We start from the raw sequence: 144,179 nt of genomic DNA, 5'->3' as shown, positions 1-144,179 counted from the left end.
ATTCAACAGTTTCATATATTACTCAGTGCTCATCAAAATAAGTGTACTCTTAATTCCCTTCACCTACTTCACCCATCCTCTCACCCACCATTCCTCTCATAACCATCTTATTTGTTCTCTGTAGTTAAAAGTCTGTGTTTTGTCTCTTTTTTCCCTTTGTTGTTTTTTGTTTCTTAAATTTCACAATATGAGTGAAATCATATGGCATTTGCCTTTCTCTGGCTTATTTCGCTTAGTAGTATACTCTCTAGAATCAGCTATGTTGTTGCATACAGCAAGGTTTCATTCCCTTTTTTATGACTGAATATTATTCCATTACACACAGGCACCACATTTTCTTTATCTATTCATCTGTTGATGAAACTTGGGCTGCTTCCATAGATTGTAAATTGAAAATAATGGTGTAATAAATATAGAGGTGCATATATCCCTTCAAATGAGAGATATGAATATCCCTTCATATTCTTTAGTAAATGGCCAATAGTGTGATTGCTGGATCTTAGGGCAGCTCTATTCTTAATTTTTTGAGGGACCTCAATACTGTCTTCCACAGTGGCTTGAACCACTTTGCATTTCCACCAAGAGTGCATGAGAGTACCATTTACTCCACATCATCACCAACATTTTGTGTTTCTGTGTTTTTGATTTTAGCCATTCTGGCAGGTGTGAGGTGATAGCTCATTGTGGTATTGGTTTTTGTTTCCCTGAGGATGATTGATTTTGAACATTTTTGCATGTGTCTGTTGGCCATCTGTATGTCTTCTTTGGAGAAATGCCTGTTCATGTCTTCTGCCCACTTTTTCCTTGGATTATTTGTTTTTTTGGTATTGAGTTTTGTAAGTCTCTAGGTATTTTCGATACTAACCCTTTATTGGGTATATCATTTCCAAGTGTCTTCTCCCATTAAGTAGGTTGCCTTTTATTTTTGTTGATAGTTTCCTTTGCCATGCAGAAGCTTTTTATTTTGATGTAGTCTCAATAGTTTATTTTTGCTTTTGTTTCCCTTGCCTCAGGAGACATATCTAGAAAAATATTGCCAAAGCCAATGTCAGAAAAATGTTGTCTGTGCTCTTTTCTAGGATTTTTAAGGTTTAAGACCTCAAATTTAGGTTCTTTATCTATTTTATGTTTATTTTTGTGTTTGGTGTAAGAAAGCAGTCTGGTTTCATTCTTTTGCAAGTAGCTGACCAGTTTTCCCAACACTATTTGTTGTAGAGACTTTCTTTTTCCCATTGTATGTTCCTGCTTCCTTTATCAAAGATTAATTAACCAACAATTGTGAGTTTATCTTTGTTTTCTTTTTCTGTTCCATTGATCTGTGTGTTTATTTTTGTGCCAGTACCATACTATTTTGATTACTGCAGCCTTGAAATATAACTTGAAATCTGGAATTGTGATGCCCTCGAAAACATCCCTTTTCAGGATTATTTTGATTCTTTGGGGTCTTCTGTGGTTCCATACACATTTTAGGATTGTTTGTTCTAGCTCTGTGAAAAATCCTGCTTGTGTTTTCATAGGGATTGCATTAAAGCTATATATTGCTTTGGGTAATATAGACATTTTATCAATATTTTTTCTTCCAACCAACGAGCATGGAATGTTTTTTTATTTCTTTGTGTTGTCTTCAGGTTTTTTTTTTTTTTTTTATCAATGTCTTATAGTTCTCAAGTCTTTCACCTCCGTGGTTAAGTTTATTCCTAGATATTTTATTATTTGGGGTATAATTGTAAATGGGATTGTTTTCTTAATTTCTATTTTTGTTTCTTAATTATGAGTGTATAGAAATGAAACAGGTTTCTGAGCATTGATTTTGTATCCTGATATTTTACTGGATTCATTTATCAGTTGTAGTAGCTTTTTGGTGGAGTCCTTCAGGTTTTCTATAAATGATATGTCATCTGCAAATAGTGAACATTTTACTTTTTCCTTACCAGCCCTGATGCTTTTTATTTCTTTTTGTTATGTTGCTGTGGCTAGGATTTCCAGTACCATGTTGAATAAAAGCCATGGGAATGGATATCCCTGTCTTGTTCTGACCTTAGGGGAAAAGCTTCCAGTTTTTCCCCACTGAGTATAATGTTTGGGTTTTTCAAATATGGCCTTTATTATTATGTTGAGGTATGTTCCCTCCAAATCTACTTCATTGAGAGTTTATTTTTTCTTATCGTGAATGGATGCTGTACTTTGCCAAATGTCTTTTCTGTTTTGAAATGATCATATGGCTTTCATCTTTTCTCTTATTGATGTGATTTATCATGTTGGTTGATTTGTGAACATTGGACCACACTTATATCCCAGCACTAAATCCCACTCAATTTCAGTGAATGAAATTTTTAATGTATTTTTGGATTCAGTTTGCCAATATTTTGTTGAGAATTTTTGCATCTGTATTTAGCAGAGATATTGGTCTGTAGTTCTCTTTCTTTGTGGTGTCTTTATCTGGTTTTGGTATCAGGGAAATTATGTTCCCTTAGAATGAATTAGGAAGTTTTCTTCTATTTTTTTTTTTTTTTTTTTGGATTGGTTAAAAAGAATAGGCATTAACTCTACTTTAAATGCTTGGTAGAATTCACCTGTGAAGTAATCTGGTCCTGGACTTTTTGTTGTTGTTGTTGGGTGTTTTTTGATTACTAATCCAATTTCATTACCAGTTACTAGTCTGTTCAAGTTTTCTATTTCTTCCTGCTTCAGTTTTGGTAGGTTATGTATCTAGGAATTTATTCATTTCTTATAGGTTTTCCAATTTGTTGGCATATAATTTTTCATAATAATCTCTTAGTTTTGATTACTGTGGCATAAGTTATTTATCCTCTTTCACTTGGGTTTTTCTTTGAGTTCTCTCTCTCTCTCTCTTGATGAGTCTGGCTAGAGGATTATCAATTTAGTTGATCTTTATAACAAACTAGCTCCTGGTTTCATTTATCTGTTCTATTTTTTTTTCAGTTTTTGTATCATTTATTTCTGTTCTGATATTTATTATTTATTTCCTTTTATTGTTTTGGGTTTTGTTTGTTTTTTCTCTAGCTCCTTTAGGTATACAAGTAGGTTATTTACTTGAAAAATTTCTTGCTTCTTTAGATAGCATTATTGGTTTAAAATTCCCTCTGAGAATTGCTTTTGCTACATTCCAGATTTTATACTGTTGTATTTTCAATTTTGTTTTTCTCCATGTCATTTTTAATTTCTTGGATTTCTTGGTTGACCCATTCATTGTTTTGTAGCAAGTTATTCAGCCGCCACACATTTGTGCTCCTTGAAGATATTTTTAAGATTTTATTTATTTATTTTACAGAGACAGACACAGTACGAGAGGGAACACAAGCAGGGGGAGCAGGAGAGGGAGAAGCAGGCTTCCCAAAGAGCAAGGAGCTGGTCATGGGGCTCGATCCCAGGACCCTGGGATCATAACCTAAGCTGAAGACAGATACTTAAAGACTGAGCCACCCAGGTGCCCCTGCAGGTATTTTCTTGTATTGATTTCTAGTTTCATAGCATTGTGGCCAGAAAAGATGCATGATATGATGTTAATCTTTTTTTAATATGTTGAGATTTGTTTTATTGTCTAATATGTGACCTCTTTTGGAGAATGTTCCATGTGCACTTGTAAAGATTGTTCATTCTACTATTTTAGGATTGAATGTGTGAATATATCTGTTAAATCTATCTGGTCTAGGGTGTCATTCAAAGTCACTGTTCTCTTGTTGATTTTCTGATTAGATAATATATCCATTGATGTAAGTGAGGTATTAAGTTCCCCTACTATTATTGTATTATTATCAATTAATTTCTCTTTATTTGTTAAATACCATTTTATGTATTTGGTTAGTACTATGTAAATAAATATGTATAATTGTTATATCTCTATGATGGGTTGTCCCTTTATTATATAATGTTTTTCTCTGTATCTTGTTACAATCTTTGTTTTAAAGTCTATTTGTCCAATATAAATATTGTTACCCAGTCTTTCTTTTGACATACATTTCACTTTTAATCTGCAGGTGTCTTTAAGTCTAAAATGAATCTCTTGTAGGCAGTATATAGATGGGTCTTGGTTTTCTATCTACACTTTTACCCTATGTCTTGGTATTTAGTCCATTTACATTCAAGATAATTATTGGAAAATATGTATTTATCATCATTTTGTTACTTTTTTTTTGGTAGTTCTTTGCTGATTCTTCTTCCCTGCTCTCTTTTATGGTTTGCTAGCTCTCTTTAGTGTTATATTTGGATTCCTCTCCCTTACTTTCTTCATGTCTATTACTTATTTTTGATTTATGGCCACCTTTAGGTTTGTATATAACATCTGCATATAGCAGTCTATATTAAGTTGATGGTTGCTTAAGTTTGTGACTTTTCTTTACTCCTCTCTCCCCCATGTTTTTGGTATATGGTATCATGCTATATATCCTTTTCTGAGTCTCAACTGATTTTTTTCAGATATTTTTAGTTTTACTGATTTTGTGCCTTCTACTTTCTAACTCTTATTTATGATGTTTTCTTTCCACTCACAGATTCCTTTTTAATATTTCTTATAGGGTTGGTAATGATCATGAATTGCTCTAACTTTTATTTGTCTGAGAAACTCATTATCTCTTCTTCTATTCTGAATGACAGCCTTGTTGTAGAGAGCATCCTTGGTTGCAGATTTTCACCTTTTAGTATTTTGAATATACCATGCCTCTCTCTTCTGGACTGCAAAGTTTCTGCTAAAAAAAAAAAAAAAAAAAAAATCACCTGATAGTCTTCTTGCATTTCTCTGTATGTACCGTGTTTTTTTTTTTTTTTTTCTCTTGCTGCTTTGATATTTTTTTTTCTTTATCACTACTTTTTAGCATTTTAGTTACTGTGTGTCTTGGTGTGGACCTCCTTGGGTTGATTTTTGGGGGGATCTCCATGCCTTCTGGATCTGGATATCTGCTTTCTTCCGCAGATTAGGTAAAATTTCACCTATTATTTCCTCAAGTAAGTTTTCTGCTGCCTTTTCTCTCTCTTCTCCTTCAGCTATCCTTATAATGTGAATGTTATTCTAGTTAATGGAGTCACTGATTCCCTGAGTGTTTTCTCAATTTTCCTAACTTTTTTCTCTCACTCACTCACATCAATTGTTTTCTATTACTCTCCTTCCAGGTCATTAATTTGTTCCTCTGCTTTCTCCAGTCTACCACTTATTCCATTAAGTATATTTTTAATTTCAGTTTTTATGTTCTTCACCTTTAATTGGTTCTTTTTAAAATCTTTTTGTTAAAGGTCTCACTGATGTCCTCCACTCTTTTCTCAAGTCCAGTGAATGTCTTTTTGGTCATTACTTTAAATTTTCTTTAAAATTTAAATTAAAATTTAAAATTAAAATTAAATTTACTTTAAATTTAATTTTTGGTCATTACTTTAAATTTTACCCAACTATCTGTTTGTTTGTGTTAATTAGCAGCTAAGTCTCTGCTCTTGAAAGTAGTGGCCTTAAAAAAAAAGAGAGGAGAAAGAAAGTAATAGCCTTATGAAAAAGAGGTCCTATAGTGCCGTGTTGTGTCCCACATTTACAGAACCTGGTACATCTGTGGTGTCTCCTATGTGTGTTGCATGTCCCGCTGTTGTGTTCTAACTGCTTTTTCTTTTAGTCCAGTCATCTGCAGAGATTTCCTTTGCCCGTTGTGGGCAGCATTTTGTCTGATCAGGGTGGGGTATGCGGTTTTAACAAGAGGTGCTCTGATCTGCTTGTGAAATGAGATCTGCCACTACTGCTGTCAGGACTAGGAGACCTGGTTGGGTTATGCAGTTTGAACAAAGTGTTCCTGGGCTTTTGCAGGGCTTGTAGTCCTGAACACTGCCACTGGACCATGGCCCCAAAAAACATATAGGTCAGGAGACATAGTATTGGCAAGATTTTCACCAGTCCTTTGGGGGAAGGGATCCACAGCATATGGTCTGAACCAACTGAGACTTGGAAAGGTGGATCCACTGAAGCTGAGGGGAGGGTGGTGGCAAGTTGTAGTGTAAGGAAGTTAGGTAGCAAGTTCCAGTACTGTGCTGTTTTCCCCAGCTGGCCTTGTGTTTGTGCTGAGTAGTGGGGAGGGAGAAGGTGCCTGCCAGCTCCTTTTTTCCTAGAGAAGTTCTTCAGTGAACACTGCCCTTCTGGGATGCACTCTGAAATGTATAAATAATTCTCCCTCCTATGTGCCCTAGGTATTTTTCAAACTGCTGTTTCTATGCTGTATTTCTGTGGTCTTTTGGTCGTGCTGTCTCTTTAAGGGTGGGAACTCATCTTCCTAACACCCTTTAGGTTCTCTCAGAGCCCAGCCTTCTGAATTTTAAAATCCAGTCTCTAAGTCTGGATGGTTGTATGAACTCAGGAAATTTGGTCCCGCTAGTTTTCGAAGCCAAATGTTTTGGGGATTTGTCTTCCTTGTGTAGGCTCCCTGGTGTGGTAATCTGTTTCTCACTCTTCTGTTTGAGGTTCTCTACAGCCATGACCATTTGTCTCAACCCTGTGCCTTTCTGACCCTGTTTGATGTGGCCTTTTCTCTAACTTTAGTTATGGAGTTTGTTCTGCCAGTCATTTGGGTGTTTCCTAGGTTATTTACACTGTTTTATCTAGTTTTATCTTTAGGACAAGGTGAACATAGGATCCTCTCTTACTTTGCTTTCTTGGCCAAAAGTTTTTAATTTTGATGAAGTCCAATTTATCTGTTTTTACTTTTATACCTTGTGCTTTTGGTTTTGTATCTAAGAATGTTTTGTTTTATCAAAGGTCACAAAGATTTATCCTGTTTTCTTCTAAGGGTTTGATAGTTTTAGCTATTATATTTAGGGAAGTTTTGTTTTGTTTTGTTTTGTTTGTATATTGTAAGGAAGGGGTCTCACTTGATTCTTTTGTATGTGGATATCAGTTGTTCCACATACCAGATTCCACATAAGATTCCACATAAGATTACTTTCCCCACTGAATTGTCTATACACATTTGCAAATTCAACTGCTCATAAATATGTGTGTTTATTTTTGGACTCCCAACTCTATTACAGTGGTCTGTATGTCCAGCTTTATGTCAATACCACACTGTTTTGATTACTGAAACTTTGTAAAATGTTTGAAACTGGGAACTGTGTATGTATCCCCCAACTTTGTTCTGCTTTCCCGAGAATCTTTGGCTATGCCTGCCATTGCATTTCCTTACGAATTTTAATTTCTGAATAAAAGCCAGCAGGAACTTTGATAAATTGTGTTGAATCTGTAGATTAATTGAGAGAGTATTGCCCTCTGAATATTAACTTCTTCATTCCATGAACATGAGTTATCTTTTTTGTTTATTTGGGCTTTAAAAAATTCATTTAATTTTTATGTTTTATGTTTTAATTTTTTATGTTTTATGTTCAGTTTACAAGACTTGAAATTATTTTGTTTCATTTATTTCTACATATTTTATTATTTTTGATGCTTTTGTGAATAGGATGGTTTTCTGATTTCATTTTTAGGTGTTTATGGCTAGTGTTTAGAAATACAAATGATTTTTGGATGTTGATCTTGTATCCTGCAACTTTGTTGAACTTGTTTACTAGTTCTAAAAGTATGTGTGTGTGAAGCATGTGTGTGTGTTTCTATATACAAGATCATGTCAAGTGTAAATATACATAGATTTCTTTTTTGTCTTTTTTTAGTCTGTCTTGTTATCCGTTTTATTTCTTGCCTAATTATTCTGACTAGAACTCCAGTACAATGTTGAATAGAAATAGTGATAGTAGATATCCTTGTCTTGTTCCTAATCATAGTATTCATTCTTTTATCATTAACTGTGATGTTATCTGTAGTTTTTTAAATAAATTCGTTTATCCAGGGGAAAAGGTTTCTTATTTTTCCATGCTTATATTGGGAGAAGGTATTCAGTTTTGTCAGTTGCTTTTCCTGAATCTCTTGAGATGATCATATGACTTTTGTCCTTTTTCTATTGGTATAGTTTATTACATTAATTGATTTTCAGTTAAGCCAACCTTGCATTTGTGGAGTAAATCCCACTTGGTTATAGTGTATAATTCTTTTTATATGTTGCTGGATTCAAGTTGCTTATATTTTGTTGAGGATTGTTTTATTTATGTTCACAAGGCATATATAACTACAGATTTCTTTTTCTTTTCCTTTTTTTTTTTTAAAGATTTTATTTATTTATTTGACAGTGAGAGAGAGAGAGAGATCACAAATAGGCAGAGAGGCAGGCAGAGAGAAAGGGGGAAGCAGGCTCCCTGCTGAGCAGAGAGCTGGAGGCAGGCTTCAAACACAGGACCCTGAGACCTGACCTGAGCTGAAGGCAGAGGCTTAACCCACTGAGCCATCAAGGCACCCTAACTACAGATTTCTTATGTTGTCTTTTGTTCTGGTGTCAGGCTCATACTGGCCTCATATATTGAGTTAGGAAGTGTTCCATCCTTTTCCATTCTTTGGAATGGAAAAATCTAAACTCTTCCATTCTTCATTGGAAGAGTTTGTAAAAAAAATTGTATTAATTTGTATTAATAAAATTTGTATTAATTATTCTTTAAATGCTTGGTAAAATTTATCAGTGACACCACCTTGTACTGGGCCTTTCTTTGTGGGAAGTTTTTATGTTACTAATATTATCTCTTTATTTGTTATAATTCTTTTTTTTTTTTTAATATAATTTTTTATTTTTTATAAACATATATTTTTATCCCCAGGGGGTACAGGTCTGTGAATCACCAGGTTTACACACTTCACAGCACTCACCAAAACACATACCCTCCCCAATGTCCATAATACCACCCCCTTCTCCCAAACCCCCTCCCCCCAGCAACCCTCAGTTTGTTTTGTGAGATTAAGAGTCACTTATGGTTTGTCTCTCTCCGAATCCCATCTTCTTTCATTTATTCTTCTCGTACCCACTTAAGCCCTCATGTTGCATCACCACTTCCTCATATCAGGGAGATCATATGATAGTTGTCTTTCTCTGCTTGACTTATTTCGCTAAGCATGATACGTTCTAGTTCCATCCATGTTGTCGCAAATGGCAAGATTTCATTTCTTTTGATGGCTGCATAGTATTCCATTGTGTATATATACCACATCTTCTTGATCCATTCATCTGTTGATGGACATCTAGGTTCTTTCCATAGTTTGGCTATTGTGGACATTGCTGCTATAAACATTCGAGTACACATGCCCCTTTGGATCACTACGTTTGTATCTTTAGGGTAAATACCCAATAGTGCAATTGCTGGGTCATAGGGCAGTTCTATTTTCAACATTTTGAGGAACCTCCATGCTGTTTTCCAGAGAGGTTGCACCAGCTTGCATTCCCACCAACAGTGTAGGAGAGTTCCCCTTTCTCCGCATCCTCGCCAGCATCTGTCATTTCCTGACTTGTTTATTTTAGCCATTCTGACTGGTGTGAGGTGATATCTCATTGTGGTTTTGATTTGTATTTCCCTGATGCCGAGTGATATGGAGCACTTTTTCATGTGTCTGTTGGCCATCTGGATGTCTTCTTTGCAGAAATGTCTGTTCATGTCCTCTGCCCATTTCTTGATTGGATTATTTGTTCTTTGGGTGTTGAGTTTGCTAAGGTCTTTATAGATTCTGGACACTAGTCCTTTATCTGATATGTCGTTTGCAAATATCTTCTCCCATTCTGTCAGTTGTCTTTTGATTTTGTTAACTGTTTCCTTTGCTGTGCAAAAGCTTTTAATCTTGATGAAATCCCAAAAGTTCATTTTTTCCCTTGCTTCCCTTGCCTTTTGCGTTGTTCCTAGGAAGATGTTGCTGCGGCTGAGGTCAAAGAGGTTGCTGCATGTGTTCTCCTCAAGGATTTTGATGGATTCCTTTCGCACATTGAGATTCTTCATCCATTTTGAGTCTATTTTTGTGTGTGGTGTAAGGAAATGGTCCAATTTCATTTTTCTGCATGTGGCTGTCCAATTTTCCCAGCACCATTTATTGAAGAGGCTGTCTTTTTTCCATTGGACATTCTTTCCTGCTTTGTCGAAGATGAGTTGACCATAGATTTGAGGGTCTATTTCTGGGCTCTCTATTCTGTTCCATTGATCTATGGGTCTGTTTTTGTGCCAGTACCATGCTGTCTTGATGATGACAGCTTTGTAATAGAGCTTGAAGTCCGGGATTGTGATGACACCAACGTTGGCTTTCTTTTTCAATATCCCTTTGGCTATTCGAGGTCTTTTCTGGTTCCATATAAATTTTAGCATTATTTGTTCCATTTCTTTGAAAAAGATGGATGGTACTTTGATAGGAATTGCATTAAATGTGTAGATTGCTTTAGGTAGCATAGACATTTTCACAATATTTATTCTTCCAATCCAGGAGCATGGAACATTTTTCCATTTCTTTGTGTCTTCCTCAATTTCTTTCATGAGTACTTTATAGTTTTCTGAGTATAGATTCTGTGTCTCTTTGGTTAGGTTTATTCCTAGGTATCTTATGGTTTTGGGTGCAATTGTAAATGGGATTGACTCCTTAATTTCCCTTTCTTCTGTCTTGCTATTTGTGTAGAGAAATGCAACTGATTTCTGTGCATTGATTTTATATCCTGACACTTTACTGAATTCCTGTATAAGTTCTAGCAGTTTTGGAGTGGAGTCTTTTGGGTTTTCCACATATAGTATCATATCATCTGCGAAGAGTGATAATTTGACTTCTTCTTTGCCGATTTGGATGCCTTTAATTTCCTTTTGTTGTCTGATTGCTGAGGCTAGGACCTCTAGCACTATGTTGAATAGCAGTGGTGATAATGGACATCCCTGCCGTGTTCCTGACCTTAGCGGAAAAGCTTTCAGTTTTTCTCCATTGAGAATGATATTTGCGGTGGGTTTTTCATAGATGGCTTTGATGATATTGAGGTATGTGCCCTCTATCCCTACACTTTGAAGAGTTTTGATCAGGAAGGGATGCTGTACTTTGTCAAATGCTTTTTCAGCATCTATTGAGAGTATCATATGGTTCTTGTTCTTACTTTTATTGATGTGTTGTATCACATTGACTGATTTGCGGATGTTGAACCAACCTTGCAGCCCTGGAATAAATCCCACTTGGTCGTGGTGAATAATCTTTTTAATGTACTGTTGAATCCTATTGGCTAGTATTTTGTTGAGTATTTTCGCATCTGTGTTCATCAAGGATATCGGTCTATAGCTCTATTTTTTGGTGGGATCCTTGCCTGGTTTTGGGATCAAGGTGATGCTGGCCTCATAAAATGAGTTTGGAAGTTTTCCTTCCATTTCTATTTTTTGGAACAGTTTCAGGAGAATAGGAATTAGTTCTTCTTTAAATGTTTGGTAGAATTCCCCCGGGAAGCCGTCTGGCCCTGGGCTTTTGTTTGTTTGGAGATTTTTAATGACTGTTTCAATCTCCTTACTGGTTATGGGTCTGTTCAGGCTTTCTATTTCTTCCTGGTTCAGTTGTGGTAGTTTATATGTTTCTAGGAATGCATCCATTTCTTCCAGATTGTCAAATTTATTGCCGTAGAGTTGCTCATAGTATGTTCTGATAATTGTTTGTATTTCTTTGGTGTTAGTTGTGATCTCTCCTCTTTCATTCATGATTTTATTTATTTGGGTCCTTTCTCTTTTCTTTTTGATAAGTCGGGCCAGGGGTTTATCAATTTTATTAATTCTTTCAAAGAACCAGCTCCTACTTTCGTTGACTTGTTCTATTGTTTTTTTGGTTTCTATTTCATTGATTTCTGCTCTGATCTTTATGATTTCTCTTCTCCTGCTAGGCTTAGGGTTTCTTTCTTGTTCTTTTTCCAGCTCCTTTAGGTGTAGGGTTAGATTGTGTACCTGAGACCTTTCTTGTTTCTTGAGAAAGGCTTGTACCGCTATATATTTTCCTCTCAGGACTGCCTTTGTTGTGTCCCACAGATTTTGAACCATTGTATTTTCATTATCATTTATTTCCATGATTTTTTTCAATTCTTCTTTAATTTCCCGGTTGACCCATTCATTCTTTAGAAGGATGCTGTTTAGTCTCCATGTATTTGGGTTCTTTTCAAACTTCCTTTTGTGGTTGAGTTCTAGCTTTAGAGCATTTTGGTCTGAAAATATGCAGGGAATGATCCCAATCTTTTGATACTGGTTGAGTCCTGATTTAGGACCGAGGATGTGATCTATTCTGGAGAATGTTCCATGTGCACTAGAGAAGAATGTGTATTCTGTTGCTTTGGGATGAAATGTTCTGAATATATCTGTGATGTCCATCTGGTCCAGTGTGTCGTTTAAGGCCTTTATTTCCTTGCTGATCTTTTGCTTGGATGATCTGTCCATTTCAGTGAGGGGAGTGTTAAAGTCACCTACTATTATTGTATTATTGTTGATGTGTTTCTTTGATTTTGTTATTAATTGGTTTATATAGTTGGCTGCTCCCACGTTGGGGGCATAGATATTTAAAATTGTTAAATCTTCTTGTTGGACAGACCCTTTGAGTATGATATAGTGTCCTTCCTCATCTCTTATTATAGTTTTTGGCTTAAAATCTAATTGATCTGATATAAGGATTGCCACTCCTGCTTTCTTCTGATGTCCATTAGCATGGTAAATTCTTTTCCACCCCCTCACTTTAAATCTGGAGGTGTCTTCAGGCTTAAAATGAGTTTCTTGGAGGCAACATATAGATGGGTTTTGTTTTTTTATCCATTCTGATACCCTGTGTCTTTTGACAGGGGCATTTAGCCCATTAACATTCAGGGTAACTATTGAGAGATATGAATTTAGGGCCATTGTATTGCCTGTAAGGTGGCTGTTACTGTATATGGTCTCTGTTCCTTTCTGATCTACCACTTGTAGGATCTCTCTTTGTTTAGAGGACCCCTTTCAAGATTTCCTGTAGAGCTGGTTTGGTGTTTGCAAATTCTTTCAGTTGTTGTTTGTCCTGGAAGCTTTTAATCTCTCCTTCTATTTTCAATGATAGCCTAGCTGGATATAGTATTCTGGGCTGCATGTTTTTCTCATTTAGTGCTCTGAAAATATCATGCCAGCTCTTTCTGGCCTGCCAGGTCTCTGTGGATAAGTCAGCTGCCAATCTAATATTTTTACCATTGTATGTTACAGACTTCTTTTCCCGGGCTGCTTTCAGGATTTTCTCTTTGTCACTGAGACTTGTAAATTTTACTATTAGGTGACGGGGTGTGGGCCTATTCCTATTGATTTTGAGGGGCGTTCTCTGAACCTCCTGAATTTTGATGCTCATTCCCTTTGCCATATTGGGGAAATTCTCCCCAATAATTCTCTCTAGTATACCTTCTGCTCCCCTCTCTCTTTCTTCTTCTTCTGGAATCCCAATTATTCTAATGTTGTTTCGTCTTATGGTGTCACTTATCTCTCGAATTCTCCCCTCGTGGTCCAGTAGCTGTTTGTCCCTCTTTTGCTCAGCTTCTTTATTCTCTGTCATGTGGTCTTCTATATCACTAATTCTTTCTTCTGCCTCATTTATCCTAGCAGTGAGAGCCTCCATTTTTTATTGCACCTCATTAATAGCTTTTTTTATTTCAACTTGGTTAGATTTTAGTTCTTTTATTTCTCCAGAAAGGGCTTTTATATCTCTCGAGAGGGTTTCTCTAATATCTTCCATGCCTTTTTCGAGCCCGGCTAGAACCTTGAGAATTGTCATTCTGAACTCTAGGTCTGACATATTACCAATGTCTGTATTGATTAGGTCCCTAGCCTTCGGTACTGCCTCTTGTTCTTTTTTTTGTGTTGAATTTTTCCGTCTTGTCATTTTGTCCAGATAAGAGTATATGAAGGGGCAAGTAAAATACTAAAAGGGTGGCAACAACCCCAGGAAAATATGCTTTAACCAAATTAGAAGAGATCCAAAATCGTGAGGGGGGAGAAAGGGGATAAAAAGTGGTTCAAAAAGGAAACAATAAAAAAAAAAAAGAAAAAAGAGAAAAAAAAAAGAATTTTTTTAAAAAAGAAAACACCTAAGAAAAATATAAAAAAGAAAAAAAATATATGTATTAGATAAACTAGTAAAAAATCGTTAAAAAAGAAAAAGCTAACAGTTAAAAAAAAATTTTACCCGAAGGCAAAAAAAAAAAAAAGAAAAAAGAAAAAAAGAAAAAGAAAAAAATTAAATTAAATTAACCGCAAGACTAAAAAAAAATCACAGGGAAAAAGCCATGAGTCCGTGCTTTGCTTTCTCCTCCTCTAGAATTCTGCTGCTCTCCTTGGTTTTGAAACCGCACTCTTTGGTAGGTGAACTTGGTCTCGGCTGGATTTCTTGTTGATCTTCTGGGGGAGGGGCCTGTTGTAGTGATTCTCAAGTGTCTTTGCCCCAGGCGGAATTGCAACGCTTTTACCCGGGGCCGGGGTGAGTAATCCGCTTGGGTTTGCTTTCAGGAGCTTTTGTTCCCTGAGCGCTTTCCGTAGAGTTCCGGAGGACGTGAATACAAATGGCGGCCTCCTGGTCTCTGGCCCAGAGGAGCCAAGAGCCCAGGGCCGCACTCCTCAGGGCGCCCTCAGAGAACAGCGCCCAGTCACTCCCGTCTGCCTGACCTCCGGCCGCGCTCCGAGCTCACCGAGCCTGCGACCGGTTCAAGGTCACCCCGAGCTGCGAGCTTACTGTCGGCTCTGTCTCTGTAGCTGGCTTTCCCGTTCCAATACCCGCAAGCTCTGTGACACTCAGACACCCCCGATCATTCTGTGACCCTGCGGGACCTGAGGCCACGCTGACCCCGTGTGGGCTTTGCCCCGGGTAGCCTCTGGAGCGATGTCCCTCAGCGGAACAGACTTTTAAAAGTCCTGATTTTGTGCGCCGTTGCTCCGCCGCTTGCCGGGAGCCGGCCCCTCCCCCCAGGGTCTATCTTCCCGTCGCTTTGGATTCACTTCTCCGCTGGTCCTACCTTTCAGAAAGTGGTTGTTTTTCTGTTTCCAGAATTGCTGTTCTTCTTCTCTTCGATCTGCTGATGGATTTGCAGGTGTTTGCAATCTTTAGATAAGCTATCTAGCTGATCTCTGGCTAGCTGAAGTAGTCTCGGCCTGCTACTTCTCCGCCATCTTGACTCCTCAGTCTCTATTTGTTATAATTCTATTAAGAATTTTTGTTTCTTCTTAAGTCAGTTTTGGTAGTTTTGTTTTTCTACAAATTTTCTCATTTCATCTAGGTCACCTGAATTGTTGCCTTTATAATTACTTATAGTGTTTCCTTATAATTCTTATTTCCATATAAGAAATAAGATAGATAATAGTATCTACTGTTGTATTCCCAATTTTAGCAATTGAATCTTCTTTCTTTTTTTCTTGGTTATTTTAGCTAAAGTTTTATCAGTTTTGTTAATTTTTTTTTTTTTAAAGATTTTATTTATTTATTTGACAGAGAGAAATCACAAGTAGATGGAGAGGCAGGCAGAGAGAGAGGAAGGGAGGCAGGCTCCCTGCTGAGCAGAGAGCCCCATGCGGGACTCGATCCCAGGACCCTGAGATCATGACCCGAGCCGAAGGCAGCGGCTTAACCCACTGAGCCACCCAGGTGCCCCAGTTTTGTTAATTTTTTAAAGAAACAACTTTTGTAATTGATTTTGTTCACTGTTTTTCTATTTTTTCCCACTAATTTTTACTTTTGTCTTCATTATTTCTTCCTTCCTTACGTTTTCTTTTGCTTTTCTTTTTCTAGTTTCTTAAGATGGAAGGTTAGATTATTGATTTGAGAATTGAAAAAATATAGGTATTTCCGTCTATAAATTTACCACTGAACACTGATTTTTAGGGCATCCCACTAGTTTTGGTATGTTTCATTTTTATGTTCATTTATCTCAAAGAATTTTCTAATTTTCTTTCTGATTTTTTTCTTTGACTCATTGATGTTTATTTTAGGAATGTGTTTTTTAACTTCCCAATATTTATAAATCTTCCAAACTTCCTTCTGTTATTTAAAAGTTTATTTATTTATTTAAAGGATTTTTGTTTATTTATTTTATATAGAAAGAGTGAGTGAATAAGGGTTTAGGGAGAGAGAGAGAATATCAAGCAGACTCCATGCAGAGCTTGTTCCTACAACCCTGAGATCATGACCTGAACTGAAAACCAAGAGTTGGACCCTTAACTGACTGAGCCACCCAGATGTCCCTAAAATTTATTTTTTAATTTTTAAATTTACATGTAATGAACAGTGTTATAAACAGTGTTATAGTAGTTTACAGGTATAAATATAATGACAACAATTTTCTACATTACTCAGTGCTCCTTTCAAAAAATTTTTTTAATTTTTAATTAACATAATGTATTTGTTTCAGGGGTATAGGTCTGTGAATCATCAGTTTTACACAATTCACAGCACTCACCATAGCATATAGTCTCCCCAGTGTCCATCACCCAGCCACTGCATCCCTCCCGCCCCCACCCCTCCACTAACCCTCACTTTGTTTCCTGAGATTAAGAGTCTCTTCTGGTTTGTCTTCTCTGGTTTCATCTTGTTTCATTTTTTCCCCTTCCTTTCCCTATGATCCTCTGTCTTGTTTCTCATGTTCCTCATATCAGTGAGATCATATGATAATTGTCTTTCTCTGATTGACTTATATTGCTTAGCATAATAATCTCCAGTTCCATCCAGGTTGTTACAAATGGCAAGTTTTTTTTTTTTTTTTTGGTCGTTGTCGTCATTATCATCATTATCTTCTTCTTTTTGGATAGCTGCATGTATTTTTTTATCCACTCATCTGTTGATGATCCATTCATCTCTTTCTATAGTTTGGCTATTGTGGATATTGTGCTACAAACATTAGGGTGCACATGACCCTTCAGATCACTACATTTGTATCTTTATAGTAAATTCCCAGTAGTGCAATTGCTGTGTCATTGGGTGGTTCTATTTTCAACGTTTTGAGGACCCTCCATATTGTTTTCCAGAGTGGCTGCACCAGCTTGCATTAGATGCCTTTTATTTCTTTTTGTGGTCTGATTGCTGAGGCTAGGATTTCTGGCACTATGTTGAATAGCAGTGGTAATAGTGGGCATCCCTGCCATGTTCCTGTCCTTAGGGAAAAAGCTCTCAGTTTTTCCCCATGAAGGATGATATTCGCTGTGGATTTTTCATAGATGGGTTTGATGATACTGAGGTATGTACCCTCTATTTCTATACAGTGAAGAGTTTTAATCAAGAAAGTTCACTGTACTTTGTCAAATACTTTTTCTGCATCTATTGAGAGTATCATATGGTTCTTGTCTCTTCTTTTGTTAATGTGACCTATCACATTGTTTGATTTGCAGATATTGAACAAACATTGCAACCCGGGAATAAATCCCACTAGGTTGTAGTGAATAATCCTTTTAATATACTGCTAGATCCTATTGGCTAGTATTTTGGTGTGAATTTTTGCATCCACGTTTATCAGGGGTATTAGTTTGTAATTCTTTTTAGTGGCGTCTTTGTCTGGTTTTGGGAGTCAAGGTACTGCTGGCCTCATTAGGCAGCATGCTGTGGGACCCATTTTGCACCATGAGTTTGTGAAATCTGGATTAAAAAATTACCTCCTCAGTGTTTTCTCATGCAAACTTTCTTCTAGCATGTGATATTGAGTAAACTAAAATAATTTTCAGCTTTTCTCAATTAACATTTTGGTAGCATACTTCAGAGTGATGTTATCTGAGTTAAAGTAGTTTTAAGTACATTAAATGGATCTTTTACACCACATCACTGTGAACACATTGGGGAGGTGTGCTTTTTTGGGAAAACTCAAGGTGCTAGATCCCTGATTCAAAGAGTTTGGAATGAGTTTGGAAGTTTTCCTTCCATTTCTATTTTTTTGAAACAGCTTCAAAAGAATAGGTATTAATTCTTCCTTAAATGCTTGGTAGATTCCCCTTGAAAGTCTTCTGGTCGTGGACTCTTGTTTGTTGGGATATTTTTGATTACTGCTTCAGTTTCCTTGTTGGTTGTGGGTCTGTTCGTGTTTTCTATTTCTTTCTGTTTCAGCTTTTGTGTTTCTACATTTCTAGGAGTGCATCCATTTCTCCCAGAACACCCAATTTGTTGGCATATATTTGCTCATGATATGTTCTTATAATTGTTTGTATTTCTTTGGTGTTGGTTGCGATCTCTCCTCTTTCAGTCATGATCTTATTTATTTGATCATTTCTCTCTCTCTCTCTCTCTTTTTTTTTTTTTTTTGGTTAAGTCTGGCCAGGGTGTTATCAATCTTTTTTCAATGAAACAGCTCCTACTTTCTTTGATCTGTTCCACTGTTGTTTTGATTTCAATTTCAGTGATCTCTGCTCCAATCTTTATTAATTCTCTTCTTCTGCTGGGTTTAGGCTTTATTTTCTGTTCTATCTCTACCTCCTTTAGATGTAAGGTTAGATTGTATATCTGAGATGGCTTGTATTGTTATATAGTTTCCTCTTAAGACCACTTTTGCTGCATTTCAAATGTTTTGAATAGCGTTTTCATTTCATTTGTTTCCATGAATTTTTAAAACTCTTTAATTTCCTGGTTTACCCATTCATTTTTTTTTTTTCTTGTAGGATGCTCTTTAGCTTCCATGTATTTGAATTCTTCCCAAATTTCCTCTCATGATTGAGTTCCAGTTTCAAAGCATTATGGTCTGAAAATATGCAGGGAATGATCCCAGTCCTTTGGTTCTGGTTGATACCTGATTTCTGAGCCAGTATGTGATTTATTCTGGAGAATGTTCCATGTGTACTTGAGAAGAATGTGTATTTGTTGCTTTAGGATGGAATGCTCTGCATATATTTGTGAGGTCTAGCTGGTCTGGAGTTTCCTTCAAAGCCTTTGCTTCCTTGATGCTCTTCTGCTTATATGATCTGTCCATTTCACTGAGTGAGACGTTAATGTCCCCTTTAATATTATTGTCTTATTATCAATGTATTTCTTTAATTTTGTTACTAATTTGTATATATATTTGGCTGCTGGCATGTTAGGGGCATAAATATTTAAAAATTTTAAATATTCTTATAGAATTTCAGTGATATAGTGTCCTTCCTCATCTCTTTTTATAGCCTTTCACTTAATATCTAATTTGTTTGATGTGTTTGGTGTAAAGATAGCCACCCCAGCTTTCTTTTGATGTCCATTAGCATGGTAAGTGGTTTTCCACCCCCTCACTTTAAATCTGGAAGTGTCTTTGTGTCTAAAATGAGCCTCTTGGTATGCCTGGGTGGCTCATTCGTGTAAGTGTCTGCCTTCAGGTCAGGTCATGAGCCTAGGATTTTGAGATCAAGTCCTATATCAGACTCCCTGCTCTAAGTATGTGTGTACTTGTTGAAATATGTCTTATGTGACACTTGGAAAAAATGGTTCTTTTCATGGGTGGGATTTTTCTGGGCACTGCTCTCCCAAATATCTTACCCAGTCTACCAGTTTGATAATGTTGGGTTGTATATTTGCATATACACATGCAGTGGGTCATTTGAAGGAGATAGTCAGAATTTTAACATATATTTTACTTGACTTTGAGGTTATATGATTTCCATTTTCTTTTTTACAGTTTTTTCACCTTTTTAGTTTACTTGGAACATTAAATACACTTATGATTAGGGGAGAAAACAATACATTTTAAATAAGTTTCTTCTGAGAGGAATCACACATTCAAAAATACCAGCCACTTTACACTTTTGTGTGAATTAACCAATCATATTTTATTCAGGGAACAGGTTTTGATATGGGACAAGGAGGAACTCTTTTCAATTCTCAGATTTTGAATGGGTAGAGATGCAAGAGTGACTCATGGTGTTAACTTTTAGGAGCAACCAAGACCCCAAGAAAGAGAACATGGGGCTCAGAAGAAAAAAAACCAACAACCCAGAGGTGTCTTGTGCCTCAGTTGGTTGGACAACTAACTCTTGATTTCAGTTCAGGTCATGATCGCAGGGTCCTGGGATCCAGCCCCACATGAGGATCACTGCCCAGTGGAGAGTCAGCTTCTCTCCTTCTCCCTCTTTCCCTGTCCTTCTCCTGCTAGCATGCCTTCTCTCTCTCTAAAATAAATAAATTTTAAATCTCAAAGCCAAAAAGAAGAAAAAAATCCAAAGACTTACCAAGGGCCCATCTTATTTATAAAGATGTGAAGCTTTACCCTTTTATAAGATTCAAATTCAGAAAAAATTGGCAGATGTGTAGGAAACACATACTTATTCAGAAAGCTCTAGCAATGATTATTATTGTGATTTTGAAAGTCTACCACAAAGCCCTTCTCTCCTAGTGTTTTTAATACTTTATTATTTTTATTATGTCATTTAAAAAAAGATAGTTGAACATGGTTTTGAATTTTCTTGAAATTCTTCTTTTATTTTTCTGTGTTTAAAATTGTTGTCCACGCTGATGGATTTTGAAGTCACTCCTCTTACTCAATGGTTTTCAAAATGGAGCTTTGGATCAGTATCATCTGCATCACCTTGAAAATGTTTAGAATTCAAGTTTTGGGATCCACTGTAGACCTACTGAATTAGAATATTTAGAGTTGGGCCTAGATGTTTGTTTCACAAATCCTTCAGGAAATTCTGATGAAAGTCAAAGTCTAAAACTATTGGTCTAGAGGTCAAAAGTAATAAAATGTAGATAATAGATAAATAACAGATCAATAATAGGTAACTATGAACTATTCTGAACTTGTGATATACATACATACATATATATGTACACACATATACATATATATCTCCATGTATGGGTACATGCAAACATATACACATATACATATTCAGACATATATCTATATAGAAAAAATAGAAACAAGAAAAAATAAGGATGGGAGGTTAACATTGGTATTTCATAAACCATTGGACATGATGATTAAGCCCACATTTTAAAAAAAAATTTTTTTTGGATAAGGTTTGTTTCCTTCCTTCCTTCCTTCCCTTCTTCCTTCTTCCTTTCTATTAGTGATTTGTCAGTTGCATATAACACCCAGTGCTCATTACCTCGAGTGCCCTCCTTCATGCCCACCACCCAGTTACATGTAGTTCTCCTCCAGCAACCCTCAATTTGTTTCGTAGAGTTCACCATCTCTTATGGTTTGCCTCCTTCTCTATTTTCATCTTATTTTATTTTTCCTCCCCTTCCCCCCCCCATTCACCTGTTTTGTTTCCTAAATTCCACATATGAGTGAAATCATATGGTATTTGTCTTTCTCTGACTGACTTATTTCATTCAGCATAATACCCTTTAGCTCCATCCACATCATTGCAAATGGCAAGATTCCATTTTTTTGATAGCTGAATAATATTCCTGTGCGGGGGTGGTGGTGGTGTATAAAACATCTTTAACCATTCATCTTAAGCCCACATTCTTGGAAAAAACAGAGCAAAAATACATGAAAAATAATGAATAAATTTGTCAAGAAAAGTCCCAGAATTCTAGTAGTGCTCCATTAAAGAAACGACTCAAGGCAAAAGAAAATAATCATTCAAAATAATCTCCATTAGTAACAATAATTTAAAAATAACCATTATAAGCCTGTGGCTTCACAAACAGTTCTATATGGTGCTGATGATGTGTTGTTTGTCAGGTTTCACTTCCTGCTCTGAGAATGTTAAAAGTCATTAAGGGCACTTGTGGGGGGCGGCTATTTGAGTTGGGGGCTGGCAGGGACAGAAGTGGTTGAGGAAAACAAGAGCATGCGTATGACAGCGTGTCTACTCATCTGTTTCAGAATGCCACGTGGGTGTGCCATGTTATTCAGAAGCGATCACGGGGTGTTGACTTCAGCCTTCACTGTCCACATGAGGTTCTCACTTTGGAGCTTTCTGTGGTTCAGAGATGAATCCATGCTACCACTTACATTACTTTTTTCCAACATGCGAAGGTGACAGCATTTGCTGAAATCATTAGAGTCTGTCTTTTAAGGAGTAATTTGGTTTCAAGTGAGTGTTGGTAATTAGCAATTACTCACTCATTGGTGACAAGTGGTTAAAAGAATTCTTTACAAACATACATTTGCATAATAAAAGTCTCTCCAGAGTTAGAATGTGCTGCTAGTTAGTACAAAGTGTTGGGGGCTGAAAAGCAGACCTCCAGATGTGCTTTCCTGCAGTCTATCTTAGTTATTCAGAAAGTCTGAGGGATTCATATCCTCAATTCTTCTGGATCTTACCTACTTATTTGTACTTTCAGGTAAATAGCTGTACTGGTGAGGGCAGTAAATTCATGAAATCATTCAGTTGTCTGTGCCAGGTGTTGTGCAATTTGCTAGGGATACTGCAGTGAACAAGATAGTAGCTTGCATACAGTCTAGCTAGCTGTCTTTGTGGTTTCACAGTAATAAGCTGAACTCCATGCCTATCCTGAAATGCTGTCAGAGGGGGTATGGTGTCATGGTTTAATACAGTCTTTGGATTCATAGAGCAAACCTGGTGCAAAATCTATTCCTAATGCATCAAAGCCTCAAAAAAAATAATTTAACCTTCTTACATCCAGCTTCCTTATGTGTAAAATGGAGATAATAGCAGTGTGAAGATGTAAGCCTATTAGATATTAAAGGAAATGATATATGTAAGAACTCAGCACTGTGTGTAATGCATAGTAAATCCTCAATAAATAACAGGTAGTAGTATGATTGGACACAAGCATGGGGGACAGGATAGAGATGAATTTGCAAAAACCCACCACTGTTATTAAAAAGAACACTAAAAATGATACCATCAATAGACATTTTTTAATCTTATGTGCCAAAGACTACAATTTGGGTTCGTATGGATAGATGACTTCCCTATACTTTAAGAAAAAGTTTTCTTTTAGTGATGGAAATATACATTAAGAGAATTAAGCCTAAATGTAGGGGCTCTGTTTAAAAATTGACAAATATATATGAGAAAATCTTAGCTATCTGGTTCTGAACTACCTGCTTCTGTTTGAAAGGGTTGTGGAAGTTGTTGGTTCACCTTTTTTCTCTTAAGATGAAAAGTTGAGAAATGTTTATGGTATAAAAAAATGTTTAGTTTCCTCTCTGGTTCAATTCCCTTTCTCTTCTCCCTTAAGTAACTATATGTCAGTTTTGGTATTTTCGTCCAGGAATAATATGTACATAAGCAAACTCATTCCAAATATTGACTTATCTTTTTATTATTAAAAATATTTTTACTTATCATAAGATACATAACATAAAAATTACCATCTTAACTTTAAGTACACAAATTAATAGCATTAAGTATTTTCATATTGTTGTATACCCAATATCTAGAATTTTTTCATCTTCCAAAATCAAAACTCTGTACCCATTAAACAACACTTCCCTAACACCCTGTCCTGCACCCCAGCCCTTAGCAATCATCATTCTACTTTCTGTTTCTATGGGTCTGGCTACCTTACATACTTCATGTAAGTACAATCATATAGTACCTTTTGTGTCTGTGTTAGCTCACTCAACATAATGTCTTCAAGATACATCCATGTTGTAGCATGTGTCAGAATTTCCTTTCTTTTTGAAGCTGAATCGTATTTCATTGTATGCATATATAGCACATTTTGCTTATTCTTCCATTTGTTGATTGACACTTGGGTTTCTACCACCATATGACAATTGCAAATAATGCTGCTATGAATACAGTTGTAAGGATATTTCTTTGAGGCCTTCCTTTCAATTCTTTAGGGTATACATATAGAAGTGGAATTTCTTGATTGTATCATAATTTTATTTTTCTGAGGACTCATTACTTTAAATAGACTTAATTTTTGAGCAGTTTTAGGTTTACAAAACAATTAACTGGAAAGTACAGAGCTCCCAATTATCCCCTCCCTCCCCCAGTTTTCCCCTCAATTAACATTTTGCATTAGTTTTCCCTTTTATTAAAATTTGTTACAGCTGATGAGCTAATATTGATATATCACTACTAAGTAAAATCCATAGTTTCCAATTGCACTATGATCTCACTTCCTTAAAATCCCTGGTGCTATATTTAAACCTACCTCCCTCCCTCCTCATAAACCCTGGGAACCACTGATATTTTTAGTGTCTCCACAATTTTGCCTTTTGCAGAATGTCATGTAGTTGGAATCATAAAAAAACAACTTTCAGGTTTTTTTCATTCAGAGATATGCATTTAAATTTTCTCTCTGCCTTTTTGTGGATTGATAGCTCATTTCCTTTTATCGCTAAGTAATATTCCATTGTCTGGATGTACCACAATTTGTTTATCCATTTGTCTGTTAAAGGATATCTTGATGTTGGCAATTTTGACAATTATAAATTAAGCTGCTCTAAACATTCATGGAAAGGCTTTTGGGTGGATATAAATTTTCAACTCTGGGTAAATATCAACTCCTTTGGGTAAATATTAAAGAACATGGGGATATAAATTTTCAACCTCTTTGGGTAAATTCCAAGGAGCTGATCATATGGTAAGAGTATATTTAGTTTTGTAAGAAATTGCTAAAGTATCATCAAAAGTGGCTGTAAACATTTAAAGAAGAGTTAATATCTATTCTTCTCAAACTATTAAAAAAATTAGAAATGGAAGGAAAACTTCCAAATTTATTCCACGAGCCCAGCATTACCCTGATTCCAAAACCAAAGAGTCAACTAAAAAAGAGAAGTACAGGCCAACATTCCTGATGAACATGGATACAAAAATTCTCCACAAAATACTAGAAAACTAAATCCAACAGTAATCAAAGGAATCATTCACCATGATCAAGTGGAATTTATTCCTGGTCTGCAAGAGTGGTTCAGTATTCACAAATTAATTATGATACACTTCATTAATAAAAGAAAGGATAAAAGCCATATGATCTTTTCAATAGATGCAGAAAAAGCATTTGACAAAGTACAACAACAATTCATGATAAAAACCCTCAACAAAGTAGGGTTAGAGGGAACATACCTCAACATCATGAAGACCACACATGAAAAACCCAAATCTAATATCATCTTCAATGGAGAAAAACAGACTTTCCTCTTCAGTCAGGAACAAGACAGGGATGCCCACTCTCCTCACTGTATTAACCATTTTGCATTCTAATGAGCAATAATGAGAGTTCCTGTTGCTTCACATCTGTGCCAACATTTGGTATTGTCAATGTTTGGGATTTTAGCCGTTCTACTAGGGGTACAGTGGTATTTCATTGTTTTAGTTAGTAATCCCCTAATGACATAGTGTTGAACATAATTTCATATGCTTATTTGCCTTCTCTATATCTTTGGTGAGTGTCCATTCAGTATCTCACTCATTTTAAAAATTAGGTGTTTGTTTTCTTACCCTTGAGATTTAAGAGTTCTTTGTCTATTTTGGATACCGGTTGTTTCTCAGATAATTCTTCGCAAAGATTTTCTCCTCCTCTATGGCTTTTCTTTTCATTCTCCCTTAATGGTGTCATTTGCATAGCAGAAGGTTTTAATGTTAATGACGTCCATTGTCGGGGACCGCCTCCGGCCGGGAAAGTCCCCACCATTACAAGATGGCGCTTGGCTCACTGGCAGCAAAATACACTGCAAGTAAACAACGAACTTTCTGGTGAAGCCCTCCTAAAGGAGGACATAGTCATTGGCTGTTTCAAATTTAATCAGCATAGTAACAAGACTCTCATTGGCTCTCCCCATTGCTTGGCCCCTTATTAATAGGTCACCCTGCTGCATATAAACTAAGGAAGTTGACGAAATAAAGAGAAAGATTTAAAGAAAAAAGAAAACTTAATTTTTTTGATGAGGTAATGTGACAAGTTCAAAGGAACAAAGGCCTGTGATAAAATATCTCTTTGCCACTTCTGTTCCTGGTCACCAAGTCCTTGAAGTCAGCCAGGCTACCTGTGTGTACTTTTTAAGGCCATTCTCCACGTATAACAACACACACCTGTATACATATCATGTGCTAATATCCCCCACATTTATGTAAATGGTAGGATGCTGACACTGCTTTGTTTTTTCTGCTTAGGAATTAATCTTTGGAGGTATGGAAGTGAGGAAGGAGGCTAAGTGGTGCTGGGAGGCATCTGGTGTGTACAGTTGCAGTGGTGTGGAGTACAAAGTAAGAACTTTGGGGGGGGTGAATGTATCATCCATCTAATCATAATTTTCAGAAAGAAAAGAGACATTACACAGTAAATATGTACAGTAATTGTAATTTCAAAACATTAACCTTTTAATGGGAAAAAAAAAGTGATTCCTGTGATGGAAGACGTGTAGTAAGCCACAAAGATGAGCTTGAAAACCCTCAGTTGGGGTTTGGCACCAAATCTATGGACCGCTCATAGATCCGCACACCTCCTGATTGGACATTTTGCCTGGGCCTTCTGAAGTTTTGTAAAATGTTGATTTGACAACTCCTTTATAGAATGAGCACTGCTCTTTGCATGGCTAAGTCTAAACTACTAATAACAATGTGGACCTTATCCTTCCGGCCACTGATGGCAAAGCATCAGTGAAATCCCACCCAAACTCTATATTCACAATGTTGGCATATGTGCTTTGTTTCTGGCTCTAAAATACTGGCAGGTAAGGAGAATCACAAACTATGCTCGTAGCAGAGAATGAAGATGGGATGAGACTGGCCACATGACTGGAAGAAGAGTAAGTCAGCTCAGACATCATGGGCTCTAGGAGGATGAGATAAGCCACATAAGTGGACAGCTCCAGGAGCTGTCCCCAATCTGACACCAGTACTGCCCAGTGCCCTCATCAGTTTCCTAATTCTGGCAGGTGAAGATACCATGCTGTGGCTCAGTACCTTGGAATTTAGAAAGAAACCTCAGTGATTTTCTGATTAATCTTGCCTGTTGTAAATCTTTGTAGGAGAATATGCAGCTGAAGCTAGAGTTGTATCAGCTGGGATAAATACTTAGATGTGACAACTGAAAATTAGCACTAGCCATCAGGATTTGGCTGTAGCAGGCATCCTGACCTGAGCAGTGTGGTCAAACAAGGACAAATTACTTGGATCCACAGATGTCGCTGCAGAAGGCAGTTTGGCTAAGCAAAATTTTTTAACATTAGTGTCAGCTCAGCCATGAACACTTTGGAGCTAATTAAGGAGCAGAACCCAGCAAAATCCAGTATCCCTAAGGGTATCGGGAGAGCCTTTTGAATATGGACCCAAGGCCGTTGGAATGCTAAGGGCTCCCTGGCCTCTAGAACAAGGACTCCAAGAAGGGAGGCTGGCGGGGAAGGGGTTGCCAGGTCCTCCTCAGGGTGTGGATGAAATGAGACAGGCTAGGTTAAATTTGTTCTCCACAACAGCACTCTTCAGAAGTTAATGTGTGAAGAAACCATTTGGGAATCTTAAGAAATTACAGGTTTTGTTTCAGTGGGTCTGGGATCAAGTCTGCTACTCTGCATTTCTTTTCCTTTCTTTTCTTTCTCCCCCCTCTCTCCCTCTCTCTCTCTTTTCTCTTCACTTTTTTTTTTTTTTCTTTTGCTCTGCATTTCTAACAAGCTCCCAGATGATAGCCAAGCTTATGGTCAGAGATCACACTGAGTAGTAAGGCTTTTTATTAACTCTAAACCGAAACTGGCATTTATTTTTTCTTTAAATCTTTCTCTTCCCACTGCCCCACTTACCTGCTTGCCTTAGAGACTGCTCCAAATCAGTGCATTCAGCATGTTTTCACTGTTACTTAAAGACCGTTTTGTATTCCATGGCATAGCTTTTCCTAATTTATATAATGAGCTCCCTGTTGGTGGATTGTTAGGTGGTTTCTCATCTCTGTCCTTACAAGCTGGACAGCAGGGAATAACCTTGTTCACATGTACATTGTATGGATGTATGAGAAGACGCAAGTTCAAATGAAAGAATGCATGTGGTTACACTTATATACAGAAAAGTAGGATTCTTTTAATTAGTGGTGATATCAGAGATCACACTTTTTTGACAGGCCGGTTTTATTTTTGACTCAGATTGAGCTGGCAGTCATCTGAGACCCTGTCATTTTTGCACGTGTTATTATTTAGCCACATTATCTTTCCCATCCTGATCTTGTGCAATTGTTTTTCTGAAATCCAAGTGTGGGATTGATTTACAGAGGCTGTTAAATTTCATTTGCTAACTTTAGACCATCATTCTCACCTGTCAAGGTGATTTTGGTTGTTGACTTTGGCATCTACTATTCTCCTCAGCTTTCCTGGGTTTATGTTATCTTCACATTTAGTAAGCATGTTATCTTCATTCATTCATTTTTTCAGCCAGTGACTGCTTATTGAGTACCCTATAATATGCCAGGCACTGACTCTTCCAAGCTCTGGGGATACAGTGGTGACCAAAACAGAAAGAAATCTCTGTTTTCCTGGAGCTTTCATTCATGTAGAGAAAACAGGCACTAAACAAAGATAAATTAGTTATGCATATGGTGTGGTAATTATAAGAGCCAAGGGGAAAAATAAAGCAGAGTGAGATACAGGAAGAGAGGAGGAGGAGATTTTGTAATTTTAGATGGGGGGGGGGTCAGAGAAAACCTCAGAAAAGTTGACATTTCAGTAGAGATCTGAAGATGTTTCTATCTAATTCATTAGAAAATAAGGTGAAAATAATTCTTTGATCTGTCACGAGGAACCTCCCTATAAGTTGATGTTAATCCCATTAACTCGTTCCTTTGGGGTACAACTGACTAATCCATTGAAACTCTCTGTAACTTAAGTATCTAGCTTGCATTTCTCTGTAATGCTTTTAAGGACATTTTGAGACATATTAAACCTGGGTATTTAGCATCCATGGCATTTCCCTGATACAGGCTAGTCAAACTCTTATATAAGGAAAACGAGTTTAATGTGAAAGACTGTTTTTCTCTTGTCAACTTGGAGTACCTCTTAGTCATTAGCAAGCCCCATGAGTGAGTGGTGACAGCAGCAGAAGGAGGAGACCGAGTGGCTTATGGGACATTTTCTATCCTTATGGACCTCAACCATAAAGCACAGGTGAAAACATTCTCTGGGCAGTATTGTGGGAAATTAAACTTTTTCCTCAGGAAACTTTGCCAAATGTAATTCTGAATGACAAACCACTTCTTTGGCTCCACCATTTCAGTCCAAAACCTAAGTGTGCCTCTTTAATACCATCTCTCCAGGTTCTTTGGGCACTATTGTGGGGGGGCAGGGGGGTTTAGGCTTTCTGAAGGCTTGGGCTCCTCTCCAGGTGCACTGCTGTTATCTTCAAACTTACCTGCAGGCTGCACTGTTGCCACGATTATCTTTTAGCCCGTACACAGGGCTGTGCTTGAACAAGTTGGGTGGAGGTTTTAGGTAGATCCTGAATTCTTACAGGAAACAAAGAAAGCACGTGAGGTTAGCTATGTATTCTAATAATAAGGGTAAAGCCAAGTTCCTTCCTTTGGGCCCCAAAATGTGTGTAAGCTCACTTCTTGACTTCTCTGGCCTCCATTCCTTCATTTGTAGATCAGTGGACTAGACTAGATTATTTCTAATTAATTCTCTACCACCAAAATTCAAGTTCTCTATATTCATTTATTTTTAAAATTTATTTGATCTTTTAAAAGATTTTATTTATTTGAGAGAGAGTGAGAGAGAGAGCATAAGCTGGGGGAGAGGCAGAGGAAGAGAGAGAAGCAGGCTGAGCAGGGAGTCCTATCTCAGGACCCTTGGATCATGACCTTAGCCAAAGGCAAATGCTTACTTACCCAACTGAGCCACCCAGGCGCCCCTCTATATTCATTTAATTAGAAGTAACCAGGGCATCGATACTTTGGAATCCAAATTTCACAAAGATTTAGTCCATTGAAAAATAACATGTGCAGCACAAGAAGACAGTGATTTTGCTGACCAAGAGAAGCCTGGAATAGGACTAGAAATCAAGGATGTTCAGAGGCCTGACAGGAGGCACAGTCCCAATTGGTAAGCCAAGGCTGGTGGGGTCAGAATGGAACATTTTGATTTGGTGGGAGATTTAACACAGTGGCTACAACAATGAGAAACACAACAGCAGGAACTGAAAATCCCCACGGAGTCTGTGATCTGCAACAAACTGACCCACCTTCTTCTCCCCACACCCCCCACTTTCCTTCCTAATCCCCTGACACTATTCTAGGAGAGAATGTGCAAGAAATGTCTCCTTTCCGGAAAGCAAATTCATACAGTATTAGAGAGCCCCGGTGTCAGAATGGCCCTTTGTTCTGCTTCTTAATGACTAATTATGATGCTATGAAAAAGCTTATGCAACCCGGGCAGAGTGGGGCCCTCATGCCAAAGCTGCTGGAAGTGTGTAATCTTCAGAAAGCCATGACTGCGGCCTGCAGTTGCGTAATAAGTAATTACCGAAGCCAGCAGAGGCTTGCTTCTTATTACAGGCCCCAGGCTTTTACCCCCAGTAGCTTTACATGCTCGTTAATATTTAAACTGTCGAGTACTAAAAGAATATTTTGTAAGCTTCGGTCATGGTTGCAGAGTTCAGCGTGGGGCTAGAAACCGAGTACAGGCAGGGTAGGAGCAGGGTGCTGAGGAGGTCCCATCTGCTTTTCTAGAGAATTTTGGCCTCCTTCAAATGGCCCTGTGGTAGGTCTAAACGTTTCTCCTTTCCTATAGAAAAGTAAAAAAAAAAAAAAAGGAAAAACAGCTGTCCTGAAATCAGTTTTAGAAAACCAATTCTTTAAAAAACAAGTCCTCTGCAATAAACTATTATCTTTTAAAATAAGCCTCAAATATGATTTTAATTTTTAAAAGTGAGTGAGAAAAAATTCTCGTAGCTTCTGGTCAGCTACCAGAATCATAAAAGGACGAAGCAAAGATATTTTATCTGGTAAAACCTCACATGCTCTCGCGACAAAGACTGACGGTCTAATCTGCCCCAGACGCCAAAGCTCTCCCTTGGAATTCTGATGGGCTCTGTGGCCTTTAGAAAAGAGAGCCTCTTGACCTCCACATGTCTGTCTCCTCTCTGCAAAGTCAGGGCAAGTTCTCTGTCCGTCTGTGTACTTTTGTGGCGCCTATCACTGTGGGATCTAGGCACAGAGACAAAAACATCAGGCAAAATACAAATTTGTGTATTATGGGAGGAAATGCCGTCTGGCTTCCTGGAGTCACCCTTGGCTAACATTCAGTAAGGACTTTATCCCAAGGTGGTTTGCAAAGACCAAGAAAAAGTGTGGACAAATCCAGCAGTCTGGTACTTCTTCCTTATTTTCATTTATAAAAGAGGTAACAAGGTAGTGTTTGTGAAGTATGGGAAAATGCTGAAGTTTTAAAATGTGTTAATACCTGTCTCCATCAAAACAAGTACATAGGGCTCATCCACTCAGAATCAGAAAGTGTTTATTGTATCTCTCTTATCTGTTCCCCTCCCTCCTTCCTTCTTTTAGGCCTTCCCTTTGTCCTCTATATTTCTCTCCTTTTCCTTTTGTTTTCTTTCGCTTTTAGTGAACTTCATTTGTTTAAATTGTATACTGTGTAAGGTAATATCAGTTACCCAGAGGTAACATTACAATTAAAGCATTTCTCAAAATGTTTCCTAACATTTCCTCTGTATATAAGCATTCATATATCCAGACAAACTGTATACTTAAAGATCTTTAACATGAAGAGATCCAGACAGTGTATTGTTCTGTAGCTTTCCCTGCCTGGCACTCAACAGACACCAAAACAGGGCGCAGACAGCCACCCAGTTGCTTCATGACTTCTTAGAGTCCATTGTGTGGTTGTATCCTAATTAATTTAACCAGTTCCTTAAACTGGTATTAAAAGGCTTTTTCCAGTTTGGGGGGATTATAAGCAAATTTGTGGCAAGCATGCTAACACACACACACTTTTTGGCACAGTTGAAATAGCAGATCCTTAGGATAAAGTTCTAACAATGGAATGGCTGGGTCACAGGGTTTGTGCATTTTACATTTTAATAAATATTGCCAAATTGCTCTGCAAAAAGATTGCACCAAGTTACAATCCCATTAGCACTGTATGAGCAACCTAGTTCCTCAAAACTTCACTAACTCTATTCTCTATCAGAATTTTACATGTTTGCTAATAGGCAACAAATGGTAAGTCCTTGTTGTTTTAGTTTGTGTTTTAATTATGAAAGATTGAACATTTTTTACATTTTATGGATTATTTGCATTTCTTTTTTGTGGAAACTATTTGATCTTGACCACTGTGCATTTGGGTTTTTAGAAATTTTAAAAACTGGTTTACAAAAGCTTTTATTTATCATTAGCCTTTATTTATCAGTGAGGTCACAAGTACGTTTCCTATTTGTCTGTTTTTTAAATGAATAGAAGTTTGCAGTATTTGTGAAGTCAAATTTACCAGCCTTTTCTTAGATAACATTTAGGGTTTGCACCAGGCTTCAGTGAGCCCTGCCTACATCAGGAAGACTTCAAGCACGTCTGTGCTTTCTTCTAGTGCTCTACAGGTTTTGCTTTTAGTAAATCTTTGTGATTTCACACATTTATTTTGGTGTATGGAGTGAGGTAGGGATTCAGTTTGAAGAATTTCTATTGGCTCTGTGTAGTTTTGCAAACCAACCTATTAGTAATAGTGACATACTGCTTAGTGATGCTTTGGAAATGAAAGGACTCAGACAGGCTTTTTGTGGATTCAGGCAGGAACCTGCCTTGTTCTCTTTACTTTTTGGATCAAAGATTTGGCCCTTTCTTGGCCAGGAGAATACTTAGCTATACTTTGAAGGAGCCCTCAAACAGTAAAGAAGATGGCATAAGAAGATTAGGAGAAAAATGGAAAATTGAGAGGTTCTGGTAGGAAGTGAAAAACACAAATTTAAGATGAAGTTAGGGGTACCTGTGTGGCTTAGTCAGTTAAGTGTCTGACTTTGGCTCAGGTCATGATCCCAGAGTCCTGGGATCGAGACCCACATTAGGTTCTGTGCTCAGTGAGGAGTCTCTCTTTCTCCCTCAGCTCTTCCTCCTGCTCACACTCCCTCTCTGTCAAACAAATAAATAAAATATTTAAAAAAAAAAAAAGGCGAGGTTAATTGTTTATGTGCATAAACCATAGAGCTAATAGGGCCTATTTTTACTTTAACAGTATGAGAGATGAAGACAGAGAATCGGTGGGCTAAAACACAATTGAACAGATGAATCCTGTTTTTCTTTTATTCATCTAGCTCCGCTCAAAAAGGAAAGAAGAAATATACAACTTTTATGTTACTTGCATTGTAATGACATTTCTACATGAATTTTCTTGGTTTAACAGATAAAATTCTTAGGAGAAGTTCAAGAAATCTTATTGACTCTATTACTAGGTTTTCAGTGATCCCTTTTTCCTAAATATATTTCTTCTTTAAAGACCAAATTAATAATTGCACAATCAGTAACACCACAGGTTTGTGTTTCTTGGCATGAAGGATATGATATGCATGTTGGCAAAGACCAACATGACTTTGATTTGCAACATAAATAATATAATCCTGTAAATCAAATTCCAGGTAATTTAATTAAAAGATACTGAAGAACTCTCTCCTCCCCAAGTGCCTGTCTCATATAAACTGTGTAATTTGTATAATAATTTAAGTTGATTGATGAGGATTTGATTTCATCATTAGAGGCTAAGGGTATACTACCACTACTATTAATACTGATTATCATTTGTGCCATATACTGTACTGTAGTCAACAAACTTTTGTGTGTATATGTACTCTAATTTAATCCTAATGCCTCCTATGAGCCCCACAAGACCAGTTCCATTACGTCCACTCTACAAATGAAGAAACAGAGGCTCAGAAGCTCAGATTGACTAAGTAGAATATAAGATCATACTACTATTGAGTACAGAGTTGAGACCTAACCCCAAACTATCTGGCCCCAAACTCCATGCTCTTCCCACAATTTCACAGTATCTCTTTCTGCAAAGACAGGTGCAGACACAATGAGAGGCAGAAAATTTTCCAGTGAAAGTTTTAATTCTGTATCAGCTTAAGGAATCAAGATCCACCATACCCTCTCTTCCCACCAATCCTTTCATCAGTTCTGCCATCTTCTTGTTGCTGTGGAACACTTACCTCTAAGGTTCCTAAGAGCCCCCAGCCCTGCCCCCACCCTGGTATTCCAACTATCCCCAAGAGAGCTCCCGTGGAACCCTGGATGGAACAGGGAGCTTCTCCCAGGATGCCCACTGTTAGCTTCAGGCTGAAGTGAGGGCTTGCACAAGGATCAGGGGTCAGGGTAGGGGTGAAATAGGTCTGGCAGGAGTCCTTAGACCTCCATCCATCGACCAGGTGTGTGTGATTAGCTCCTGTTGACCCATCATATCTAAATTGTGACTGCCCTCCTATCTACCCTCATTAATTCTTTTCAAGCATCTGTAACCTCTCCTCTCTCCTCTTTTCCAGCAACACTTAAGACTGTTCAAGCTTTTCTTTCTTTTTTTCTTTGAAAGTAAGAATAATCTTCTCTGGACTCTTTTTCCAGATTTCCCCTAATCTGTCTTCTCCCAAGTCAGTGTTCTTTAGAGGAGCTATTCCAGTCATTGCTCCAGGCCCGCCCACTGTTGCTTTGCAGTGCTGCTGCTCCCACGGTCACTGCTCCTCTTGCTGGGAAGTCAAACCACATTATCCTTGATTTCCCTGCTCTATTTGGCCATAATGGACACCTTCTGTCTTCATAAAACATGATTTTTCCTGGTTCTCATGATTCCACATTCTGCTGGTTCCCTCCCTTTCAGTTTCCTTTACTCACCTCTTAAATGTAAACATGACATACTTGGCTCTCATGTCTTCTTCTTTTGCTCAGGGACACTTCACTGTGAGTCAGAAGCTGTGTTCTCCCCGACTCTCTCCTGCCACATATATATGCATTTTGATATAGACGTAATTTGGTATTTTTAAAAATTTATTTATTTATTTTAAAGAGAGAGAAAGAGAGTGAATGGGGTGAGGAGCAGAGGGAGAGAGAGAGGGACTCTCAAGAAGACTCCCTGCTGAGCATGGAGACCAGCCTGGGGCTCCATCCCAGAACTCTGAGATCATGACCTGAGCTGCAATCAAGAGCTCACCACTTAAGGCACCCCTTAATTTGGTATTTCTGTGTATTTCTTTCAACCGTTTCCCAAAGAAATCTGTTACACCCCCAAAGGAAGAACCCTAGCTCAGCTTCCTTGATGACACCATGTATTTCCATGATTGTACAACAATCTATGTGTTGATGTTTCCCAACCTGCATCTCCAGCCCAGATCTTTCAGACATGTATATTTAACCATTTACATGCTTGCTTCACTTAGATGTCCTGTAGGCAATTCGAATTCACAATCTTCAAAGTCTAACTCCACACTGCACTCAGGGCCATGGCTAGCTCATTATGCTCATTTGCCATTGAGCAAATTACAAAAATATACTTTCCCCAAAACATTTTATTTTCATTGAGTAACAATTATAATTGACATACAAAATTGTTGTGACAAAAATATTGAAATATGAAAATATTGTGATATACAAAATTATCATAGTGTGAGTGGAACCCGCCTTTATTTGTGAATTGCCTTAAGTACTGAACAACTGCACACTCATAGTCCTCTTCCTCTTTCCACGTGTAAGCAGGATTAACTCCTTCTTGATGCTGTTGCTGCATAGGTGGTCTCACACCAGCCCAGTGTCCTCTCCATTACCCAGTCAGTCTCCCCATTATCCTCAGCATGCCGACCGAGGTCTATTGTGATCTGGCTTATATTTTCCTCCCTTTCTAGATTCCTTTTATTTTATACTGCAGGTTCTGCAGCTTATGTATGCAGACAATTTACTTTTCCCTGGATATGTCATGCAGTCTCTTGGCTCTCTACCCTTGTATATGCTGTTCCCTCCACCTGAAAACCTTCCCTTCTATTCTCTGGTCCTTACTAATGGTTCAGATTTCAGTGGAAGTATCCACTACTTCCAGAAAGCCCTCTTTAAATTCCCCGAGGTGTGGGAATGATGCATCCCTCCTATAGTCACATGGCATTGAAGACCTGCCTCCAGCATACAACTACCCTAGGTGCTGTACTTGCCTACTCAGTAAGGCCTGGAGGCCAGAGGTTGTATTTTGCCCTTGCTTCTCAGTCAGTGCTAGGTGCCTGGCACATAAGAAGCTGCTCACAAAGGTTGGAATTGAACAAGTTCTATGGAAGAACTTCATGTTACCTTGGGATTTCCTATTCTCATAATTCAGTTGGAAATACCTTATTTTATTGAAGGCAAACAACAGACAAAAAAGGCATAGATGTAAAAGAAAGATAAGGAAAAGTAAGGCATCCATCTTTGACCTGGGCCTGGGGCTCTGAAAATGCCAAAATGAGGTATGTCTGCTCTTCTAAGACCCTGGGTTAAAAGGATTGTGTCATTGATTGAGGCATTGAAAAGTTTCTCTCACCTCTTTCTCTCTCTCTCTCCCAGGATCAATTTCGTGTATAAACTCCCATTGGTGGAAATGTAACATTATGCTACTAGGGTCCTGGCTTATCAACTGTTCATTCCTATTCTTAAGTAATAACAGTTATCTTTACATGGTACTTACTATATGTCAGGCTCTGTTCTAAGCACTGTGCATATAATAGCTATTAACCTTTACAAGAACCTTGTGAGAGAACCACTATTATTTTCATTATTATTTCCATTTTATGAGTGAGGAAACAGACACAGAGAGGTTAAGTAACTTGCCCAGGGTTACAACAATAATACATGTTGAGCTGGGATTCAAACCTAGGCAGTCTGGCTTTAGAGTCCATGCTTTTAATTACAATACTACATTGCTTCTTAAACTTGAAGTTAACTCCTGAATTTTAAAAGTCAGCCCTAGACACAAGAGCTGCTTTGGGTTGAGGATTCCATTATGGGGGTCCTGTGACCAAGAGACCCAGTCCTCAGGAGAGAGCAAATCATGAGGTTAAGGCCAGTGCTCTATACCTGGGTCCCATGACTTAGGAATCCCCATTCCAGGCTCAGTGGTATGCTAGAACAGTCTGCTGCTAGTTTGGAGCAAAACAGCCAATTGTTAACTACTCAAGAATGTTGCGTCTGGTGCTAGACTGCCGATGGCTTGAAATAAGCCATGGTAGGAGTATTTACACCACGGAAATTGGCAAACGTTGCAAATCAGAGATCACATTCCCAAACAGAGTCCTTCTGAAGAATCCCACTCCTGACTGTAGGAGCCTGATGTGGACCCATAAGAGGGTGGGTTGGTTTATTTGTCTGTTGTTGTTGTTTATAATTTCCCAGGGCCTGCTTGAGCTGGATTAGATAAGTTTAGTTGCTGGAATCTGCATGAAGGCTTTTTTTTGAAGGCATGGAGAGCCTCTCAGCCTAATGCACAATAGCCCAGAAATGCCAAGAAGTCAACACTCCCCTGTCTCAACAAACTCCAGAACCTCTTCACCAATGGCTTCCTTGTCCCTCTGGTTATTAGTAGGATCTTTTTGAGGCAGGTATTTTATACAGCTCCTGGTATTTCCTTAAAGCTCTAGTTACTGCTAACTTGATAACCCTTTATTTGCTGCCTTCAGTTCACTGTCTCAATTCCTTGTCCCCCCCTGATACTTCTTGCAGTGACTAAATAAATTTGTACTCCCGTTCTTCTCTGGGAGTGCATCTGGGGGCACCTCATCTAATAGGGGCTGAGTGACCATCCCTGGTGCTTGGCATGCAAAGGAAGGGGGGCCTGGCCAAGGAGCTGGGCTGCCTGCTCAGGCCTTCCTGGGTCTCCTGCTCTGTATTTCAGAGACTCCATTCCATGGCTTTTCTGGCCCTACTGTCTGATTTCATGGTGTTTTCCCTGTCTGCCCACTACACTCCTGCAGGTGCAGGTGCATTGCTGACTGTCTAACCCACTGGTTGTTTCTCCACAGAAGAACTTGCAGTGTCTAAAACGCTTTCCCTCAATGAAAGAAGAGAGTGACATGAACTTATTATTGTCATTCTGATGCTAGCTGAAAGGTTCCCCCTACCCCCCAAGCTCAGAGTATTTATTGTCTTGGTCTCCATCCCTCCAGGTGGGCAACAGGAACTTTCTGGATGAAGTCACCCGTTCGCTTAGATGTGACAGTAACCGATATCTCTAGCAGAACATTTCAGGGAAGCAGTTTGTTTGAACTGGTTTGTTCCCTGGGTCTGGCAGGGAATAGAGATTTTGAGCTGATATGTTTGATTACAGTGATCCCATTTATCCTTTAGATTGCTTTTGACTTAGAGTTAAAGCCTGCCTTTGGCTACTGGGAGTGCTCAGTACTAATAGCACATGTTCATTCTCCAAAAGGGCAAAGAGAGCTGAAGTTGGATTGAGGAACAAGAACCTCAGAGCCGTGGCTGACCCAAGAGCCAGGCTGGGTCCGGAGGGGAGGGGAGGGCAGGGTATGGCTCCTTCCCAAGTCTCTATAATCCTGTTCTGTCCTGTATCACTCCCATTTCCCTGAAGCCTGAGTTCTAAATATAGACTGTGTATTTTGTTAAGCCCTTTGGTTTGCTTTCTAACTTCAGTAAAAAGATGTAAGTGGAAGAAAAAATGATCTGTCAAAGAAATTTAAAAGCAAATTTATTCAAGTACACAATGTGGTATTATTACATCCTAGAACAAAGGAAGAGTGACCACCAATGTGAAGGCTGATTGTGGCCAATGGGCAGCAGAACTTAACAACAAATTCACTGTATGAATTGAATTACTGCTACTTACCAGAAGTGTTTCATTTATACCCAGTACCTCTCCTAGTGAAGTACAGAAGATAAAAGTTAAGAGGCACCTGGGTGCCTCAGCCAGTTAAGTGTCTGTGTTCGGCTCAGATCATAATCTTGGGGTCCTGGATTGGGCCCTGCATTGGGCTTCCTGCTCAGTGTAGAGTCTGCTTCTCCCTCTCCCTCTGACCCTTGTCTCCGCTTGTGCCCTTTCTGTCTCAAATAAATAAATAAAATCTTTAAAAAAAGATGACAAAAGTTAAGGTTGGCACCAGGAATTTTTCTGAAGACTCTGACATTTGTGTTTTCTACAGATGGATGGTATTTTGTGTATAGAACACGAGAACTCTGAGGCCAGAAAGCTGGTCTACTTGGGCCTTGCAATTAGTAAATGTGTGAGAAAGGGCAAGTTGTGTCTATAATGGAACAGTGATCGCATCCGTCTTCCCCTCCCCTTTCCCCATTTCTTTTTCTTTTAGTGGTTCTTATGCCCCATTTTTATTACATAACTCAATGGATTTAAATAGTAATACTTCAGACAGCAAAATAAGCCAGAGGGATGGTTGTGAGCTGGTGGGAAAAGTGCAGGGAGAGAGATCTTACCTGGCAGAGCATTTTGACTCCCTCCATAAATCACTCTGTGTGAACAACCAGCCGTTGGCCCTAGATAAGGACTAGGCCTTGATTTAGTTGAATCAACTATGACTAAAAGATCCACTAGTTTTGATTTCCTGTGACTCATTAAGAAAGCCCAATTGGACAAACTTTGTTTCAAAGGCCAAACCTGTGAACTCAAGCACTTTGACTCTGCCCATGGGCACAGAAGTAACTTGGGCCACCAGGCATCTCTTTACAGTCACAAGTCATTCTGAGGTTACAAATTGGAAAATATGGGCTCAGATTTAACTTTACTGTATCCAAATTGGTCCATATCTTTTACTAACTTCAAACCTCTAAGTTCAAAAAGTACTTACAAGGCAGACACTAGAGTTATGCACAGGAGTGGAGAAGGGTCAAGTCACAGCTCTTACCTTTCTTGAATTAAGCAAAGCCACCGCATGGACCAAAGGTTTTGCTTCAGCACAAATCCCAGATGAGCCACATCATTTTGCACTTAACAATGATGAAGTCTTTTATTGCATATATAAAATATCCCCAGAGGCTATTACTCAAAAGGGTTCAGCTAATAAATATGAGAACTAATAATTATCTTGTTTCAGATTGCTGACTTGTGTAACTGCTGTGAGGGGTCAAAAGTGTCCAGTTTGCTCAACATTTCCTCAACATTCTGACACTTGTGATTAGAGAATTGGGGTGTAGGTAGGTGTCAGAGAGCAAAGGGAATAAATTATGCCTGTGGGATCTCTTTCATTTAATATTGGTAGATGTATTTGATAGGTTTGGGCAGTCACATAGTCCTGGTAGTTCCCTTTTGGGTCTTTTGATGACCTCTCTTTTCAGGGGTATTAGGCTTTGATCCAGGTCTTAGAGTTGGCAGCACCCCCCAGGAGTTGCTTGGTGAATTAATCCAGGCTTCAGGGAGAAAGTAGGACTTCTTTTCCACTTGGGTTGATGGCTCATAGCCCCTTGGCCTTTCTCAGCTAACAGGCCAGGTAAAGAAAACAATTTGTCTAAATGTGGGAAGATCACATGTAGGGTAAGTCCTGGCATGATGTCTCTTTTCAATGGTGGTCCTTGAGATCATTCCCATGTTGAAGTGGAGTGGGCACCAATGCTGCCTTGCCCACAGTGGGAAGGGGACAGCTGAGGGCCATGTAGGACTTAAGAGGCACTGGAAAGTTTATCTTTCCTCAGAAAATATTCTCCTAACTAGTTCTAGTTAGCTGAAATTTATAAATAAGTCTTTATTTCTTTTAACTTAAGCTGTTATTGGGAAATGTCACTAGTTTGGATCATATAATAAGTCTTAGCATTTACTCTCTGTGTATTTATTTGATAAGTCAGGGTGATTGAAGTAGAATGTACATACAGCAACATAGATTTTTTAGGTATACAGCATTGAGCTTTGACCAACATCTATAATCATGAAGCCACTTTCATGATGATGATATAGATTACTTCTATCACCTCAGTAATCCCACGTGTTCCTTTAAATTCCCCAATCCCAGCACCTGGTAAATACTGATCTGATTTCTGTCTCTTTTTCAGACTGTCATATATATAATTGGAATTGTATGGATGTAAACTTTTGGGACTGGTTCCTTCCACTCAGCTTGATATTTAGAGGGTCTCCTTGTGGCTCAACTTAGTCTCATGCTTTTGTCATCTGGAGTAGCTATCCAAACCTTTGCTGGTTGTTTCCCAGAGAGGAGAGAGTTGCCTGTCACTGACTCTCTGTCACCGATGTGACACCCATGTGACATTTCCCCCCAGTTTCTGTGTCACCCATATCTTCCCACAGCACTGTGTGTCCAAGGAGGGCCAGGAAGAGGAGAAGAGTTCCCAAATGAAATGGGCAAGAGTACGAAGGCCATCTTGGCTGTCTTTAACTGTGTCTGCCTTGACTGCATAGAACCGTGAGAATGACAGATAACTTGACTAATGTGGGCAAAGCAGGACTTGGTTGGAAGGATTCTTCTAGAAAGGAGAAGAGCCAGGGTGCCTCCAGGGGTTTCTTCGCAGGAAAGAATGGACCATCTCACTGGGGACAGCAGGGACAAATTAACCCAGTTCATGTTTGGCCCTTGAATCTTATTGCTCCAAGTCCAGAGTCCTAGAGAAGAGAAGGCCTGGCTGGCCTGCCTTAAGCTGGAGAGCATAACACACAGAATAACACACTGTGGGGAGACGTGGCTCACCAAAAGAAAATCAGGGTGTTAGGACCAGGGACAGGTTATTCCCCTGTTGACTACCCCAGAAAAAAACCAGTTCCTCCAAATGAGTGTGGGTCTATCTGTAAGAATCGTGTAACTCTAGTCATTCATGCTTTCCCTGAGCCTGAGAATATACCTGGAAGATGCCTTATTAAGTAATAATAATTATTAGCATTTAGTTTCATATTTCTAGGGCTTTTCTCTAATTTCCAGATTTGCCTTCCTTTCGTGTCCCCATATTTATTTTATGTTGGTGTTTAACGTTATTATTTCCATGTTCTATTTGTACACACTTAAACACAGGTATGTTTTTGTATTAGTTGAATTTTTAGGTTGCATTGACTTTGCTGCCCGGAGAATCGCCTTTGGCATCTTTGGACTTTGTTCTTAACTAAACAAATGAAGGGCTGATCTGATCCTCTCATCCCAGGATTTGAGCACTGGCCTGGGGGCCATCAAAGCCAGGAAAACAGCCCTAGATGCTTAGCTTATAATGAAACCTCTTGAGAATAGCTCAACTCTCTCAGCCTTGCTTTCCCGACTGAAATAAGCATGCTGGTGTTTTATACCTAATTCTCAAATCTGGGATTTTGTGCAAAAATTATGTTGTTGAGAATGCAGTGGGGGAAAAATGTTATCGGAAATACATGTTATGATCCATTAGAATGACAAGTTGTATATGTGCTCTGTACCCTGATGGTCTCCAATATGTTTTGCAATGTCTATAGTATTTCAATTATGTTGAATATTGTTAATATGAAACTTGTCTCTGAAATATATATTTGATCCCGAGTTGAAGGGAAGAGTTTAAGGGGAAGAAAAGGCATCCATTTGCACTGACATCTCTGACATTCTATACAAGTTTTCATGGTTGGGAACCATGGTATATTCTAGCTCAATCCCCTTGTCCTACCGAGTCTTAGAGGGATGACCCATTTTCCCAAGGTCACACAGTTGTGAGAGACAGAGCCAGAATTTAGACTCGGGTCTTCTTTGAGATTGCATTCTGAGTTCTTTTTTGAATTGACCACTTTTGTGATTTTGAGCATTACCAGACATATAACTACAGTGAGCACAGCCAGCCAAAGGTTGGGAAACTTTTCTACCTTTTCCCTTAATGGTTAGAAATTGGTGGTCAGAAACAACAAATACATGTCAAGGATGTTGAATATGTATATTATTTTGGGCTTCAAACAGATGTGATAAAAAAGCTCAGTTATGGCAAATCTTCTAAGTTGAACTTTTCCTGAAAAGAGCTGCAAAGAGGGTCCAGGAATGGTAAGGGAAATGTGGTATTATGTTAATGTTTATGTTTGGCTGTAGTTCACCAAAAATGAAGGTCAATACAGTTCTCTCTTCCAGTCTGTGTGTAAGTTGGCAAATGACAGGAACAACATTTGCTTCTAATCACCCATCCATCTTAATAATGCCTAACAGATACAGTGCAGAAACTATTGCACAACAACCAGCATTTCATGACACTGGAATCTTTGCCAATTTGAAAGAGGACCTCAGATCTGGGGAGAGCTACATTTTTATGTTTTTGATCATGATCTTCTTAGAAGATACTTATTAGGGCCATTTGTTGACAACATTAAGAATTAACAAATTATGTTGTTAAAGCATAACAAAAGTTTAATGGTTTCATTAGAGAACCATAAAGTTTGCTATTTAAGAGAGAAATACTGTGGTATTTGAAAGCAGGAAATATTTGCTGAAGGATACTTAGGGTCTAATTTCTGGAACCAAGGCAAAGCTCAGCTTATCTTGATCTAAAGAGTTAAAAAAAAATAGTAAAATAGAGGAACAATATCCTTGTATGCTTGATCACCAACAAAGTCCCTTAATACCTCAGAAAGTTGTCAGTTATGTGTTGGATTGAGTTGGCATTTTTTAAAACTAAAAATGGAAGGAAGATAATTTTAAGAGGTTCTAGTTTCTTTCTCATGTGGGAAAGAGGCCATTTATTTTGTTACTTTTCCTGGTATGGAAAAGTAGGAGAGGTGTGCATAATGGAGGGCCCATCTGTTAGTGCTCGTCACCAGAGAGCAGGTACTGCATTCTCTAGAGATCCTTCTTTCTCAACACAGAATTGTGCTTGCTACCTTCAGTAGGGGCAAGCACTTGGCACTCTGCAGAAGTGAGAGAAAGCAGTTGCCAAATTCCACTGTGGTAGCCATCTATCTAATCTATCTATACATTAAAGCTATCGGGTCTAACACACTTCCCATCCAGGTCTCTCAGGTGAGGTGTGGACATATTCTTCCAGGAAAGGACAAATTATGATGGTGGTAGTGGTGGGTGGCAAGGTCTTAGTAATAAAAGAAACCGTCTACCAGTTTGAGAAATCTGTCTACCATTGTAATAAAAGTGGCTTGAGACAATTATCTGAATAGTTCAACTCGGTTCAGGCCAAAGTATGTTTTGGTCTGAATTATCCAGATAATTGTGTTACAGTGGAAAGAATTCTGAACTGGGAGTTGGATCTTGGTTTCCACCAGGGTCTGCCAGAAAGCATGCTTAAGCTACTCTGAGCCTGTTTTCACATCTATAAAATTAGGGGTCTACCTAAGGGAGTCTATGAATTTAACTTAGTATCTTGTATGTGATCACACATCTCCTGGGGCAGATAAAGGCCCAGTTTGTGAAACTGGGCCACAATGGAACCAGAGTGGGCATAGGTAATTCTCCTTAAGGATGCTTCCAGCTCAGCAAGTTGCTCATGGAGAGGGTGCCCATTAGCTGAGGGTGAGGCTTTCTCTGACTTCTTTTTTCCTTTTTCCTTTTTTCTCTTTTCATTTCTTTTTGAGAATTCCTATGGGATCAAGAAGCTGACTTAACAATTCTACAAGGAACTTTAGTTAGGCGGCTTAATTCGTAAGCTAAGGGGCTTGGAGTTAGCCATCACCCTGGATGACTGAATTTTTCACTGCCCAGGCACACACACAGGCAAAGAGATGGGTGGAATGTGGGCCTCCGGGCACAGGACCACGGCAACCCTGCCACCCAGCCCCATGCCTTCTGTATTCAGGAGAGTCCTCTTCTACAGTAGAAAGCGGGTTTTAGATTTATCAGGATGTTGCGTATCGCTTCGCAGAGAATTTTTCAGCTCCTCAAAACGGAGGACTTGATCCGTGGCTGTGGGGAAGGCAGACGGGGGTAGGTCCCGCACTTGTAGGAGGAGGCCCCGCTGGACTGGGCTTTGCAGTTGTGCACTTCTCTCTCTCCGCGTTTGTCCACGTCGGTCTGGAAGGGGTTCTTCTGAGTCGTGGAGGGGTGAGTAGAAAAGGCACCGCAAAAGTGCCAACGCAGGGGCAGAAGAGGGGATCTTTGAAAACTGACCCATGGAGCCCTCGGCCCACATCTCTGGCTCCTCGCAGGCCTGACAGGTATCAAAGGGCGTTTCCGAAACCAAACAGACTCCCACCCCCACCCCAGGGTCTGCGCGCTAGGCTGCTGGGTGTTTGCACAGGTGGGCCGGGCCCGGCGGCCCGCAAGGGTCGAGCGGGGGTGGGGGTGGGGGAAGGGCGGGCCATGGGAGAGGGTGAACTTAGCGCAAGCACTGATTGAACTTAGTCGCTGAGGGCCGGGGTCTCCTCCGCAAGATGCGGTTCTGGTGGAACTGGGGTATAGCTTGAACTAAAAGCGTCCTCGCAACTTTCCACTTTCATTTCGAAAACCACAGCTTGTGCGGTTCCCCTTCCTTGGGCCCTCCTCCGGCCCAGCTGGGAGAGGCTGAGAAGTGGGAAGGAAAGGCAGAGAGGCGGCGACTGAGCCACAGGTCCCTCCATCTCTCCACATCCTGCCCCCTTCCCCCACTGGCTTGGTCGTGGGAGTAGGAGGTTGGCGGTGGTCATGGGAGGTCGTACAGGCACACAAAGTTCAAGGGCCTCTGACCATTCTCTAGAAAACCTTAGGGTACCTGGGCACCAGAAGCCGGGGAGGGCCCCGGTCGCGGGACTCCGGAGCCTTCATTAGGAAGGAGGGATTTTTTCCCGAGAGAATAGCTGTGATTTCTTTCTTTCTTTCTTTTTTTTTTTTTTTTTAATTACCTTTCCCTTTGCCTCTTTTACATTGCCCTGTGTTCTTTACCATAAATAAACTGCGATTTAAAATCTCCATTTGCAAACTTGACGTCGTGTATTAGTGTAGAAATGAAAATTGTGGCTTTCCAAAACTGATTTAAAAATAAACAGCACCTTGCCTCTGGAGGCAAGGTACACAGTTGGAGAGAAATGGTCTGCTGGAGTTCAGAAGCACCTCAAGTGTCTGACTCCTTGCTCGCCTTTAATCTGAGTGTGTTTTCAAGAGAAAAAGCAAAGGATTGAGTATATGAGTCCTGATATTTTTAGGCCAGTGAACTTTCCCCACCCTTTACTCCCAGTCCATTTCAGTTTTATTTTTCGGTCTAATTACTGGCCTTGTGGGTGCAAATCTCCACTTCAGTGTCTACCTTTTGCCATAATTCAACCCTATTATTATCACTCTTCATGATTACTAAGTAGATACCACCAAAATTTGTCAAGACTTGTTACTAGACTTGCAGATGGGGTCCCCCCCATTTCTGTCCAAAGACAGCATCCTGAAATAAATCCCACTTTCTTTTCCCCACCTCACAATATGTAAACCCTAAATCATTCTCTTGTCTAAAATTAGATTAGATCTACAGAAGAACTTCAAGAACAAGAATAGGGCCTAAATTTCTAGATTCTGAATCTCTTGTTCTTTGCATTAGTCTTTAGAATATTGCAATCCATAAATTGTTAGAGCCCCACTGCCTCTGAATTTACGGAACAGCAGGTGTTCACACTGTTCATACTTGCTCTGATCAAAACCTTCCCTTTTTACTGTGAGATACTGTCTTTGCCCCATCTGAGGTGGTGTTTTCTCTTCAGATCACAACTGAAATAGGCCTGGCATCCCCACCTCTACAAATGCTATCCTCATACGAGTGGAAAAAAAAAAAAGAAAAAACCAACAACTACTGATTCGTTCATAAACAGATTAATTTGCATTCCTAAAAAGGTAGATCGTTTCATTTTGACAAAAATCATTGGCTTTTAAGTTGCTTTTAAAACTGCCCTAAAGAAATCTTTGGTGTATTAAGATAGTCTTATGCCAAGATTGTTTCCAGCTTTTTGAGCTCCAAATCAGATCCAACTTATTTAAAAATGCCTGCTTGACTATAAAAGCTTGCTAATAGCTCAATTTGTCTGCTAAAGCATTCTTGTAGGAAAGGGGCACACACCTTATCATTTGTTCTGGTAACTCTTAAGTGAGTTTTCATAGAGGTCATTGGTTTGAAGTTTAAGAAATCATGTTGACAGAAGTCCCATCCTGGAGATTTGTAGGGTAATTGTTTAGGTGAGGTAACCTGCACTCTGACTTTACCTTTATTGAATTATTCAAGAAATTGTTTGACTCCATTGGAAGTTTTTTGAGAGTCCAACCTAAACCCATTTTCTTGGCAAGGGCAGGGTGGAAGGAATGTAAAAAATTCTGCATCTGCAACCCACCATCACAAAGTGTTAAAGTCAGTTGTGAATTTTATTAAAAATAAGCACTATGCCTGGGTTTCATAAAATTTATACATGAATATGTACAGACACAAATAAAATAATATTAAAAATAAAAAATCACACTTGCTTTCAGGTGGCAGTGGTCCTGGCACCCCACATACATAATGCTAACATTCCCTTTAAAGAAATTGCTTGGCCCAAGGAGACCACAGGTAGAGATCACCGAACCACTAATAAAGCTGTAGCCCGTTGCCTGCAACATTTTCAATTCAGGTCTCAAAAATATATAAATAATTTAATTACAAAACCCAACTTTTTTTTTTTTTTAAATCTTTTGGCACAGTGAAGCATTGGTCAATAGCAGAGAAATGACTGCAGATTCTCTGACACCTCTCTCACACTCAGTCATGCCTATAAATGCCACATACTTACATGGAGCAGGGGCCATTAAACCCCATATAGTAGTCATATCATTTATCCTATGGAATGGTTCCCTGATTTTTTTTTTAAAGGGACAAATCAATAGAAGGTGCGACAAAAATAGGAATAAGGGGGAGTAAGAAGATAGGAAAAGTCTTTGTGAAGTGAGGGAAGGACAGGCTTGGTCAAGAACCTAAAACAATTATGGCGAACTGGTTTGGTCTTCTGTAAAGTCACAAAAGATGAAAAATTATCTGAATTAAATTTGAACACTTATGTCAAAAATGCTTTAGCTTTAAGGCACGTTTGATGGAGACTTTTCTATTAACGTCTCTCTCTCTCTCTCTTTTTTGTCTGTCTAGAAAAATACAAAGCCCCGGCCTGCGTTTTCTGCATCCCCAAAGGCGCCCACCTTTGGGGGGCTCCGCGGCTCTGTTCAGGCCAGAAGCGTCTCCACTGGGTAAGGCAGGTGCGTGCCGGGGCCACAGACCGAGGACGCCTGCAGGGCCGCGGGCAGCCGCAGGGGGCAGTACAGGTGTGCGCCGCCGCCGGCCACCGGGCCTCGAAACGGCTTGGCTGGGGCCGAGGAGGAGAGGGGCGCGAGCAGGAGGTGAGGTGCGGCGGGTGGCACCGCGGGCTGCGCGTCGGTTCCGCGCGCGGCCAGCAACGCCGGCTCGGACGTCCCATACGCGCACAGCGGCAGCAGAGCCCCTCCAGAGGCGCCGGGGAGTAGCGCGGGATATGTGGGCAGCGGCGGGCAGGACGAGGCGCCCCACGGCAGGCGCGCCCCGGGGACCGCTTCCCCGTCGCGGCGGCTGCGGAAGGGTTTGCTGAGGATGCTGTCTATGGCGAAGGAACTGGAGAACTTGCCCGCCGGGCTGGAGCGCCCCTCTTGGCGGGCAGGCGAGCGCGCGCGGGGAGAAGCCGGGGCGGCGGGTGCGGGCGGCGGGGGTGCGGCAGGGGGGTGGGCAGCGGCCTCCTCGGGCGGAAGCCCAGGTGCGGGGGCCGCCGCCCGGTGACTGAGGCGCTTGCGGCGGCGGCGGAAGACCCCGTCGGCGAAGGTGTACTCGCTGTTCGGGTTGAGCATCCAGTAGTTGTCCTTGCCCCAGGGCCGCGAGGGGTCGCGCAGCACCTTGACGAAGCAGTCGTTGAGCGAGAGGTTGTGGCGCACCGAGTTGCGCCAGCCCGTGTAGCTGCCGCGGAAGAAGGGGAACTTGCCCATGAGGTACTCGTTGATCTCGGCCAACGTCAGGCGCCCGCCCGCCGAGTCGCGGATAGCCATGGCGATGAGCGCGATGTATGAGTACGGGGGCTTGGGCCGCCGAGTGTAGGGCTTGCTGCGCGCGCCCTCGCCGCCCACCGCGCTCCCCGCACCCGGCCCCACCGCGCAGGCCTCCGCGTGCCCCGCCGCCGCCGCCACCGCTGGGCCCTCCTCCTCCTCGCCCGGTCCCCCGCCTGGGCTTGGCTCGCCACCGCCCGCCAGCTCCGCGGCGCCGTTGCCCGCCGCGGGGCTGTTGGCCGCACAGTCCCCGTCCGAGCCCAAGGAGTCGTCGCCAGCTGCCGACAGCGGAGATGGCGCGTTGCTCCCGCCTGCACCCTCCAGATCACTAACCGGCTTGTCCCCGTGGGCCGCGCGGGGGTCAAACACCTCCAACTTCATGCCCGCGCACCCTGTCCCTGCCCTGGGCCGTACCCTTTCCTTCGCGTGGCCTTGGGAAGCTGGTGCGGGGGGCTGGAATGGAGATCTCGAGGCCAGGGATCTTCGCCTTTCTTTCCTGGGAGCTCTCCCTCTTCTTGCGAGAGACCGTCACTTTTCCGTTGAAGAGGCTTCTTCCGCTGAAATTTTTTTGGAGGAGTTGTGCTTATTGGGTGAACTAAGAGGGGCGGAGAGGGAGGAGTTGGGTGGGTACTGTCATCAGTTCAAGGATGAGAGACTTCGGGGTGAATGCGTACAGGGGCGCGGTTCCACCCTCTGATGCCCAAGTGTGCCGGGTTTGGGACTTCTTGCTGGAAGGAAGAAGCGTGAGCATCTGCTATCCATTCAAGAGACCAGAAGGTGTTCTTCACTGGAGGTCCCAGGTCCGGGGCAGGAATCTTTGGGGGCACGGAGATGGTGCCAACCGGTGTTCGTGCCACCCTTGGGGTAGGGTCTGGAGCCCTCAGCCTTGAGCGCCCGCGGAGCCGAGTCCCGGAGGCCGTGGCGCCCGTAGCCGCCTTTCCGCCCCGGCTCTCCGAAGCTGCATCTCCGCGCTGGCCGTCCGCTGTTACATCTCGTTTCCACCTTCGCCCCGGCCCAATATAACCCTGCGGCCGCTCCGAGGGGGCGGGGCCTGGGCGCCGAGGGCCGAGGGGTGGGGGAACGAGGTGGCCTAGGTGGCCGAGGCTCCCCGGAGGGCGCACACCAGGCCGAGGCCATGCGGCAGCGCGGCCGCAAAGTCTAGGCGCAGGTTGTTTGTTTTGGGTCGGCCCGGCCCCGCCCTCCGCCTCCTGCCAATGGGAAGCCTGCGCGCGGCTGGGGGTGTGCGCCTGTCTGTGAGTTTGCCTGCGCGCCGGGCCCCTCCCGCCCGGCTCCTCCCTCAGGTGTGAGCGCCCGACCGCCTGGGAGGGGTCCCTGCGTCTTGCAGCTCCAGGAGACGGTTTGGGCAGTGGCGGGGGGCTATTCTCGGGCCGGGGGGCGGGGCACCTGGAAGGACTGGGTGCAGGGTGGCAGGGACTTTGCTCAGGCCTACGATTCTCCCAAAGAGCAAGCGTGAAAGTAGTGAAAACTGCTTCTTCCGAAAGCAAACCCCTGTAGTTACTGACAGCTAACAGCGACGACCGCGCAAGACACTTTGCAGGGACCGCCTATGGGAGCCATATGCTGTGCACCTTTCTATGATTTTCTTTGGCGGTCTTTTTTTCTCTTTTCTTTCTCCCTCCGTCCCATCTTTCTTCTTTTCTTCTCTGTTTTTCTTTTCCTTTCTTCTTTCTTTCCTTTTTTTCTTTCTTTTCTTTCATACTGGACTTGAAATTGTGATCTTTTCTTTCTTTTTTTTTTCTCCCCTCCCTCCCTTTCAGGACCTTGACTCTTGCTCGCTTATATGGCCTCTGACTTTCACTTTTCTTTCGTTTTCCTTTACCTTTTCTTTACCCGGCTGGTGGCTCTTGGGTAAGAGCAGCATTGTTCCCCTCTTTCCCTGGGTTTGCTGTGTATGGCTCAGGGAGCCAGGCTCTGCCTGCGTGTGTACCCCTGCAGAACCCTGCAGACACGGGCGAAGCGGGGGACGTGCTCTTCTCGGTTCCGACTAATCAACGGGAATGAAAGGGAGGGTGTGTTTCCCGGGACTGGGAGGGGGGTGGCGAGAGCACGATATGTTTACGACCATTTCTTCCCAATTTCCCCGTGAGGGTTTTTGCTGTGGTTTTGGACTGTCGAGAAAGGGGGACTTTTTTCTGCTGCAGGACGGTTGGGCCTACTACGTGTCAATGCCCCAGGGATGGGGCGCCCTGGACCCCCCCGGAAGGGTGCACTTCTAACCCGCTGCCCTTCCACGCTGAGGTTTCCTCCTTTTTCCTGCCTTTGTTGGACATAGCGACGGAGCTGCGAGTACGTGGAAGCTCACCTTTGATGTTTATTTTATTACTTTCCACCATTTGTGTAGAAAACGTACACAATCCTTTCTTATCTTTATTCAGGCAGTTTTGAAGGCATTTAAAGTGGGGCGGGCAAAATGACAGACCCATCGGCGGTTCTGTTAGCTTTGTGTTTGGAGAAATGATTATTTGGAGATTAGACTGACATTTATTGCGTGTTTGAGTTGGGAGTGGGGTGGGGAATGGATTCTTTTCCAGAGATGAGCCTCTCTTTAAGAAATCTGCTCACTCTAGCCCTGGGAGTTTATGGTCCCTTGGACCTGGAATGGGGGAGTGGGCTAAGGCAAGATAGCAGCCAGGTAAAGAGGCAGCGATTTGTCTAGTGACAAAAGACAGGCACAATGAATGTCATTCTCATTTGAACTCTGGAGGTGGGCAGGGCAAAAGGAAGAAGGCTTATTTTTTGAGTGAGATAAGCCTGGGCAAGTTGGTTGAGGTGGGCGTCCAGTTTGGCTGCAGAGTCTAAGGGAGGCCCTTGAGACACTCCAGTGCCAAGGTGCCCAGCCATCACCCAGTTTCATCTTAGATACAGCATAGGTGTGCTGTACCGCAGGATTGGAGTCATACAGCTAATACCAAACTCGTGACCCTGATGCAGCCCAGACACCTCTAGATTAGCAGCAACACTCACCTCAACACTCACTTCTACGGGCTGTCCTCCCTGGACCTCCATGACTTTCTCCACCCTGGTGCTCTGCATTCCCCTATCTTCCCTCCTCCTCCCTCCCCAGATCCCCCAGCCCAGGTGCAGGAGGCAAGGAGGCTCTCATGTTAGTCTGGGAAGTTTATGGACTAATGGACTGTTGATAGGGATATTGTTCAGAGAGCATAGAAGAAAATTGGGCAACATACTGTGCCCTGCTGCCACGTACATACACGGCCAGGTGAGGCCGAAGTTTGGATCTTCTTTGCCTGTAAAAAGAGGGCCATCCAAATGGACTCCTAAATTTTCTCTCATCTCTTGCACGGATAGTTTGCTGGCACTCATTTTTTTCTTGGATTAAATGTACAGGAAGTGCATTTTCGCCCCTAGGGAGTTTGCAAGGCAAGGTGGTATGTGAACATGCAACCCCCCGGACTATAGTGGCAGTGGCACTCTTTGTCTTAGCCTGCTAGTTCCAGAATGTGCACATCTGCTCTGGTGAAAACAGAGCAGGGAGGGGGTTGTGGATCTCCTGGGCAGGCAACCTGGAGATGGGGCTTTGATCAAAGGAGTGTTGGCTGCTCCTGGGGAAGGCAGACTGCCCCCATCAGTGCCCATTTATCTATTTTTTACCCAGTGCCTTCCCTCTTGCTCATCCTCAGAAGGAGCAGACCCTTTCTTTACCCCATCTCAGGTGGGAAAGGGACCTGCCAGTCTCTCCTTTGGGATGGGTCTTCCCCTAGCCTCAGTGCTGGGATGCTGGTGGGTGACTGTCTGCAGGTTTGGAGCCTAAAAAGGTTGGAAGGGAAAGATGGAGGTGGCAGAATTCTCAGCAAGAAAATCTTTTCTATTTTCAGAGTGACCATTGGTGATGGACCTTGGAAAGAAGGCCCTGGTAAGAATAGCAGGAGGTGGGCTAACTTAAGGAGGTAAAAAGATCCTCAAGAACTAGAGTGGGAGCCCCACTAGGGCAGGAGTTTTGTCTTTTCCCCTCACTGCAGTGTGCCAAGTCTTTGCCTCCAGAATGTCACATTGTGCCATTTGCTGAGGACAGGCTGCATTTGTCTTTAATTAAGATCAGAAATAAAACTGCTGTTTCCCTTTGTGGTTGATTTTGGTATGTTATCTTTAACTGCTATTTACAGCCAGGGAAATCACTCACTTTGTCCAGATTTAAGAAAGACAAGAATGGATGGAGAAATGATCCATTCTGTGCATCTCTATCCACAACACCCTCAAGCCCAGGCACTGTAAAAAAAATTCACGTTCAATGTTTTGTTAGTTCATAAGTTCTTCAGAAATGGTTAGAGATTTCTGCTCCCTAATTCTTAATCCACTGGGGGACTAAATACCAGTGGGTAGAGCCTGACTAAACACTTGCAGTTATGAAAGACCTATTAACTTGTGTTTTTTTTTTTTTTTTTTTTCCCTCTTGCCTTTTTCTTTCCATGGAGAGAAGTGAATAAGCTATGGCCAAAGATGAGTTCACATTTCTATGATCTTGTGGCCTACCTGAAATGGTTTTAGGCAAAGGAAGATAATGCATGTATCTGTAGACACCAAGAATTAAATTAACTGGAAGCTATCTTCACATTTAATGATTTGATAGTGCTTCAAACCCCAGTTCTAAATTCTAATGTGGGTGGGAAATAATTTAATTCCTAAAATGCTTAAAGTAATTTGGGAGACTGGAAGTTGACTCTGAGTGGAAATACCAATACTTGTCCCTGAATTGAAAGATCATACCTGGCGTGCCTGGGTGCCTCAGTCGTTGACTGTCTGCCTTGGGCTCAGGTCCTGATCCCAGGACTCTGGGATCAAGCCCTGCACTGGGGTCCCTGCTGGGCTGGAAGCCTGCGTCTCCCTGTCCCACTCCCACTGCTTGTGTTCCCTGTCTTGCTGTGTCTCTCTCTCTGTCAAATAAATAAGTAAAATCTTAAAAAAAAAAAAATGAAAGAGCATACAGACTTTGCACAGTGGGAACATGGGATCACCTTGATAACATTCCCTGTGGGTAACCTGGAAACAGTTTTGAGTTTCTTGCTAACCTCCTCTGGTAGCTGCTGTCCGCCTCCAGGTATAAAGAAAAGGTGAACTTAAAAGTACTTTCCTGTGGGAACCTGGACCTGTGGATGAGTCTACATTATAATGCCCTTAAGAACCTAAGAGCTCCAGGCACAGAGGACAGGCTAAAGTTCAGAGTCCCAAGGGAAAATGTGTGGCACTGGACCTATGTGAATTCTCTCTTGAGGAACAGAGAGGGTCCTGACTCTTAGTTTTAGAAGTCAGGTGGCAGTGAAAGTTCCGTGACTCTTCCTTTCTCCTAGTGAAAACATATAGGAAACAATATTTTGTGCCCTGTTATAACCCATACCTCCATTGTTTGGCTGATTGTTTGGTAGATTCTGAAAACTTGGGAAGAATCCTGCAGAGATTCAGGGTGGACGTGTAGGAATGGATAAAAACATGTAATTTTATGTATTTTTGTAATGGACATGGGCTTATGTGTCTGTTTGCCACCTGTGTTATGGCACTATGCATTTGGTACTCTGGCCCAGCACCTAGACATGGTTTAATCAAAGAAGTCCAGTATTTTGCTAGGCATTACTGAACAGGTACATACCTAAGGACTATCCTTGAAGTTTTTTTTTTTTTCTGAGAGTCCAAGGTTCACAACCAGCAAGAAACCCCTTGGGCTTCCATTAACCTGAGGTGTTATTGGGCTACTTGAGTGTAACCTCCAGTTAGTGGGTCCTGGGGAGTGGGGAATGGCAGGCAGATCTAGTAATGGTGGAGAAGAGAGAAAGTAGGTAAAGGCAAATTGAGGAAAGGTAAAGGGGAAAGAGAGAAGATGTGAAGTTATGAAGGAGATCAGCCACAGTATGATAGGGGTTAGAGATCACTGGAAAAGCTGTCTCTGCCATTCAGAGACAAAATTCTGCACAATGCATGAAATATTATCAGAGAATGAAAGAAAACCCTTGGGATCATTAGTAACAATAAGATGACAGCATTGATACTGTGGCCATGGAGTCTGTCCCTTCAGAGCTGACCAAGTCTGAGGAATCCTTATTTAGTTCTAGTCCAGTTTCCCTAATACCTGAAGTTCTTCAAATTTTAAGTTTTCAAAGCTGAAAAAGAAAACCTGAACTTTATTTTACAATGAATTATCTGTTCTCTCTTTTTAAATTTGAGGCTGCCATTTTTCATAACAAATTAAAAATCAGACCCTCACCCCAGGTTTGTTGAGAGAAGACTGTCTTTCCAAAGGGGATTCTGAATAGGATGCCTCTGACTCTTATACCTCTGGGTACTGCCCCATTGTCACACTATCATACAGGTCCTGGTGAGAAGGGGACAGGTGGCAAATGAGATCCAGTTAGTATTCTCAGATCTACAAATGAGGTTGTACAACCAAACAAAGCAAAATGGGTCTTCGAAGGGTCCTACTCAGCTCTTCCCATCAGGCTAGGGAGGTGTCTTGTATCATTCTTGCCTTGGCTAGCAGTCCCCAGATTCTGGACCCACAGTCTAGGTTTGTGCATGTGGGATAGAGGTGGAGTGAAGTTCTCCATTTAACTTGAGAGAGGGTGTTGTCACTCTTTGAATAGGTTTGGAATTTGGAGATGGGTGATCTGGGGTTTGTGTCCCTGTTCTACCAGACAAGTTACTGGTCCTCACTTTTTTTTCTTTTTTAAATCTAGAAAAATAACTCTTGTCCAAATTTTAACAGCTCAACTCCCTAGATTACATTCTTTGTCTTATTCTCCTCATCCTTGGGGAGATCATCTGCAAAGATAGACTGCCTTTGTAGGCCCAATTGGCCAAATTCCTTGGCCATTATCTACTAAGCAAAGTTTCCAGGTGGAAACTGGAAAAGCGAAAAGCAGTCCCTGGGTGGATGGGAAACTTCCTTGGACTATCAAGGCCAGGAGTGCAGCTAATGCCTTAGTCAATGTTCCAGAAAAAAAGAGAAAAGTCAAATCCCCTGTTTTTCTTCCAGAACATTGAGGACAATTGTGTTGTTCAGAGAGGTTAAAACCCATATTAGCAAATCACACGGGAAAGAATGTGATTGAGCTGTGAAGAGAATATCTGTCTGATTAACAGCCTCTCTATTATCTACCAACGTTTTATCATGGAGGATTTCAAGCATATACAAAAGTAAAGATGAAAGTATAATGAAGTCTCATGTAACTATTATCCCAATCAATATTTACTAATTTATAGCCACTTTTATTTTATTTGTATCTTCATTGTCTTCACTTCCCACCCTTCACTAGGTTTTTCTGGATCAAGTCCAGGATACCATATTACTTCTTCTTTAATTACTTTAATATCTCTAAGAGATATGGACTCCTTTTTTTAAAAAATAAAAATATAACCACAGTATCATTACCACACCTCAAATTATTGCCAATATTTTCATAATATTATCAAATATTTACTCAGTATTAAATTTCCTTAGTAGTCTCAGAAAAGATATTTGCAAATTATATATCCAATAAGGGGTTAATATGCAAAATATGTAAAGAACTTAGACAACTTAACATAAAAAAAACCCAAATAATCTTATTTTAAAAGTGGACAAAATATCTGAATAGACATTTTTCTGAAGAAGACATACAAATGGACAATGAACACATGAAAACATGCACAATATCACTAATCATCAGAGAAAAGCAAATCCAAACCACAATGAGATAGCACCTTATACCTGTCAAAATGGCTAGAATAAAAAAAAAAATACAAGAAATCATAAGTGATGGCAAGGACATGGAGTAAAAGGAACTCTTGTTCACTCTTGATGAGAATTCAAATTAGTGCAGCCACTGTGGAAACCAGTATGGATATTCCTCAAAAAACTAAAAATACAACTACCATGTGATTTAGTAATTCCACTGCTGGATGGCCACCCAAAGAAAATGAAAACATTAATTTGAAAACATGTATGTGCCCTATGTTTATTGAAAAATTATCTATAGCGAAGATATGGAGGCAACCCAATGTCCATCCATAGTCCATCCATAGATGAACGAATGAAGAAGAATGAATGGAATATTACTCAGCCATAAAAATAGTTGTGATTTTGCCATTTGCAACAACATGGATAGACCTGGATGCTATGATGCTAAGTGAACTATTGGTCAGAGAAAGAAAAATACCATATGCTTTCACTCATACGTGGAATTTAAGAGACAAAACAAATGAATAAACAAGGAGAAAAAGAACAAAAAAACAGACTCCAAATACAGAGAACAAACTGTTGGTTACCAGAGGGGAGGTGGGTGGGGGATGGATGACATAGGTGAAGGGGATTAAGAGTGCATTTATCATGAGGAGCACTGAGTAATGTATGGAATTGTTGAATCACTATATTGTGCACCCGAAACTAATATAACACTGTATGTTAGTTGTACTTCAATAAAAATATTTAAAAATTTCCTCAATAGTGTCATTTTTAATGAACAATTAGTTTGATTGATCTAGAATCTAAAGATGCTCCCATTATGTTTAGTTGATAAGTCTTCTAATTCTCTTGAATTTATAGAGCTTCCTTCCCTGTTTTTAATTTATCATTGGAGTTGAATTGTTAAATAGGTCAGATTGTTTGTCTTGTAGATTTTTCCTACAGTTTGGAGTTTTTGATTATGTTAGTTGTTAGTTGTATGTTGATTAGTTAACATGCTCTTCTGTCCCCTATATTTTTGATGAATTGACAATTCGAAAGGCTTGAGCATATTCAGCTTTTATTTTGATTTTTCAAGAATGCTGATGATGTGGATTTTTTTTATGGAGGCTTATAATGACTGGTTGTTGCTCTTTTTGCAAATTAAGATATCTGTGATTTTGAGTCTAAGCTTAATTCATCTAAAGTTCCCACTAGTGTATTGCCACATGGTCTTTGCAGCCATTAATGACAACTGTTTATTGCCACCAGAGGTTGCAAGATAGTGGCATTATTATTCATCCCTTCTTTCTTTATAAGTTGGAATACTTATGTAAAGAAAAGATTTGCCTCAACAACTATTTGTTACTTGGAAATACATTTTGTGCAGGAGACATCTCTAGAACTTAGATATTGGTCTCAATATCTAAGTATTTAGATACTTAATTATGTTTACTTACCTGTTTTCAAATAATTTGATGGTTCTCCTAGAATCCTGCAAAGGATACACACACACGCATACTCCCTATAAAGTATATAAAAGTATACAGTTTTTTAATCATGTATGGTGTGTTTAAGTCCATTTATAGTCTTCTAAATTTCTAATATGACAAGATATTCCTCACTTTACATATCCTGCCTCATATATGGGATTATTTATTTATTCAAATAGTTCTTTGTTGGTAGAAATAGTATTGAGACCAATATCTAAGTTCTAGAGATGTCTGTCGGTCATTGCTTCTAGGATTTTACAGTGGACAGTGCTAAAAAGAAAAATAATTCTTAAAGAGATCACATAGCATTTCCAGTTCACTATAGGATGATAAGGTTTTTACTGAAGTTTTTCATTTGCTATCTGTATCTCTTTTCACTTGTGTTGAATATCACATCAATATGGCTCCCTATTTGTTTTGTATATGGGTGTGCATCTCTGTTCTTGTATCAAAATATCAATTCCAATATTTGCTAACAATGTGATAACTGAAAACAGTTTGTTTTTTTTTTTTTGCCTTTACTGGGATATAATTCACTAGCTACACAAATTACCAAGTTTTACAATAGCTACAGGTAATTGTAAGTGTACTCTTCAAACTGGTATTTGGTTAGCATTATTTGATGCATCTTGCCTTTTATTTCCTTCATTGTTTTTAGTTTGTTTCATAAGTATATAATTTTTACCTGGTTTCAAAGTCAAAACTATAATGGGAGGTATAGTCAGGGAAATCTAATTTTCTTTTTCTTCTTCTTCTTCTTCTTCTTTTTTTTTTTTTTTTAAGATTTTATTTCTTTGACAGAGAGAGACAGAGTACAAGCACAGGGAGTGGCAGGCAGAGAGAGATGGTGAAGCAGGCTCCCAGGGAGCCTGGTGTGGGGCTTGATCCTAGGACCCAGAGATTGAGATCATGACCTGAGCTGAAATGAAGAGCCAGACACTTCACTGAGTGAGCCACTCAGTCTCCCCAATTTAATCACCTTTTAAAAGATGTAATCTATAACTACATTTACATTCTGAGGTACTCTGGGTTAGGAATTCAACATATAAATTTTGATGAGACAACTGAAACCCTATTACACTTCTATTTAAAATATCTAAGCTAGGGATGCCAGAGTGGCTCAGTTAGTTAAGTGTCTGCCTTCAGCTCAGGTCATGATCCTGGAGTCCCCCATCAGGCTCCCTGCTCAGTGGGAGTCTGCTTCACCTTCTGAACCTCTCCTCTTCTTGTGCTCACTCTTTCTGTCTCTCTCTCACTCTCTCTCTCAAATAAATAAATAAAATCTTAAAAAACTAAAATATCAAAGCCAACACATGTATATTCAGATTTTCCTCCATGTAGATAGTGTTAACGTATTATATAGTCAGTTCTCTCTTCTTTATGTTTTATTTTTATTTTATTTATTTTTCATTATTTTAAGGATTTTATTTATTACACACACACACACACACACACACACACAGATCACAAGTAGGCAGAGGCAGGCAGAGAAAGAGGGGTGGGGGAAGCAGGCTCCCTGCTGAGCAGAGACCCCGATGCAGGGCTTGATCCCAGGACCCTGAGATCATGACCCAAGCCGAAGGCAGAGGCTTAACCCACTGAGCCACCCAGGTGCCCCTCTTCTTTATTTTATTTTTATTTTTTAATTTTAATATTTTATTTATTTGACAGAGAAAGAGAGAGAGAGAGATCACAAGTAGGCAGAGAGGCAGGCAGAGAGAGAGGGAAGCAGGCTCCCTGCCCAGCAGAGAGCCCAATGTGAGGCTCGATCTTAGGACCCTGGGATCATGATCTGAGCTGAAGGCAGAGGCTTAACCCACTGAGCCACTCAGGTGCCTCTCTCTTTTTTTTTTCCTTCCTGTTTTTAATAACAAAATATTCTGGAGCTTCCTCCATAGCAATAAATAGAATTGTTCCTATTTGGAAGATAATATTTAATGGTTCACTGAGCTCAAGAATTTTCTGACATTGAAAGAAATACATTGACTATCACTCAGTTTTAAGACTTCAAAGATGGTATGAAAGATACTTGAGGCATAAAAATGTATGACTATATATAGTTGGAATGGTCTTGATGTCCTTGTAAGTACAACTTCAGACTCCATGTATGCCCTTGGAATGACCTTTCTTGTTACTGGTCTATTTTTCCATATAAGATTGTGGCAAGGACATATGTAAAGTCATCATGGCTCAGAAACATGGAGCACATATGTTAGGTACAACAGTACTCTGACATTATCAGAAGACAGAGATGCTACCAGGCCATGTGACATCAGAACACTATGAACTTGGCCAGTGAAAATGGAAGCTATGTAATTGGTGGTATGTGTTGAATAGTACAAATGGAGTCCTTATAAAATGATGTGATCAATTGTTTATTACAACATTCTGTGGTTTTAGATCGTCTGACCATAAATGTCAACCCAGAATAGTCTCAGTTTGTTGTCTTCATGTCATTATTAATAGGGCCTTCCCTCTTTAAAAGTGTTCCAATTTTGGACAATAAATTCTATGACCCCCAGTTTTGGAGGTCCAAAAAATAATAATAAAGCAAAGATCTCATTAAAAGTATAAACCTATTACTTTCTAGGCATGGCTCGAAGTCTGAGTTCTACATTATTTCCTATTAGTTCTTGGCAGATTGTGGTGCTAAACCAGAATCAGCCTGTTCCAAGGATTCCTTTATTCTTTTCATAAATGATTCCATGAGCCTTGAATTTTTTTCCAAATCTAGTTGGGAAAGAACTTGTTCTGATCTTTCTGAGCTCTGACTAGTATACTCAAGAACTTGTCAGCTACTTTCTAATTAACTCAGCTTCTCAAGGTGGAGGCTGTGTTGTTACTTAACGAAGACTTCCTACTGGTCTGTTCGTGTACTCTGACCACCTGGTAAGGGTTGACAGAGTATGTAAGGTTGCATCATGAAATGTGCACAGTTTAAACACTGGATATAATGCTCAGAAACCATCCTGGTAATGTACACAATTAATCAGCATATTTGCTGGCAAAAATAAAAATAGTCTCTCTTGCATAGTAGTGATAACCATTTACTCTGTCCCTTTTGAGCTTAGTGCAATGATTATAATTACTTTACCAAGTTCTTCCCAAGTTATAGAAATGAGATATCTATATATATTCCTACTATTTTTATGTACAGATAGAATTGTACCTCAAGTACATATTTTTAATTTTCAAGATCTTTTACATGTTAGTTTTTTTACATACTGTCTTCACCATTCACTTAAAGTCTATGGGACCAGCTTTGTTGTCAGGCCAGACTATAATCAAGCTATTCTCTGTTGAACTAATAGTGCCTCATGAGGAAACTATTATAAGCAATATAGTTTTTTTTTTTTAAGATTATTTGTTTATTTATTTGACACAGAGAGAGAGAGATCACAAGTAGGCAGAGAGGCAGGCAGAGAGAGAGGGAAGCAGGCTCCCTGCCAAGCTGAGAGCCCGATGCGAGGCTCCATCCCTGAGATCATGACCGAGCCAAAGGCAGAGGCTTTAATCCACTGAGCAACCCAGGCGCCCCATAACCAATATAGTTTTACCATTCTTAATTCCCTATCAGGAAGTTTGGATTATTTCTCTTTCCCTTCTCTTTTCATTTAAGGTCTACATCTGTGAACTAGAATATTATCCAAAACATATTTAATGATATCAGCCTAGTGCTGGTGATACTATATTAATAGAGAAGAGTGTACAAGATATGATGGGCAACTAGACTTAATGAAGAACACTCATGTCTTTGAGACTGTTGAAAAAATGCATTTCAAAGTTTCCATAAGATTCCATTTAATTCCCTAATCTTGGTTAAATTAAATGAAGTATTGATAGTGCATCAATAATTGGGAATATTTTGAGAATATTATTTTACATTTTTTATGCCCTGTATCTCAAAATAGTTGCTCAGTTTATGATTTCTAAATGAGTAATTCATGACATCATTCATGTGTTTAAAGTACTAGTGAAACTTTTTATTATGAAAAGTTCCAAATAATAAATAGTTCCAAATAAAATAAAATAAATTAAATTAAATAAAAATAAAAAATAAATAAAAGTTCCAAATAATAAAATAGCATTTTATTATTTTTATTTTTTTCAAATAGTTCCTTTTTTAAAAAGTAGATAAAATAGTGTAATGAATTTCATATATTCAATATCCAAATTTAACAAATATCAATTGATGGCCAATATTGTTTTATCTTCACATTTCCCTGTCACTTACATTTTTTTAAAGACAAATCTCAGACAATATATAATTTCATCTGTGAATATTTCACTATATACTTCTAAAGATAAGAAGTCTTTTAAAAAAATAACCACAATACCATTATCATATCTATAAAAATTTTTCAGTATGTTTTATTTTTTAATTTTTATTTATTTTATTATTTTATTTTATTTTTTAAAGATTTTATTTATTTATTTCACAGGCAGAGATCACAAGTAGGCAGAGAGAGAGGAGGAAGCAGACTCCCTGCCGAACAGAGAGCCCGATGTGGGGCTCGATCCCAGGACCCTGGGATCATGACCTGAGCTAAAGGCAGAGACTTAACCCACTGAGCCACCCAGGCACCCCTTTTTCAGGATGTTTTAAAGATATTTTATTTATTTATTTGATAGAGAGTGAGCGCAAGTGGAGGGAGGGGCAGAGGGAGAGGGAGAAGCAGACTCCCCGCTGAGGTGGGAGCCCAAAGTGGGGCTCAAACCCAGGACTCTGAGATCATGATCTGACCCAAAGGGAGATGCTTAACCACCTGAGCCACCCATTGCCCCATCATATCTACCAAATTAACAGTAAGTCTTTTATATCATTAAGTACTCAGCAGGTGTTCAAATTTTTGATTATTTAAAAATGTCATATTGCTTTAAAATGAATTTCATTGAGATGTGTTTTACATATAATAAAATTTACTTATTTTAAGAGCACAGTTAAATCAGTCTTCATATGTATAAACTCCTACAGCTATCATCATAATGAAGATCCAGAACATTTTTATCACCATGAAAAGTTGCCTTTTTGTCCCCTTGCAGTCAGTTCCTCCTGCCCTCCCCATTTGCAGCCTCAAACAACAGCTAATCTGCTTTCTGTACATTCATATGAATTTTATGAGTATATGTCTCTCAGGTTTTTTTTTTTTCTGACCACTTAAAACATTTCCAGCTGGTCTCCAGCAATTTAATTATGTTATAGTTTACTATAGTTTGTGCTTCTCTACCTTGTGCGTCCTTGAGCATCTTGAATCTTTGGATTTGTTGTTTGCATCACAGATGAGAAATTTCCAGTAATTTCTTCAAATACGTATGTATATATGTATAGTTGTCATCTACTCTCTATCTTCTTCTTGGACTCTAGTTACATGTATATTTGACTGCTTGATACTGGCACACAGGTCCCTGAGTTTCTCTGTGTGTGTATGTTTTTTTTTTTTTTTTTCTTTTCTATTACTTGGGTATTTTCTGTTGTAATGTTTTCATGTTCACTGATTTTTTTTAATTATGTTCCGTTAGCCGCTGTATAATACATCATTAGTTTTTGATGTAGTGTTCAATGATTCATTAGTTGCATATAATTCTCCGTGCTCATCGCCATATGTGCCCTTTTTAATACCCATTTCTTTTGCAACATCTGATCTGCTGTTAGGATTGTCCATTGGAATTTTCCCTACAGTTTTTGTGTTTTTCTTCTCTAGAATTTCCATTTGATCCTTTAAAAATATTTTATTATATTCATGTTTCCTTTAGAATTTTAAGCATATTTGTAATAGCTTGTTAAAGGCTTGAACTGGTATTTTTAACATCTCTATCATTTATAGATCTAGTTTTTGACTGATTTTTCTTCTTGTTATGGATCATAATTTGCTTTTTGCATGTCTAGTAATTTTTAATTGGATGCAGGACATTGTCAGGTTTATGTTGTTGAGCATTTGGATTTTGTTGTCTTAAAGAGTTTCAAAATTGGTTTTGGCAGAAAATTAGTTTTCATGGTACTGATTAATTCTTAGCCGACTTGTTTTAAAGCCTGTTTAGGGCAGTTTTTGAATAGTCTGTACTTTAGGGCTAAGTTAGCCCTCTTACTGAGGTGTGCTCCTTCTGGCAACTCTGCATATAGTTGCCATATTATTCTATTGGCTAGTTAGAATCTGTATACCTTCCAGTCCTATGAAACCTCTAGGAACTATTAATGATTGTAGTTTTTTTTCAGTTCTTTGTCCAGATGCAGATTTTTACACCATGAATGCACAGATTCATATTCAGTTAAAGACTTAAGGGGCCCTCATCCAAATTATTAAAACTCTTCTTCAATTCTTTCTATTACTCTGCCCCACAAATTCCAACTGACTTGGCCTCCCTGAACTCTGGTCTGTTTCTCCTCAACTCAGTGAGGTTGTGGAGCTCCTCTTGGCTTTTCCTGTCCCTTTGCTGTTGTTCTAAAATTGCTTTCAGGCAAAAATCCAGGATGATTGTAAAGCTCAACATTTTGTTTCCTTTTCTCAGAGATGACAGTCATATTGCTTGATTTCCTATGTCTTAAAAAGGTTTTTAGATAATTTGTGAAATTTTCTTTTGTTTTGAGGAGAAAATATATTCTGAACTAGTCTCTCCTTTGCGGCCAAGAATCAGAGTCATACTTTGTTAAAACAGTTTAAATATTTGAATCAGGATTCAAATAAAGTTCACACATTATTATTGGTCAGTATGTCTTTTTACCTTTATCTAAGTTCCTTGTAACCTTTAATTAAGTCACTCTTTTACCTTCTTCACACCTTTTTCCTTCCATTTTCTTTTATCAGTAAAAACTAAAATGTATGCATATAGGGTTTCCCACATTCTGAATGTACAGTGTTCTGTTAGTTTCAGATGTATAATACAGTGATTCAACAATTCTAACATTACTCAGTACTCATCATGATATCTGTACTCTTAATCCCCTTCACCTGTTTCACCTATACCACCCTGTCTCCTCCTTTCCCCTCCGGTAACCATCAGTTTGTTATCTACAGTTAAGAATGTGTTTCTTGGTTTGTCTCTTTTTTCCTCTGTTCATTTTTTTTTTAAAGATTTTATTTATTTATTTGACAGAGAGATCACAAGTAGGCAGGGCAGCAGGCAGAGAGGGAGAGGCTCTCTGAGCAGAGAGCCCCATGTGAGGCTCCATCCCAGGACCCCTGAAATCATGACCTGAGCTGAAGGCAGAAGCTTAACCCACTGAGCCACCCAGGCGCCCCTTTTTTTCTCTGTTCATTTGTTTTGTTTTTAAATTCTACATACGAGTGAAATCTTATGGTACTTGTCTCTCTGACAGACTTATTCCCTTAACATTATACTCTATAGAACCATCTATTTTGTTGCAAAAAAAAAAAAAAAAAGGTAGAGTGTTTTTTAAATTTGCTCAAGGAAACATTGACCCATTTTTACAAATTAAAAGGAGGCCAGCATGAATTTTATAAATTCATACATGTTACTTTCAAGGTTGTGCTCTAGCTAAAGCTGGGTTCAAATGACACTGCCAGGAGGAAAAACGCCTTAAGTCTTTCAATGAGAGGCAAGGATGAATTTTCATATCAGTCATAAGACAAGGATGCTTCTGTAGTGCTTAAGGGCATGAAAAAACTGTTTGTAGTCTAAATTTGTTTAAATATTTCCTTTCAGGCTAGTTTATGGGGCTGACTCATTAATTGTGAACATAGGATTTTTTTTCAGTTTTAAAAATTTTAATTCCAGTGTAATTAGCATGCTATTTATATTAATGTTACATTAATTTATAATTATATTAATTTTAGGTGTACAATATAGTGACTCAACAATTCTATAGGTTACTCGGTGCTCATCAAGGTAAGTGTATTCTAAATCCCCTTAACATATGTCACCCATCCCCTCCACCTGTTAACCATGTTTGTGAACATAGGATTTTTAAAGCAAAAGTGAGTGTCTGTCCTTGCTTTCATACTAGTAGACATGAAATTATTTATTTTTACAAAGAACTTTCTATTATACTCTTTCATTTCTTCTTCCTCATGATTTTTTCTATGATATTATCACCTAATTTTGTAAGACTTGGAAATTGGGTCACAGAAGATTCAGGGACTTGAAGAACCTCATTTAGCCAGGGTTCCCTGCCTCTAATCCCTGGTTGTTACACACTTGCACTCCATGCCCTAGAACATAGTGGGAAGGTTCTCTTTAGTCTCCCTACTCACCACACCTGTGCAGAAGAATCAATGTTGATGTTTTATAAGTAGCTTTTGGGATAGTTATTGCAAGGTAGGCCAGCTTGTGGTGTCTTGCTTTGAACTTCATTTGTCTGCAATGTCTGGGAAGCTGGAACATTTGTCTAGTGTGTTGGCTAATCTTCGTTGGTATGCGCAATAAGTCATGTGTGTAGGTGTACTCCCCAAAGTGGTCTGAGCCATGGAGGCAGTCTGTCTGCTTGCTTATACTAATCTGCAGCTAACCCTTGTTCTTCTGGAATGCTCCCAAGATGTTTTGTATATTTGGTAAAGTACAATATTGATTTCTCAAGCTCTATGCTGTTTATTTTTGGAGTATTGCGGTATTAGTATTTCTTCCTTCACCACACTCCAGGTACACCTTAGAGGGTAATCTCCTCCTCTCTAAGTTAAAATATTTGTTTAGTGTGGGATTTTTGGTCTCAACTTTCTGGAAAGTATGTTTTAAAATCTACTTCAGCCATCTCCACTCAGGTGTGGTGACAACCTCTTAGCATTGATGTGGCCTGTTGTTGGCTTATTGCCAAACAAGACCTGATACTTTTTACCTCTTTGTCTCACTCTCTTGAGGGAAGTAAAATTAAACTTTATTTTCACCATTCTTGTAGAGCTCTAGCAGTAACACATCCATTTGGGTAATAGTCTTATTTCAAAATTTCTGACTGGTTATCTACATAAATGATTGAGATGCTCTGGAATTTTGTATATTTCAATGCTCAGTCCATATATTCCAGACTGCTTCCTTGAATATAGAAATGGCACTGAAACATTTTTTTTTTGTAAGGTCTCATGTCCTGTTTGTTGAGTTTAAAATTGTGATCACTAAAATTTTTGCAGGGAATGATTTCCCTGAGACACAGCCAGAAACAGAGGCATGCATGCAGGTAGTTGATTTGGGAAATGATGCCAGGAAGCAGCAGTGAGGAGCAGGGAGAAAGAGTCAGGGAAGGATAGATGAATTTTGGAGAAGAGAGCAGCTCCCTGGGAGCTCCTCAGATGCTTTAAGAAATGTGTGTTGGCAGTGTCCATCTTTCCTCCAAAGGATGAAAAACAGTGGGTGTTAAGCCCCTGTGCTACCGGTTTAGTGCCAAGATCCTAGCAGGCATTGGAGGTTTGGAATGAGGTGCTATTGAGCCACATTTGCTTGGAACTGGTTGCAGCAGAGACTAGAATAAGCTGTAGGATAAATCTAGAAGGAGAGGTGGCCCAAGGGGAACTTCAGTGGTGTTCATGAGTGGGGTCAGATATCTTGCTGGGGAGAGAGGGAAACAAATGCCAGCATATGCATGTTTAAATGAAACTATCTTGAATTTGTACCAGATCTCAATTCATGTTGGTATGTGAGTAAGGATGAAAGAAAGCATCTGCATTTACAGAGCTGCTAACACCTCTTTCCCATGAATTCCATTTGGGTTACATTTTCAGTGTGTAAATGTAGTATGTAAATGTGTGTAAATGTCAGAGCTTGGATCTGACACTGGGAAGAAGCACAGGAGCTCATGGCGAATGCACATTTAAACAGTAACATTTTGAGGGACTGTATGGTTTACCCCAGGACTGATGTCAGTTCAAGCAAATTGTGGGGCAATATTTCCTTTATCCTTTATTATTTTTCTACAGGTCATTTAAGGATTACTAGAGTTGTATGGAGGGACCTATACAAATTAAAATGTATCCAATCAGTTGTATACAAGTGTTTAATAGCAATCAAGGCTGTGTCAAAGTGAAAGGCCCTGGGACATTCTTGTGGAATGGAAAACCAGGCTGTCATTCTCCAGAACTGTATTAACTGAGAGCTGCCTCTTGACATCTCTAAAGTCCTACTGAGGGGATGAAGGGATAAGCTGGCACCGACAGAACAGGACATCAGAGGACAAAATAGTAACAAGAGCAATCAGGGAAGCTACCTTTTACCAAGCCTGTTAAGTTTTCTGTTTTAATATCCAATCCTCATAACAATCCTGTGAGGTCAATATCATCAAACCTCTGTTTGCAAAGCAGAGGAAAGTACCCAGAGCTTGTTCCATGTGCCTCAGCTAGGGAGAGGCAAAGGGGCCTTTTGGATTTAGGTCTGGCAGAGGCCAAGTTTGGCTTCTGTCTCCTTTTAGCAGTGTAATCTTGTCAAACTCCTTAATCTCTCAGCAGCTCTTTCCTCATGGGGGAAATAAAAATTGTGGTGAGGATTAAATTAAATATGAAAACGTTCCTGAAACAATCAGCTCAGTCTAACTGCACAGTACAGAATGAGGATTTCAGAGTATAAGAGGGCATCTCATGGGAGCCATATATTGTCAGGTACTGAACCCTTAGCAGTTTCCTATACTTTTCCCTGAAAAGATTCAGTGAGTCACTGAACTGTGACCTAACTACATCAGAGGCCTCAGGCGAATGTAGGCCACTTCCATGATGGTTATAATTTGAACTCGGAGATGCTCAGGCTGAGCCAAATTTCTGGTTCCAACGTTTCACATTGGCCAAGGGATGGAATGGGTGGAGAGCTTTTTTGGACACTAACCCTTGCCAGCAGGGACTTCTCACAGTTGACTCTCCTAACACATGGCTCTTTCTCCTTCTCTTGCTGCTCTTGCTTCTAATATTTCCAGATTTAAGGGCTGACTATAGAGCTGAACCTCTTCACCAAGTAGGCTCTGAGTGTGTGAGACCTCCAGAGTGTCTGGCTTTGTTTTGAGACCATGCCATTCCATGAAGTGTCTTGCTTTGCCTCCTATGCATTTGGCCTTTGAGAAACTTGTATTCAGAATGTGTGATGAGAGAGAGAGATATCAGGACCTACCTATACCTCTCCCCACACATAGAACTGAGTTTCTGGAAAACAGTGACTTTTAGAGGAATCTCTTAAAAGACGCCAGGGGCCTTGCCTCAAGGATTGTCTAGGGTGGAAAGAAAGAAATTCTGGCATCAGGCCTTTGAGTTTCTACTGGGTCAAAATGTTCTCTCAGCTGGCATGGGGATTATTGCCCTTTAGGGCATTATGTTCTACTTGGAAAGAGTGAACCCAGATGAAATGATTTGAGAATGCTCAGAAAGAATCTTAATAATAACTGGAAGGTAATATTGTGCAGACCAAGTGTGAGAATCTATCTAGAAAGGATCCATCCCAGTCAGTTCAGAATCCCCTGGCAAAGACTTCCCGATTAGGTGGGTTTTAAAAGGGTTCGAAGAAACTTCCCTTCTACAGAAGAGAACTGTATACCAATTCTATGCCACACCCAATGCTTTGCACTGTGGGATTATAGAACTCACCCTCAAGGAGGAAACTGCAGTCCTGGGATTTTAGAGAAGGAAGGGGCAGGACAGTGCATTTCTCCATCCTATGCAAATCAAAAACCTGCTTGCCTTTCTGTTTGTTTAGCACTTGCTGTTTGTTGACTCAGAGTCAGGCAGCAAGCATGTTCATTCACTCCTTGCAGTGGCCTATGTATATATGGACTCTAGACTTGAGTGAGGGTAGGCAAGCTGCTAAAAGTCAAAAACAGAAAGGGGGCATCATGGCCTGGCTGTCTGGCTGTCTGGCCGCAGAACAGCTGTTTACACCCAGGTCATCTGCCTGACACATCCCCAGCTGAGATAGGATTTGGGGTCTGTTGTGTACCAGGCACCATGCTGAGCCCTTTGTGAATATTTTTGCACTCAGTCATTTAACTGCCCTATAGCTCCTACTCTTACTGGTGTAAATGTCACCTCAACAACAGATAAAAATAAAAAGCTGAAAGAGAGCCAGGTCCCTCCTGGGGCACAGTGGTTCTCTTAGTAAGCCCCATGGTCAGACAGGTCATCTGAATTATATTCCTATTTGAATGTTCAGAAGGGGCTGATAAGGATGTGGCATATGGAGTCTGTGGCATCAGGTGAAGAAGAATGTGTTATGTGTGTGTGCACACTTGTATGTGTATGTAGGTAGATATGTGTATGTATGCATGTGCAGGTGCATGTGTGTATGTAGGGCGCATAGGCACATGTGTATTATGCAGGAGTGTGTGTGCATGTATGTGCATATATACATATATATGAAGAATAGGAGGAAATAGGAGGAAAGATTCAGTGTTTAAACACCTGTGTGAAGATGTTATTGAAGCTCTGTTACCTGATTTCTGGTCATTTCTCTGCCTTTGACCAGCTACATAACTATGACAAGTCAGTTAACCTATTTGGACATTAGTTCTGCCGACTGTTAAATACAGGGTTTGGACTGGCTTATCCCAAAGGGTCTTTCAGCTTGAAAAGTCTATGTTTCAATGTGTTTGCTCTGAAGCCTTAATGATTCCTTGTTAAAAGTAGTGTTAAATGGTACAAGCTGACTGAGCTGTACCTTCTCTGGCTGATGAGTTGTCCTTGATATCTTATGCCCTTGAATCATGTGGGGAATGTGTGCTTCATTGTGCCAGCTACTCTTGTAGTTTTATTCTAATCCTTTATCTCAGCAACATTTGTTTTGGCTTCATTTCTGAGCTTCCTCCTTAAGAATGGTGTTTGGTTTTAGGCCTTATTATGTGGCCCTTAGGGGCTGGTTATATTGATCAACTTTCTGACAAATCAGCTCACCTGTAGAAATGAACTATGGGGACAGGCTGAAGGACTGTGGGAGTAGCACCTACTTCCTGAAGTTACTGCCTTGGGGAGGAGGGCTGTGGAGCCCAGAGCCTTTGAATTCTGGTTTCCTCAGTGAGTTGGTCAACACTGACTTAGATCTTGCTGAAATATAACATTATGTCTTCCTTCAACAGAGAACTTCTCAGTGGGCCATGAACTTTCTGTCAGGCACCCCAGGGCCTGGCTGTGGGAGCCCTGCCTGGTGGGGTTAGGCCATCCCCAGGGGTTCTAGGCGACAGTGGGGGCACCTACATCCTGCAGCCTCTTTCAGTCTCTCATCAGTAAGCAGAGGCAACAGGAGTTGTGGTACTTAGAAAGATTTTGGAGGCAATCAAGGAGCTAATGGGTGTATAAGTAAGTGCTTTGTAAAGGTGTGGAGGGCAAGGGCAGGTGGGCCTGGTGGACAGGCTTCCAGGGCAGACGCACCTGCACTCTAGTCATTGTCTAGTTCTGTGGCTTTGGAAACTGCTCAATCCTGTGAACCTCAGTTGCTTCCTGTATAAAGGGCTTGCAGAGTAGGGCTCAACTAATGGTAGGAAACTTTCTTTCAAGTCTGAAATGCTTTACAAAGGAAGAGTATTATAATAAACATAGCCTGAGGTCAAAGGAGGGGTGTGGTTCAGAGGTTAGGAGAGATGCCTGGGAAATAAGTAAATTATCAGTGAATGAATGAGGGGATTGCTTTGGTCCTGATAATAAATTAAGCAGATCACCTTTCTCATCTATTTTCCTGATGTCTTCAGGGATTTTCGCTGAATGAATCCTAGTATTATTTTATTCAAATGACAACTTTGCTGACCTTGATAATCCAAGGCAAAGTTAGAGACTTTTGGGACCATGAGATCTTCTGGAATAAGCGTTGAGGCAAATGATTGCAGATGACCAACATAGGCAGTTTAGCTGTCTGCACACAGATGGGGTAGAGGGAGACGCCAACCAACTGGAGTTAGGTTGTTAGGTTGTCAGCTGTCTTCCTGTTTAACTCTGACAGTGTCTCATGGGACAATTTTGGAAACACATAAGCTGAAGTTCTAGTTTAATAGCAGAGAAGTTGAGTCAGACCGAGCCTTTGCATGCCTCTTGTGAATCCCACAGAACCCTCTTTCTCTTTCACTTGAATCAGTGGAGGTGGGGGCAGAGGACCATCTGCTGAGCACTTAGGGTTCTATGAGGCACCTACCCTTAACATTTTCCTAGGTAATTTCCAAGCCGCTGTGTGACATAGTTATCATCACGCCAGGTTGGCAAATGAGGAAATGGAAGCCAAGAGAGTGAAACAACTTGCTAGGCCACACAGCATGTCCTCACCTGGTAGGGCTCCAAGATGGGGCCTCCGACCCCATGCCCTCTCTTTTGTACATGCTCCACTTTCTGGGCGATGGTCTATGGCCAAAGTGTTGTCTTTGTTTTAATAACATGTGATGAAATTGGGTAATGAAAAGAAGAGATTTAGATCTCTATAAACAATTCCAAGTGATAAAAACCCTATTTCTTGGAGGTGGTCAAATGGCAGAAGAAGTTCTGCAAGTGGAAGAAACTCAGAAAGGCATTAAAGGGGAGATTACCATTTTGTGATTTGATCTGCCTCTTTTCTCTCTTACTTCCCCTTCTCCATATTCATGTGCTGTTGTCCAAACCCCTTACTGTTCACGATTGCACTACCACTAAAATATAACAGTTTAGCTGATCTGCATGTGCTTTTTCCCATGTCTGGGGTACTACATCAGGTTTATTACAGTCATTAATCAAGTCCTTGCACTAATTATAAACAGAAGTAAAAGTTGTAAATTCCACAGAGAAAAAACGTTGCTAGCAAAAAATGACAACAAATCAATATTCTTTTTTTTTTAGATTTATTTATTTTAGAGAGAAAAAGAGAGTGCAAGTGGGGGGAGGGGCAGATAAAGAGGAATACAAGCAGACTCCCTGCTGAATGGGGAGCCAAACACAGAACTTGATCCCAGGACACCGGGTTCATGACCTGAGCCAAAATCATGATTCTAACACTTAACCAACTGAGCCACCCAGGTGCCCCCCAAATCGATATTGTCTATAGAAAAGAATTATTGCTAATTAATAAGGAAAAGATGAACATCCCAACTGAAAAATGGTTAAAGGCTATGAACACATTAAACTCATAAAAAAGCATACATAGAAAAAATAGAATTAGCACTCTTGCATAAAGCAGTAAATGAAAGTATAGTGCCCTGCTCAACAACATGGCTTTCAGGCCAGATATAACTGGAATGAATTCTGGGTTTGCTATTTACTAGCTTCATATCTTTTAGCAAATTACTAAGTCTTTGTTTCTATCTGTGAAATAAGGATAATAGTAGTACTTATCTGGAGGGGCTATCATGAGGTTTAAAAAGATAATTCTGTAAAGTGTTTAGTACAGTGCCTGATGCATAATACACTTTCAATGCATGTTAACTATTATCACTACTAGTAGTATATGTGCATTGATAACAAGTAAGATTAATATTGAATGTCTCACTGAAATCAAAGAAATGCAATTTAACAAAAGTGCAATATTGTTACCTGTCAGATTGGAAAAAACATGTGAGAGAATTGATGATACCCACTGTTGGTGAGGTGTGGAGGAACGGGTTCTCTCTTGCATTGCTGGGGCAATGGGATGTGGCACATTATTTCCACAGGGCAATTTGGCAGTATGCATTAACACTGAAAATGTGATAGGTTTAGAGAAGTGTCTGTTCATGTCTTCTGCCCATTTTTTGACATGATATGTTTTTTGAGTGTTGAGTTTCACTTACTTGTGGAGCATAAGGAATAACACAGAGGACACTGGGAGGAGAGAAGTGAGTTAGGGAAAATTGGAGGGGGAGATGAAGCATGAGAGACTGTGGACTCTGAGAAACAAAGGGAGGGTTTTGGGGGTGTGGGATGTTGGGTGAGCCTGGTGGTGGGTATTAAGAGGGCACGTATTGTATGGAGCACTGGGTGTGGTGCATAAACAATGAATCTTGGAACACTGAAAAAATAAATTCAAATTAAAAAAAATATTTCATAGCAAAAAAAAAAAAAAAAAAAAGAAAAAGGAAAGAAAATGCAATAGGTTTTGGCTCATATCCTAGAACTTTATCCCAGGGAGATAATTGGGCAAGTATACGGTGATGAATGTTTAAGAATGCTTATACTAGTATTCTTTTTAAAATAAGATTTTATTTATTGATTTGAGAGAGAAAGAGAGAGAGAGCACGAGTGGGGGTGAGAGGCAGAGGGAGAAAAGGATGAGTAGACTCCCCGCTGAGCAGGGAGCTAGCTCTGGGGCTCAGTCTCAGGACCCTGAGATCATGACATGAGCCAAAGGCAGATGCCTAACAGACTGAGCCATCCAGGCACCCTGGTAGCAGAACCCTGGGGTTCTACCCTGGTAACAACCCAGAAGCAGCCATAAGTAGATCAGATCAACACAATGTACACTTTAAACTTATACAATGCTATATGTCAATTATATCTCAATAATAAATTCAGAAGTAACTTAAATGTCCTTTAGGGAAATTTATCAATAAATTAAGCTTCATCTCTATGATGGAATACTATATGATTACCAATAGCAGTGTTCTAGATCTTTATTTACTTTTATGGATGAGGATTTCTGACATACCAGTATATAAGCAAGTATGTTTCAAAAAAATCTATCTGTACAATGTTTATGTCTATCCATCTGATAGTTCAGAAAAAGAAAGAGGTGTGGAAAGATGCACTTTAAAATGCTGGCATTCTTTTCCTCTTGGGAACTAATTTTATTATTTGATTTTTGTGTGAGTGTCCATTATCTTTTTAATCAGGAAAAAGAAAAGGAATGGACTTTTTGTTTTGTTTTGTCCTTTAGCAGCATACCCTAAACAGAGATCTACATGTTGATTTTGCTTGTGTAAATGGACTTGGAGTTGTGTTCCAAGAACACATCATCATAGCTTTCTTTCTTTTCTTTTTTCCTTGTTTGTCATTCAGAAGTGTTTCTTCATTCCTTAGTCTATGACTCATGCAAGAAGATATTAGAACCAATGTTTTGCAAGACCTTTCCATGAAATGGAAAGAACATCAATGTTCTCTCCAGTAACAGGCGTGAACTTAATTTTGCCTTTCTTCATTAATAATGATGAGGTTGCATGGCTTTCCCACCACTCCGCAGAGGTGGAGTGAACCCGAAAGAACTGGTCAGCACTAGACCTTCAGGTGCTATCGAATACTAGCCCTAGGGCCAGTGATGTGCAACAGAAAAAACACAAAATTTCCTTTGCTTGTGTTGGTTAGAATCATTGTGGTAGGAGTCCTGAGGCATCACCTGGACTGCGTCACCTGGACTGGATCACGTAGCTGGACACATATTGGAGCTGGAAGGATGCCACATGTGAGGATTTGGGCATCTGTAACACTTTCTGGGTCCCCCAGTAGCTCCCAAATGCTTCTATTGTCTATCTCTTCCCTTCCCCCCTTGAACTTCCCACCATAAATTAGAATTTCAAAATACCTTATTTCAGTCAGCCTTTGTCTTGCAGTGTATACAGTGTTCAGTGAACCTTGTTCCATTTGAACCACACAGCTGTCCTGCCACATAGGCAGAGTAGGAGTTATCATCTTCATTTTACAAATGAGGAAAGGGTTCAAACAGATTGTGGAATTTGGCTGTGGACACAGCACAGCCAGGGCTAGAATTCAGGTTCTCTGTCCCTACTGGTTTTGTTTTTTGTCCTCTCTATGATTTCACAGCTCTTCAGAAAGCTGTTACCATCATGTAAAAGCTCTATGTGACTGTCCTATATTTATCTTTCAGTTTCCTAACCAAGACACACAATTTTAAACTGTTATCCTAAACACACACACACACTCACACGCAGGAACCAAAGTTTCAAGAAGCAAACCTTAACCCTACTATACAGTGTACTTGATGACTCAGGTATTTTTTAGTCTTTTCTTCCCAATTTATTCTTTTTTTTTTTTTTTTTAAGAAGAAGGAGAAGGGGAAAAAAAGAGGAGTTAGAGAAGAAGAAGAAAGAAGAAAGAAGCAAGATGGAAGAAGAAGAAGAAAGAAAAAGAGAGAGAAAAGTTTGCCCAATGGACTCAGTAACTCCATTTCTTGACCCCCTGGATGTTCCTCTTGCTGTCTGTTATACCAGTGCATAGCCTGGGGTATTTGGTATTTGTTCCTTAGGACAATCTGGCTACTTAGCTCGTATGGAGGATGGAACTAGAGTGGAGGGGCTGAGATTCTCTGTTATTATCTCTGTAGAAAGGAAAAGTTAGTTAGGACCAAGTGGATTGCAGTCTGAGGTATGCAGATATGGATAAAACACTTCAAGACAATGGGCCAAATGTTTGCTTGGTTTTTATGCCTTCTTGTCCTTTGCACTAAGAATTTCACCAGTAGTGTGGAGACTGTGTGATTCTGGGAAGGCTGAAGTCCAGCTTGGCCTCCTTCACAGTTTTCCGGGTGTCCCGTCTCTGGGAAGATCTACTGGAGGAAATGCAGCTTTCCTGTCTCACTGCCCAGTCAAGGGGCATGATGTCAGTTGCAGTGAGCAGTTGAGGGTCTGCACTGAGGGCCATGTTCCCAGGGTAACTGGTCTCAGGTCTCCTTGGAGTCAGAAAAAGACCTTCAGCAGGCCATGGGCCAAGATCCAGGTGGATCTGCAACGTGTTGAGCACTGTGCTAGACATTTCCACATGTACTTTCTCCCTTCATGCTCAGAAAAGCACCTGGAGGTAAACATTACTAACCCCAGGCCTGCAATGAGAATGTTCAGAAAGTAAGTGGCTTGACCAGGGTTGCTGGCTAATTAAGTGGCAAAATTGAAAGGTGACTCTAAGTCTGTATGACAGATCTAGTGCCCTTTCTATTTACTACATCACTGGATTGCCTTTAGTTCTTTCAGAGAAAGTACAATTTGATACAAACTTTATAATTTTATATGAGTCTTATTGATTGCTCATGGCAAATCTGGGCTTCTTCAGCATCATTGTTAAAATGTTCCCTTATATCCATATTTTCTGTCACAAAGAATGAAAAAAGTCCTTTGATATACAAGGACATTCATAGACTATTATTATATATTAACTTATATTTATAAGTAGATTTATAATTTCTGTTCCTGATTTCTGGGTTTAATACAAAGAAAAACTCCATATTTTCAATAAAAAATTATGTGCTTTAAATAAAATTCTTTATTTATTTAAGAGAGAAAGCATGAATGGGAGGGGCAAAGGGAGAGAGAGACTCTGAAGCAGACTTCGAGCTCAGCTCAGAGCCCAACATGGGGCTTGATCTCACAACCCCAAGATCACAACTTAAGCCAAAGCCAAGAGTTGAATGCCTAACTTACTGTGCCACCCAGACGCCCCTAAATTTATATACTTTTTATAGAGTCATAAGAAAACCTCACATGGATATTGCCTGGGAACTTAAGAGTGGGATGACTTGTATTTTCCTTCTTGTCTTCTAAGATAGTAGAACAGTAAACACTCAATTAATGCTAAATGGCACTAACAAAATGATCAATTCTTAGTTCATATAAAGTCGTAGTTATAGGAGGAATACATGGATTATCAAGACAGTGTAGTGTAGTCAGAGAGACCAACTTCTGAATAGGTTGGGTTGTAGCCAGGGGACTTGCAGGGCAAGACGGAGCTCTGTTCACCCAGTGCCATCTAAGACACTGCCTTTCTTCTGGTCGGAAAGATACGTAATTTGGGAATAGTCAGCAGAATGGAAAAAGCTAACCAATAAGATCAGTGCTTTGAATGAAAGAATATTCTAGGTTACTATCAGATGCTTGCCATTTGGGGTAAAGTATCTGAGATGTGAAGGTTTCTATTGCTTCTGTGGAAACAGATGCCATGGCTGATTAAGGATTGTGGACTGTATAGGCCAGAAGATTAGTTGGGTTTTATTTAGAATTTAATGATAGAGAATGAAAGTCATAAAATAGGCTATGAAAAATCAGAGCACAAATGATTGGGATTGGACAGTTTTCTCACTCAGGGGCCGAATGTGCTATTTTCCATTCTGGTCATTTCCCTCTTTCATACAGTAAAATGCAGTATGGAGAGGAACATAAATGTCCCCTAATGCATAGGCAGATTTCCTGTTGGAGAGAGTCATCCTGAGCAGGTGACATGTGTTTAATTTAGAGAAAATAGGGGAAAAGACAATAGCTTCCCCACAATATTGTAGCCAGTATTCATTAGGAATAGCATTAGTTAGTAGTGTTAGAAAACTCAAATTAACAGAGGATCAAACGCAAAATGTTTGATACCCTGCAAAAAACGTTGGATGGTAGAAGTCCGGGGTTAGTATGTCTGTTTCGCTAAAAGGGTCTCAAGTCATCAGAGACCCTGGCTTCTTCCAGGTTTCTATGCTGCCACTTCCAAGGCTTCATAGTACACCATGTATGCTTGAATTCCTGCCATCATGTCCTCATTCCAGCCAGAGGAAGGAAGAAGAGGGCAATGGAGGGTGTATGCAAGATTTCTAAAGATGCATTTAACACTTCTGCTTAAGCCTTGTTGACCAGAATGTACTCACAACGGCCACACCTAGACACAGGAAATTGGGAAATACAGTCTTTCTTCAGGGCAACAGGGGGCTGACTAACAACTGGGAGTTCTACTATTGAGGAATAGGGGACAATCTGTATTAATAATCTGGCATCAGCTTCTGCCACACTGTTTTTGGGACTTGATTGCATGGCCAAAAGTGGGGCTGAGAGGGTAGATTTCAGTAACTTAGACTTTATCCTAAAAAACTGGATGAATGGCCAGAGGGCTGCATCAGAGATTTGGTTGCTCTATGCACTGACCCAGGTTGCATGAGAGTAACTGGTTTGGGAGAGAGGAAGAAACAGGACTCTAAGAAGACAACATTTGGTGAAGGAATCTACTGTGATGGTTAAACAAAGACTTTGGAGTCACCCTAAACTTGGACTTAAATTCTAGATCTTGGGCAAATTACGTGGTCTCTAGATGGGAGGATTAATATGCACTTAAGAGTTTTGGGCAGGGTTGGGTTGGGTAATGTGTATAAAATGTGTAGCATATGGCGAGATGTAGGTGTTCAAGAAATGATGTCCATTTTTACAATTGGTGACTTGGGAGCAAATATGGGGGCAATACAGCTGGAAACCTGCCTTTTGGTGTCTTCTGGTCAAGGTTCTGCCCTAGGAGTAATCACAGCAGCATCTGTGCTTGGTCTGTTTGGTCACTTGTTCACTCTAGGTGCTTGAAAATATGTATATCTATTTAAAAATCCTCCCTAGTCTACTTTTGTCCACTTCAGAAGTCCTATTTCAGATCCTCATAATTTCCCTTGAAATGATTGCAGTAAATTCAGAATGCTAGTTACTTCTCCGGGCCACCTGCTAAATCATTATCGCAGCCATCTTTCTGAAGCACAAACCATCTACTTGGCCATCTTTCTATGGGTCCCTATCCTCTCCAGGACGAAATCTAAGTTCCTCCGCTTGCTGTCCTTGCTGTCCTTGCTCAGTGACCTTAAGTACGTGTCAAACACTCCCCCTGGACTCCTCTCCCCAATCTATTCCCTGGTTTAGACAAATCAAACATTTCCCAAATATGTTAAGCTCTCCTTGATGCTGCTGAGCAGGCCCTTCCTGCAGCCCAGAAAACCCTTTATCTGTTTGGCAGATAATGTTCCACATTTAAGCATACCTGGAGGCCCTATCTATTCAGCAGAGCCTAGATGTGGGCTCCTGTACAGCCACAGCACCTTGGGCTAACCCTGTTTTACTTACTGGTGTTGTTTGCCTGTCTATCATATCACCTTCCTCAGATTCATCCATTCCTTCACTCATTCACCCATTCATACACCCAACTAATTTTAGATGCATTTGCTTCTTTGTGTTTGCTTTTCCTTCTTTGTATATGACTCAGATATTCCTCCACTCTCCTGGTTTGGATTCAGTGTCTCTCCTTTGTGCTCCAGCAGGAACTGCTTACATTATATGCTTATTACATTGTACTGTCAGATATTTATCTGTTTTCCTTACTAGACCTCTTTAGGATAAATAGGAACACTTCGTGTTTGTGTCAAAATAAATGTGTGTGTGTGTGTGTGTGTGTGTGTCCTCAGTACCCATGAAGTGGGCTGATTCAACAAAAGGTTATTGAATGAAGGAATGCATGAGTGAGTGAGTGACTGAATGAATGAACAGTGTTATGGAATTGGTCTACTCAGAAATAGCCAGCAAGACCCCTAGAGACTTATTTACTTTGCATTTTTATGACCTGAAATACAAAGTCATTTGGAAAGATTGTTAAAGACATAGGATCTTATTCAATTGCCAAGGGGCTCTAAGGGGAGAGGGTTCCCATAGCTGTAAAGGAACTATATTTAGCAAGACTGTTGATCTGCTGTTGAAGGTTCTTGTTCCCTTGTGTTAATGAAAGTATTCAGTGTAATATCTGTCTAATGTTAAGAACAACTATGTAATGATTAAAAAGAATAACCTTCATGCTTCTGGACAATGTGCTAAACCAGTTCTGTCAAAATTCAACTACTGAATGCTGGTTATTATATTTAAAGTTGAGCATAAGGGACAGTGAAGGGAGACAAGGAAACTTCTCCAAATTAATTGTTGAGGTAAGTTCCTGGAGGGCATACACTGGAGACTTATTTTGCTTTGTAGGGCTCACAGTTAAGATATCAGTGGGTTTTTTTCTGTGAAATCCCTGGTAATTACGAGGTTCAAGTAATCTCAGCAAGAATAGTCTCCTTATGTAGGTGACATTTGTCTGGGTGGACATTTTGACATCCTAACTAATAGGCTGCCTAGCGAAGCCAGCTCTGAATCAGGGCTGTGAGTTCTTCTTTGGGTGATGATTGAAATTGATTACTTAAATAGTTTCATAAGACATGAAACAGGCTCGTGGTATGCCTACCAGAAGTAGTCTACCAAGAAACTGAGGGCCCCAAATGTCGGTGAAAGGAGCTTGTGAATTGTACATGGAAGTATTTTAAGAAATTTTTGATGGTTGAATAGAGTCCTGAATGGGACTGGGGGTTAATATTCTAGGATTGACTCTTTGGCAGTACACTGTGGTGGTTCAGGGCTCAAATTAGGCAGATCAATGTTTGAATATCAGCTCTGCCACTTATAGACTGGGTGGCCTTGGGGATATTGATATGATACTTGTTAACCTCCATTTCCTAATCTGCAAAATGGAGGTAATAATTGTAGCAGTCTGTGGGATTATGGTGAGGATGAAATGAGGTCATACAAGTAAACTGCTCATTCATGTTTCTGACACATAGGAAAGGGTCACCTGTCATCAACGTGAACTGAGCTAAGTTAATGGAAGGCTGCTGAGGCCAAAGCCTGTGAGCATCAGTTGGTTTTAAAGGAAACCACACATGTGTACAAGTTTGTCTTAAATGCTGGTAATTGCCACTTGCACTTGAAGGACTTGGGCAAGAGGGTATTTGACTCAGTACAAAGCTTTATACTTTAGTCTTAAATTGTTGAGCGAACAATGCAAATATTTGTTTTCCTACTCTCCTTCACTGTAGCTTCCAGTGACTTGGGGCTGGGGGTAGGAAACCATAGCCTCCTCTCAAGCTCTGGCATTAATCAGTTGGCCTCAGGCAAACCTCTCAGTGTTGAGGCCTCATCTGTAAAATGAGGCTATTGGCTTATGACTTCCAAGGTCCCTTCAAGCTCCAAAATTCTATGACTACTTAACTTAATGCTGGTCAACCCAGTTTTGTGGTACAACGCAGTTTTCTTTGTGACATTTAAAATAATTCAGTTATTCTTAAAATAGTTCTGTAAGTTGAGAGAAAGCAAATTGCTTTTTGTTTGCTTTTTAGGTATGAGTAAATACTGAGAAATGAACTTGCAGGTAATATACACAATGGGCTACAAATAAAAGAGCAAATTGAGGTTCAATGGCTGAAGAGTGGTTTCAAGAGTTGGAAAAGGGACAGGCCTGTGCTGAGCCCTCTTCATTTGGAGTTCCAGTGACTTTCAGGCGAAAATTGCTGTAGAAATGTCAAAATGTTTCTATGAGTAATTTAATAATAATCAACATCACGACTACTTTATATCAATATACTTGATGAGGAATTCATATCAAATTAGCATGAAGGAATTCTGATTTTCTACCCATTTTATTATGAATGTGTACCTGTGGAGGAAGATGGAAGGGGAAGGAAGTCCAGTAGAATTTTCTGTGAATTTCACAGAATTTTCTAGAATTGCACTGTCCAATATAGTAGCTACAAGACATAGGTAGCTCTTAAGCTCTTAAAATGTAGCTAGTGTTAATGAGAATTTTTGTTTTAATGTAATTTTTTTTTTGCAATCCTCTACTTTATTTTTTTTAAATATTAATTTATTTATTTTCAACATAACAGTATTCATTATTTTTTCACCACACCCAGTGCTCCATGCAATCCGTGCCCGCTATAATACCCACCACCTGGTACCCCAACCTCCCACCCCCCCACTTGAAACCCCTCAGATTGTTTTTCAGAGTCCATAGTCTCTCATGATTCACTTCCCCTTCCAATTTACCCCAACTCCCTTCTCCTCTCTAACTCCCCATATCTTCCATGCTATTTGTTATGCTCCACAAATAAGTGAAACCATATGATAATTGACTCTCTCTGCTTGACTTATTTCACTCAGCATCATCTCTTTCAGTCCCGTCCATGTTGCTACAAAAGTTGGGTATTCTTCCTTTCTGATAGAGGCATAATACTCCATATTGTATATGGACCACATTTTCCTTATCCATTAGTCCGTTGAAGGGCATCTTGGTTCTTTCCATAGTTTGGCAACCGTGGCCATTGCTGCTATAAACATTGGGGTACAGATGGCCCTTCTTTTCATGACATCTGTATCTTTGGGGTAGATACCCAAGAGTGCAATGGCAGGGTCATAGGGAAGTTCTATTTTTAATTTCTTGAGGAATCTCCACACTGTTCTCCAAAGAGGCTGCACCAACTTGCATTCCCACCAACAGTGGAAGAGGGTTCCCCTTTCTCCACATCCCCTCCAACACATGTTGTTTCCTGTCTTGCTAATTTTGGCCATTCTAACTGGTGTAAGGTGATTTCTCAATGTGGTTTTAATTTGAATGTCCCTGATAGCTAGTGATGATGAACATTTTTCATGTGCCTGATAGCCATTTGTATGTCTTGATTGGAGAAGTGCCTGTTCATATCTTCTGCCCATTTTTGATATGATTGTCTGTTTTGTGTGTGTTGAGTTTGAGGAGTTCATTATAGATCCTGGATATCAACCTTTTGTCTGTACTGTCATTTGCAAATATCTTCTCCCATTCTGTGGGTTGCCTCTTTGTTTTCTTGACTGTTTCCTTTGCTGTGCAGAAGCTTTTGATTTTGATGAAGTCCCAAAAGTTTATTTTGGCTTTTGTTTCCTTTGCCTTTGGAGACGTATCTTGAAAGAAGTTGCTGTGGCTGATATCGAAGAGGTTACTGCCTATGTTGTCCTCCAGGATTCTGATGGATTCCTGTCTCAAAATGGATAAAAGACCTCAACGTGAGACAGGAATCCATCATGTAATATTGTTTAGTTCAAATTTAAATTTAAATAGCCCCAGGCAGCTAGTTGCTACCATATTGGACAGTGAAGATTTAGACAGAAGATGGGTCATAGAGTCTTTAAGGGATTTTGACTTTATACTATATGAGGTGGGGAGCAAGCTGAAGCTTTTGGATTAAGTTCAGGAATGGTGCCAGAGAGATAAGTGGAGGTGGTTGTAGTGACCCAGGTGAGTGATGAGAAGGACCAACACTGAGGCAGTGCCAGTGGAGACAAAGAGGAGGTGATGGACAAAGGAAGAATTCAGGAGTGAAATGGATTGGACTTTATGCCTGGGGAGGTTGACACTGGCTTGGTTGATTGGTCCAACACTTTTGTTCATGGGAAAATATATCAAGCCACTTTTGGATAGAAAAACCATCTTTAGTTGGCAGTTATGTTACCATCAAATGTAAAGATAATTTAAGTGGCATAAGGAGGCCGTCCAGGATGTGAAATCATACCTTACTTTGCACATATGGTGGAGGGAGAGCTCCTCCTGTCTCTCACAGAGGGAGACTTTCCTTCAGATGGCTCATCCTTTGAGTCTGTGCAACAGGGCTGTGTTAACCTGAGGTCCCTCACATACTTTTATCAGACCCCATCCTTTTCCACCATGAGGCCTGAGATTTCCTTCTCAGCCATTCTAGTTCCTTCATCAGAGACTAGAACTGACTGCCCACAGCCTTCCTTAGACAGGCCAACTTAATTTTTTTTATCCCATAGACATTGTTGAACCTGTATCTGTTTCTCAGGGGTGGAGGAAGATACGAAGATGAAGGAGAAACCATTCCTACCCTGGGCAAGATCATAATAAATCCTAATTGCAAAGACAAAATTACATAGGGATAACTCAGTTATAATACAGGAAACAATTTTGCCTTGGAGTGCAGAGCTGTACTGATCAACTTTACCTGGTGGCATTAAGGGAAACCTACTCAAGAGTGGTGACAGCTGAGCTCATTTAAGTGGATATTTTCTGAGAAAGAATGAAGAAGGGCATTTAGCAAAAGATCACTTGCACATATGTGGTGGTCCCTTGGAATATGTTGTGCACAGGGAATGGTACACAGCTGTGTATCTAGAGCCCAGGGTGCTTTTATAAAGGTGAGAAAGCGTAGGAATGACACAGGTGGAATAGATGGAGTCCAGTGAAGGAAAGCCTGTATGTCTTACTAAAGAATGTGTATTTGTATTTGGTAGATCCCAGCGGCTTTTGCTAGTTTTAAACACATGAGTGATATGGTTCTATTTGTGTGTTTGGGGTTGCATGGTTTCTCTCCAATGCTAATCAGAGAGCTTCTGCTTTGGCCTTGTGGTCTCTCTTCTCGATTCACCATTGTAACAGGTGTATGGTGTGTAAAGTTACTAGGAAAAATAACTACATGATGCCTATAAACTACTTGGAAACCTGTAAGTCCTATCTAAAAATGATCATTGTTCTTAGTCAAGGAATTACAACAGCAATTATCTAATTGCAAGCACAGCTGGATCCTTGCCCCTCCAATTAGCTGATTGCAGGTGCAATTAGTTTGCAAGAATAGTTTTGTACCCAGCTGTAAATTTTCCAAAATGCAAAAACAGAATATGTGGAAAAATGAGGCCAAGTTGAGTTTCTTTATAGTTTGTTCTAAATATGTGTTTTGCCCAGCCTGAGGGATTGTTATTTTCCTTCCCATATTTATATATGAGTTGCTTAAGATGTGCTCCTATTTATTTCACAATCTCTGAGGCATCTCACTGTTGGGAAATTCTCAAATTCCAAAGCCTGTGAGCAAAGAGACAGGAGTAAGTAGTACCCACAAATGGCTATCTTCAGGGGCCATTTTTGCTTGTTGAAGTGCCAGGTTGAAGAATGGATTATAGGACCAGAGTAGGGTCTGCAACTAGGAGAGGGGTCAACTATCTCAGTATGCAGGCTGAGGAGGGCTGGCCAGCTTGATTCTCATGGGAATGAAATTAACAAGTGCCATCTCTCCCAAGAGGAATTTTGTTTTGTGGGTAGTGATAGTAGATGCAGGGCTAGTTCTCAGAATGTGGTTCCAATATAAATGTTAGTTGACATTTTGTTTACCATTAATAAGTGAGACAAAAGTGCAACAATGAAGTCACGGTGTGAGCAACTTCTTTGTTGAATCCAATAGTAATTTTCAAACACTGGAGGAATGCTTCCTCAATTATTTTATGCTGTCCACAATATAATGTCTACCGACAAGACACATTTTAAAGTTTGATCTGCAGTATTCGTATTTTCTCTATCACTTTCTTAAGTATAGACAATCAATAAAACAATAAATCAAGCCATGATTTATAGTGTATGCCGATGTCATGGTATAAATACTCCTACTGTGGGTGATTTCAAGTTACCAACTTTTCTCAACCAATTCCTAGACTCTTGTAGATTTCACAATTAGCTCTAGTGAGGAAGCATGATGTGGCTCCAGCCTACAAGTGTTGGTGGAACTTGAACCAAACCTTTTGGGAGTCAGTGACAGACTATATCTTAGTTTCTATGATTTGAAAGAAGCATGGAAACTTTGAACAAATCAGAAATATCATGGGAAACAGAGAGGGAAAAAATAGCTATATGTGCAATGGTGTTTGAAGAGAAAACCATTCCTCTGTAAAGGACAGTCAGATATATGAAAATGGGAAGAAGAACATCCAGAATGACATAGACCTTAGGAACAGCATGTGGAGAGGTTGAGCCCTTATAGGGCCATTGGCTCAAGGTTTCCAGTATGTTGGATGGATAGCCATCCTCCCTAGGATGAGATAAATTTATGTTTTGACGATGCGAAAATTGAGGAACACAGGGTCATGTTACTTGAGTTGACAAAGTTAGAGATGAGAAGAGATTTTATTGTCTTACCCTGTGCGAGGCACTCCTTATTAATGGAATGAAACAAAACAAAACTCTACACAGTAATAAAAGCACAACAGAAGATTTGATTTGTTGGAAAACCCATTAGATAGTTGGTATGCTGGGCAGGCCCTTGTTCAACTCTGGGAGAATGAAGTGAGGTGACTCAGGACCAGGTCTGGGGCTCAGTTCCTTATTCTCAGCAGGGCTAGGAGAACCTCTTGGGGTCTTCCTGTTTTTCCCCACACGATGTTCAAATCCTTCTGCCAGTTTTCCAAGTCCTTCACAATGCAGGTCTGCTATATTTCTCTAAAATAGAGTTTGCACACTTCTTAGTGGATACCAACATGCACACAGCTCTTGTCTATATCTTGTAAGCAAGCTGGGCTCATTCCCACTTGATATATGTTAATAGTTAATATTGAGGAGCCCTTTTGAACTGCATCTGCTAGGGGCTGCCCATACATTGTCCCATTCAGTCTTCATAAAAACAATTTGTGTTTTCCCCAGTTTTACAAAGAAAGATTAGGCAGAGAGCCTGAAGATCACATGATTAGTGAATGGGGCAGCAAGTATTTTAACACAGACTGACTGCTCAGTGGTTATGTTCACAACTCTAGTGTTCGGAATCCTCTCAGTTCCTGTGTTCCTTTCCTTTTCACTTTTCCTCTCAGTCCCCATGCCCAAAACCTTTGCCTGTCTTCCATGTAGCTTCCCTTACTAGTCAAATTCCCATTCATGACCTCTGGTTACCTTAGAATCTGTCTATAGTAGACACTTTGCCATGCAAGTGTATCTTTTCCAACAACAACAACAAAAAAATATGAGCTCTTTAGTGAAAGCAATCATCTCTTCTACTAAGTCTTCACTTCCACAGGGGTCTTTTCACTTTGGGGACTAAAGACAGATACTCAATAAATATCTGTTGATAGATTGATCCCGGTGTATGTTCAGCATCATTTATTTACCTAGGGTCGCTAGTACCAAGCACTGAACCATGGATCAAAAGATTAAAGATTCTTTCTTCTTTCACAGAGTTCTGAACTCCAGGAAAGGATGCTTCTTGGCCAAGTTACAGTACAATGTGATTTAGTACTGCAAAAGCAGAGGGTTCTGAGGAGAAGCCCAGGTGAGGGGAGTTCTTTGGGAAGGATTCACTGAGAAGGTTACTCCTGAGCCAGCCCAGTCTTGAAAGATGAGTGGAGACTAGAGTTTGCTCAAATAAGAGGGTTGGCAGGGCCTGGGCCCAACAGTTATGTGTGTGGTGAAACCCAACATCCTGGTATATTTTTTTTTTTTTTAAGATTTTGTTTATTTACTTGACCGACAGAGAGATCACAAGTAGGAAGAGAGGCAGGCAGAGAGAGAGAGAGGAGGGGAAGCAGGCTCCCCACTGAGCAGAGAGTCCAATGTGGGGCTCGATCCCAGGACCCTGGGATCATTACCTGAGCTGAAGGCAGAGGCTTTAACCCACTGAGCCACCCAGGCACCCCAATCCTGGTGTATTTTACCAATTCCTCCTGTATTTGACTTTAAACTAGTATACTTTAAATTACATTTGATATATACCTCTCTTTTCTTTATATTTTATTTATTGAAGTGTGCGGTCTGTTTACTCATGTGCAAGGCTAGCAGTGACATCAGCAAGGCATAGATATGACTGGTGGCCACTGCAGGTAGTAGGGTAATCTTGGTTGCCTCTCTGAAGTGAGAGGGGAGGGATTGGGAGCACACTGTAGGAAAGGGAAGCTTACCCTTCTCTCCTGAGGTCACACAATCCCTATTATCTCTGGTGCACTTACCTTTGCAAATGTGACTAGGAGTCACTGCTCTTCTTCTCTGGGCATCTGCCCTTTCTGTTTCTGGTGATGAACTGGCAAGAGGAGCAAGACATCCCAGAACTCTGACACACATAAAGGATAACATTGGGGTGGGTCTTGGTTCTGGGACACAGTGGAAAAAGGACTTATTGGTCATGCTTCTTAAACTATTTGGTAAAAAAATGATTAATTGGAAAGTTCTGATTTTCTCACATGAGTCTTTGTCTTACCTAGGCCCTTAGCCTTGCTAACCATTTGTTTGAAGTCATCACTTACTGGACAGAAAGACCATGTAGCCCCTGAGACTTGAAGAAGATGGTGGTGGAGGCTGAACACATATACCTGTATTTTTATTTCTGTGAAACTGACTCAACCAGAAAATTCCTGTCCTCCCTTCTCTTTCCTCGAAAAACACATACATGCTCATCCACCCCCACCCCACTGCTCTCACACACATTCCGAGGATAAATTTGAGCAGAAGGATAGATGCTCATATTTTTTAAGCTTAACTCAACAATATTAATTCTGTTCAATAAACTTAATAAAATGGAAATAAAGTGGTTTCCTTTCTTCTTTAAGGAAGGAGAGATTTAGGAAGCTGAGCCGATCGCTGGAGTATATTAGTCATGCCATTTCATTTCTGCATTCAGGATTCAGATGGCATGTCCATGCAGCTCATCAAACTCTACAGACAAGGGACACAACATCTGGATTGGCCCATAAAAGTCCATGTCCCAGATCAGAGCCTCTAGTAGAACATTATTCTCTCACACACACTTTTGGAAACATTTCAAGGTGATGTCATCATTAAATAATAAGCCATAGGAAAAAAAATCAGGTTGATATTTAAGTAACTTTATAAGATATCCTATATAGTAATATATCTTTTCTCCTTTACACAAATAGGCAAAACATGATTAATAGTCCACTGATATGAATCTCCACTTGTGCTTGATTTGACCTTTCAAGATTTCTGGATTTAAGAATGAAGAAATTTAGATCAGAGAGCCAACTGGATGGAAGAATTTTGCTGCTTGAAGGGATGGGAAGGGCTGAGAGGTAAGTCTGAGCTTTAAGGTAAATGTAGGTGTCATGGTCAGTTATGGTTTGCCCCGGGCTCTGTGGGCAGGAGGGCTAGTGCTTGAGTCTTGAGCTCACCAACCCTTTGTTGTGTATCTGAGAATGAGGATGAGTGCATGAGTGTGTTTGTAAGCATATGAGAGTGTATGTATGTGTGAAGTTGGGCATGCATGAATGTATGCATATAAGTATATGTTTAAGTGAGTGTGTGTGTGTGTGTGTGTGTGTGTGTGTATGAGAGAGTGTGAACGTGTATATGAGTGTTCATGTGTTTATTATGTAGGTGATGATGCCTATTTCTCCCAAATTATTCTTGGACCTTTCTAATAGAATCCTACTTTGCTCTGTGAAGTTCAACTCTCTCCATTTTATTTATAAGGAGAAGAACTTTGAATAAATCATGTTAGATTAGGTATGAAGCAACATTAACTTTTGTCTCCATCCCTTGCAAGCAATAAAAATTTCCCAACTTTTCTATTGTGTACAGTGCTGAGAAGAGAACACATGCCCTTCTTGTGAGCCTCTTTCTCTGCAGGGCAGTGTTGGGGACAGACTTATTGTGTGGAAATGAGGCAAGGGTGGCCAAGGTCAGGCTTAGGAAAGGAAGCCAAATGGTTGAACTCTATGTTCTACCTGTTGGGTCTTATTGCTGTTTTTGTGCAAAGTTGACCTCTGCTGAGACACTTCTGCATTTGTGCCTACTGCTCAGATAGGTCATCGTGACTTTTTTTCTGATGTAATTTTAAAAGCAGTTAATGCCCAGAGTTGTCTTGGGGGAAATCCTGTTTGATATTTCACCTTGAATGACTTCAAAACAAATCTATTTTTATCTTTTAAAAGTTCCTTTTGGTGAAACTTGTTGTGGAACTCTTTATTGCTCTGTGTGTTTACAATGCTTGTTTTTATAGAGGGCTTTATTTTCAAAGAAATGCATGCTGCATATTTACTTAATGGGCTAGACAATGACTAAGGAGCAAATTACATAAAGATTATTACATGGACTTAGTGTGTGTTCTATAGTTTTATGACTCACAGGCAACTTGTTTGTATTGCCTTTATGGGCAGAGGTGTTTTAAAAAAACATTTTGTAAAGCAAGAATTGTGAAAGGATGCCAGTCCTTGTAAAGCTCTGCCAAGGGGTGATGCTTTCATAGCTAGAGCCAATGCCAGGTGCTGTTGAAGGTAGAGGGTAAGTTATGAAATGCTAAAGAGCTTTCCACAACCCCGCTGCCTTAACACAGCCCTTATCCATCAGGAGAGTTAATTCCAGGCTTAAATAGAAGTCACCACTTTAGAAATATTCCTACTTCCCCAAAGTGCCAGCAGCTCTAAGTCTGTTGAATAGAGACAGCATTTATAATGGTTATCCCTGCTTGGGTGGCGGGATGGGAAAGGAAATCACCTTGGAATCTTAAGGAGACTGTATAAAGCTGTCCATAGCTTCATTAAAGTTTTGTTTGTTTGTTTTAATAATAGCTGGCGCTATTTCCAAAAAGTAATGTACAATACACATAACATAAAATTGATCATCTTCATCATTTTTAAGTGTATAATTCAGTACTGCTAAGTATAGTCATACTGTCGTGCAAACATCACCACCATCTGTATCTAGAACTTTATCCTGCAAAACTGCAACTTTGCGGTGATTAAACAATACCTCTCCACCCACCCCTTCCTCAAGCCGCTGGTAACTGCTCTTCTACTCTCCATTTCTATGAATTGTATTACTCTAGGTACCTCATATAAGTGTTTGTCTTTTGAGACTGGCTTTGTTCACTGAGCATAATGTCCTCAAGGTTCATCCATTCGTAACATATGTCAGAATTTCCTTTCCTTTTTTTTTTTTTAAAGATTTTATTTATTTGACAGACAGAGATCACAAGTAGGCTGAGAGACAGGCAGAGAGAGAGGAGGAAGCAGGCTTCCTGCTGAGCAGAGAGCCCGATGTGGGGCTCGATCCCAGGACTTTGGGATCATGTCCTGAGCTGAAGACAGAGGCTTTAACCCACTGAGCCACCCAGGTGCCTCAGAATTTCCTTTCTTTTTAAGGCTGAATAATATTCCATTGTATTTTTAGACCACACTTTGTCAGTGGATGTTGGGATTGTCTGGAGGTGCATTTTTTATTCCTGTTTTTTCCTCAAGTTTAATGCAGCCCTTGGGATCAGGTGTGTCAGCTATGGGCTAGTGGTATGAAATGTCCTCCTGACTCATTGCTGAGCTCAGCTGTGCACTACCTATAGCTAGTTTATGCAAGTCCATTCAACTTCAGGCTCTCTCACAACTGCAAGACAATTGGCATTGTGGGTCTTTGCTGGTAATGCTCATTCCAGCACAAGGTTAGTGTTCTGGACTGACTGTTTATATCTCCCCCAAATTCATATGCTGAAGCCCTAGCTCCACTGTGACTAAATTTAGAGACAAGTCTTGTAGAGTGATGATAAAAGTAAAAAGAGTTCATGGGAGTGGGGCGCTAATCCAATAGGACAGGCACCCTTACAGGAGAAGGAAGAATGAGAGTGGTTGGGTGGCTCAGTTAAGTGTCTGCCTTTGGCTCAGGTCATGATCCTGGGGTCCTGCGATGAAGCCCCACACTGGGCTCCCTGCTGAGCAGGGAGTCTGCCTACCTTTTCTGCTGCCCCTTCCCCTGGCTTGTATTCTCTCTCTCTTGCAAATAAGTAAATAAAATCTTAAAAAAGAAGAGGAAGAATGATTAGAGCTGTCTTTACCATGTGAGGACAATACAAGAAGGTGGTCCTCTGCAAGCCAGGAAGAGTGCTCTCATGAGAAGCTGAATCAGCCAGCACCTTCACTGGAGCTTCTAGCCTCCAGAACTGGAAGAAGATAAGTTTCTGTTTTAAGGCCACTCAGTTTGTGGTATTTTGTTGAGGCAGCCTCAGCTGACTAAGATGATTAGTGATGTGTAAGAGAAAGAAACTCTTACCCCTCAGCTAACAGCTTCAAGGTTGTATGTGTTCTTCAGTCATGCTATAAGGTACCCATGAGGAAGAGACAAGGCTATGAATCCTGGGGACCAATACCTCTCCTGCCATCACTGCTGAGAGCTTTCCCTTGGCAAGGGTCATGTTTACAAAGGCTTTTGTACAAATAAAATGACCTCATTTGGAATGTCTTTGTGATTGTAGAAATGACATCCTTTTTTTTTTAACCCCCCATCCTAGGGAGAAATCTAAATATTAAAACTTGACATCATTCTAATGGCGGGGTTTGGGACTTGGTTAATTTATTTGTACCTCTAAGAAGAAATACTTATGTCTTTTTGGAATACCTTGCAGATTCGCATTGTGCAACTTTCCTAATTATTTCTTCTTATAGACTAACAGTGAAATTAGTATTTGTATTTTCTCAGTTAATTGGTGGATGGAGAAAGTCAGTCAGCTATATCTCTAGGTATGGGAAAAGCCTGTCTGGACTTTCTATAAAATTGGCAGTGGTAAAAATGGAAAACCTGTTGGGTTCTATCTAACCTCATCTCTCTGGTAGCAGACTAACCATAGCCAGAGAGGGGCTGAGAATGCATTAACTCCTTTAGAATAGTATTTCTCAGGAAGGCAGTTTACAGGTAGAGAAAAATGGGCCCTGATACAAGCTTTGGAAAGGCCAGGTTCCACAAAGTTAATAGGGTTTTTTTTGTTTTTTGCTTTTTGTTTTTTTTTCCTGAAGCAGAACTTCTTATGCTGCCATTCATTTACTTCTTCACTCATTAACCATTTATATTGGATGCTTACAGTGTATCAGGCTTTATATGAGGCTCTGGGAAGATAGTGTAAAGCAAGAGAGGTATGTTTCCTTCCCCCATGGAGATTAAATCCCAGTGGAACTCTTAAAATATTAATTTCAAATAGGGCAATAAAGTGAGCAGGGTCCCCAAAAACTTAACAATGAAACCCTCTTTTAGAGAACATTTTCTGGCACGTGTGTTTTGTGGGATGTGCTTTGGAAAACACTTGCACAGTGAGGAAGACCAAGGTAAGTGGAAACATTGTGGTGTTACGATAGCAACTAATCCCTGCCAAGGACACTCTAGCATCATTTCCCATTCTCACCACCATCTTGAGAGTCTGCAACACTTTTATTTTATAGACAAAAAGACTAGAACTCAGACTGCTTGGATAACAGCCCAAGGCCACATATTTTGTAGGAAGGAGAGCTAGGATTAGGATCCAAGATCCAACTCCATAGTTCTTCCAACTTCCTTTACTATCTCTCTCCTGAAAAGTCTAAGTCTTGGGTTAAAGAAATCTGAATTCTAGTGCTGACCTTTCTGCTAATTAACCTGGAAGTCTTGACTAAGTCCCTCACATTGCTGGAGTTGGTTTTTTAAACAGTTAGGAAGGTTAACTTCAGTGCTTACCATTTGATCAGATTAAGTAGCATATGCTCTCTTGTCTTGCAAAGCCCACCACTATGTATTGTGCTATTTGCAAACTTCAGATGTAATTTGCTGGAATAGAGAGAAAACTGATGGAATTGGATTCAACTGGATTCAACATATAGGCATTATACTTGTCTCCTGAGAGCATGAGAGTCATAGTTATGAAACGGGTCAGTGTTTTTTTGAAGAATTCTTACAGAGGAGCCTTTCCTAGGAACTGCCTCTGAAAATGACTTTAGTCCTCATAACTCCTTGTTATGGGACTACTTGTTAAACTACTCTTTTTTTTTAAATATTTTGTTTATTTATTTGACAGAGAGAGAGATCACAAGTAGGCATAGAGGCAGGCAGAGAGAGAGAGAGGAGGAAGCAGGTTCCCCGCCGAGCAGAGAGCCCATTGCGGGACTCGATCCCAGGACCCTGAGATCATGACCCGAGCCGAAGGCAGCGGCTTAACCCACTGAGCCATCCAGGTGTCCCTAAACTACTCTTTTTAAGATTGGTGATTGCCCTGAGGTTCATTTATCAGAATCTCTGTCCACTGGAGATCTCACCCATGCATTGAAGAATGATGGCAAAAATAATATTTATGCAATAAGCTGCTGAAAAAATGGAATGGAGCCCCTCTTTGTTGAAGGCAGAGATTAGTTACCTATTTGTAATGGTTTTAAATGGAACTTTGATCAGGAAGATTTGTGGCTTTGCAAACACAAAGGTTATTACATCTCTATTTAGGGAGAGAAGTATTTTCTCTGAAATTCAAATTGACAAGTGGCACATCAGTTGATCAAAGGAAGGATCATAGGTTCCATAAATTTTTATCTTTTGCTTGATTGGAATGTCTTATTCTGTTGCTGTGAGCATTCTTTAGCAACATAAAATAATAAAATGCAGCCAGACAGCCCTGAGAGCAAATGCTTCTTGCTAGGGTCAGTGGAAATGGGGTGAGAGGTAGAAATAGGCCTACAGAGCTAAACTAGAGGCAGGCAACAACTGAGACTTAGTTCAGGGATATAGCTAAGGAAGTCTGAGGAGGAGGACGGACTGAGAACCTCTCCCTGCAGGAGTTGCATGCCCGCCCTTTTGCTGGACCATACATGGACAGCAGCACTGGACCACTCCCTGACTTCTTTTGTCCTTCCATGAGCCACGAGAGAAAAGGCAGTCCAGCTCACTGGAAGAACAGCCACCTGAACTCTGGGAGAAGCTGAGCTTGGAGACCTCAGTGGTTTCCAGCACTTTCAGGACAACTCTTCTTTTTTCGTTTCTTTTTCTCTTCTTCTTTTTTCCTTTCTTTCCTTTCTTTTTTCTTTTTCTCCTTCATTCCTCCTTCCCTCCCTTCCCTTCCCTTTCCTATCCCTTCATCACCAATAAACTTTAATCAGAAGTATTACTTTCACAATCCTTAAATTTGTGTGGAACTACAAAAGAATTTGAGTAGCCAAAGCATTCTTAAAAGAAAGCAAAACTGGGGCATCACAATTCCAGACTTTAAATTATATTACAAAACTGTTGTAATCAAAACAGTATGGTACCAGCACAAAAAAGGACACAAAAGTCAATGTAACAGAATAGAAAACTGAGAAATAAGCTTACAACCATATTTTCAACCACCCTAGAAGAAAGCAGGAATGAATATCTCATGGAAAAAAGTCTGTTCAACATATGGTGTTGGGAAAACTGGACAGCTACATGGAAAAGAAGAAAACTGGACCCCTTTCTTACACCAAACACACAAAAAAATTCAAAATGGATTAAAGACCTAAATGTTAGACATGAAACCATAAAAATACAAGAGGAGAACATAGGTAGTAACCTCTTTGACATCAGCCATCACAACTTCTTTCTAGATATGTCTCCTGAGGCAAGGAAAACAGAAGCAAAAATGCACCATTGGGACTTCATCAAAATAAAAAAGCTTCTGCTCAATGATGGAAACATCAACAAAACTAAAAGGCAACCTATGGACTAGGAGAAGATATTTGTAAAAGATATATCTGATAAAGGGCTAGTATCCAAAATATATAACAAACTTATACAACTCAATGCCCCCCCCCCCGCAAACAAATAATTCAATTAAAAATGGGCAGACGACAGCAATAGGCATTCCTCCAAAGAAGACATCCACATGGCCAACAGACACATGAAAAGATGTTCAACATCATTCATTATCAGGGAAACACAAATCAAAACTACAGTAAAATATCATCTCACACCTTTCAGAATGCTAAACTCAACAACACAAGAAAAAACAGGTATTAGTGAGGATGTGGAGAAAGCAGAATCCTCATGCAAACTGATGGGAATGCAAACTGGCACAGCCACTGTGGAAAACAGTATGGCAGTTCCCCAAAAAAGTTAAAAATAGAACTACCTTACGACCCAGCAATTGCACTGCTTGGTATTTACCCAAAGAATACAAAAACAGTAATTCAAAGGGATATATGTACCTTGCTGTTTATAACAACATTATCTGCAATAGCCAAATTATGGAAAGAGTCCAGTGTCCATCGGTTGATAAATGGATAAAGAAGATGTGGTGCATACCCACGCGTGCGTGCACGTGTGCGCACGCACAAACAAACAAAGTGGAATAGTATTTGGTCATAAAAAGAATGAAATCCTGCCATTTGCAATGACAAAGATGGAACCAGAGAGTATTATATTAAGTGAAATATTGTCAGTCAGAGAAAGACAAATACCATGTGATTTCACTCATATGTAGAATTTAAAAAACAAAACAGGTGGTGGGTATTAGAGAGGGCACGGATTGCATGGAGCACTGGGTGCGGTGCAAAAACAATGAATACTGTTAGGCTAAAAAGAAATAAAAAATTTAAAAAAATAAAAAATAAATTAAAAATAAAAAAACAAAACAAATAAGCAAAGGGAAAAGAGAGAGAGAGAGAGAGGCAAACCAAGAAACAGACACTTCACTATAGGAAACAAAGGGATGGTTACCAGAAGGGAGGTAGGTGGCGGGGGGGATGGCTGAAAATAGGTGATGGGGATTAAGATGTACACTGGTTACAATGAGCACTGGGTGTTGTATGGAAGTGTTGAATCACTAATTTGTATACCAGAAACTAATATTGCATTGTGTTTTAACTAACTGGAGTTTAAAATTTTAAAATTTAAAATTTTAAAATTTAAAATTTTAAAATTTAAGAAAAATAAATTTATGTGTATAAGCATAGAGGAATAGCTATTTGCTTAACTCACTGATAAAGAAAAATAAATGTTAGTTTCATCTGGATGGGGTGAGAAAACAGAGACAGCTACTCCTGTAATCATCTGGGTGAAGGTCAGAGGGAGCATTGTCATAGCTGGAAACCCCAACTGGGTTGGATGGGAGCCCCTCAGTTCTTAAACCTCAGGGGAGGGATGGTGGCTATAACCCAGACTGGTTTTCTGCGGCTCTATAGACTCACTGAGTGGGGTATGGGTATCATCCTTGCAGTTTCTATTGCTAGTTCTTGGGGAGGAGTCTTCTGCCTGGCCAGCCCCTTCCCTCCCACAATGTGTATACTGTATCTGAAATAGCTTGGGGGTTATGACATCAACAAATTTAAAATAGGAACTGAGATTTCAGACATATAAGGGTAACCAGGGTAGAAGACATATGCACTAGCTTGGACAACCTCCTTCCTTAAATTGGTGAAGTGCTCTTTTAGATTATTTTCTTGTCACTTTTATGCAGCAGAGTTGACAAATCATCAATATTTGCTGGAGTAGCAGGGCAGTAGTGGCAAATGTTCAAGTGTAAGTTCACAAGTACAAGTCACCTTAAAGCAAATTCATTTTTTCTTTTGACAGGGCCAATAGACTAGTAGGTCAAAGAAATGCTGCCATTATAGGGTATTCTCAAGGCATTCAGCACAGTCTCTCTTGATAATATCTTTGTATACACACCAACGGCATGTGACTAGAGGTCAGTATGATGGCAGTTCCTTGACAGGTTCAATGACTACACTCAGCAAAGACTGGTCTAGGTGATGACCAGCAGTAACTTGGAGAGATGCTTCTCATGGTGCTTCTCATGGTGAGTAATGCGACTCAGCTCTGTCTTAACCCAAGATAAACACATTTGGAAGGACAGCACAGATGAAGATCTCAAAGGACTTTATAGGACAGTTTAGAAAGAAAAGCTGAATAAGATAGAAAAGCATTTTAAAAGTTAAATGTAAATCGTCTTCAACTGGGTTGCAAGAATTAATTTCACTAGTATTCCATGGGTATAGTAGTACCCAATACACAGTAGTATGAAGTATAAAAAGAATCTAGAGCTTATGGTAGAAAGTAGACTTCATCTGTCTACTCAGTCCATCTTATGGAAAGATATTTCCTTCTGTAGTGCTGAACTGCTCCTCTCTTCTCTGGGCCAGTGTAACCACTTTTGGAATACTGACATTCAGTTTTGGGCAATGAATTTAAGAGAAGGACAAAATATGCCCAAAGCACAGAGATCAGCTATAAAAGGCCCTTGAGAAGAATGAAAAACTGGAGATATCTCAATTACTTTCTACTTTGAAGGCGTGGCCTAGAAAAGTAAGGTAAAACTGTGTGTAGCTTCCAAAGGCAGAAATAGGACTAGGGACAGAACAAAAATTTTTACATTCAGAGAGGTCCAAAGGCAGGACAGGCCGTTCTGAAAAGAGATGAGATGGATCTCACTTACAAAAGCTCAGGTGCAAACCTGGTGAGACTGGATAGCTCCTCCTAACCTGGGATTACCTGAGTTCATGATTAGAAGTCAGGAAACCAAGTTTCTAACCCCTTCTTTGCCACAAACTGCCTTAATGGACTTAAGCAAGTTGTTTCAAGTCTCTGGATCTCATTTTTCTTCTCTGCTAAAATAGGAAGTTGGACAAAATCAAGGTTTAATTGATTCATGTTTTCTGTTACTTTTATCACTATGGACCTCTGCCAAGGGCTAATAGTTTGTTTTCTCCTTCTTTTTTCACATACTCCAAGAAGAGGGTTTAGGGCATTACATCTTGGCTGCCACTGTAGGAAGTGTACCCCTTGTCTCATTATTTTCTCTGAACCTTGGTTCCTTTTTATTTGGATTTCCCTTGTCCTGTATTTTGAGATCAATTACAGCACACCAGAAGAAGAATAGGAGTAATTTTTTTTCTGTGGTGGAGCGGCAGTGGGTGCAGAAAACTTCTGGTAAGTTACATCAACAGGAAAAATAAGTGAAAATGATTCTAAAGAGGTTTTTAAGAAATTATTTTAGTTTGGGTATTTAGTTTTAATTTTCATGGGCTGTTTTCTTCCTGGGAAAGGAGTCAATGATCATCATTTATGGGAAGGGGCTGTAGTTTTTTTTTACTGTGTTTTGTTATTATCTCAATGTCCATATCTGAATTCAGCCTATTTCTTAAGCTGGCTGGTGGTGGCAACTAATCTGGCCTGTCAGTCCCATGGGGACTTTACCATCTTCCCAATGAATTTTCTCTAAATTGAGAAAAATAGAAATTTAGGAAAAGCAGTTGAGGGGCACATGGGTGGTTCAGTAGTTAAGCATCTATCTTCTTCTTCTTTTTTTTTTTTTTTTTAGGTCTTAAAAAATTTATATTTTAAAAGTTAACATTTGCATAAAAGGAAATTGAAAAACACAAGAAGCAAAGAACAAAGTCATCCATAATCACAAGCAGTTTACAGTTTGACTTCTAGGTCCCGTGTGTATCTACAAAGTAAGCATTTTAATGTAATTAAGATCGTAGTTTTGTATCATGTTTTTTTACACACCATGAATATTTACCATTTCAAAGTCCCCAAACTATGAATATTTCGATAACCAAGAATACACTACACCAACTCCATCTGAAAGAAAAAAGTGTAATCCTGCCTTTCTCGGCAACAAAGATTTCAGAGTGCCTGGGTGGCTCAGCAGGTTAAAGCCTCTGCCTTCGGCTCAGGTCATGATCCCAGGGTCCTGGCATCCAGCCCCACATCGGGCTCTTTGCTCAGCAGGGAGCCTGCTTCTTCCTCCCTCTTTGTCTGCCTCTCTGCCTACTTGTGATCTCTGTCTGTCAAATAAATAAATAAAATCTTAAAAAAAAAAAAAAGCATCTATCTTCTGCTCAGGTCATGATCCCATGGTTCTGGGATAGAACTCTGTATTGAGCTCCCTGCTCAATGGGGAGTCTAGTTCTTCCTCTCCCTCTGTCCCTGCTCATGTTCCCTCTCTTGCTGTCTCTCTCTCTCTCTGTGTCAAATTAAAAAAATAAATAAATAATGACGTTTAGGAAAAGCAGTTCAAACATCCACGTAATTTAAAATCCAGTGGAGGACAAAGAACATGCATGTCCACACGCTCACTGTGTGTGTGTGTGTATGTGTGTGTGTGTATGATGGGAGTGGCACTTTGCAGTAGTTTTATGACTGTCCAGTCATAAACCTGGGTTTTATGGTTGGCTGCATCCATCTGAATAGGCTGGGTGAGGTCTAACTCCTAAGTGACTGGGTTCAGCTGGTGAGAGCAAGGTTTGAATGAGGCTGAAGAAACACACGTCAGGGCTGTACACCTCTGTCTTGTACTCACTGTGAAACTGCTTCTTCCTAAGTGCCAGCCACCTGTGAATTAGGAATGAAATAAGCAAACATGAAAGTTATTTTATATCCTATTCCTTAAGCAAGTAAAATGACTCAAAACCAACTTGTACCAGTGGCAGAGCAGCACTGTCATCTTTGATCAAATGTAAAACAAAGGCAAAACACTGCAAAAAAGCAATGAAACTGATAACAACTGAAGGTTTTCTTGATATGAAAGAAGTCAAACATTTTTTTTTTTCCTTTTGGTTGCTGACCTCAGGACTAAATGAGGCCTTATACATTTACATTTTTCCCTGTTAACTTGCTCTTCCTCCTGGTCCTGAATGTTCTGTGAAAACCATGTTTTGAAGACTGTTGTTTCAACAGAAGCACCCATCTGAGGCGACAAGAGCTTGCAGCAGCCCTCTGGGTGCTGCTGAAGGAGGCATGAAGAAAGCAGGCAGCTTCAGCTCAGCATGGAACACCGAAGCGCAGGGGTTCACATATGGTGTCTCAACTGTTGATGCTTTTGTATCCCATGACTCATGCTTAGAAATGGAAAAAAAAAATCATCATCTCCCAAGACATCTGTGATTGGCACCTCCTGTTAGGACCTGGGCATGTGGGTTTCATTGGAAAATGAAATGCATCTGACAAGGAGAGGCTGTAGCTGGTTTCCTTTACTGTTTCCAGTAGCTTGTAATAACGTCGTAGCTACATACTTTTGGGAGCACTCTGCTTGGTCCAATGAATCAGCCTCTGGCTCAGCCTTGACTTGGTCAGAATTCTTTTGGCCATTTATAAAGAATGTTGCTCAGTGGCCCTGAATCCCCAGAGAAAATGAGAAAACCCAATGGCCTCGTCAGTCTCTTTCATGAACTATTTAGATATAGAAATAGCATAATGAATTACAGAGTCCGTGTAGGAGAGGTGGTCTCTGGCCCAGGTGGACAGGGAGTTAGGCTGTCTTCTGTAGATGCAAGGCAGACTGTTGGATTCATACCACCCATCTATCATTCCTGTCCCTAGATGATAAAGGAAAAGACAGCTTTTTTTTTTTTTTTTTTTACCAGCTCCATGAGATCCTTGAAATGTTTTTTGCCTTGTTACAACTCATCACTGTAAACAATTTGTCCCATTTTATGTGTAAATGATGGTAGGTGCTGTGTAAATAAGTCAAGATATTTTATCTGCACACTATGATCTTACTACCTTCCCGAGGTACATCTTTACTGATAAAACTTGACTTACTGTGTTGTTGTGAAGATTACATAAGATAATATATGTTACTATGCTTTGTAAATTGCAAAGCATGAAGCCAGCATCAGCTTGTTATCCTTTGAGAGGAAAACTTGGCCTTGCAAGAAAGGTGCAAAAGAGCTTTGAGAAAGATCCCTTCCTTGCTGGGTTGTACCCTTGGTCTGCCTGTTTAGGGATGAGTACTATCTGCCAGGAATCTTCCTGCAGGCAAAAGTACATTGTCCTTTGGAATGCAATCAATCAGATTTTGTTAGTGAAAAGAGAAGGGGAATGTAGCTCAGAAAGGATACTTTGAGAAAAACAGTTTGAGAACTTGAAAGAGGGAAGGAGGATTGTAGCCCTGAAAAAGGAGAAGAGAATGGACTATAGACATCTTCTTTGGGTAGAAAGATTCCCCATCTGGAGAAGGGAATTCATCAGCCTCTCAAAGGCTTCACTTGCTCATTGAATAAATATTTCTTGTGCTCCCATTACATACCATTCCCTTTCTAGTCTTGTAAAAAAAAGCCAACTTAAAAAGAATTCCACTGTTTGCTCTGACTTTAACTCAGCAAGCCATTCACTGAAAAACAGTTTAGTTTCCAGTCTGGGTCTGGGTCTAGTCTCAGGGGCAAAGGAGTCCTTCTGGGTTTTAAGGGAGTTCTAGATCAGTCAGTTGATGTGTGAGCAGTGATAACTCTCATAGCAGCTTTCCTGGATCCTTCAAAATGTTCTCTTGCAACTTAAATTCAAGTGCTCACCACGACAATTATTTGATATGTATACTGATGAGCACATCAGGCTGTGATAACAAAGTACCACAGGTTTAAAAAACAGAAATTTACTTCCTCACAGTTCTGAAATCAATGTGTCAGCAGGGCTGGTTTGTTCTCAGGCCTCTCTCCTTGGCTTGCAAATGGCCTTCTCCCTCTGTGTGTCTGAGTCTTGACCTCCTCTTAAAAGGACACTGGTCAGGTTTGGATAAGGGCCTATCCTAATGAATTCCTTTTAAATTAATTTTGTCTTCAAAGACTTTATCTTTAAATAAACCCATATACCATTAGGGGTTGAGACCAACGTATGAATTTAAGGGGGGCCATAATTCGGCCTGCCTTAATAAAAAAATTCCATCTACAGATCTGTTATTTTGTCTATGTCAAACCTCTTACTTGACTGGTCTTTTGGCTTCTTACCCCTGTCTCCTCAGTTCCTCAGCTTTCGTTTGCCAGTTTGGCTGCTGGTTATGGCAGCGGGTAAGGGCCAAGCAGAGACATACACCCATGATTGGAGGAAGTGCCGTATTGTAAATCTGTATGGGATTAACCCTGACCTAGGAGTCTTGGTAAAGTGGAAGGATGTTGAATAGATTAGGTCCTGAAGAGAAGAGAGCAGAACCATCCTGCAGGCCAGCAGAAACCCTTTCCAGGGAGGATGTGTATATGAATCATTTGTAGCTCCTGTAATAGGCAGGAATTTCAGAGCTGAATTATGGCATCTCCCACTCTTGCCCTCAGGTAGTAGTTCTTTCTGTGTAGAGTTTTTCTTCTGCCCGCCTAAAACATTTTTTGAAAGGGCTGTCAGGGTACTAAGATGAACACGACATTCTGTAGCAGGAAGAAGTCTCGAAGAAGAGCTAGGAGGATCCCATACCTAGATGGAAAAGTTCCAACACTCCATAACATTTGATGGTCTCTGTTAAAGCCAAAAACTGGAATGTTCGCTGAGCTTATAAAAAATGTGTTGGAAGGAGCAAGTGAACAGCATACATCTTTGTACTTCAATCAGACATATTCTCAAACATTAAAGGTTTAAATAAATGACAAGTGAAAGTAAACTGACATTGATAAAAATGCAAATGGCAATAGATTTGTATCTTTAAAAGCAACCTTATAGTTGAGCTGCCTTTATTACAAATGAGAAAACTCAAGTCCAGGCAGTTCAAACCAAAACTGCACATGGATTTGGTGGGAGAAATGAAAATAGAAAGAGTCTCTTCACTTTGCACAATACTATTTCTAAAAGCCACATGGGCATCAATTTATCATCTGGGAGAGCTCTTCATTCTTTGTAGGATACTGTCTCTAAGAGTCTGGGTTTTCTAATTCTCCTTGGTTCTAAACTGTGTACTTTACACTTAAAAATTAGGCAGCTTCAAAAATCTCAATTACTTATTTAACAAGTAGGTTAATTTTTAGTAAAATAATGCTTTAGTATATTTCAAATACACTAATTTGAGGATGCTTCAATTTTTTCCATGGAGTGTTTTCTTATCCTTCTTTTATTCTTTATCCATGACTGCATCAAATATAGAGGACTGTTACTTTGCATGGGTGGTGAGCATTGTAAAGAATGTAAATTAAAAAGTCTAGGACCAACTTTGTAATTTAAGATTTTCATTCCTCTTTATTTTCCTTTTCTACTGACATACCTAACAACTTTGTGTCATACCACCTAACCTTACTGATATATTTTTTATTTAAAATACTTATATTCAGTTCTCCCTTAGCATAGCTTCTTTTCTAAAATAAAAAAAGAAAACAGAAAAAAAAAGAAAATAAAAAATTTACCTTAATCTTACTGCTCTACAACTTTGCAGTTCTTTGTAAGACAACCAAGCCAAACAAAAACCAAAACCAAAACCCCAAACACTAAACAATATTAAATAGTCTTTTGATAATCAGTGAAAAGAAAATCTGTACATCCCAAAATGAAATTATATAAAAAGATTCTTTAAGAAGCCAGAATTACCAGTTCATGCACAGGATTTTCCACAAGCATTGAACTCTACCTCTGAACACTAAATAAATAGCAAATGATAAAGAATAGAAACAGTTCCTTTTTCCGTGTTGAGTGAGTGACCAAGCAACACAAAGAAAGCATTTTTTTTGTTTAGAAAGAAAATAGAAGAAAGGGCTGTTTTATAGACAGGGAGAGATATTGTCATCAAACTAAAAGCTTCTTGATTCTCAGGTTAATGCTAGGTGCCAGGCTTTTCTTGGTCTTCGTTTGCCAAGTGACCCCACTGTCAAGGCCAGAAGACCTAAGTCCACATGGAAACTATTCAGCCAGTGGCAAGTTTCTGCATGCCATGTCCAGACAAACAGAGCTGGATGTTCAACGGCATTTGTTACAGGAGGTTGGAAACCCCAGCAATGTCATAACATAATGCACTATGTAATTAAGCAATTGCTGTGATCTCAAATGAAGGGCGTTTTGTTATTGTTTTGACCTTCCTCACCCATGTCAACTGCCAGTCTGATGATAGTCGTTCTAAATCTGGAATCTACATAAACAACTTCTTACCCTCAGCTCACCTTTCCCTGGAAAGAGTCAGGGGCTTAGCAAAAGTTTTCTTGGTCAGTTTGGGTCAGGAGATTAAGAACTGGCTTTCCCAACAAAATTACAAGGTGGTGCCCAGCCCAGGTCATTATGAGAGGCACAGGTGTGCTGTGAGGAAGCTTCTTCTGGACTGTGGGTATAGAGATGACAGAAGAATTCCAAAGACCCTGTATCTGAGAGTCAGAGTAGAGAAAGACACTTTTTTTCTACTATGACTCTCTTTCTGGTTCTGTCACTATCTGCCATTTTGTATTAAGTCTCAAAATCAGGAGCCTGGGTTATGTGAGTATTCACTGTCCTTTGGCTCCCACAGTCTGCCATTCTACCCCGTTTAGAAAGGCAGGGCCGCATAGAGCTCACAGCATGGATTCCAGGGTGGATGCTGGATTTGCATCCCAGCTTTAACACTAGGTTGGTGTTTGACCTGTTTAAGCCTGCTTCAACCCCTTTGAGCATCTTGGCATACCTAACTTACAGTATGTAAGGTCTGTATGTAAAGCATTGAGTCTAGAGCTTCAGAAAAGTTAACTGCCATTGAGAAATTACCTTTGCTATGTGCAGAGCCATGTCCTGAGGACATTTAGTTCTAATTCCAGTCGAACGACTGGTTTATCTTCTGAGTAAAACAGAATTCATCAAATCAGTTTGAAAGATGGCACTCTGGTTGCTACCGCATAAATAGATCCATATAGCCTGAAGAGGACTGGACACATGGTGAAATTTGTTTAAATTCAGGGAAAACACTAACACCTGAAGTTTCGGATTTTTTTTTTTTTTTTCCCTTTAAGCACCTCTGAGAACTCTGAGGATCTGCTCAGCGTGTAAGTATTTGTTATTCTTGTCATTACCTAATAATGTTTTTGGTGTTTGGAGAGGCAATGGAGTATGTATCTTTAGGGCAAGGACTCTGGGCTCCTGCTTTTGAACTCACCTGTGCTAATAACTGGCAGTGTGGAAGAAGCTGTTCTTCTCACCTGTTCCCTTGTAACACTGTCCCATGTAATGTGTTATAAAATAAGAGTAGCTAATATTACAGAGTACAGGGAAAGATCAAGATTCCCTGGGGCCTGAAGCTTATAGGGTTTAGGGAGTCCTCTTTAAGAAAAACAATGTGAAGTTATCATGCTGAAAAATGTTGGTTGTTTTTCAGATGAGGATCTATAGTTTGTAGGGAGCCACATAGTAATGCTGGGTTTGAGGTTGGAACCATTGTGAGCCTGACACACGAATCTGGGCTCTACACTACTAATATTAGTAAGCTATTTTCAGTAGGGCTAAATCCTACTTACCTTCGGACTGTTTCCATCTATAGTGAGGTTTCCTGTTACAGAAATTCGAATCTCTATCTCACACATTAATATTCAGTGTCGCTTAGTTGTTTTGTGTAAGTTCATTTCAAATACCTAGTCAAATTTTTCTTCTTCTGTATCCTTTACTGAACTAGTACACTTAGAAGGTTTTTAAAAGTATTTGTTACAAAATTTGTCCACTTACTCAGATTTGTGATAATTCAAAGTTTTGTTAGTTGCCTCAAATATTCTTAATTTTATCTTAGTTAAAACTTGGTTCACAATTGTTTTTTAATTGTGTTTGACCTCTAAATGATAAATTCTGTGGTTTCTCATGTATTTCCTTTCTATAAATTATTAGGTAAAACTGGTAACTTGTTTCTTCATGTACGACAGTACTAGAAAGTTCTGTGAGACTCTGAGCTTCGTCTGGCCTAAGCTTGACAGTTTTGCTGGGCCCTCTGGCTGGTATAAACACATAGGGTTAGGCCTTGTCTGGCTATCATTTCATTTCAGAACATAAAGATGTTCTGTTGGCAGGCAAAAGAAGAAGCCAAACCCTGGGTAAAAATTTGAAGCTAAAATATGTAGTTACTAGGAAATTATGGACTCGGAGAATTTTTTTTCCAACACAGTATTTTGAAAGTTTAAAACACAGAGAAAAGTTGAATCAAATTCACAGTGAAGAGTCATATATTCACCATACAGAGTCTATGTATCCAGACAAACAAGCTTATTAGATTTACAACATGCCTGTCATCTATCCATTCCTTGATCCATCTGTCAAACCATCTTACATTTTAGTGCATTTCAAGAGTATCATTTTTCTCATTACTTCTTAGTCTTAAGATAGGTTGTTATTCATTTACAGGTTATTCTCTTTTGAGATAAGATTTAGAAAAAGTGAAAAGCAAACCTAAATGTACTGTTCTCTGGGTTTTGACAGAAGTGCTTATCCCTATCAAAACATAGAGCATTACAACCATTGCCCAAAAAAGTTCCATCACGCCTACCAAGCTCCACCTCCAGCATCCTCAGATGAAGTGTTCTTGTTGTAGAACTTTGTATACATAGAATAATGCATCATTTGCTCTGTGTAAGCCATTTTTCACTTAGCAAAATAGTTTTAAGATTCATGTGTGTCATGGTACATATCAGAAGTTCATTTTCTTTTTAAATCCCTAAATAGTGGTCTATTGGATGAATACAGCAATTACTTTATCCATTCTCCGGCAGATGGACACCTGGGCTGATCTCACTTTTTGGCTATTATTATAAATAGAGCCATTATAAACATTCTCATACAGGTCTTTTGGTAGAAATATGCCTTCATTTTTGTTGGGTAAATCACCTACAAGTGGAATTTCTGTGTAGATGCATGTTTAGTTTAAGAAATGGCAAGATCCTCTTTTCAAAGTGACCATGCCATTTTATACTTCTCCCTGATTGCTTCAAATCCTCACCAATATTTAGCATTGTCAATCTTTTCTCAGTTCTATATCTTCTAGTTAGTCCATAGTAGTATTTCATAATAGTTTTAATTGCATTTCCCTGATGACTAGTGATGTTTAACATTTTATCATTGTATATTTATTCTTTTGTGAAATGTTGAAATCTTTCTTTTATTTTTCTTTTTATTGAGTTTTAGGGATTCTTCATATAACCAAAATATATGTTTTGCAAATTTTTTCTTCCATCTGTGCCTTGTCTATTCATTTTCTTTTCTTTTTTTAAAATTTTATTTATTTATTTGAGTGGGGGGGGCAAGGTGGGAGGGGTAGAGGATGAGGGAGAGAGAGTCTTAAGCAGACTTTGCTGAGATCTCCTGAGATCAAGATTTAAACCGAAACCAAGAGTCAGATGCTTAATCGACTGTACCACCCAGTGCCCCAAACTATTCATTTTCTTAATATCTTTTGAACAAAAGTTTTAAATTTTGTAAAGCCAAATTAATTTTATTATTATTGTTTTCTGTATCTCATCTGAAAAAAGCTTTGCTTACCCAAAGTTTCAGATAGTCTTATGCTCTCTATCATGCTCTCTTTTAAAAGACTTACAGTTTTAGCTTTTATATTTTCATTGGTGATCCATCTCAGATTAATTTGTGTGTATGGGGTAGATAGGTGTCAAAGTGCATTTTTTCCCCACAGACATCAAATTATTATAGTACCATTTATTTCAAAGATTATTTTTTCTCCATTCAATTGATATAGTCCCTTTAGAGAAAAATCAAATGATAAGTATGAGTATATTTTGAGGTTCTCTATTCTGTGTCATTCATCTACTTTCAGTCCTTATGCTAATACTGCACTCTCTTGATTACTGTAGCTTGATAGTATATCTTAAAGTCAGATAGTGTAAGTCCTTCATCTTGTTTTCCCTTCTCAAGATTGCTTTGGGTAGTCTAAGTTTTCTGAATTTCTATAGAAATTTTAGAATCATTGTTAATTTCCACAAAAAACCTACCGAGGTTATTGCCTTGACTCTGTAGCTCAATTTGGGGAGAACTGGTATCTTAATTATGTTAAGTCTTTTAATCCATAAATGAAGCATGAATGTTTCCATTTATGTAGTTTTTCTTTTTCTCAGAGATATTTTTATAGTTTTTATTTGTTAAATTATCCCTAAGTATTATGTCTTTTTGTGCTATGTGAATGAAATTCAAAAGATTTCTTTTCCAATAGTTTATGTTAGTGTTAAAAATATAATCAATTTTTATATTAATCTTTTAATCCTGAAACTTCAATAAATACTCATATAAATTTTAGTCATTGTATTATACATTTCATAGGATTTTCTAAATGAACCATCATGTCATCTGCAAATAGAGAGTTTTGCTTATTCCTTTTTAGTCTTCGTGGCTTTTATTTCTTTTTCTTACCTTATTATGATGGCTAAGACTTTAAGTGCAATTTTGAATAGAATGGTGAGAGTAGACTCTTTGCTTTATTCTCTGTTTTAGGAGCAAAACAAAACATTTTATATTTCACATTAGGTTTTGTTTATAGGTCCTCTTGTTGGTTTGAATAAATACCCTTCTATACAATTTTGTTAAGTTATTAAAAAATCATTAATGAAACAAGATGAAACCAGAGAGGGAGACAAACCATAAGAGGCTCTTAATCTCAGGAAACAAACTGAGGGTTGCTGGAGGGGAGAAGGGTAGGAGGGATAGGGTGGCTGGGTGATGGACATTGGGGAGGGTATGTGCTATGGTGAGTGCTGTGAATTATGTAAGACTGATGAATCACAGACCTGTACCCCTGAAACAAATAATACATTATATGTTAATAATTTAAAAATAAAATATAAAAAACCATTAACGAATGTTAAAAATTGCCAAATCCTTTTTGTACATATATTTAAATGATACACTTTTAGTGGTTTTAGTTTTAATTACTTTGAGTTCCTGAGTTTTGAGACATTCCTAAGTGTTTTATCTTCATTGGATTCTGTGGATTCAAGTTTGAATTGAAAAGGAGCTGGAATTTCAGGAAATATCTAAGTGTTCAGGTCTGAACTTAAACTGCTGTAGGTTGCAGAAAGTTCTTGTTCTTGGCTGATTTGATGATGCTGGGTCTGGGTTTTTTTTTTTTTTTTTCCCCGAGTCCAAAGAATAATACCACATTTCTTCAAGCCCACTTTCCTTCCTAAAGGTCCATAAGCAATGCTCTGCTTTATGAATAGAATTACAATGGAGGTTTTCATTATATAATACACTGAAGTCCAGAATAAAGCATGCCAGACTTGTTTGAAAACAGCTTTAATAACTCAAATTGCAGACCAGCTCTTCAAAATTTAACCAGTTAGGGGCGCCTGGGTGGCTCAGTGGGTTAAGCCTCTTCCTTCGGCTCAGGTCATGGTCCCAGGGTCCTGGGATTGAGCCCTGTATCGGGAGCTCTGCTCAGCCGGGAGCCTGCTTCCCTTCCTCTCTCTCTCTGCCTGCCTCTCTGCCTACTTGTGATCTCTGTCTGTCAAATAAATAAATAAAATCTTAAAAAAAAAATTTAACCAGTTACAGTATACTTACGTATTCTACATTTTGTCTGCCTCCAACATTTTTAGTTAATGTCATTACCACTAATATGTAGAGCACTGTATTTCACTACAGCATTACTCACTTAATGAATTTCATAGTCTAAACCAGAAATAAAGTTTTACTTCATGATTCATTTTACATAAATAAACAAATCATTTTGTTGATCAAGGGTGTTTCATCTTGTGATGATGGCAAAGAATTTGGGGATTAACTAAATGATGGATGTAGGATTTAATAGGTCATGACAGATCTGAGGCTTAATCTTTTAAATAAATCTTTCATAAATGTACTTATTATATATGTGTTTTACATAAATACTGAATATCATGTCTTTTTTTCCCTTCCTTTTTCAAAATTTAAATTCAATTAGCCAACATACAATATGTCATTAGTTTCAGATGTAGTATTCAACAATCCATCACTCACATATGACACCTAATGCTCACCACATCATGTGCCCCCCCCCCCTTAATGCCCGTCACCCAATTATCCCTCCACCCACCTCCCCTCCAGCAACTATCAGTTTGTTTCCTATAGTTAAGAGTGTCTTGTGGTTTTTTTCCCTCTCTGATGACTTTCCATTCAGGTGTCCCTCCCTTCCCCTATCATCCTCTGCCCTGTTTCTTATATTCCACATATAAGTAAAACCATATGATAATTATCTTTCTCTGATTGACTTATTTTGCTCAGCATAATCCCCTCTAGTTCCATCCACATTGATGTAAATGGTAAGTGTTCATCCTTTCTCATGGCTAATTGACTAGTCAATATCTTTAGATTCTTACAAAATCTATGTATTCCAAAACATAACAATTACTATATGCATAAATTGTCCATTTTTTCTTTGATTTATTTTTGATAATAACCCATATTATAAATGTTTCAGAAAAATCTTTTCAATCACAGACAATGTACCAAGCATTCACTGATTCCTGACCATTCTTAGCAAATTTTCTAGAGGTTGTAAAATTTGGATTCTCCTTTCATTCCGTGGAAAAAGTCTAATGAGGCCTTTTATATTTAGTAGGCCAAATACTTTCCTTTATATTTGTCCTTCTTTTGATAAAGATATGGAAGCCAAGAGGAACTCTTATCTTCAACCTAAATTGATTTTTGATGTATGATGGAATTTGTTGTGAGATGATTACATCTTGAACACTAGCGACTAAAGTCTTTTGACTGAAGAACGAAAAGGGATCATTATTATGGTAAACAACTGTAGGGCCGGAGTCCAGAATACAATATAATTATTAGGTTGAAGTAGCATGCTAAGGATTTCCTAATGAATATGTGTGTACACATATATGTATGTGTATGATTGTATGTTTTGATTGAGTAATATATTAGTTACCTATCACTGAGTAACAAATTATCCCAAACTTAGCAACTTAAGACAACAAACACTTATTATATCACAGTTTCAGTGGGCCAGGAATCCAGGAGTGCTTAGCTAGGGGGTTCTAGCTCAGGCTCTATCATCAAGATATAGTCAAGCCAGGGATATAGACATCTAAATGCTCAACTGAAGGAGAATTCACTTCATGTGGTTGTTAGCAGGTGTCTCTTCCTGTTGGCTGGGATTTCAGCTCTTTGTCCTGTGGACATCTGCAAAGTTTGCCTGCATATCCTCAGGATGGGGGCGCTGCTTTTCTCCAAGCAGTGGTTCAAGATAGAAGACAGACCCTGGGGGCTTTTTACCGTTACTTCTGCCATATTCTATTGGTTTATAGATTATGTCCTGTATAGCATAGGAGAGGACTAGAAAAAGATGGGGGGCCTTTGAGGCCTATCTTGGAGGCTGCTATCACAGGTTAGTTTCTACAATAGAAATGGGAACTTTGGTAATTTAACTTAACACAGAAACAGATGTTTCTCTATTTCATTAGCTTTAAATAGCAATTTTGTATCCAGCAACATGGCCGTAATAATGTTGTTATCACAAGTGGGTAAGTGTAGGTAGAAGAATAAGTTTCTGTTATTTTGGGGAGGAAATCACATGCCTCTGTATAATTCCTCACTCTTAGAAGATAAATGTTTATGAATTACAGAAACAATTGTATAATTGCTTTCATGGCATCTATGGGCAGAACATGGTAGCAGTTTTTACTGATTCTCATTTAAAAACAAGAAAAATTAGAAGAGAGTCAGAGACTTGCTTAAATCTCATGTAAGTGGGAGGGAGGAAACTCATATGAAACTATGTGTCACTTTAGGTGTAAAACCTCACAACAACCTTATCAGGACAGAACACTGTGATTACTTCCATTTTGTAGATGAGTAAGTTGAGTCTGAGTAACCTGCCCAAGGTTACAAAATTAGTAAGTAAGCAGAGCTGAGAATTAGCTCTGGCCTTCAGGCTCCAAAGCCCATTAACTTCCCAGTGCTCCTCCTGTCTTCCCAGTTAAAGCCATGTGACCCCATCCTTCCACCCACAGATAAAAGCCTTGAGTGGGTAAGCAGCAACTTCTCAAGTAATAGCTTAGTTTTTGTGATTTGATATTTGGTCTTTATTATATGATGAGGTGTACATGTTTGAAGCATGGCATGGAAGTTCATGTTTGATGCCAAATAAAGGTTACCAGCTCCCTGGTCTCTCATTAAAACCAGGGGCTTCTGAGTTTTTATGACTATGTTTTGGTGTTCATATAATTGCACTTGAACTTTTTGGCCACTGATTTTTGTATTTTGGGGTGTTGTTCCTGTTGTTGTTGTTTTTTGGAGTGAAAGAAGTGGCTAGTTGAGTTGAAATTGAACAATGTGATGCCAGTGTCTCTTCCATATGGCCATTCCAAATGCCTCCTGAAGACTCCTGGGATGCCTGTCCTTCCCCGAACCACCTTCAGCCCTTATCTAGCATAATGCACTGGATTAAAAACAAGATGGGATTGGGAGGGAGACAAACCATAAGTGACTCTTAATCTCACAAAACAAACTGAGGGTTGCTGGGGGGAGGGGGTTTGGGAGAAGGGGGTGGGATTATGGACATTGGGGAGGGTATGTGCTTTGCTGAGTGCTGTGAAGTGTGTAAACCTGGTGATTCACAGACCTGTACCCCTGGGGATAAAAATATATGTTTATAAAAAATAAAAAGTTAAAAAAGAAAAAAAAAAACTATGATATTCAAACAGTTGTTTGAGCTATGAAGTGGGGAAAAAATTGGATGACTTTCATTATATTAGCATCCATCACACAGAAACATACATTATAGGGTCAATGTCAGGGATGATTTGGGATCCCTTCGTACTTTCAGAGGATTTGGGGATCCCCTCATACTTTCTGTTTTTTTTATTTTCTTATTTTTTTTTTCTCCTCCTGCTCTGGGATTATTCAGTTAGTTAATGGAGTTGTAATCTTGTGAACTTTTTGTTTGTTTGTTTGTTTGATATTGTGTGAGATGTTACAGAAGTCATTTATTCTGATAAAACATCTGTTGTATAATTCCTAGTGAACTTTTCTTAATATCTATACGTGACATAATATTAGTTTTTTTTGTATTCTTTTAGATCTTTAAAACAATTTACCCTACTATCCTATTCATTACACGTATTGTCATTCTCCTAGAGAATGGAAATGGTGAGGGACTGGGGAAATGGAGAGAAAGAACATACTGGAGGTGTCAGAATCATCCAATTGGGCTGAACTGATGTTACCTCTGTGTTTTTAGAGTTATGAACAGATAAGCATGTTAATAAGGCAAAAGAAGATTGAACAACAAGAATAAGACTTAGTATTTAAATAAAATAAAACTTAAAACAAATTTAATGTGACATGTACTGTCATACCTAATAGTTATTATGCTTAGGATAGTTATCCACGAGAGACAATCAATTCTCACATGAGACTACAATTAATATGTACATATTAGAGTGCAAAATTAAGTTCTTTTCTTCCCTTTACTGTCTTATGTCAACAGAAGAAAGAATAATTTTTCCCTGACGCCCTCTATCCTGTATTATATAACCACAGTTTCTATCTCACAGACACACTAACTACAGAGTCATTAAAGCCCCAAAACCAGGTTCTGACTTTGTTCCCTGTTGGTGGTGGCTAGCTCTGCTTCCCACTCCCCCTTTCTTATGTTCTCCTGTCCTTGATTTAGGTGTTGGCTTCTCTTAGTCCATATGGTTGTATGGGCTTTGGAGGAGAGGAGACTGTTTATGGTAAGAACCAAAAATGAAAAATTAAGGGGGTGCAGGTTTAAAAAATGCCATAATTTTTTTTTAACTGGAGCTGACCAGTTCTGTCTTTTTTTTTTGTATTAAAGACTCACATAATTTATACCTGCTTATTCCACTTGGTTTAAAACAATAATCATGGTTAGCTGCCTATTCTGATAGGCAGCCCATGGGAGATTCTTTGGAAAGTGGCCTAAATTATTCCTGCTTTTGCTCACCCTCTCTCTGAAACCGTCCCAGATTTCTTCAGGTCCAGCCTATTCTTTGGCCTCCACTGTTTGAAGATTAATAGAGACCTTACCATTTTGTAGTTATACACCTGCAAGTCCCTTGCAAATAGAATCAAGCCTTATTCACTTCCCTAAAACACCAGCAGTTGGTACGTGCTTGGAAGAAGGAGGCCCAGCTCACCAGGAGAGCAGAAAGGAGACTGTCTGACTTCATTTTGGGTCTTTAGCATTGACCTCTAAATTCAGGGGTAAAAGAATTTAGCTAGGCTAAGAGGCATGGGAAGAGTGTGCATTTTCCTCAGTCTAGTTGATCTTTACTAGTGTTGACTCCCCACTCCTTTGGGAAAAAAGTGACATATATGAAGTGCTCAGGTAAAAATTCATGAGTTTACACTTACTTAAAATTCAGTGGGCAGGAAATGTGTGTGTGTGTGTGTGTGTGTGTGTGTGTGTGTCCAAGGCAGTAATTTACAGCAAATGTCTATCAAACTCATAACAACTTCAGCCTCAGGGTATTGTTGAGGCAAATAGCTTCATAAGATTTTTAAAAGGATTAGCAATGCATATGAATAGGACCGGGTACTATAATTATTCCTGAAACAGTTTCTCAGTGGGCAATTAGAGGATTAACCATACAATTTTATTAAATGTTCAGACTTTTTACATACTGTACTTACCAGGCCTAGGAATAGATCCATTTGTCTTAATATAACAGTCATCCTTAAAAGAATCACTCAGCTAAGAGATTTACCACCAATAATTAAACTGAAAGCACTACCGCTCAGAATAACAACACCAAAATGTAATGATCTTATGTCTCCAACATCACAGAGAATTCCAGCCTTCCTTAGAATTTCACAATCATATGTTATTAGTCCTGTGTGGATGGGTGCTCTAGATCAAAGACCATGCATATATACACAAGTTTTATATATGATCTAGGTAATTCTTATGTAAGAAAAAATGGCATGACTAAAGGTTAATTGTAGAACTACAAGGAATAATATGAATATCATTAAGTCAGTGAGCAATGAATAGATGTTCTCCTCTTATGAATAAGCTTCCTGCTTCTTAATAAGTGAATCATTCACATTAGGGTAATAGCTTTCTTCTATTTGGATTCAGATTTTCCCAATGAAATTCCACCTTCCAGCTCAACACTGCTATTTCCTTTGCATGAAACATTTGCTTTGAAAATAATGAGATTTTTTACAAAGACTATTATACATATATATATTTCTAAGGACTTTATTTAAAACAATTGCTACTTTTTAAAAGTTACTTATGTTTTAGGTTAAAGTTGTAAAAGCTATAGTTATTTATATTGGTTGTTTTCATATATGGCCTCTTTCTCATTTTTTTGTTTGTTTGTTTGTTTGTTTTTTGTGGATCAGATTTATTTGTAAATTACCAATTGCATATGGCATGTTGGGTAGGAAGATAGGCCAGAAGACCTCAAGGGACAGGTTTGAATTTCGTCTACTCCTGCAGAAGTATCCTCGGAGGTGAAGAAGACGTTCTCACAAATCTCTGCCCTAACTGGCCTCCACTAGTGTTTCAACTCCTCTTGGTAGAGTAACAGAACCCATCCATTGCATTAAAAGTGCAAACTCTTCAGGGAGAAGCCGCCCATTCAGAGTCTGTAAGTTGACATCTTTGTGGTTTTGCAGCTCTGTGCAGAGACACACTTCAGCTCTTTCTACTAAGTTCACTTGAAGATGAAGGGAAGATTTGAATCTGGGTCTTTTCTTTTGGTTGCCTATCAGAAGACAGTTAAGAGCAAGACTTGGAGCTAGATGGAGCAGGGTTCTAATCCTGCTTCATTTATTGCCTGTGTAGTCGTAGGCAAGGTATATCCCATTACCTTCAGTTTTCTCATACTGAATGTGGCTGAAACCAACTTGTGAGACTGTATGAAAGTTTAAGTTTAATGTTTCTAAAAGTATATTCAACAAATATTTATTAGTTACCTAGTTAAATGTAGCTCAGTAGATCCCATTATCTGATTTACAGTTTATATTATAACTTTGAATAAGCTGGCTCCAGTTAAATCTGCAGACATGAATAAGTTAAACACAGTCATCTCAGCTTTGCTAAAATTGTGAAGACATATAATCACAATGTGATATAATGAAAGCAAAAGGATCTGGAATAATGCTTAAAATATTGTCCTCATGCTACTTGAGTCAGATTCTTGTAGGGAAAAAAGGATGAATATTTTATTTTTTATTTAAAAATTTTAATGTACATATAGTTGACAGTTACATTTGTTTCAGGTATACAACATATTGATTCAACTTCTCTATATGTTATGTTATGTTTACTACAAGTATAGGCCTATATCTCCTACTCCCTTTCACCATTTTGCCCCACCCTCCAACCCCCTCCCGTCTGGCAACCATCAGTTTGTTCTTTGTATTTATTGGTCTGATTCTACTTTTTGTTTCTTTTGAACATTTAGTATGATGGGAGAGTATTACAAGGTAGAAAAATCTTCACTAAGTTTTATCATGATTTTAGAACACACTTAGAACACAGTACCTCACAGTCTATAATCTCCTGAGAGCTGCTATTTGTTGGATCAGGTTTGGGTTATTTTGTAGCAAATTAGAGAACTAAAAATTCTAGTACTTACAGAGATTATAGAAAAAGTCAATGATCCAGATTCTCCCTATTGCCTGAGTCACTTCCCCACTGTTGGAATCTCAGAAAATCACTCCACTCATGGGAGAGCATGGTTGGCTAATAGTGGACTATAGAGTGAGTAAGAGCATAAAGTCTCTTATCAGCAACATTAATTTGCCCCTTCTGTGTATATTAGAGGAAGAGGGGCCAAAACGAAGAATAAACTCTCTCTTCTTTCAGGGTTTACTGTTTAGCTGGCAAAATAAGACCTAAACATAGAGGTAAATTTCAGGAAAGTACATGGAAAGTACATGGTCAGGGTCCAAGAAGAAGGAGCAGAAGGTACAGATACAACTGTTCAGAGGAAAGTCTTCCCAATAAGGTGTCAATGGGTTAGGCTTCAGGTCCAAGCAGATAGAGAGGACAGCGCTCTGGATAGGGAAACAGTACAATTGCAGGGGTGAGGAACTGAGAAAATGGGTTTGGCTGAAATCAAAGATTTACGGAGAGAGAAGTGTAAATATGTCTAAGGGCCATGTCATGCAAGGTAAAAGAAAAATGTGTGTCATTGCTTTGAGAGTGACGTATAGTGGGGATGCTGACAAGGGGGCCTAACAGGAGACTACAGGACCAATATTCCAGTATGCTGCAGGCTGGGCTAGGGAGGAGGCCACTGGATGGAGAGGGAGGGACAGAGACAGAGGACATGGATGAAGGAAGGACTAATGGGACATGGAAAAGGAGGAATCAAAAGTAGCCTTAAGGTTCTTGGCCTGGAGACTTGAAAAAACAAAGAAAAATGGGAAAACAGATGGGGAGAGATGTTTGGGTGAAAAGATGGTGATTCTGAGTAAATAAACAATGAGGCATGACAGGCAGCATCCAGTTAGAGAAGCTCAGTGAAGTACAACTGATTTCCCTCATAAATATCCATTGTCCTGTCTCTTCTCCCCATCTGCTCAGGATTTGGTTTCCCTCTGGATTCACCACTTGGCTTGACCCAGCTGCACAAGTGATCTAAGATATGCACTAGAGAAGTCACCAGTGTGAGTAGACCCACCAGTGGAGCTCACAATCTATACCAAGTGCAGAGTCCTCATTGCGTCTGACAAGACCCTACCCGGGCCAGTCTTTTAGGGCTCCTCTCTACTCCTCCCTGCATCCAATATGGAACTGCAGCAACATCAAACTGCTCTTGGTTTTCCGTGTACATTGACTGGACTGCTTCAGCTGCCTCCCTTACACTGGAGCCCTACTCCCTTCCTACTATTTGTTTGAGGCTTCATTCACCCCAGGCCTCCTCTCAATAAGCTGGGTTTCCCTCATCCCTCCAGGCTGGCTCATGCTTCCCTTTTCTGTTTGCTCCTGGCAGCTTGTGGATCTTTATCCGTCACCAGTCACACTGTCCTTAATGTTTACATATCCTGACACCCTGTTCAGACTGGGAACTCATAAGGAATGAGGCTCATTCCTCCTTATACCCCCAATCCCAAGGGCATATCCCTGCCAGAATAGGGGCCCATTACATGATCAGTGAATAGGGAGCTGCAGGACCAAAGCAGGAGTGAGAGAACATGTAGATGGGGCAGCAGTTGGACGATGTGTGCACCCTGTTTCTCAAGGAGAAAAGGAGATGGTGAGGAATAAATTTGGGGGCAGAATATCAGAGTATGGAGTAAGATATGAAGCCACTGAAGGTAAAAGCCAAGTGAGATGGAAGAGGGAGTTCAAAGAAGGAGGTACAGTCTGCAATGGGTTTTGCTGGAGAAGCCAAGCAGTGCAGGGAAGCAAAGCCAGGTAGGATTCAGTGTTCTGTGCCCTCAAAGAGCTTACAGTATATTAAGGTGGATTATATAGGAACATAATCAGCCCCTCAGAAGAAGGCAGAATAAAACTGAACACTATTGGGTAGCTTTACCCAAACTGTTATGTTATTTGATGTTAATAGATGTTCTATTTAAAAAAGATTTCTTGGGGTACCTGGGTTGCTCAGCTGGTTAAGCAACTGCCTATGGCTCAGATCATAACCCTGGAGTCCTAGAATTGAGTCGATCATTGGGCACCCTGTTCAGCGGAGAGTCTGCTTCTCCTACTGACCTCCCCCCCTCTCATGCTCTCTCTCTCTTTCAGATAAATAAAGAAAATCTTTTAAGAAAATAGTTCTTTCATCAAAAATAGTTTGACAATGCTGGGTTTGTTCCTGCAGACTTTTCAGAACTTTTGTGTGCTAATGTGCACAACTCTTTCAAGAAGATAGACCTTGCAGGGATTTTGAAGCCTTTCTGTAAATGGGTCCTTTAAAGGCAGTGAGTTGAGAAACACTTGGAGATGACTCAAGGATATCTGTCCTTCTTCAAATATTGTTTGGGAAATGCTACAGAGGAAGGAATTCTAAAGGGGTGACACACTTTGGTTTGAAGGTTAAAAGCCTTCCTTCCTTTCACATGCTTGCCTGTTTAGTGAATGGCACTGATGTCTTGCACTAGGTTTTGACCTCTCAGTGCCTGATCCAGTTCTGGACATGGCAGGAGAATATGTGTAAACTCAGAACCACTGGGGAAACCCAGAGGCTGATATGTCACTGAAGCCTGGGGTGGCTTCCTCTAGAGCCCAGCTCTGTGTGCCCAGCAGGCACATGTCAGCTTGGACCAGGACTCTTGTTTTGATAAATGTAAGTGGGTTGTCAGCCACATCCTTTGCTTGCATGCATTCCCATTTCTCTGCTAACTGGTAGGCTCAGGGCCATGTTGTGTTAGATTGTCCTGTCCTTTTGCCACAGCTAAGCAGACCAAGTGTGGACACCTCATTTAAACTGAGTCACTGTGTTTAGCCTTGGGACTTTGAAGAAGCAGCCTGTGGTCTTCATCAGACAGTGTTGGCAAGGTTGCCAAAAGAAGAGCAAAGCTAAGCCCAGATGGCACAGCATCAAGAACCTGGGGGAGCTGCTGTTGTAGGTACATGGAAACGAGGAGTCCAGTCCCAAGGTAAGAGAATGATCTGCCAGAGAGAGAGTGAAAGAGGGGACAGAGAAAGGCAGACGGGGGGTGGGTGGTGAGAAAGAGCTGGAGAGAGAGAGAGAAAGAAGGAGGGAGGAGGAGGAAGAGAGATTGAGAGAGAGAAAGAGAGTGAGATTGAGAGAGAGAGAGGTATGGTGGGAGAAAGAGGGAAAGAGTGAAGGAAGGAAGGAGGGACAGAGGAAGAGGGAGAGAGACACACACACATAGAAACCGAGTTAATTTAAATTTTCAGTGCCTTGTCAGGTATTGTGAGGGTTCCTCATTCTCCAGGTAACAAGTAGAGAAATATTTCTTTACTCACTTGGAAAAGCAATTTCCTTGGCCTTTAGGATGGGTAATGGTTGTCAAGAACACATGGCTTTAGGAACTCATATTAAGGATAATAATGGCTTACATTCACTGAGTGCTTACTATGTGCCTGATGCTGTGCTAGCATTTTTAGAAGTTTTCATCAACCTCAGAGTGGGTATTATGAAAATTTCCATTTTTTTGTTTTGCTTTTTAATTTTTAATTTTCTCTAGGAAAAAAAACCACATTCTTATTTGTAGTTTGCTTTTTCATTTTTGAAAATTCCCATTTTATAGTTAGAGGGACTGAGATTAAGAGAGGGTAAGTAACTAGGCCAATGTCACAGAGCTGGTACTGACCAGCTCTCAAAATCAAGGAGTTATCTCTCAAAGCTGTTCTGAATGAAGAAGAAGAATTTGGAGCTTCCAGAGGGTTCTGTAAAGATTGGAGGAGATGCTGATGGGAGACGGCTAGTGGAGAGGGAGCAAGGAGGCAGTGAGAGGCAGATAATGCTTGGGGATTTTCAGTGACTCCACAGAAATGTCTGCATGGTTTCTAAACATGTAGGTCCTGATCTGATCAATGGATTTCTTTGGGCATAGGGGAGAGCTCTCGATGTTGTGAGATTAGGATGTATGATAAGCCTCTTTTCAGGATATGAAGGAACTAGAGGCTGAGGTATCTGTGGGACATAACCTCCTCAGGAATCACAGAAACATTAAAGAATATTGGGAGTGCTTTTTATGGCCACAGTCATGGGGTGATTGAGGTAATTTTGACTCAAATTCCTGGTAGTAGGAAAATTTTCCCCTTCTCCTACCCTGATAATTTTTTGAAAGATTGTATTTATTAATTTGTCAGAGAGCGAGCGAGAGAGAGAGAACAAGCTAGCACAAGGGGGGACAGAGACAGAGGGAGAAGCAGACTCCCCGCTAAGCAAGGACCCCCATGTGAACGTGATCCCAGGACCCTGGGATTATGACATGAGCCGAGGGCATATGCTTAACCAACCGAGCCATCCAGGCATCCCTTTCCATTCTGATAATTTTAATAACTCTGTCTGTGTCAGATAGAGCCTTAAACCTGGGCCTGCAAAGCTGCCCTTCACCTTGCTCCCCACCCCCCACACAAATCTAACTTTCCTTAACACTTACTGGTTTCCCCCATGGGACACAGAATCATTCCTTGCTTGGTTCCTGAAACCCTCCTTCATACAGATTGGGATAATATTACTGTACCCATGACTCACCTAGCTTGAACTACATTTGGTTACCATTTGGGCACTGGTTATCTCCCTAGTTCCTTTATGTATTTCTGTACATGATTCCAGTTTTGGATACTCCTTCCTTTCCGGTCTCAACCTCAGCTTTATTGACTTTAGACCCAGATAACCTTTTGCTGGGGGGAGGAGTTCTGTACACTGTAGGATATTCAGTGGCCTTCCTGCTCTCTACCCACTCAATGCCAGTAACACTTTCCTCCCCAGCTGTGACAAACAAAAATGGGTCTGCAAATGGAGTGAATGGGCTTGGGTTAATGGGTACAGCCTTGCCAGGTGTAGATTTTGGCAGTCTGATCTTCAAGGAGGTGAGAAGGTAGTAGGTCATGGAAAGGGAGGAATGAGCTCAGAGACAGTAAGCCCTGCCCCTTGTCCAAGGATGTGTGCTCTCCTCTAACACATGAAGAAACCTAAAGGGACTAGACTAGGAATTTTCTGATGGGCTTGGTAAAAAAAGAATGTTTAAATGTGGAAGAGGATGTTTATCCCCAAAGATGAAGGCAAAGAAGAGGCACAGATCAGGAGGAGTCAGGAAGGCCAAGTCCCTAAGGTAGTGAGACCTACAAAAGGGGAAGAGCTGAATCCAAAGTATCTTCAGCAGGTACTGGTTTGGAGGGAAGAGAAGAATGAGGAGGCCCAGGCGCCTGCTTAAGGCAGGTGGTGTGCTGACAGAGGGAAAGGAGAAAAACAGCTCTCGACTCTATTTTTTGCTCCTATATTTTCCATCAAGAAGAACTATCTTCATGCCCAAATGAGGAGAACCAAGGTGATTGAGAAATAACCCAGCCCAGACTTCAAGGCGGGAGATGAAGACTTTGAGTGACTTTGAGTGAGTTTGCAATGTTGATCTGGGTACCCTGATTGCATTTTGGGTACTGGTGCATTCACAGAACCACTGTCAGTGGTCTTAGATGAGCCATTGTGAGGACTGTTCAAGCAGCAGGCAAATGTTCCTGCTGTCAGATTAGGCAGGCTCAGTCCTCATGATCCCACTACTCCCTCCCCTGGCATTTTGCCACATGCTTATAACTTACCTGAAGTTTTCCAACTTCTGAGGGTGTCAAGTGCTTCTCATTCTTGAGCCCTTCCATATGCTGCACCTCTGCCTGGGGTCCAGTCCCAGCATTGTCCTAGACATGTATCACTTTTATAATCATAAAAAATATTTTAATTAAAACATTTTAGATCCATTGTTCAGACAAGACCTTAGATATTATTTTCTATGTGCAGAAACAACTTCCCAGTGTATTGTAATCACTGCCTTTTATTTTATATTTGGTATCAACTTTTTGGTCCTGAGGAAGCTTAATGTATCCCTTCCAGAATTTAAAGTATTCTGTAGAGTTTCATAAGGTCACAAAGCAACATCAGGCTATCCTCGATTTCTTTCTCATTCACATCTTCGATTATCTTTCCTAGAAAGGTTAATTGATGTTATGCCCTCTGCTGAAAAGAGTGCCCAAATCCAGACAGACTTTGGAGCTGTTCTGGCCTTCCGCAGACGGACTGTGTCCAGAGAGCTTTCTCAGCCTCCTACTGCTCCATACTCCTGAGCAGCACTTTTCCAAGACAGGAGACCAGTGCCTCATATGTGAACAATATTAACTCTCTTAGTGTAGATACTGTGAATGCAGTCTAAAATGGCCCTCAGTTTTTTTTTTTTTTTTTTTTTTTTTTTTGCGGGGGGGATGGTTTCATGGTGTGGTTTATAATAATCATATATTCAAATAAATCACATATCCAAATAAATACATACTCAACCTCAGCTTTATTGCCTTTGGGGCCAGATAATTCTTTGCTGGGGGATGTGCCCTGTACACTGTAGGATGTTTAGCAGCACCCCTGCTCTGTACCCATGGGAATAGGTAGAGTAGTAACAACTTTGTCCCCAGCCTTGACGAGGAAAAATGTCTCTGGACACTGCCAGATATTGCCTTAGTTAGGTCATCCCTGAGAGATAAATTGCTTCCTGTTGGGAACTTGGGACAAATAGCACAACTAAGAGTTTTTAGGGGCTAAGGTGGGGAGATGGCAATGTATAGACAGGATGCTAGGTATTGTAACATTTTATATGATGAATCACTAGAAACACCACCCATCTTTTAAATTTTTATTTATTTATTTTTTAAAATAAGCTCTATGCCCAACTTGGGGCTTGAACTCATGATCCCGAGAGCAAAAGTTGCATGCTCTACTGTCTGAGCCTGCCAGCTGCCCAGTTCATTCTTATTGATTCCAAAAATTGTGTGAGACAAAAAAATAAAAGATGCCTCCCACTGTCTATGTTTTCAGGTAGTTCCTAAATTAAAACAGCAGCGACTCTCTTGAGGTCAAATTTATTTTAAGTTAGCACTTTCAAAATAATCTTAATGTCTCTAAGAGGTTGCACACATTTGAACAGCATAAGCAGCTGCATGGTGGGGGGTCTTTTGTGTTATTACTTCTCTGTTTGGAGGGTGCCATCCAACCATAAAAACCTTTTCAATGAAAATGTAGATTACCATATTGACTTGTTTAAGCTTCTAGCAAGGACCTCTCACTTGAGTGTGAGTTTGGGGTGTGTAGGTTTAAGTAAAGCAGTTTATATAAAATGGCTGTGCTGGTTTGATAATCCAGATTTACCAAGACATTAAGTATGGGGTGGTTCACTTCAACAAATCAGGAGCTATTGACAGGAGGTGGGAAGATACCATCTTATATTGTTGTCCTGTTGTGGAATGAACCTGGGATTTTACCTTGATAGCACTTTCTAACTCTGCCTTTCTCTCTTTCAGATTGTTTCAAGGAAGATTTTGACACTGGATTCCTAAATTCCTGTTATGTTTCCCACTTGAGATGCCATTTCTGCAAGCTGTCTTGTCTCTCTAGCCACTTTGGAATCTTTGAATGGGAGCCACCCTAAAGATTACAACAAAAAATGAAATCAATAAAGAACACAGGTTTTTCCAGCTACACTGCTTATTCATGCAGTGACAGGCTCATCAGGGAGAGAGAAACACTGGGCTTTTGCACAAACTGGGAAGAACTATTGTCCAGGTCAGCTCCTCTTGCCCTTATATATATATATGCCCTTAATATATTACCCCAATATTCAGAAAATACTGAATATTGTCTTTATCTTGGGGTGAGGGGGAGGCTAAGACAAGAAGCTGGCCTGAGAGCTTTAAGTATCAAAGAGATTCAGACAATATTATAGCTAGTATTGTGCTAGAAAGTCATTTCTATGCTGGGAGCCAAATTACAGTACTCAAGGACATCTCTTTGCCAAATTAGTGGTAAGTAGGTTCTGAAAGATCTCCTGAGTTGAGTCTTAGGATCCAATGTTATTGAAAGGAATGCCATTGTCAAGGCTGCTGGTGTCCAGGCGCCCCTTATCAATGAATCCAAGTTCAATAGATTCTTTCTTGCCTTGTGTACATGGTTGAGTCAGGTGCTGGACACTCATTTTTCCCCAGTACTTTGTGGAACCCTAAAGTGGCCCTGGCTTTGGTGTTAAGTACGGACACTGCTGGGTCTGCAGCCCCCTTGCACTGGGTGTGATGCAAGATAAAATGCCAAACGTCCCACCTTAGCTTGGCTTCATGAATGCTTCATTTCTAATCCTAGACTATCTCCCTCGCTTACTTCTGACAAGAATGAGGCAGTGAACATACATGAATTCTGAACCTGGAAGTCACTGGGGTTGATTTTTCTCCTCCACATGTGTTGTATCAGACCAAATTAGCCTTCTTTTCTTAGCAGTAAAAAAAAAAGGGGGGGGGATTAATTTAGATCTTTTGTTTCTAGTGCTCTATCACTTTAAGTTTATTAGAGCTACTGGTTACATGTGTCTGTAAGAGCAGATCACTTAGCTGAGGTCAGGATGAAGCGATTTCCTTCCCTGTATGTGTGGGGACGTTTAGTTTGGGGAAAATATTCCTGAGTAGTTGCCCATCTTTAACACATTGAGAATATCTTTATCTGCAGCAAAAGTTGCCAAATCCATCCTGCTACCTGTTTTTATAAATGAAATTTTATTGGAACAGAGTCTTGCTCATACATTTACACACAACCTGTGGCTACAGTTACACAACAATGGCAGAGCTAAATTGTTGGGACACAGATCACTTGGCCCACAAAACCTTTTTATTTACTATGTGGCTCTTTACAAAAGCTTGCTGACCCTTAGTCTAGAGTATCATTCATCCAGTGATATTTATCAAGGCTCTGCAACATGCCAGACTCTTTACTAGGCATTAGGGCATAAAGAAAAACCAGACACCACCCTGACTTTGAAAACCTTCCCACAGTCTGGTGGTGAAAGAACCAGAGGCTACTTTCCTAAAAGCAAAAGCCACAATACTAACAATAACATTAATATTATTCATAAGATGTTAATTTTTTAGCATACTAATAATGATTATTCTGACATATTCTATTTATTGTATCTGTATGAGATGTTACCATATGGTTAGTAACATTGCCTATGTCTTTTTTCCATGCTAGATTTCAATTTTCCTTAGAGTAGTGGCAATGTCCTTCTGTCAGTGGGATTAAAAAAAAATTAAAACCTTTATTCATATCAAAGTCCTGCTTAAAATATTTCATTCATACCCATATTTTTCAGCTGAAAAGAGGCAAGACTATTTTCTGTTACCAAGGCCACCAGTAATTTGGCTGCCTCTCACACTGGCCATCTCTCATACCTACATGTGCTTGCACTTCTTTTGTCATTTTTTGCCTTTTGCACACACACACACACTATATATATATATATATTTTTTGGGGGGGGTTTGCCTGAATGGCACCACCCTACCCGTAGGCTTTCTTGTCTACCTACTGAGATCCTACTTTCTTTTCAAGGCCCTATTCAGAATCATCTCCTCTAAGTTCCTTCTTAGGCAATCATGATTGAGTTCAGGCTCTCTTTTGTGCAATACCCATAATTTGTATCTAACCCTGCTACTACATTTATTATATTATATTGCAAATATTTGTCTATATCATTGTTTCTCAGTGGGGGCTAGGGGCAGCAATTTTGTTCTCCAGAAAACATTTAGCAATATCTGGGGGCATTTTTGGTTGTGACAAATTGGGGGAAGGTGCTTTAGTAGGTAGAGGTTGGGGTGTGGCAAAGCATCTTACAACACATGGGCAGTCCCATGACAAGGGGTCATCTGGCCCCAAATGCCAACAGTGGTGAGGTTGAGAAACTGGTCTATTTATGTACCCTTCCTACTAGACTGAGTTCTTCAGCAAGGATGGAGTCTTAGCCTTTGTAGATTGAGGGCCTGACACACAGTAGGCACTCAAGTCTTGTTAAAAGAATGAATGTCTCCCATTCCCTCTGTCTCCTATTCTAAATCTATAACAAAGGGCTAGATTCCTAGAAGATGTCAATAAGCACTTGTTGATAAATTGTTTAATTGAAGAAATGGGTGGAAAAAGAAATGCCCTTGCTCATAATCTGGTGACAAAGTCAGGGAACCCAGTTAACTTTTCAAGTGTCCTGGGAATTCTGCACAAATAGATTGCTCCCTGATTGAATTAGCCTCCTTCGGGTCAATCCTACTTTCAGATTTAAAAGTTCTTCTTTTTGCTTTGAATTGTTATTTTTAGAAAAATGTCCTTTCCAGCCTCCCAGTTCCCACAAAGGGAAAGGAAGTAAGACAGCACGGGGTGAGGGAGGGGAGGGGTTCTAGGGCTGGTGAATGAAGTCAGCTGAGGGGCACTCCTCCCCACCCTACAGGCCCTGTGGGGGAATGGAGGGTTTGGCCAATGGGTTCATCTGGAAAGCACGCCTTTTGAAAAAGGAGATGATGCAAAAAAAAGTGGTGCTAGGTGTCCTGCAATTGTTGGCCACAGGGCCATGTCCTTCTGGAGAAAGTTGGAAGATTCCAGGCTGGAAATATCCAGAAAACTATCAGGCAGTTGGAATAATGGAGGGCTGGAGAGCACAGCTCTGTAAAGGTCACAGAGCCTCCCAGACCTTGCTTCAGCTGGTGATTTCACCTCCCACATGCCTCTTTGAAGAGTGGCTCATTAACAGTGCCTAGACCTCTCAGGTTTCATGGTCATTTTCTCTTGCTCAACCCTTGTAAGAGTTGGGTCTCAATGAGCCTCCAGTTAACCAGGAGATAAAGGTACAAAAACAGGGAAAGGATGCATTTGCAGAATATCTAAGTTCACTTGATATGGCCCTTGTGGGCTTTGATCCTTAGTCAGAAGAGTGAGTTTAAATGAAATCTTGAGGACAGAATGAATTCCAGGCATTGAGAAAGGCAGAAGTATGGTTTCACCATAAACATAGATCATCTACCCATAAGTTCCCATCTCTGAACTACAGCTCTCTAGGAAATCTGTTCCTTTCTGAGCAGGTCCTGAGGAGGACCATCTCTTAGACAAATTGTTGATGGGTTTTTAATTCTTACCTTTGAATGTGGGTACCCAGTGTACAAAGGGACCCTCCCAGCCCATCAGTGGTTAACCTTGGTGAAATGAGCTTCCCAAAGGAGACTATTTGTTTTAGAGGTTGCCATTCTGGTTACTTCAAGGAACTGGTCTGTGTTTGTGTTTGTGCGTGTGTGGCTTCTCCTTTTTTAAACACATAGATTACAGGTGATTACATTGTTATTTGGAAATCAGTGATTCTGGATTGGACTAGTTCGTTGACAGAGGGAGAGTCAGGTTACACAATGGTAGTACTGTAGTGGTGCAACCATCAGGCACTCTGCCAGCCTATGGCCCAGGAGTATACTGTTTGCCAAGATCAATATGCTTGTCCTACTGTCATTTATTCACACAATTCCACTGAATGCAGTTGTGAGGCACACTGCTTCATACAGAATCTGCAGAGCAATTTTAGGCGTAAGGCTAGTCTTTTCTAGAAAACCCAATGGTGGGTTTTCATATGACCTTGTAGAGACCTGTATAGTAATTTCTCTGGCTTATGTTTGTATTTGGGAAATTTTAGCTGTAAGCACTGAATAGACTAGGAGATCTACCCTAGTGTTTAGGGCTGATGGAAAATGTGGAACAAAGAGTGGTTTCTTCAGGTAGCCTTCTTTAAGTTGCTTCTGAAACAGTGTTAATACTGGACCACAGGAAAGTTTGATGTATGTTCATTGAAGAAAGTAGGTCCTCACAAAGATGCATTTTTGTTCTCTCGCATGGCTCCGCTTTGGTGCCTAATAGGATCAAAGAGGAATGGCACCAAAGTCATTAGGGATAACATTTGGCAATACCTGCAGATATTTTTGTTTGTCAAAATTGGCTCTGTGTGTGTATGTGTGTGTGTACTGCTGGCTTCTAGTGGGTAGAGGTCTTACAATGAACAGGACAGTCTCCACAACATAGAATTTTCTGACCTCAAATGTCAATAGTGCTCAGGTTGAGAAATCCAGAGACATATAACTCTGAGACATTTTCCTCCACTTCATTGTAAATCTGGTTCCATTATTCCACTGTAATAATGGTTCCATTATTAATTAATTCACTTTCTGCTCTACCTGAAGTCTGGAGGCCCATGGGGAATTGCTCATCCTACAATATCCTACAATGTTCAAGCTGCTTTTTCTCCTGAATTTCATGAACCATTAGGCCCAGAGTTGGAGGTAAATTCTCACTTCACTCCTCCTTGCTGGTTCCTCACCATGTCTTCTGTTAACCCTAAAATTCCCAATCTCCTTTGAATTACACATTCTCAGATACTACCATTTTCTGAGTTCTCTGTACATTTTTCTACTGGACTCCGGTTGGTCTTTGGTTATTCCTTGAAGATTGATACGGCTGGCTGACTTTCTTCCTCACCTTTACACCTGTCATCACCGGTGGCAACTTCAAGTTCTTGTGGATGATTCTCCAACACTGGGGCTTCTCCATATTTGGATGGTTTTACCTTTATAGGCCTCTCCATCCACCTCATTTCAGCCATCTGTTTGCAGGGTAAATCACTAGCCTTGCCATCACCAATGGCCTTGTCCTTGTCACTGTCATCTTCACAGCCTATATCCTTTGTCACTCCTACTCATCATCCTGCCTCAACACTGACTCCCTGATACTGACATCCATGCATCCTAACACACTTCCTGGCTTAAATCCGACTATGTACTACTCTCATACTCCTTGCATGCACTTTTGGGTTGTCCCAAGCAACACACAAACATTCCAGATTCTTTTCCACTAATAAAAAAAGCCTTCCTGCCCCACCACCCATGCCAGGGGCTACTTTATTTCTCTCTTCCCTTTCACAGAAAAATCCTTAACAAAGAGTTGTATGGATCATTTCCACTTCTTTTATTCCTAACATATTCCTCGGTGAATTCCATATTGCCCAAACAAATGGCCAATCCCCAGTCCCAATCTTATTCTGTCACTCAATAGCAGTTGACATAATTGATATTAATCACTTCCCTCTTCCTTCCTTGTCTTCTGGAACATACAAACTTGCTTTGTTGTTGTTTGTTTATTTGTTTCTATTTTCTTTTTTTTTTTTTTTCACTTTTGGTTTGATGGATATTTTCCTGTCAGTCTCTTTGGCTGGTACCCCTTCTCTTCCTGCTGTATGTATACTAACATGTCCAAGACATAGGCTTTGGATCTTTCCCTCTACACCATCTTTCTCTTTCCCTCAGGAGGTCTCACATAACCTTAAGTGCCATTGATTGAATCAAACATCCTCTGCTGTTTCCCACATTGTTCTCTCTCCCCTGTCCTAGACTTGTAACCACACTGTATATAACTTCTCTTCATAGACATTGTATGAGGTACCTCAAATTTTAAAATGCATAAACTAGAACTCTGCACTTCTACCACTTCACACTAGCCTCTGTCTCGCATTCTCCATCTTAGCACCAATTGTTCTGACACAAGATTACTCCTTGATTACTTTATTTTCCTCAGCCTCCTTGCCTGATGTAGACCAAATCCCATCAACTCCTACCTTGAAAGTATCTCTAAAATTCAGCTTCCTCTCCTTCCCTCTCCATTGCTCCTGGGTCCAGACTGATATCACCTCCTTTCTGTTCTTCTCCTAGGGTCCGCTGACTGAATTTGCTATTCCTCTCTATTCCCATACCGTCTCCCAGTCTGATTTCTTCATACTGCCATCAGAGTGACCTTAACAAAATGCACATTAAAATCAGATCACTCTCTTGACCAGACCCCTCCAAGTATCCCCATCATCCTCAAAATCAAGTCCAGGCTTCTTTTCATGACCCATGAGTCCTCCAGGTTCAGATTTTGCCTCCTTTGCTGGATACTTGCCCTGGTCTCTCACCAGTTGGGTGAGCTCATTCTGGCCTTAATTCCTTTACCCTCACTGTTCCCTTTACCTGGGAGAGCTTTCCCTGGGACTTTCCATGTGCTTCTTTATATAATTCAGAACTTTACCACATTTCACCTTCTCAGGGAGACCTTGGTAACTACTGCATCTAAAAGAGTATCCTTCAAAAAAACAAATAAACAAATAAAACCTCCAAAAAACAAAAACAAAAAATCAAAACAAAACAAGATATCCTTCACCACTCCCTTTATCTTCCTTTATTTTCTACATAGCCTTGCTCTCCATCTGATGTTACATTTTATATGTATTTTATGTGTTTGCTCATTATCCTGTCTTCACCAGTAGACTATCAGGTCCACAGGGCAGGGGCTTCATCTCTTATATTCAAAATATATCCCTGGTGTCTGGAACCGTGACAGGGACAGAGTGACTGTGGGACGGTTATGAGACAAAGGACTTCTGTTCTTTCCCCTCAAATGTACAAGAGAAAAACATGAGCAGAGGGCTTCTGTTTCCACAGTTTCGAAAGTAATACTAACATGGAGTCTTTTAGGGTCAGTCTTAAGTTAAAGACTTTGATGATGTTTGTCTGATGCTGTTTCAACTTACTTGTATGAACTTGGGCCATTAGCTTCATCTCTATCTAATATTCCTTTTAGTTTAGAATTTCTGTGTTCTTTAACTAGGGATTGACTTATTTGCTCCTATTAAAATGTAAATGTCTTTATTAGAGGTAACGTTTAAAGTTTTATTGGATATTCGAGTCATGTGAGATTTCCATGGTAGATTCCTTTCTTTTTTTTTTTTTTCAAAGATTTTATTTATTTATTTGACTGATGGAGATCACAAGTAGGCAGAGAAGCAGGCAGAGAGAGAGGAGGAAGCAGGCTTCCTGCTGAGCAGAGAGCCTGATGTGGAGCTTGATCCCAGGACCCTGGGATCATGACCTGAGCCAAAGGCAGAGGCTTTAACCTACTGAGCCACCCAGGCGCCCTGGTAGATTCCTTTCTAAAGCAGATATTTGACAAGGGACAATGAGCAAGGAGGGACCAGCTATATGTTTCAAGTGGGAGAAGGAAATACTGTAAGGGGTAGAAAATGAGAGAGCAGAAAAGGATAGAGCACTAAGTCAACCTTCAGGAAGTTCACAGTCTTACCAGTGGCCAGGTGTGGATGTTTTGCCATTTGTTGGGGGTTTGGGGAAGGGGAGGTTTATTAGGTGTGTCCAGAGAAGTATGCCAATATGGGGGATTTTTCTCACCATTTCTGCAGTGGCATCCCTATGTCCTTAAACACTCATTGGTTCAAACCTTGCCAATTTGACCTTTTGTTGTTTAACAGACACTTGAGCAGAAATCTGCTTTGAGGTTATCTTTGAGGAAAGGTTTTACCAAGCAAACCTTTACTGAAAACAAATCACAGGTGGAATCTTCAAACTATTTATAGAATGGACTGTTTTAGACTTCAGAATAACGTTTCACAACTGGTATTCAGGGAACATGAAAGCCATTGGAGTTTTAATAGGAATTTCAGGGACACATGATTCCATGGTCAAATAGACTCCCCATATAGTAATGCATCTTAGCAGTCTGTGTAAGTATACAGAATGTGCATTCTGACTATGGAAGCTTTGTTTCCCTCCAAACACCTTTATTGTGTTAGCTTTAGTTTCCTTTGGGACACTGTTTGAGAAATGCTGCTTTGGAAGTAACCATCTGATTCACAATAATTTATAAGGTGAGTATAACTCTTCTCCATTCATTAAACATCTTCACTGCATAGATATGTTAATAAAGCACTGGGAACTGGTGGATGGAACTGGCCTATTTCAAGTTTATACATTTTCTTGAGCATGAGAAACAGTTTTTGCATCAGTTGTATCAGCATGTTCCTCCCTCTTTCCTTTCCAGTGCTGTCTTTTCTTTATTGATAATTTATCTTTGTTAAATACTACAAATTGATAAGATGAATCAGATTAAAAACACATAACTTCTTTTAAAAAAAAAGATTTAATTTATTTATTTGACAGAGAAAGAGAGATCACAAGCAGGCAGAGAGGCAGACAGAGAGAGGGGGGAAGCAGGCTCAATGCAGGGTTTGATCCCAGGACCCTGGTTTCATGACCTGAACTGCAGGCAGACGCTTAACCAACTAAACCACTCAGGCACCCCCAAAAAACACATAACTTATTTCTCTGTTAATAAATGTTAGAGGTCTAAGAGTTTAAATCCAGTGTAATTTGCATACTTTGTTGGTTATCTTTTGTTCTTTTTTTTTTTTTTTTTTTAAGGACCCTTTTCTGCATGGCCGAGTTGCCATTCACCCAACATCATAGGATCATATGATAGAAGCCAATCTTAGAGAATTCACTGGAAATCACTTTAACGAAAGGCTTTATAGGTTTCTTAAGTGATAAGACAATATGGATATAGTGGAGAATACCACTTATCTTTTCATTACCTGGTTGGAAAAAAAATAGAAGGCCATTCTATATGTTGGAAGTGACTGTCATTTGATATTTAAGCTCCAAAGAGTAGAAACCTGTGTAAAAGGAAATAAAAGCCTTTTGTGGTTTTAGGAGATTATTCAATGGTGCTGTCATCTGATACAGTGAGAGCAGAGGTTTGATGATTTGGTGTCCTGGTCGGGCTCAAGTCAACCTTCATTGCATAACTGCTTCTAGCAGTGTTGCAAGCACATGCTCTCTGACGGTGCTCCCACTGCAAACTGGAAAACTGTCAAGCCTTTTTAAAGGGAAGCTGTGACAAAGTGATGTTACTCCCTTTGCCTTACCATTCATCCTGGTAGACTCTGCCCCTGTGCTGCCTGCTCTCCAGGTTCAATTTCAGACTAAGTAAAACAGAGAAATCTTCCTGATGAGCCTACATCGACCCCTGTGGTCAATTCCACTGCTGGTCTGATTCCTCAAAGTTCTGTGTGATGTCCATTGTGCTTGGGATTTCAACCAAGTCAAGACCCAGCATCCTGTATTCCAACCAACTAGCTCTCTACCCGGTGTAGGCCCGAGGTTGGGAGGGAATTTACTGCCTGCTCTTTCATCTTCAGCCTGGCCTATAGCAGAACACTTAGGAATCAAGCCTTTTCTCTGTCTCCATTAATAGGGTTTGAATGGGGGAAATGAGCTTATTCTTACTCTGATGAACTCACAAGAGAAATCAAGAGTTTTGAAAATTATCACCGTTTTTCCCAAAAATGACTTGGGGCAAACAGCAAGACTTATTATTATGGTTACATGTATGTATGTATATATGCATGCATGCACTTATATTATTATTATTATTATTGACAAAAATCTATACCACACATAGAGGTAACTTTCAGGAATGGAAATAAAATTATATTAAAGATAAAATAACTATGAATTTGATTCTAGCTCTTTTAAAAATCAAAGTTAAAGGAATGCAATTCACTAATGTTGGCTCAGTTTGCTAATCTTGTACAAATTGGTGGATGTGGACTTTGAATTATATGATGTCTATGTCCTCATCTTGTTTGCAAACATGGATTCTGTCTTCCAGAACATTTTTTTTTTCTCCCCAAAGAGACTGTGCCTTTGAAAGTTTAAGCATTCATTCCTTGTTCTATGTATCCTCATGTTTTAGTCATATGTTATACTATGAATTTTAAGATAGCTATATACTCATAAAGAAAATAAATTTAACATTAAATCCTTTTTGGAACAATGTGGCTATGAAAAAATGGATAGATACAGTTTTATTTTGAGTTGATAGAATAAATATGGATGATGACTATCCTTGACCCAGATTTCTGGATTTTGCTAAGAATGTGGAAAATTCTTTTGCAATTACTGTAGTTGGATTTGGGTTTCCTGACTCTGTAACAAGTTTTACAAAGGATGTTTATATAATTGAACTCAGGGCCATGTCTTGCCAAGTAGCAAGCATGTTACTCTGCTATTCTTATCACCAATAGTCATTATCACACTCCAAATTGCATCACTTTTGTTTTATATAGATTATCACTCACTGGAGCCATTCCAGGTCAGTGCTACCATTTCCCCCTTGGCATTAAAGCAAGTTACTAAGCTAATACATTACTCTTGCTTCTAACATATAAGCATTGATTGGCAAGCTCATGCCAAACATCTTGCATAAGTTTCTCCTGGAAGCTGTAAAATCTAATCTGAATAGGAAAATAGAAACAACTTTTACAGATGTTAATATAACACACACTGAGATAGCTTTCTTTGGTCCAGTTATCTTTGCAGCATTTTTTTTTTTTTTTGTGATTGGAAATAGGCCCCAAAGATTTTGATTGTTTCAGGCAGATTAAGAAATAAATTTAAGTATTTGATCCTTCTTGGCTAATGTATATTTGGTAGAGTAAAATTTTCCTTGTCACTTTAACATTTCAAATAGTTATAATTATTCTTTCCTTTTTCCTTCTATTCCTAGAAGAGCGATTGATTCAATTGAGATCTCTTTTTATAGCCTATTACCTCCCCCACCTTTTAAAAGAACATATTTAAATAGCTTTCATTTTAGTATCATCCAAATTAGCTTCCTTTCACTGTTCCACTTCTCAAACAATTGATAACCTAGAATGTCTTCATTTTTAAAATTACCTATGCCTTAATTATCTGCATTTATTGCTCTTCCAAAGGCTACTGGTCAGGTTTAAAAATATCTGATATTTCTCTACCTTTTTTCTCTTGAACTCCTTGTAGCCTTTGGTAGTGATGACCACACCCTGTTCTTTAAACTCTCTCCTCCCTGAGACTATGTGACATCAAAGGTAACTCTTTAGTGACTTCCTTTCCTCTGGACTTTTCTCTGCGGATACTCTCCAAATCCAGTGTTCAATCAATGTTGCCACTTTCTTGCCCCTAGTAAATAATTTTCTTGTCTCATGACTTCCCCTATTACTTCAAAGCTGAGCCTCTCATCTTAGAACTCTTCTGATTCCAAATCCATGTTCTGAATTGTTTTCCAAGCATCTTTGTTTGAACATACCATGATCATTTCAAACTCAACATGTCCAAAGCCACAATAACAAAATTGGTCTTTTTTTCCCCATTTCCATTATTTCCATGAATGACCTCATTACTTTTCTAATTAAATAGTTTCATAATTTTGAAATAATCTTTTATATTTTCTTTTCTCTCTCTTCTCATGTAACTATATCTTGGATGACAAGTACTCATCAATTCTGTAAGATTCCACATTATTCATTAATATGACTGATTAGTTATTTCTGAATATGACCAATACCATTATTACATGCTTAGGAAGACATATTAAATTTGAATGATTGTACCAGTAGCCACAGGACAAGATTATACCAAAACTGGAAGGATAATCATGATACTGTGAGTCAGCCTTTTGACTCAAAGGCAAGTTCTAGGGCACAGTCTTATCCAACCATCCAACCATCCACCTATCCACTCATTCACCCATCCATCCATCCACCTACCTACCTACCTACTTAATTACTAACCTATGAACTGACTCACCTACACTCTGTCTCTCTGGATTCCTCAACCTTGACACTATTGACGTTTTGGACTGGATAATCTTTTGTTATGGGGTCCTGTGCGGTGTATTGTAAGCTGTATAGCAGTATCAATGGCCAATGTCCACTAGATGCCAGTAGCACCCCCTTCCTCAGTGGTGACAACCAATACTGTTTCCAGACATTAACAAATGGCTGTCCCTCAGGGAAGGAATATTCTTTCCTCTCCCCATTAAGAAGCACTACTCTTTATTTATTTATTTAATTTATTTTTTATTTTCAGCATAACAGTATGCATTATTTTTCTACCACACCCAGTGCTCCATGTAATCCGTGAAGAAGCACTACTCTGTCATGCCTCCAACATTGCTCCATAAAAATGTCCTATTCCCAACACTGTTCCATATATTCCATAAAGGCATTAAAATATATGCTATTTCAGAGGAGGAGTCAAGATGGCGGAGAAGTAGCAGGCTGAGACTAATTCAGCTAGCAGGAGATCAGCTAGATAGCTTATCTAAAGATTACAAACACCTGCAAATCCATCAGCAGATCAAAGAGAAGAAGAACAGCAATTCTAGAAACAGAAAAACAACCACTTTCTGAAAGGTAGGACTGGCGGAGAAGTGAATCCAAAGCGATGGGAAGATAGACCCCAGGGGGAGGGGCCGGCTCCTGGCAAGCGGCGGAGCAACGGAGCACAAAATCAGGAATTTTAAAAGTCTGTTTTGCTGAGGGGCATCACTCCAGAGGCTAAACCGGGGCAAAGCCCACGCGGGGTCTGCGTGGCCTCAGGTCCCACAGGATCACAGAAGGATCGGGGGTGTCTGAGTGTCGCAGAGCTTGCGGGTATTGGAACAGGAAAGCCAGCTACAGAGACAGAGCCGACAGTAAGATCACAGCTTGGGGTTACCTTGAACCAGCCACAGGCTCGGTGAGCTCGGAGCGCAGCAGGAGGTCAGGCAGACAGGAGTTACTGGGCGCTGTTCTCTGAGGGCGCACTGAGGAGTGGGACCAGGGCTCTCGGCTCCTCCGGGCCGGAGACCAGGAGGCCACCATTTGTATCCCTGTCCTCCGGAACTCTACGGAAAGCGCTCAGGGAACAAAAGCTCCCAAAAGCAAACCTGAGCGAAATACTCAGCCCAGCCCCTGGTGAGGGCAGTGCAATTCCGCATGGGGCAAAGACACTTGAGAATCACTACAACAGCCCCCCCCCCCCAGAAGGTCAACAAGAAATCCAGCCAAGAACAAGTTCACCTACCAAGGAGTGCGGTTTCAATACCATGGAGAGCAGCAGAATTCCAGAGGAGGAGAAAGCAAAGAACGGAACTCATGGCTTTCTCCCGGTGTTTTTTTAGTCTTGCAGTTAATTTAATTTTTTTATTTTTCATTTTTTGTTTTTATTCTCGCCTTCTGGTAAAAATTTTTTTTAACTTTTATCCTTTTCTTTTTTAACGTTTTAGAAGTAGTTTATCTAATATATATATTTTTTCTTTTTTATATTTTTCTTTATTTGTTTTCTTTTTTTTAATTCTTTTCTTTGCTTTGCTTTTTTTCTTTTTTTTCCTTTCTTCCTTTTTAAACCTCTTTTTATCCCCTTTCTCCCCCCTCACGATTTGGGATCTCTTCTGATTTGGTTAAAGCATATTTTCCTGGGGTTGTTGCCACCCTTTTAGTATTTTAATTGCTCCTTCATATACTCTTATCTGGACAAAATGACAAGGCGGAAAAATTCACCACAAAAAAAAGAACAAGAGGGAGTACCGAAGGCTAGGGACCTAATCAATACAGACATTGGTAATATGTCAGATCTAGAGTTCAGAATGACAATTCTCAAGGTTCTAGCCAGGCTTGAAAAAGGCATGGAAGATATTAGAGACATCCTCTCGGGAGATATAAAAGCCCTTTACGGAGAAATAAAAGAACTAAAATCTAACCAAGTTGAAATAAAAAAAAGCTATTAATAAGGTGCAATAAAAAATGGAGGCTCTCACTGCTAGGATAAATGAGGCAGAAGAAAGAATTAGTGATATAGAAGATCATATGACAGAGAATAAAGAAGCTGAGCAAAAGAGGGACAAACAGCTACTGGACCATGAGGGGAGAATTCAAGAGATAAGTGACACCATAAGACGAAACAACATTAGAATAATTGGGATTCCAGAAGTAGAAGAGAGAGGGGAGCAGAAGGTACACTGGAGAGGATTATTGGGGAGAATATCTCCAATATGGCAAAGGGAACGAGCATCAAAATTCAGGAGGTTCAGAGAAGGCCCCTCAAAATCAATAAGAATAGGCCCACACCCCGTTACCTAATAGTAAAATTTACAAGTCTCAGTGACAAAGAGAAAATCCTGAAAGCAGCCCGGGAAAAGAAGTCTGTAACATACAATGGTAAAAATATTAGATTGGCAGCTGACTTATCCACAGAGACCTGGCAGGCCAGAAAGAGCTGGCATGATATTTTCAGAGCACTAAATGAGAAAAACATGCAGCCAAGAATACTATATCCAGCTAGGCTATCATTGAAAATAGAAGGAGAGATTAAAAGCTTCCAGGACAAACAAAAACTGAAAGAATTTGCAAACACCAAACCAGCTCTACAGGAAATATTGAAAGGGGTCCTCTAAGCAAAGAGAGAGCCTACAAGTGGTAGATCAGAAAGGAACAGAGACCATATACAGTAACAGTCACCTTACAGGCAATACAATGGCACTAAATTCATATCTCTCAATAGTTACCCTGAATGTTAATGGGCTAAATGCCCCTGTCAAAAGACACAGGGTATCAGAATGGATAGAAAAACAAAACCCATCTATATGTTGCCTCCAAGAAACTCATTTTAAGCCCGAACACCTCCAGATTTAAAGTGAGGGGGTGGAAAAGAATTTACCATGCTAATGGACATCAGAAGAAAGCAGGAGTAGCAATCCTTCAATCAGATCAATTAGATTTTAAGCCAAAGACTATATTAAGAGATGAGGAAGGACACTATATCATACTCAAAGGGTCTGTCCAACAAGAAGATCTAAGAATTTTAGATACCTATGCCCCCAACGTGGGAGCAGCCAACTATATAAACCAATTAATAACAAAATCAAAGAAACACATCAACAATAATACAATAATAGTAGGGGACTTGAACACTCCCCTCACTGACATGGACAGATCATCCAAGCAAAAGATCAACAAGGAAATAAAGGCCTTAAATGACACACTGGACCAGATGGACATCACAGATATATTCAGAACATTTCATTCCAAAGCAACAGAATACACATTCTTCTCTAGTGCACATGGAATATTCTCCTGAATAGATCACATCCTTGGTCCTAAATCAGGTCTCCATCGGTATCAAAAGATTGGGATCATTCCCTGCATATTTTCAGACCACAATGCTCTAAAGCTAGAACTCAACCACAAAAGGAAGTTTGGAAAGAACCCAAATTCATGGAGACTAAACAGCATCCTTCTAAAGAATGAATGGTAAACCGGGAAATTAAAGAAGAATTGAAAAAAATCATGGAAACAAATGATAATCAAACACAACGGTTCAAAATCTGTGGGACACAACAAAGGCAGTCCTGAGAGGAAAATATATAGCAGTATAAGCCTTTCTCAAGAAACAAGAAAGGTCTCAGGTACACAACCTAACCCTACACCTAAAGAAGCTGGAGAAAGAACAAGAAAGAAACCCTAAGCCCAGCAGGAGAAGAGAAATCATAAAGATCAGAGCAGAAATCAATGAAATAGAAACCAAAAAAACAATATAGCAAATCAACGAAAGTAGGAGCTGGCTCTTTAAAGAATTAATAAAATTGATAAACCCCTGGCCATACTTATCAAAAAGAAAAGAGAAAGGACCCAAATAAATAAAATCATGAATGAAAGAGGAGAGATCACAGCTAACACCAGAGAAATAGAAACTATTATAAAAACATATTATGCGCAACTCTACGCCCAGAGATTTGACAATCTGGAAGAAACGGATGCATTCCTAGAAACATATAAATACCACAACTTAACCAGGAAGAAATAGAAAGCCTGAACAGACCCATAACCAGTAAGGAGATTGAAACAGTCATTAAAAATCTCTAAACAAACAAAAGCCCAGGGCCAGACGGCTTCCCGGGGGAATTCTACCAAACATTTAAAGAATAACTAATTCCTATTCTCCTGAAACTGTTCCAAAAAATAGTAGTGGAAGGAAAACTTCCAAACTCATTTTATGAGGCCAGCATCACCTTGATCCCCAAACCAGACAAGGACCCCATCAAAAAAGAGCGATAGACCAATATCCTTGATGAACACAGATGCGAAAATTCTCACCAAAATACTAGCCAATAGGATTCAACAGTACATTAAAAGGATTATTCACCACGACCAAGTAGGATTTATTCCAGGGCTGGAAGGTTGGTTCAACATCCGCAAATCAGTCAATGTGATACAACACATCAATAAAAGAAAGAACAAGAACCATATGATACTCTCAATAGATGCTGAAAAAGCATTTGACAAAGTACAGCATCCCTTCCTGATCAAAACTCTTCAAAGTGTAGCGATAGAGGGCAGATACCTCAATATCATCAAAGCCATCTATGAAAAACCCACCGCAAATATCATTCTCAATGGAGAAAAACTGAAAGCTTTTCCGCTAAGGTCAGGAACATGGCAGGTTTGTCCATTATCACCACTGTTATTCAACATAGTACTAGAGCTCCTAGCCTCAGCAATCAGACAACAAAAGGAAATTAAAGGCATCTAAATAGGCAAAGAAGAATTCAAACTATCACTCTTCGCAGATGATATGATACTACATGGGGAAAACCCAAAAGACTCCACTCCAAAACTGCTAGAACTTGTACAGGAATTCAGTAAAGTGTCAGGATATAAAATCAATGCACAGAAATCAGTTGCATTTCTCTATGCCAACAGCAAGACAGAAGAAAGAGAAATTAAGGAGTCAATCCCATTTACAATTGCACCCCAAACCATAAGATACCTAGGAATAAACCTAATCAAAGAGGCACAGAATCTATACTCAGAAAACTATAAAGTACTCATGAAAAAAATTGAGGAAGACACAAAGAAATGGAAAAATGTTCCATGCTCCTGGATTGGAAGAATAAATATTGTGAAAATGTCTATGCTACCTAAAGCAATCTACACATTTAATGCAATTCCTATCAAAGTACCATCCATCTCTTTCAAAGAAATGGAACAAATAATTCTAAAATTTATATGGAACCAGAAAAGACCTCGAATAGCCAAAGGGATATTGAAAAAGAAAGCCAAAGTTGGTTGCATCACAATTCTGGACTTCAAGCTCTATTACAAAGCTGTCATCATCAAGACAGCATGGTACTGGCACAAAAACAGACACATAGATCAATGGAACAGAATAGAGAGCCCATAAATAGACCCTCAACTCTATGGTCAACTAATCTTCGACAAAGCAGGAAAGAATGTCCAATGGAAAAAAGACAGCCTCTTCAATAAATGGTGCTGGGAAAATTGGACAGCCATATGCAGAAAAATGAAATTGGGCCATTTCCTTAAACCACACACGAAAATAGACTCAAAATGGATGAAGGACCTCAATGTGAGAAAGGAATCCATCAAAATCCTTGATGAGAACACAGGCAGCACCTCTTTGACCTCATCCGCAGCAACATCTTCCTAGGAACATCGCCAAAGGCGAGGGAAGCAAGGGCAGAAATGAACGATTGGGATTTCATCAAGATCAAAAGCTTTTACACAGCAAAGGAAACTGTTTACAAAATCAAAAGACAACTGACAGAATGGGAGAAGATATTTGCAAACGACATATCAGATAAAGGACTAGTGTCCAAAATCTATAAAGAACTTAGCAAACTCAACACCCAAAGAGCAAATAATCCAATCAAGAAATGGGCAGAGGACATGAACAGACATTTCTGCAAAGAAGACATCCACATGGCCAACAGACACATGAAAAAGTGCTCCATATCACTCGGCATCAGGGAAATACAAATCAAAACCACAATGAGATATCACCTCACACCACTCAGAATGGCTAAAATCAACAAGTCAGGAAATGACAGATGCTGGCGAGGATGCGGAGAAAGGGGAATCCTCCTACACTGTTGGTGGGAATGCACGCTGGTGCAACCACTCTGAAAAACAGCATGGAGGTTCCTCAAAATGTTGAAAATAGAACTGCCCTATGACCCAGCAATTGCACTATTGGGTATTTACCCTAAAGATACAAACGTAGTGATCCGAAGGGGCACGTGCACCCGAATGTTTATAGCAGCAATGTCCACAATAGCCAAACTATGGAAAGAATGTAGATGTCCATGAACAGATGAATGGATCCAGAAGATGTTATATATATACACAATGGAAATCTATGCAGCCATCAAAAGAAATGAAATCTTGCCATTTGTGACAACATGGATGGAACTAGAATGTATCATGCTTAGTGAAATAAGTCAAGCAGAGAAAGACAACTATCATATGATCTCCCTGATATGAGGAAGTGGTGATGCAACATGGGGGCTTAAGTGGGCAGAAGAAGAATCAATGAAACAAGATGGAATTGGGAGGGAGACAAACCATAAGTGACTCTTAATGTCACAAAACAAACTGAGCGTTGCTGGGGCGAGGGGGATTGGGAGAAGGGGGATGGGGTTATGGACATTGGGGAGGGTATGTGCTTTGGTGAGTGCTGTGAAGTGTGTAAACCTGGTGATTCACAGACCTGTACCCCTGGGGATAAAAATATATGTTTATAAAAATTAAAAAATTAAATAAATATGCTATTTCATCCTGAAATATGTTAATGTCTTCCCAAGTAATTAAGTGTTATAAGTTTAATATTAAAATATTTAGCATGCATTGTCTGCTTTTTTTTTTTAAAGGATCAGCTGGACAAATCACATGGATGGGCCCTTATCTATAGCTTCTAGTTAGAGGATTTAACAGAATGAGTTGGCACCAAAGAAAGACCTTTGCCCAGTGGAATTGAAAGACATTTTATTATACATGTTGTACAGAGTGCAGATAGTCCTCTTGGGCTCAGAGCCCAGGTTTGCCCCTTTACTTGCTCTGAGAAACACATTTCAAAAATTTCTTAAGATCCAGTTTTCTTATTTTTCAAATGTACCTATAACATAGCACTGTCGTAAGCAGTAAATGAAATAATTATAAAGTCGGCACACTGTAACACCACAGTACATGTTAACTTTCAGTTGGGGACAATTGTGGTGTGATTGTTCTGGCTGAAGTGGGGTAGGAAATCTGGGCCCAACCACTCAGGCCCCACCCAGTCCCCTGTGGCATGTAACCCACTACCAACTTCTTATTAGGTGGTTACTCTAGCCTACTGCCTGTGCTGAAATCAGCCAGTGCAAGTAGAGCTATACTGTGGCTGCTAGACAGTCAGTGTGACATGACACATATAGCATATGAAGCAGAGAATTGGGTTGGATTACAGTTTCTATATTTGAGCAACATTATTTTCTTAGATGGAGCAAATGCCTCCACTTGTGAGTTCACACTTAAGGAAGTAGGATTGGGTACTGTGAGGTTGTGCTTTCCATTGAAATAGCTTTCCTGAAAACTGATGGCCATTTACTCCTACATTAATTGAAATATATTTATTGAACCTACTTTATGTTAAAAACTAGGCTGGGTTCTACAAGGAGTGCTGTTCAACTTAAGGTACAATCCTGCCCCTTTGGACGTTAAAATATAAGTATAAAGATAACTATGCCATGCAAAGGAATAGTTGAGTTGAGAGTCTGTGTCATGTAATAAAATGCACATGAATACTGGAATCAAATAAAAGCTGAGTTTGAATTTCAACTCTACCACATCTAGTTCTTTATTTGGATAATAATGTTTCTCTAACTGAGTGTTTGCAGTGATTAAATAAAGCTACATTACAAATTGCCCAGCACAAAGTGCACTTACACATCATAAATCTTTTCAATGAAAATAATTATTTTTCTCTGTTACTATATCATGTACAAATGGTTGGGTAGATTTTCATTAAATGTAAAGGGTATGTTTAGGATTTCTGACTTA

General features: G+C 39.8%; 1 protein-coding gene and 1 long non-coding RNA gene across 4 annotated transcripts; one reads left to right on the top strand and one right to left on the bottom strand.

Annotated features, from left to right (window-relative positions):
• Nucleotides 1-47,607: 47,607 nt before the first annotated feature.
• FOXQ1 (forkhead box Q1) lies at nucleotides 47,608-48,916 on the bottom strand. Its single transcript, XM_082732172.1, has one exon. The coding sequence runs from the start codon at nucleotides 48,913-48,915 to the stop codon at nucleotides 47,692-47,694; it is 1,224 nt and encodes a 407-aa protein (XP_082588298.1). The 5' UTR covers nucleotide 48,916; the 3' UTR covers nucleotides 47,608-47,691.
• On the top strand, nucleotides 47,799-124,285 carry LOC309865628. 3 transcript variants are annotated; one of them, XR_014312209.1, is made up of 10 exons: nucleotides 74,839-74,925; nucleotides 75,527-75,704; nucleotides 81,397-81,557; nucleotides 87,033-87,126; nucleotides 88,468-88,612; nucleotides 88,724-88,876; nucleotides 117,733-117,815; nucleotides 119,549-119,753; nucleotides 122,085-122,183; nucleotides 124,129-124,285. It is a non-coding gene; the product is annotated as an uncharacterized lncRNA (long non-coding RNA). The 3 variants fall into 3 exon arrangements; XR_014312210.1 differs by having other exon boundaries at nucleotides 74,842-74,925; nucleotides 75,524-75,704; XR_014312208.1 differs by lacking the exons at nucleotides 74,839-74,925; nucleotides 75,527-75,704; nucleotides 81,397-81,557; nucleotides 87,033-87,126 and adding exons at nucleotides 47,799-47,865; nucleotides 52,389-52,426; nucleotides 65,487-65,538 and having other exon boundaries at nucleotides 117,733-119,075.
• Nucleotides 124,286-144,179: the final 19,894 nt, after the last annotated feature.

This window comes from Mustela nivalis (assembly GCF_964662115.1).
Source record: "Mustela nivalis genome assembly, chromosome: 5".
NCBI classification, from domain to species: domain Eukaryota; kingdom Metazoa; phylum Chordata; class Mammalia; order Carnivora; family Mustelidae; genus Mustela; species Mustela nivalis.
Note: the sequence above shows the minus strand (reverse complement) of the source record. Positions and strands in the feature narration are given on the sequence as shown.

Excerpts from the sequence above, each read along its gene's own strand:
- FOXQ1 (XM_082732172.1), bottom strand. The coding sequence starts at position 48,915 with ATGAAGTTGGAGGTGTTTGACCCCCGCGCGGCCCACGGGGACAAGCCG.